General features: G+C 44.1%; 1 protein-coding gene across 1 annotated transcript; it reads left to right on the top strand.

The window, feature by feature from the left end:
- The first annotated feature begins 5,777 nt into the window (after positions 1–5,777).
- LOC309549333 (fucolectin-5-like) lies at positions 5,778–114,396 on the top strand. The gene is made up of 3 exons (XM_082249532.1): positions 5,778–5,846; positions 70,227–70,524; positions 114,196–114,396. Exons 1-3 carry the CDS (start codon positions 5,783–5,785, stop codon positions 114,344–114,346), a joined length of 513 nt encoding a protein of 170 aa, XP_082105658.1. The 5' UTR covers positions 5,778–5,782; the 3' UTR covers positions 114,347–114,396.
- The last annotated feature ends 29,783 nt before the right edge of the window (positions 114,397–144,179 follow it).

Raw genomic sequence — 144,179 nt, forward strand, 5'->3', positions numbered from 1 at the left:
CCCTTTTTTCCCCTCATAAAAATCGCATTGCATGGGTGTGAACACCCCATGCGATGCGATTCTGTCACGCTCACTGCATTTTGCAATCTTTTTTGGGGTGTTGTCCATGGAACATTAAGTCCGTGTTTACATCGGGCAGCTTTGACATGCCATTTGACATTTGACATGTCAAATCGCATGCCAAATCAGAGCCTATTGATGGCAATGTCACTGTCCGAATTGGTGCAACCCTGACTTTGCGGTGCAGCACCGATTCCAAAAAGTAGTTTCTGCACTACTTTTGGCGATTTCAGGGCGATTTCAATAGACGTCTGTGCATGAACCCGTACAGATGTCTGTCAAATCTCCCCTGAAGTCGCACTGAGATGCGAGTTTGAAATTGTGCACGTTTAGCTGAATGATTTCAAACCCACCCTCAGTGTGAACCGGTGCTGTTTCCTGCAAAAGGCTCTGATTTGACATGCGATTTGACATAACAAATTGCATGCCAAAATTGGCACAATGTCCATGGTGGCTTCATGTTTCATGAACAAAACAGATTGCAAAATGCAGTGCGCTTGCCAGAACTTGCCAGTGTTCACACCCATGCAATGTGTTTAGGTGTGGAGAAAAAAAGGGGTCCTACAACATTTTGGTGCAAATGTAATGCAATTTGAAGCATACAAAATATATGGCTCAAATCACATCGCACAGTAATGCCGTGCGTTTTTGGTGCACATCACATGCAGTGTTCAGCATTCACCACCAGTGTGAACCCAGGCTATATTCCATGAAAAACACCTCCAAACAGAACCCAGGCTTGAAAAAGGCAATGAAATAAAAAAATGTCAAACGCCAGTTAGCAGCGATTTTTGGCATTTATCAGCGTTTATAGACGTTAGAGTGTTCTAACAGCTGAAAAAAGCCACTCAAAACTCACTAATTTTCATTTTTTTTTTTACAGCCAGAAACTGCCCCTGCCAAAAAATGCTGAAAACAGCCTGTGTGTGCATGGAGACATAGGATAAACGACTGATGCCAAAAACAGCCGCTGTAAATATGTCCAGTGTGCATGAGGCATGATACTGACTTTTGGCCAATACCCTAATTTAGGCATTCCTACTTTATAACATGTATCCTATTGACACTGATCATTACTTTCCTGGTCTAAAAGCTACTGCTTTCCTGAGAAAAGGAGCACAACTAATTTTTATGGACATTTATTTGAGAAATATTACTTCATTTATAAATCACTTTCTTGAGAAAAGTCACACCCAGTTTTTATACAAATTAGTTGTAAAAAAATATTATCTATTTTACTACTATTTGCATTTCAGCAGAACATCCAAATAAAAAATCTCATAAATGTGTTTGCTCAAGTTCCAATGGTAAATATAAGTTTATTGATACACTCCCAGTAAAGTTATTAATTTGAGTTATTCATTTATATGAACTGTTCTGGAAAAACCGGATGTAACTTTACCATCATCCATCTGCTTATAAAAATAAATATCAAAAACTCATATAAATTGCAAATAACTCCAAGCAAGATTCAGCCAGAAGGAAAAAGGGATTCAGAAGAAAAACATCTGGGAGAATTGTGCTACTGCTGATCCGTTACTCTTCTGGTATGTGGCTTTATTATAGAATGCATAGATTAGTGATGGTTCACTATTTATGGTGGTTGTATTAGGTGTGGTTTCTGCAACTTGCTGTAAATATTACCTTTGGTTAGGGATCAAAGTTAGGTACCAAACCCAATTTAGGTGGGGTTTGAAGGAGGGTTGGGTAAAATAAATATTACACATGTACAGTGAGCGAAAAAAAGTATTTTTTCCCCTGCTGATTTTGTACATTTGCCCACTGACAAAGGGATGATCAGTCTATAATTTTAAAGGTAGGTTTGTTTTAACAGTGAGAAACAGAATAACAAAAAAAAAAAAAATCCAGAAAAAAAAATTTCAAAAAAGTTATAAATTGATTTGCATTATAATGTGTGAAATAAGTATTTGACCCCTTCACAAAACATGACTTAGTACTTGGTGGCAAAACTCTTGTTGGCAATCCCAGAGGTCAGACGTGTCTTGTAGTTGTTAAATTAGATAGTGCAGCAAAACTACATATACCTTATATAGAAAATGATCAACTTTCTCAGAACGAATATATATCAATCCCAAAAGTCCAATAAAATTAGATATCCAGAACCAGCTGGTCAGTGCAGGAAGAGGGAAATAAAGACTCCAGGTGGCATGTCCCTTCACCAATAACAAAACACTGCTCTCACCTCATCCGAGGACCCCTGTATTAGCAGTGGGTCATGAAGGCTTTTTCCCCTTAACCACTTTACCAACGGAGGATTTTGCTGTCTTACGTCCAGGCCACTTTTTGCGATTCGGCACTGTGCGACTTTAACTGACAATTGCGCGGTCGTGCGACGCCGTACCCAAATGAAATTTATGTCCTTTTTTTCCCACAAACAGAGCTTTCTTTTTGTGGCATTTGATCACCTGTGCGATTTTTACTTTTTGTGCTATAAACAAAAAAAGAGCATACATTTTGAAAAAATAACAATATTTTTCAAATTTTTTTATATGAAATTCCCCCCAAAAAAATGTAAAAATCTAAATTTTTTTAAATTTTTGGCCAATTTGTTTTCTGCTACTTATGTTTGGTAAAAAAAATCACAATAAGCGTATTTTGATTGGTTTGCGCAAAAGTTATTGCGTTTACTAACCAAGGGAAATTTCTGTCATTGTTGGTGTTTTTTATAGTTTTTTATAACGAGTAATGGCCGCGATCTTTTTTTTTTGCGGGACTGCGACATTGCGGCGGACAGATCGGACCCCTAACTGACATTTTCGACACTTTTGGGGGTACCAGTGACATTACTACAGTAATCAGTGCTATAAATATGCACTGTTACTGTAAAAATGACACTGGCAGGGAAGGGGTTAATTTTATTGGAGAGGGAGGGGTTAATGTAGGCCTGGTGCTTACTGACGTGTGTGGGGGGGGGGGTGGCTGAGTGACACAGGGACAGATCGCAGGTTCAGCTATGCTGAACCCTGCAATCTGACCCTGCCTGTCACTTAGGAGATGTTGTGTAAACAAAGCGGGCGGATCTCCAGACTCGATTCCCCGACGATCGGGGAAGAGTGGCGATGATCACCGCCGCTCCTCCCCTGGCCCGACTCCGCTGTGACTGAATACAGAGGGAGCGAGCCTCCGGCGGTGCGCACGTGCCGCCCACAAGGTGAGGAGTCCAGCGACGTAGGTCTACGTCGCTGGACGGGAACGAGACACTTTTCCGCAGTACGGTCAACGTGACCAGTCGGCAAGTGGTTAAACTGGGAACACGGTAAATCGGGCAGCAGCAGCTTCAAATCCCAATTTCATGGATAACTGTGTCGGGATCTCCTAGACAGCCTCTCGTACACTTTTACATATACAGTACAGTATCTCACAAAAGAGAGTACACCCCTAACATTTTTGTAAATATTTTAAAATATATCTTTTCATGTGACAACACTGAAGAAATGACACTTTGCTACAATGTAAAGTAGTGAGTGTACACCTTGTATAACAAATTTGCTGTCCCCTCAAAATAACTCAACACACAGCCATTAATGTCTAAACCGCTGGCAACAAAAGTGAGTACACCCCTAAGTGAAAATGTCCAAATCGGGCCCAAAGTGTCAATATTTTGTGTGGCCACCATTATTTTTCAGGAACACTTTAACCTTCTTGGGCGTGGCGTTTTCCAGAGCTTCAGATGTTGCCACTGGAGTCCTCTTCCACTCCTCCATGATGACATCACAGAGCTGGTGGATATTAGAGACCTTGCGCTCCTCCATCTTCCATTTGAGGATGCCCCACAGATGTTCAATAGGGTTTAGGTCTGGAGACATGCTTGGCCAGTCCATCACCTTTACCCTCATCTTCTTTAGCAAGGCAGCTGTCATCTTGGAGGTGTTTTTGGGTTCGTTATGTTGGAATACTGCTCTGTGGCCCTGTCCCCAAAGGGAGGGGATCACGCTCTGCTTTCAGTATGTCACAGTACATGTTGGCACTCATAGTTCCCTCAATGAACTGTAGCTCCCCAGTGCCGGCAGCACTCATGCAGCCCCAGACCATGACACTCCCACCACCATGCTTAACTGTAGGCAAGACACACTTGTCTTTGTACTCCTAACCTGGTTGCCATCACACATGCTTGACACCATCTGAACCAAATAAATTTATCTTGGTCTCATCAGACCACAGGACATGGTTCCAGTAAACCATGTCCTTAGTCTGCTTGTCTTCAGCAAACTGATTGCGGGCTTTCTTGTGCATCATCTTTAGAAGAGGCTTCCTTCTGGGAAGACAGCCATGCAGACCAATTTGATGCAGTGTGCGGTGTATGGTCTGAGAACTGACAGGCTGACCCCCCACCCCTTCAACCTCTGCAGCAATACATCTATTTCCCAAAGATAACCTCTGGATATGAGGCTGAGCACGTGCACTCAAATTCTTTGGTCGACCATGGCGAGGCCTGTTCTGAGTAGAACCTGTCCTGTTAAACCGCTGTATGGTCTTGGCCACCGTGCTGCAGCTCAGTTTCAGGGTCTTGGCAATCTTCTTATAGCCTAGGCCATCTTTTAGAGCAACAATTCTTTTTTTTTTTTTTTAGATCCTCAGAGAGTTCTTTGCCTTAAGGTGACATGTTGAACTTCCAGTGACCACTATGAGAGAGTGAGAGTGTTAACACCAAATTTAACACACCTGCTCCCCATTCACTAACACTAACGAGTCACATGAGACCGGGGAGGGAAAATGGCTAATTGGGCCCAATTTGGACATTTTTGCCTAGGGGTGTACTCACTTTTGTTGTCAGCAGTTTAGACATTAATGGCTGTGTGTTGAGTTATTTTGAGGGAACAGCAAATTTACACTGTTAAACAAGCTGTACACTCACATTGTAGCAAAGTGTCATTTCTTCAGTGTTGTCACATGAAGATATAATAAAATATTTACAAAAATGTGGAGGGGTGTAGGAACTTTTTTGAGATACTGTATAGTTAGAAAATAGTGCTCTCTGCTTACTTTTAACACCAATGTATTTATTTAAAAGAACTCACAGGATCATTTCTTGATATACAGCATGTAGAAATAATTCACATGGCCAGTATGCCGCCCAGACAGGATAGCAGCCGGTGACACGTCACGTTGTAACTCTTCCTTCCGTATGTGTTATGTCCTACAGGACTTCATCAGAGGGGGTGGGCTGTCATGAAATATACGTGACCCGCCGCATTCTTTACAGCCCCTAGTGGTGGCACAGGGAGATCAAAGTCCAATCCTCTGCCTGTATTATTATATTATTATACAATAAGCCACCATAAATCAAAGTGCCTCAAATGAGGCTATTGAGTGCATACTATACGGTACATGGACATACTTTTCAGTAAGCCAACATTTCTATATTGAAAACCTTTTTTTTTTGGTCTTATGTTATATTCTATTTTTCTGAGATACTGAATTTTGGGTTTTCACTAGCTGTAAGCCATAATCATTACAATTAAAAGAAAGAAATGCTTGACATAGATCACCCTGTGTGTAACACCTCTATATAAAATATATGTTTCACTTTTTAAATTTAATTATTGAAATAAATTACCTTTTTGGTGATATTCTAATTTTATGAGATGCACCTGTACATTTAAAATCAGTTTTATGCTTTACCCAACATTTTATTGTTTTAAGATAATATTTTGTTCATTTTCCCTACATTTTCCTTTAGATTCCTTTACATTTCCAAATCATGGGAATGATATTTCTACACACTGCTGCCTTCTTGTGGATCCTCTGTGGGGTTTCTGCTCAGTGTAAGAACTGTGGTCCCTGACTGTTTATTTAGAACTTTATATGCTTTATATTAAACTGACATTAAAATTGTAATGAATATATATATATATATATATATATATATATATATATATATATATATATATATATATATATATATATATATAAAAGGTGCACTGTTTCAAATGGTGTAATAAACAACCTAAACATACATCTGACAAAACTAAATGTTGTATGAAAAGTGATAAAGTGCTAATGCAAAAAATATTGTACCCTTCCACTAAGTCAAAAAATGTACCTTTAAATTAATGTAGCAATACACACTGGCATACTGCATGTGCTGATAATGAGTGCAAACCACTGCAAACAATTAAAAAAATATATATTTATATATATATATATATATATATATATATATATATATATATTCAAACAAGTAATTGAACTAAAGTCCACTGAAGAGGGGCTGACCTCACAAAAGTGCCAAGTGCTTCACAACATAAAATCACTTCAAAGGTGCTCCAGTGTGAAAAGGTGCTTAAGGGCTCTTTCACACGGGCGTTCCTTTTTTTTTTGCCCGATCAGGTCCTTTTTTTTTTTTGTAACGGACACGGGTGACACTTGTGTCATCCGGTCCGTATGTCCGTTTTTCATCCCATCCGTTTGCGGATGAAAAACTGACATAATGCATGTCTATGTAAATACGGATGTCTGCGGATGACACCACTGACATCCGTTTTTGCTTCCGTTCCGTTTTTTGAAAGGAAGAAAAAATAGGGTTCTCCTCCGTTCAAAAAAACTGAACTGAACTGACAAAAAACGGATGTCAGAGGATGATCATCCGATGATCATCCGATGACATCCGTATTTACATAGAGATACATTATGGCTCCTTTCACACGGGCGTTCCGTATGTCCGTTTTTCATCCCATCCGTTTGCGGATGAAAAACGGACATAATGTATCTCTATGTAAATACGGATGTCATCGGATGATCATCCTCTGACATCCGTTTTTTGTCAGTTCAGTTCAGTTCAGTTTTTTTGAACGGAGGAGAACCCTATTTTTTCTTCCTTTCAAAAAACGGAACTGAAGCAAAAACGGATGTCAGTGGTGTCATCCGCAGACATCCGTATTTACATAGACATGCATTATGTCAGTTTTTCATCCGCAAACGGATGGGATGAAAAATGGACATACGGACCGGGTGACACAAGTGTCATCCGTGTCCGTTACAAAAAAAAAAAAAGGACCTGATCGGGCAAAAAAAAAGGAACACCCGTGTGAAAGAGCCCTATGTCAGTTTTTCATCCGCAAACGGATGGGATGAAAAACGGACATACGGAACGCCCGTGTGAAAGAGCCCTAACAGAGTGTTGGATCTCCATTACAGAGATCAACAACAGCCTGTGTTAAATCTCCACAGCGGAAGCTTTACAGATAGCAAGTCTCCATATATGAATTCACTCTATGAATGAGAGTCACTCAAAATGGCAGCATATAAAAGATAAGGAGAAGCCTTATAGCGTAAACCAGTAAGGTATATTTATAAGGTATATTTATTAGAAAACATTAAAAATGCATTTCCATTGAGGCAAAGAAATCAAGCTTTAAAAAAAGTGGAGATTTAACACAGACTGTTGTCAATCTCTGTAATGGAGATCCACACGTTCTGATAGGAGGCTGGGAAGGAGTACCCTATCACTCTGGACTCATTTCATACACTTGGTTTGGATTACTCAAATGGGACAGTAATGTTTGTCAGGAATGTGTCTCGAGAAAGATGTGAAGACTATCCCTGGCCTGTTTGATTCTGAATATGTTCATTGAAAGAGCTATTCACCTTGGCCTCTGTTCCATGTTATTTGGTATCGGAGATGGGCAGTCTATCCCTAGTGGTCTTCCTATTGTTGATATTAAGGTGTGCTCTGTGTCTCCTTGTTAATTGCTAATGAACTTCCATCCAGATGGCTAGATAATTGGTTCAGACTGATTCTCTTTCTGTACACAATCTCATCTACATGATAATGTAATCGGGGCCCTGACCTGGTCAGGAGGGGGGGATGTGTCCCTGTGTTTTGTATATATAGTGTGTGAGACTGGATAATAAAGTATCTTTTACCCAGCATTAAGCCTTGGCTCATGTATGGGGGTGTTATGCTATGCCAGTTTTATTTTGCCTAGATGGATTATTTGCTGTTCCGAAAAAGGGGAACCCGTGACGGTGAGAGGGGGTCAGACCGTCACAGAGGCCATTTATTTAGACCTAGGAGCACCTTTTCACACTGGAGCACCTTTGAAGTGATTTTGTGTTGTGAAGCACCTGGCACTTTTGTGAGATTGGCCCCTCATCAGTGGACTTTAATTCCATTATGTTTGAATATATATATTTTTTGAATATATCTTTTTAACATTTTTTGCATTGGTTTGCCATTTGCACTAATTATCAGCACATGCACTTTAGGCCCCTTTCACACTTGTGCAACCTATCATGCAACTTTGGACAAGAGAGTTGCACAACATGTCGTTCCTCATGTTTTCCAATGATACCCATTCATATACAGTATGCGCAACCTAAAGTTGCAGCAACTTCAAAGTAGTTCATGCATTATTTTGGTCTGACTTTCATGCAACCTGAGGGCCATAGACTTCAATGATAACCCTCAGAAGTTGCATGAAAGTCGTACCTAAATGTTATACAATGCAACTTGTGTGCAACAGTTGTCCATTAAAAATGGTCAAAGCCAAAGTCGAATCCAAGTTGCACCCATCCGAAGTTGTGTCAAAGTTGCACCAAAGTTGCACTCCAAAGTCGGCACAACTTTGGAGTAGTACAAGTGTAAAAGGGGCTTTACTGTTTCTTATATGCCACCGTGTATTGCTAGATTCATCATTTAAGGTTACATTTGTTTGACCTATGGAATGGAACAATATTTTTTGCATTAGCACTTTATCCAAAATGTAGTAAAACAGTCAAACCATATAACCAAACCCAGCGTACATGTGTTTCAAAACAATAAAGTTCAAATATAAATTTACATACAGCCCCTACTATAAAAGTGCAAATATTGAACGTTAAATGCTGAAAAAACATAAATGATTAGTCCAGCACTAGCAGCGCTTATCGCCTACACATCAGATAGGATATCCACACAGTCCAAGAAATTCCACCAAGTGATTAGTGATAGTGATGCTACTGTGTTGTCTGGGGGTAATCAAGGTGATCAAACCAAAGTCACCACACCTGGTAAGGTCCTCCCTTTCAGATAACAAACTCACCAGACTTTGCATGAGTTAATCACCTTGTAATAACCTTTAGATGGTAACCCGATGTTTTAATCCTCGATCAATGTATTGATGCTCATAAATGAAGAGAATATAAGGCAAATAGCGTAATCCTGTTAATATTATTTATTGCTCCAAATTTCCCCCTTAAAATACACTCACAAATTGTAAAATAATCACAGAATAAATTTGTCACACGAGTAATTCAGCACTTTCGGTATCTCTCACCACACTCTATTGGAACTCGAGCTAGGTGATTCCCGGGTGAATCCGAAGTAGCTGACACTCACAGAGACCACGTGGTCACACCCCTAACACGTTTCGTCATTACGTCTTCGTCAGTGGATGTAGCCCCACGACCTTGCCTCTCCTACCTATACTCTAGCAGACATGAGTGTTAACCCCTTCTGTCTATTGGTAAACAAAATGTGTTGAGTGCAATGTATATCGGTGGGGATCGATCTAAACATCAAATGTCTACACATAATAGGATCCAAACCACCCCTATTAAAAATCCATTGAGCGCAGCATAAGATAAAGGTAGAGTCCAGTTTGAACAACCAGTTCTCACTGAACTTCAATGGGCAGCCCCCAGTAATCCAAAACAGATCCATCTTGCTAGAGACAGAAACTTTGAACTAGCCCGTAGAGCACCTAGATATCCCACACTTGGTGCTTCATACACCTTAACATCCAGGTGCACGTGGACTGTTCTTATAACAATCTATTTGCAAAATAAAAATTAAAAAGGATTAAAATAATAACCACAAAATACAATTAAAATATTTAATTGACCTTATAAAAATACAAGAATACAACAAAGGGTAATAGAAGTCCCATATCCAATGCATTGGAAACCCAATTCGTATAAGCCCAACACTACTTGAAGATTATGGGCTTATTATTAAAAGTCACTTATAGAGCAGTTAAGATCTAGATCTAGTTCTATGTTCATTCCCTTAGGACTCAATGTTTCTATCAAATATATCCATCTGGTTTCAGATTTGGATAACTCCCTTTCCATATTAGAACCTCTACAGTGTGGATGTATTTTGTCGATCCCACAGAACTTCAGAACTGAGGGGTCCCTATTGTGCCTACATCTGAAATGTAAAGATACACTATATTTATAGCCAATGAAAATTTTATAAATATGCTTTGCTACTCGTTTACCTAATGTTCTTTTAGTGAAGAAAATATATATAAGCCCGCATGAACATTCTAGTGCATAAACAATGTGCATATAGTTGCAGGAAATTAATTCCTTTATTTCAAATTCCCTACCGTTACTAGTCGATCTAAAGCTGATGAGACCTCTAATATGCATACTCACTTGTTGGCAAGCCCTACATTCCTGTGTGGATATCCTATTTGATGCATAGGCAATAAGCGCTGCTAGTGCTGGACTAATCATTAGCACTTTATCGCTTTTCATATGACATTTGTTTTTTTTCCCCATGGTTTTGTCAGATGTACAGTATGTTTAGGTTGTTTATTACATCATTTGGAACAGTGCACCACTTTTTTTTTATTATTTTCACTTAATCCACATTTCCAGGATTGGGGTTGTAGCAGTTTACATTTTATAGAGGTCCACGCAAATTATTATTTGTTTTTAATTAAAATTGTAATAATTAAATTATTCTGTATAAGCCACATATAAACAATGGCAAAAAGATAGATAGATAGATAGATAGATAGATAGATAGATAGATAGATAGATAGATAGATAGATAGATAGATAGATAGATAGATCTAAGGTTGACCTATCTGTAGAACTATATCTATTGTATATATAGATACCAATTAATCATCAATATGAGATAAACTATAGGTAGACAGGAAGAAAAGTAAATGCTTTGATTCATTATTATTATTAGTATTACTATACAGTATTTATATAGCGCCAACAGTTTGCACAGCGCTTTATAATAAAATAGAGAAAATACAGCAACAATACATTCAATACACAAGGGTTAGGAGGGCCCTGCTCCTGGGAGCTTATGAATCTAATATGGAGGGGCTGGTGGAATAAAAGGTAATAACTATGAGGGATGAACTGATGGGAGAAATATAAAGATTTTGTTATTAGCTGAGGAGGTTTGCATGATAGTTGGAGACATGATTTGTGATGTATCTCAGGGAAGAGTTGTAAATGACTTTGTATGTTGTTAATGTTTTGAATTTTTTTCATTGGGCAATGGGAAGCCAGTACGCTAAACAGTGGGTAAGGTGGATGACTCTGGCAGCAGCATTCATGATAGCCTTAAGAGGGGATAGCTGGTGAAGAGATAGGCCTATGAGAAGAGAGTCAAGGCAAGAGATAAAAAGGGAGTAAATACGTTTTTTTTTTTTTGTTTATACGGTTAAAAAGGGGCATATTTTGGAAATGTTACAGAGGTGAAGTCTACAAGATTTGGACAGTGATTGGATTTGAGACTGAAAGGACAGCTCAGAGTCCAAAATTACACCCAGCACCCTGACATGAGGGGAGGGACTAATAGTTGTATTATTGATCTTGTTATGAGCTTAGTTTTAGAAAGACTGAGTTCGAGGAAGTGGTGTGACATCCATGCTGATATGTCAGTTAGTAAGTTAGTAATGTGAGAGGAGACAAAAGGAGTGAGGTGAGAAGTAGAGAGATAGATTTGGGTATCATCAGCATAGAAATGATACTGAAAGTCATAGGAGTTTATCTTGGGGGACCCATACAGAAAGAGGGAATTGAGAGGAGGAGACAGAGTTATAGGTAACACTGAAAGAGCTCTATGATAGGTAGGGGGAGAACTAGGAGAGAGCAGAGCCTCAAAGGCGAAGAGAGTGGATTTTTATTTCAGGACGGGATGGTCAACAGTATCAAAGGTCGCAGAGAGTTCTAGTACTATGAGTAGTGGCCATTGGCTTTAGCAGTTAGTAAATCATTAATGAGTTTTAGTAGGTCAGTTTCAGTGGATAGTAGTAAGCAGAAGCCAGACTGTAAGGGGTCAAGAGGGTTTTTGTCAGTGAGGTAGGAGCTCAGAAGGTTGTAGACTAATCATTCTAAAAATGTAGATGTAAACGGGAGCAAAGGGATGGGTCTTAAGTTGTTCAGGCTGGTGGGGGTCCAGTGAGGGTTTTTTAAGTATGAAGATGATCAGCGCATGTTTTAGAGGTGAGGTGAGGTGAGGGGAGGAGAAGGGACCAGTAGAGAGGGAGAGATTAAAGATTAGGGATGATCGAACGGTTCGGGTCGACCATCGGTTTGACCCGAACATTGGCTGTTCGAGGTTCGGCCGAATCCTGAACATTTTGCTGAAAAAGTTCGGAATTCGGCAACCAGAACCGACCAATGCTAGGGAATGCTAGGAATGTGATTGGAGTGACTAGGGGGTCCAGAGGCCAATCATTAGCCCCCCAGTATATAAGATAGCCCCACCAAATTCCTAACATTGTAATACAGGGATGTGGAAGAGAGTGGAAGCAGTTCTGTTACTTCTGCTCTCAAAGTGTCATTTAGCATTTATTAGTGTCAGGAAAGGGATATCTAGTGTAGTTAGGCTGCTATTTTCCACTTTAGTTAGATTCAAAAATCTAGTTTCTGTAGGGAAAGTGTTAAGTGCCAGGGTGACCGTAGTGTAGTGTAGGGTGAACTGACTCTGACTGCTATGGCAGGGTGGCCAAACCCTTCCATGTCAGAGTGACCGCTATAGAGAAAAGATTGTTTCTCTTAGGTGACTTATAGAACAGCTATTTGGCTTCTCGCCGGTCAGCCTGCTTTTTGCTGCAGGCGTTTATAGGGCTTTTTTGAGGACATGTTTGGAGTCAGGCATGACATCTGAACTTCTGTATAGGGGTATATATACACACACACTTGTATGTATGTATACACATACACATATATAGGTGAGATAGGAGCGGAGCCATATGCCTGTTAATTATTTTATTAGCGCAAGTATAGTGTTCTGCTACTTTCACACCTATATATGTGTATGTGTATATAAACATATAAGTGTGTGTGTATATATACCCCTACACAGAAGTTCTGATGTTATGCCTGCCTCCAATAACCCCCCAAAATGCCCAAAAAAAGCTTGCTACAAAACCGGCAAGGTGTAAAAATAGCGGAGCCATATCCCTGTTCTATATTAATTCTAATACAAACGACATTTTTTTCCTGGTTCTGGACATGCTACAGAGCTGAAACTTAACAGGTACACTTTTTAGACCCCCCAGACACTAAAGAAACAGCACCAAAGAAATCTCATTTTTTTTTTCCAATATTTTTTTCAATAATTGGCTCTCTATCAAAAATGACAATTTTTAAGAACTTTTTTTGTGTGATTAATAGTCCCTGGGGCTTGACCCAGAACCCTAGGCACTTTTTAGGGGCATTTTTAGGGCTTCAAAATGGTGTTTTTTGTTTACCGAAGTTCGGGTCCCATTGATTTCAATGGGGTTCTGAAATCCGGGCCGAACTTTCTGGAAGTTCGGGTGTTCTGGTCGAACCAAACTTTTGAAAAGTTTGATCATCCCTATAAAAGATATGAGAGAGAGAGCATAGGATAGAAGAGGAGGGTGACTCTAATAGTTGTGAGGGAACAGGGTGCAGCAGACAGGTGGTAAGGCAGGCTTTTGAGAAAACTTTAGCAACTTCTTCAGTAGTAACAAGGTCAAAAGAGAAAAATATTGAGGGTGGATTTTTACATGGTATGTTACGTGGGATAGATATCTGTGCAGTGGAGATGCCCCAAAAAATTGCATCAATCTTATTTTTAAAATTATTGGCAATCTCGTGAGCACTGAGTAAGTTTCTGGGTGGAGGTGGTAATGGAGAAAGTAGAGAGTTAAAAGTAGAGAAGTGACGACAAAAACTTGATGACAGAGAATTTATTAGAGTGACAAAGTGGGCTTGTTTGTCAGTATGGAGGGAGGAACTGTATTTTAAGAAGGCAGATTTATATAGGGGATAACACTGGCTGGGATTTGGTTTTATGCCACAATTGCCCCAGTTCACAGTTATGTTTCTTAAGATTTCTGGTGTCATCCCACTTCACACATTCATTTATTTTGGTTATTCTAAAGCCGAGGAAGGATGCCTCGCTCCCGGATAATTACAGACCAATAGCCTTATTAAATTCCAATTATAAAAGTTTCACAAAGATTTGGGCTAATAGACTCGCAAACATCATTCCCAAACTGGTTGATCGAGATCAGGTAGGATTTGTTATGTTCCGCCATGTAAGTGATAACACCAGGCACATGAAAGATCTGATTGATCTCCTTAACCGGTTCCCTTGCCCAGCGGTGATCCTTAGCCTAGATGCTCAAAAGGCCTTTGATCACCTCAGCTGGCCCTACCTTTTTTCCACGTTACAGAGATATGGTTTGAAGGGCCCATTACGCTCCTGTTACAGCCCAGGTACGCCTGTGCTCTGCCTTTGTGTCGCCTTTGTTCCCCATGTTGAACGGCACCCGACAAGGGTGTCTCCTGTCTCCTCTACTTTTTATTTTATGTTTGAGCCCTTGGCCGAGGCTATTCGCTCCTATCCGGATATCAATGGGGTTCTGATGCGACACAGAGAATACAAACTCTCATTGTTTGCAGATGACATTTTGTTGACTTTAACCAATCCCCTCCTGTCCCTGCCTTCCCTGCACTCAGTATTACCCTCCTTCAGTGCTATTTCTGGCTATAAGATTAATGCCTCTAAAACTGAAGCCATGCCTCTACATATGCCCCCGGACCTCTTGGCTCAATTACAATGTTCTTACCCATATCGGTGGTGCCCATCGGCTCTCACGTATTTGGGTGTTAAGCTGGCACCCTCTCATTCCATGCTTTACTCCACAAACTATGTCCCCTTGTTTAGCGAGCTTTCCAGGTCTCTGCGGCAATGGGCGGGCTTCCCGTTATCACTCTTGGGACGCATAAATGTCCTAAAAATATCCATATTACCAAAATTGCTTTATTTGTTTGACACTCTTGCTGTTGCAATCCCTTTGACACAACTTAAGGCATTACAGTGGACCTTCCTCAAATTTATTTGGAGTGACAAGGCCCATAGAATAGCTGCGTCTGTGGTGTTCTCCTCAAGGAAGCGAGGGGGTCTTGGGGCTCCGGATATCATTAAATATTATTACGCTTCCCACCTCCGGGTGACGGCCTCCTGGTCATCCCTGGTGGCGCCCAACCGGTGGTCGGAAATACAACGGGGTGCATTTTTTCGGGGTTCATCCTTGCTCATTGCTCTGGTCTCCCGCATTGCACACAGATCGGGTGCTGCGGGACATGTGCTTGGCTCCCATGAGGGTTACCATGGAAGTCTGGCGCAAATGCTTTCTTAAGTTCTCTCTCTCTTCACCAATCCCCCCCCCCCCCCGACTAGTGTTTTATTCAACCCTTTGCTACCGGATGGTCTTCAAATTGGTCGGGTGTTCACCTGGACACATGCTCCACTCTTCCAGCTCCACAACTTGGTTCACCCGGTGTCCCGCACCCTTTTCTCTTTTGAAACATTGCAGGCTAAATTTGCCCTTCCTAAACATACCTTCTATTTCTATTTAAAAGTCTGCCATTTTTTCAGATCCTTGTCAACCCCTTTGTCCCTGGAGAGGCCCTCTGCCTTTGAATATTTATGTGCCCATGGCCCTCACCAGGGACATTTGGTATCCTCCATCTACAATATCCTCCATGATGCTCTACCACTGACTGAGGACTACCATTCCTATATGCAGAAATGGTCTAAGATTTTGCAGCGTCCCATTACTCTCCCTATGTGGAGTAAGATTTGGACATCTGCCTTTAAATCCTCTAGATGCGTGGTGCAGAGAGACCACTTTAAAAAATCTTTTATTTTGGTACAGAACCCTGGCACGCCTGCATAGGATTGACCCATCCAGCTCCGCCTTGTGTTGGTGGTGTGGAGTGGAATTGGGCACGCTATATCACATTTTCTGAAAATGCTCTGCTATACAACCTTTTTGGTTGATGGTTATGTCACTGCTTTAAAATGCTACTGGTCTACAGCTGCCACTGGACACTGCATTATCTGCTGGGCATTCCATTCACCGGTATCCCCAAGTTGACCAATAGATTACTTTCTTTCCTCCTCCTGGCCGCCAGGAGAGCTATTCCACTCTGCTGGCTGCAGCAAGTCCCTCCTGACAAAACTCTCCTGTTACAATTGGTATCAGAGATTCAGGGAATGGAACACCTTACAGCTATGGTCCATGATGAACTGGTTTAGATGAATGCTGTTTGAGCTGATTGGGACCTTCACTCATCTGGGTTAAGCTGAGCCATGCTCGTTTCCCCCTCTGTTATGGCTTCCTGTTTTTTTTTGTGCTTATGTTCACCAATGTGAATCTCTGTAATTTGGTACTTCCCATGATTTAATGATGTATTTCATAGTGTTTTCACAATGTTTCGGGGGCACCGTCCCTTACTTTGTTGATTGATTTTTTTTTTTTCTTGTTTTTTTTTTGTATTGTTCCTTTCTTCTTTTTCTTAATAAAAAATGATAATTAAAAAAAAAAAAAACATTTCTGGTGTCATCAAGGTCGTAATGGAAGAAAAATGCCCTGTCTGTGACTTCCCCCTGTTCTCTATCTATCTATCTATCTATCTATCTATCTATCTATCTATCTATCTATCTATCTATCTATCTATTTTCTACCCAAGCATCCTCCTAGATAGGTTGCAAAGTAATAGGAAAATGTTGTTTCTTTAACCACTTGCCGACTGCCTAACGCCGATCTACGTCGGCAGTCAGCCCCTCACAGGCAAAGTGACGTAGGGCTACGTCACTAGCTTGTGAGGGTCTAGGGAGCGAGCGCGCACCCCCGGAGGCGCGCTCCCGCTCCCGCGTGGTCACGGACCCCCCCGCGCGTGTGACCGGCGGACCCGATGTCCGCCGGTCACTCGGCGATCGGCGGGGGAGAGGGAGAATGTCAGGCAGCTTGTGTAAACAAGCCACCTGTCATTCTCCTTGCTGTTAAGACACTGATCTCTCGGATCTAGTATGTAGATCCGTTGATCAGTGTCCATACAGCTCAAGCCCCAGCCAATCACAGTAGAAAGCACGCCCCTAGGGATACACACAGCCCCTCCCTCCCAAATAAAGTTAACCCCTTCACTACCAGTGTATTTTTACAGTAACAGTGCATATATATAGCACTGATTACTGTAGAAATGTCACTGGTAACCCCAAAAGTGTCAAAAATGTCAGTCAAGGGTCCGATCTGTCCGCCCCAATGTCGCAGTACCGCAAAAAAAATCGCAGATCGCCGCCATTACACGTTAAAAAAAAAAACAACAAAAATGACAGAAATCTTTCCCTTTGTTAGTAAACGCGATAACTTTTGCGCAAACCAATCAAAATACGCTTTTTGCGATTTTTTTTACCAAACATAGGTAGCATAAAACAAATTGGCCGAAAAAGTAAAAAAATTTTGATTTTTAAATTTTTTTTTTGGGGAATTTCATATAAAAAAATGTGAAAAATATTGCTATTTTTGCAAAATTGACGCTCTTTTTTTGTTTATAGCGCGTGATCAAAAAATCGCACAGGTGATCAAATACCACCAAAAGAAAGCTCTGTTTGTGGGGAAAAAAGGACGCCAAATTCGTTTAGGTACAGCGTCGCACGACCGCGCAATTGTCCGTTAAAGTCACGCAGTGCCGAATCGCAAAATACCCCCTGGTCGGAATGGGGGTAAAATCTTCCGGGGCTTAAGTGGTTAAAGGGTGGTATTCAACCCAGTTTTGTACACTCCATAAACTCAGTGGGGTTGTGGTTTCTCACTGCTGTCAGTAGGTGTCACTGGCTCCACTGACTATAGTATGAGGTTTCCCTGCCAGACTGAGTTACAAATATTCATGTTTCCCCCAGCCATCCCAGTAGATGTTTCAGGCCTCTGGTGCATGATTGAGGAGGGTATACATATTTGGGGAGACCACGTGCTAACTCTCTTGTCTCAGGCTGATGCATGGGAAGTTGTTGATGAACCATCTATGATGCTGGGCCCAGAAGCACGATTGGGTCCTAGCATTCACTGCCATCTCTGAGGGCATTGGCGCTGATCTACAGTGTATTGATGCTCATGAAAGTCAGGATGTGACAGAGCCAGGGAGCCCATACCTGCAACTACAGAGACAGCCCTGAGACTTCATGCTTGAGAATCCAGTCTACTAAGACTTCAGTAGAAGGCAACAGGAAGTTGGGGCAGCTATTCATTGGTTTTGTGATCGGTGCTTTGGTGATAAAAGGACCAGAGTATCTTTACAGGGCACAGTGTCCCTGATTTGGCCATTCCTTCCAGTCTTGGAGGTCGAAAAGTGCTATTTACAAGACCGCAAATGTAGTGTCCTCTTCTTTGGAGCTAGCATTGATTGGAGTATCCCATGCCCTTCACCCTCCCCATTTACAAGTTTTCTCAGCATTAAAAAATCATTCCCTAGACTAGTTACCGGGTCTGTGTGCATGGATTCATTAATGTGTGTTTGCTGGCAACCTCTACATGATCAGGAAAAGAACCCTGGTTATCATTATAATATCTACTGCTGTTATCAGGAAATATGACATGACTATCCTTTTATTGCATTCCATCATCACCAATCAATGGCCCTTTCAGGTTTACCGCTGAAGGTTAAAAGAGCTTAAATAAACCCTGGGTGGTTAAGCTCCAACGTAAAAACACATATAAACTAAAGAAAAGGCCTTCAAAAAATACAAGGCTGAGAGGTCATTGGCAGCATTCCAACATTACAAAGAATGCAATAAAAAATTTAAGAGCGCAATCAAGACGGCTAAAATAGAACATGAAAGGCACATAGCGGAAGAGAGTAAAAAAAAACCCCAAGAAATTCTTTAAGTATATAAATAGTAAGAAAGTGAGGCTATAACACATTGGCCTTATAAAGGACGACAAAGGGAATCTGGCTACAAAGGACAGAGAGAAGGTGAAGGTGCTAAATACATTCTACTCAAAACTAGACTAGAAAAACTTAACATAAATAAATCACCGGGACAGATGGCTTACACCCAAGGGTCTTTAAAGAAATCAGCCAGGTGATAGCCGGACCATTGTTCCTAATTTTTACGGATAGTCTACTGATGAGAATGGTACCAGCTGTTTGGAAAAAAGCCAACGTGTAAAGTTGAGCGAACACCTGGATGTCCGGGTTCGGCGGGTTCGGCCGAACTTGAAAAAAAAAGTCCGGGTTCGTGACCCAAACTTAACCCGAACTTTACCCCAATCCCAAACCCATTGAAGTCAATGGTGACCTGAACTTTTGAACACTAAAATGGCTCTAAAAAAACACGGAAAAGGCTAGAGGGCTGCAAATGGCAGCAAAATCTTCTTAAGAGCATGTCAAGTGCTCTGCAAACAAATGTGGATAGGGAAATAACTTAAAATAACATAAAAAACAAAAAAATAAAAAATAAACATCTTGATCTAGGAGGATGAGGCCCATATGGAGTAGGAGGTTGAGGTGGCGGTGGATGTGGCAGTGTAGGTGGAAGCGGCGGTGGAGGAGGACGAGGTAGCCAACACTGTTTTTTTTTTTTTAATTTTAAATTTCTTTTTAAATTAGGGTACACCCCAAAAGAGTGAGAAAGATCAAAAATACAACAATGGCTGGGTAAGACCGGTATACATGTCTATTCTGCACAAGGTACGGAAAAGTCCTGTGGGATCCATGCCTGGCTCAGTGAGCTTGTCCAAGTTGGCTCTGGACAGGCGGCTGCGCTTGTCTTTGATAACGCCCCCAGCCGTGCTAAATATCCGTTCAGATAATACACTGGCTGCAGGGCAGGCCAGCACCTCCAAGGCGTAAAGGGAAAGCTCAGGCCATGTGCCCAATTTGGAGACCCAGAAGTTGAAGGGGGAAGACCCGTCATTCAGTACGTCTAGGCGTGTGCACACATACTGCTCCACCATGTTAGTGAAATGCTGCCTCCTGCTAAGACGTTCCATATCACCTGGTGGTGCTGCTGCTTGTTGTGGCGTGCTGACAAAGCTTTTCCACATTTCAGCCATACTAACCCTGCCTTTTGAGGTGCTGGCGGTGCCCTGGCTGTGTTGGCGACCTCTTCCTCCTCCTCTGCCTTGGCCGTCTGCTTCCACTGTGCCCCCGCTGTCAGGTGAGAATGCCACCAGCAGCACGTCTACCAGCGTGAGCTTGTACTCACGCATCTTCCGATCACGCTCCAGTGAGGGAATTAAGGACGGTACGTTGTCCTTGTAACAGGGATCCAGCAGCGTGGCCACCCAGTAATCAGCACAAGTTACAATGTGGGAAACTTGGTGGTCGTTGGGGAGACACTGCAGCATGTAATCGCTCATGTGTGCCAGGCTGCCCAGAGGCAACAAAAGGCTGTCCTCTGTGGGAGGTGTATCGTCTGTGTCCTCTGTATCCCCCCAGCCACGCACCAGTGATGGCCATGAGCTGGCCTGGGTGCCACCCTGCTGTGAACATGGTTCCATCTCCTCCTCCTCATCCTCGTCATCCTCCAGAACTGTGCCCCTGCTGGACAATTTTGTACCTGGCGTTTGTGGGTGAAGGAACCCACCCTCGGAGCCACTTGTGAATGACTGCCCTGAAAGCCTTTAGGAGGCATAGAAGTGGGATAGTTAAGCTCAGAACTGGCCATGTTGGTGGAGTACTCGAAATAGCGTAACAAGGCACACAGGTCTCGCATGGAGGCCCAGTTATTGGTGGTGAAGTGGTGCTGTTCCACAGAGCGACTCACGCGTGCATGCTGCAGCTGAAACTCCACTATGGCCAGCATGTGCAAGGTGGAGTTCCACCTTGTGGGCACGTCACATATGAGGTGGTGGGCGGGAAGGCCGAAGTTACGCTGCAGCGCTGACAGGCGAGCAGCAGCAGGGTTAGAATGCCGAAAGTGCGCACAGGCGGCACGCACTTTCTGCAGCAGCTCTGACATATCGGGGTAATTTCTAAGGAACCTCTGCACCACCAAATTCAGCACATGTGCCAGGCAAGGGATGTGTGTCAAATCAGCTTGGCCCAGAGCTGCTACGAGATTTCGCCCGTTATCGCACACCACCAGGCCGGGCTTGAGGCTCACTGGCAGCAACTACTCATCGGTCTGCTGTTTAATGCCCCTCCACAACTCCTGCTCGGTGTGGGGTTTTTCCCCAAACAGGCAAGTTTTAAAACTGCCTGCTGTCGTTTACCCCTGGCTGTGCTGAAATTGGTGGTGAAGGTGTTACGCTGACTGGATGAGGAGGCGGTAGAGGATGAGGAAGTGGAGTAGGAGGAATTAGGAACAGGAGGCAAACTGAAGTGCCCTGCAATCCTCGGTGGTGGAAGGACATGCGCCAAACTTCTATCTGCCTCAGGCCCAGCCGCCACTGCATTTACCCAGTGTGCTGTTAGGGAGATATAACGTCCCTGACCGTGCTTACTGGTCTAAGTATCCGTAGTTAGGTGGACCTTGCCACAGATGGCGTTACTCAGTGCACACCTGATTTTGTCACACACTTGGTTGTGCAGGGAATGGATAGCTTGCCTTGAAAAGTAGTGGCGGCTGGGTGCGACGTACTGTGGGACAGCCACCGCCATAAGGCTTTTAAAACTCTGCGTCTCCACCAGACAGAATGACAGCATTTCAAAGGCCAGGAATTTTGAAATGCTGACATTTAGGGCCAGGGATCGCGGGTGGGTAGGGGGGTACTTACTCTTCCGCTCCAGTGTTTGGGAGATAGAAAGCTGAACGCTTCCATGAGACATTGTGGAGATGGTTGTTGGTGACCCAGGTGGTGGTGTTGCTGGCAGATCTTCTGTTTGCGGGGTGGCCGGTGCCACTGTCACTATAGAGGTGGATGAAGAGACCGAGACTGCAGCAGAAGAGGAAGCAGGAGTAGCCAGAGACCTTTCTTGGTTTTTGAGGTGTCTACTCCACTGCATCTCGTGCTTTGCACTTAGATGCCTAGTCATGCAGGTTGTGCTCAGGTTGAGAAGGTTTATGCCTCGCTTCAGGCTCTGATTGCACAGCGTGCAAACCACTCGTGTCCTGTCTTCAGCACATTGTCTGAAGAACTGCCACGCTAGGGAACTTCTTAGAGCTGGCTTTGGTGTGCTCGGTCCCTTGCTGCATTGGGCAGTAGCAGGCATAGTGTCTAGGGCACGGCCGCTCCGCTTTTTCACCCTGCTCCCTCTTCTGCTGTGCTGGCGGCTCTGTGCGAGCACCGCCTCTTCCTCCAAACCACCCAGGTCACCTGCATGACGTTCATTCCATGTGGGGTCGAGGACCTCATAGTCCTCCACATCATCTTCCACCCAGTCTTCACCCCTGCCCTCCTTGTCGATGTCCACAATTTTGAATTCCGCAGCAGTTGGCACCTGTGTTTCGTCATCATCCAAGACGTGCTGCAATAGTCCTCCCATGTACTCATCTTGAGACATAAGTGGTTGGGCATCGGTGCACTCAATCTCTTCCACTTCTGGGGCAGGGCTAGGTGGATGGCCCTGGGAAACCATGCTAACAGAGTCATCAAAAAGAAGAAGAGACTGCTGCATGAGTTGGGGCTTAGACTGTTTGGCTGATTTGCAAAGGGGTGAGGTGAAAGATTGATGGACATCGGCTGCAGGTGCCAACTCTGGCCTTTCAGCAGTAGACTGGGTGGGAGACAATGTGAAGGAAATGGAGGCACTGTCAGCAACCCAATCTACTATCGCCTGTACTTGTTCTGGCCTCAACATTTGTAGAGGCGCATTATGCCCTGCCAAATACTGCTGCAGGTTCTGTCGCCTACTCGCAGCTGAGAAAGGTGTTTCACTTGTGCGTGTAGCTGGCACAGATCGACCACGTCCTCTCCTTGCAACAGGAGCTCCACCAGCAGCACCACGACCAAGGCCACATCCCTTATTTGATCTTCTCCTCATATTTCTCTAATTTAGGATCTTCCCCTAAATGGGTGTTGATTGAATAGCGGAATAGAACAACAACAGTATCCAAAGGGTGTATCTCACAGTAAAAAATGCAGACTAGGCCGCAATTATTTTTTTTTCCCTAAATGGGTTTTTATTGAAAAGCGGAATACAACAACGGTATCCAATGGGTGTATCTCACAGTAACATATGCAGACTAGGCTGCAATTTAATTTTTTTCCCCTAAATGGGTTTTTATTGAAAAGTGGAATACAACAACTGTATCCAAAGGGTGTATCTCACAGTAACATATGCAGACTAGGCCACAATTTATTTTTTTTCCCCTAAATGGGTTTTTATTGATAGGCGGAATACAACAACAGTATCCAATGGGTCTATCTCACAGTAACATATGCAGACTAGGCCGCAATTACATTTTTTTTTCCCCAAATGGGTTTTTCATTGAAAGGCGGAATACAACAATAGTATCCAATGGGTCTATCTCACAGTAACATATGCAGACTAGGCCGCAATTTAATTTTTTTTCCCCTAAATGGGTTTTTATTGAAAAGTGGAATACAACAACTGTATCCAAAGGGTGTATCTCACAGTAACATATGCAGACTAGGCCACAATTTATTTTTTTTCCCCTAAATGGGTTTTTATTGATAGGCGGAATACAACAACAGTATCCAATGGGTCTATCTCACAGTAACATATGCAGACTAGGCCGCAATTACATTTTTTTTTCCCCAAATGGGTTTTTCATTGAAAGGCGGAATACAACAATAGTATCCAATGGGTCTATCTCACAGTAACATATGCAGACTAGGCCGCAATTTAATTTTTTTTCCCCTAAATGGGTTTTTATTGAAAAGTGGAATACAACAACTGTATCCAATGGGTGTATCTCACAGTAACATATGCAGACTAGGCCGCAATTTATTTCTTTTCCCCTAAATGGGTTTTTATTGAAAGGCGGAATACAACAACAGTATCCAATGGGTCGATCTCACAGTAACATATGCAGACTAGGCTGCAATTTAATTTTTTCCCCCTAAATGGGTTTTTATTGAAAAGCGTAATACAACAACTGTATCCAACAGGTTTATCTCACAGTAACATATGCAGACTAGGCCACAATTTAATTTTTTTTCCCTAAATGGGTTTTTATTGAAAGGCGGAATACAACAACAGTATCCAATGGGTCTATCTCACAGTAACATATGCAGACTAGGCCGCCATTTAATTTTTTTCCCCCTAAATGGGTTTTTATTGAAAAGTGGAATACAACAACTGTATCCAATGGGTGTATCTCACAGTAACATATGCAGACTAGGCCGCAATTTATTTTCCCCTAAATGGGTTTTTATTGAAAGGCAGAATACAACAACAGTATCCAATGGGTCTATCCCACAGTAACATATGCAGACTAGGCCGCAATTAAATTTTTTTTCCCCTAAATGGGTTTTTATTGAAAGGCGGAATACAACAATAGTATCCAATGGGTCTATCTTACAGTAACATATGCAGACTAGGCCGCAATTAAATTTTTTTCCCCTAAATGGGTTTTTATTGAAAAGTGGAATACAACAACTGTATCCAATGGGTGTATCTCACAGTAACATATGCAGACTAGGCCGCAATTTATTTTCCCCTAAATGGGTTTTTATTGAAAGGCGGAATACAACAACAGTATCCAATGGGTCTATCTCACAGTAACATATGCAGACTAGGCTGCAATTTCATTTTTTTCCCCTAAATGGGTTTTTATTGAAAAGTGGAATACAACAACTGTATCCAACAGGTGTATCTCACAGTAACATATGCAGGCTAGGCCACAATTAAATTTTTTTTCCCTAAATGGGTTTTTATTGAAAGGCAGAATACAACAGTATCCAATGGGTATATCTCACAGTAACATATGCAGACTAGGCCGCCATTATTTTTTTTTCCCCCTAAATGGGTTTTTATTGAAAGGCGGAATACAACAACAGTATCCAATGGGTCTATCTCACAGTAACATGTGCAGACTAGGCCGCAATTTATTTATTTTCCCCTAAATGGGTTTTTATTGAAAGGTGGAATACAACAACAGTATCCAATGGGTCTATCTCACAGTAACATATGCAAACTAGGCTGCAATTTAATTTTTTTCCCCTAAATGGGTTTTTATTGAAAAGCGGACTACAACAACTGTATCCAACGGGTGTATCTCACAGTAACATATGCAGACTAGGCCGCAATTTATTTTCCCCTAAATGGGTTTTTATTGAAAGGCGGAATACAACAACAGTATCCAATGGGTCTATCTCACAGTAACATATGCAGACTAGGCTGCAATTTCATTTTTTCCCCCTAAATGGGTTTTTATTGAAAAGCGGAATACAACAACTGTATCCAACAGGTGTATCTCACAGTAACATATGCAGACTAGGCCACAATTTTTTTTTTTCCCTAAATGGGTTTTTATTGAAAGGCAGAATACAACAACAGTATCCAATGGGTCTATCTCACAGTAGCATATGCAGACTAGGCCGCAATTAAATTTTTTTCCCCCTAAATGGGTTTTTATTGAAAGGCGGAATACAACAACAGTATCCAATGGGTCTATCTCACAGTAACATATGCAGACTAGGCTGCAATTTAATTATTTTCCCCTAAATGGGTTTTTATTGAAAAGCGGAATACAACAACTGTATCCAACAGGTGTATCTCACAGTAACATATGCAGACTAGGCCACAATTTTTATTTTTTTCCCTAAATGGGTTTTTATTGAAAGGCAGAATACAACAACAGTATCCAATGGGTCTATCTCACAGTAGCATATGCAGACTAGGCCGCAATTAAATTTTTTTCCCCCTAAATGGGTTTTTATTGAAAAGCGGAATACAACAACTGTATCCAATGGATTTATCTCACAGTAACATATGCAGACTAGGCCGCAATTTATTTCTTTCCCCTAAATGGGTTTTTATTGAAAGGCGGAATACAACAACAGTATCCAATGGGTCTATCTCACAGTAACATATGCAGACTAGGCTGCAATTTAATTATTTTCCCCTAAATGGGTTTTTATTGAAAGGCGGAATACAACAACAGTATCCAATGGGTGTATCTCACAGTAACATATGCAGACTAGGCTGCAATTTAAATAATTTTTTCCCTAAATGGGTTTTTATTGAAAAGCAGAATAGAACAACAGTATCCAACGGGTGTATCTCACAGTAACGTATGAATGAAAATTTTTTATTTGTCACTTTAATTGGTGATTTTTGTAGAGCAGATTAGAACAGCAGTGTCTAAACGCTGTATGACAGTGTCACAGTAAAGTATGAGTGAAAAACTGAAAAATAATTGTCCCCTTAAATTGGTGCTTGTTGAATAACAGATTAGAACGGCAGTCTCTAAACGCTGTATGACAGTGTCATAGTAAAGTATGAATGAAAACTGAAAAATAATTGTCCCCTTAACTTCTTGCCGACTTCCTAACGACGATTTACGTCGGCAGTCAGCCCCTCACAGGCAAAGTGACGAAGGTCTACTTCGCTAGCCTGTGAGGCTCTTGGGAGCGAGCGCGCGCCGCCGGAGGCGTGCTCCCAATCGCTCACGGACCCCCCCGCGCGTGTGCCCGGCAGACCCGATGTCCACCGGGCACTCGCGATTGTCCGTTACGGCGGGATAAAGGCAGGTGGCTAATGTAAACACAGCCGCCTGTCATTCTCCCCTGTGTAAGAATGGAGATCATAAGGTTCTGCTATGTAGGACCGTTGATCTCTGTTCTTACACCTCAAGCCACATCCAATCACAGTTAGAATCACGCCCCTAGGGACACACTTAACCCCTCCTTCTCAAATAAAGTTAACTCCTTCCCTGCCAGTGTCATTTTTACAGTAACAGTGCATATGTATAGCACTGATTACTGTAGTAATGTCACTGGTAACCCCAAAAGTGTGAAAAATGTCAGTCAAGGGTCCGATCTGTCCGCCGCAATGTCGCAGTCCCACAAAAAAAAAAAATCGCAGATCACCGCCATTACTCGTTAAAAAAAAAAACAACAAAAATGACAAAAATCTTTCCCTTAGTTAGTAAACGCAATAACTTTTGTGCAAACCAATCAAAATACGCTTTTTGCGATTTTTTTTTTTACCAAACATATGTAGCATAAAACAAATTGGCCTAAAATGTTAAAAAATTTAGATTTTTACATTTTTTTGGGGGGAATTTCATATAAAAATGTGAAAAATATTGTTATTTTTGCAAAATTGACGCACTTTTTTTGTTTATAGCGCATGATCAAAAAATCGCACAGGTAATCAAATACCACCAAAAGAACGCTCTGTTTGTGGGGAAAAAAAGGACATTAAATTTGTTTAGGTACAGGGTAGCACGACCGTGCAATTGTCCGTTAAAGTAATGCAGTGCCAAATCGCAAAATAGGCCCTGGTCAGGAAGGGGGTAATATCTTCCGGGGCTTAAGTGGTTAAATTGGTGCTTGTTGAATAGCAGATCAGAACAGCAGTGTCTATACGCTGTAAGTCACAGTAAAATATGAAGGAGAAAATGTATTTACTTTTTTAATCCAGATTAAGCAGATACATATGCACTGAGCTTGCATTACATGGCCGCTGCACGCCGCACGCCGCCCACCTAACAGACTGATAAAAGTTTTTTTTTTCTCCCTCCTCCTCCCTGGGCTCAGGTCAGGGCATAAAGATCATGCACTGCACCCCCACACAATAAAATCAATGTAGATCGCTGTCTGATTAAAGAAGATTCGTCCTATTCTTTCCCTGAAAGAAATCTCCAGCCTGCCCCTACAATAATCTCCTATCTCTCCCTCCGCAGCAGCAGCAGCAGGAACCTGTCCCTAGTATAGTTAGAGCAGAGTGACGTGCGGTGCTATGTGACTCCAGCTTATATAGAGTCTGGGTCACATGCTGCACTGGCTAATCCCAGCCATGCCATTAGTAGGCATGGCTGTGATGGCTTCTAAGGGCACACTAGTTAAACGCTTGCTGATTGGCTGCCTTGCAGCTGTTGAAACCGCGCCATTAAAACAGCGCCAAAACATGAAATAAATTACCGTACAACGGACTGTATCCCGTACATACAGTGAAATGTTCGGGTCCGTGTCCGGGTACCGAACACCCAAACGTCCGGTACGATCCCGAACAATACAGTCCGGGTTCGCTCAACCCTACCCCCATGTGGTACCAATATTTAAAAAAAGGGCCAAGATATATCTCTTGGAATTTACCGGCCGGTTAGCCTAGCATCATTAGTCTGTAAGATATTGGAGGGGATGATAACGGACTATATACAAGACTTAAGTATTATTAGTAGAAATCAGCATGGATGCATGAAAAATCGCTCTTGCCAGACCAATCTATTAACCTTCTATGAAGAACTGAATAGCCATCTAGATAAAGGAAGGCCTGTGGATGTGGTGTATCTGGAGTTTGCAAAGGCATTCGATACAGTTCCCCACAAACGTTTACTGTACGAACTAAGGTATGTAGGTATGGACCATAGGCCGAGTACCTGGATTAAAAGCTGGCTCCAGGGGCAAGTACAAAGGGTGGTGATAAATGGGGAGTACTCGGAATGGTCTGGTGTGGAAAGTGGGGTCCCCCAAGGATCTGTCCTGGGACCAATCCTATTTAATTTATTCTTAACCACTTAAACACCGGAGGATTTTCCTGCTGAAAGACCAGACCCCTTTTTTCAACTTGGCACTGCGTGACTTTAACTGACAATTGCGCGGTCATGCAATGCTGTACCCAAACAAAATTTATGGCCTTTTTTTCCCACAAACAGATATTTCTTTTGGTGGTATTTGATCACCTCTTCACTTTTTATTTTTTGCGATATTAATAAAAAAATAGCGAAAATTTTGAGAAAAAATGACATTTTCAACTTTGTCTTTTAAAAAATATCCAATATACTCAATTTGTTATATATTTTGGCCAAAATGTATTTAGCTACATGTCTTTGACAAAAAAATCTCACTGAGCGTATTTTTTTTTGGTTTGCGCAAAAGTTATAGCGTCTACAAACTATGGTGTAAATACTGAGATTTAAGCAGCTTTAATTTCTGACTGCCTATCTCATTTCATGAATTGCTAAAACAGCAGGGCAGTACAAACCCCCCCAAACTACCACTTTTTGGAAAGTAGACATCCTAAGGAATGTCCTGAGGGGCATGTTGAGCTCATTGAATATTTCATTTTTTTTGTCACAGGTGTTTGAAAATTGACTAAAAGAAATTTTTTTTTTTTTTTACACAAAGTTGTCATTGAAATTATATATTGCTTACACATGCCATGGGTATATGTGTAATTACACCCCAAAATATATTCTGCTGCTTCTCCTGAGTACAGGGATACCACATATGTGAGACTTTTTGGGAGCCTAGCTGTGTACGGGACCCCGAAAACCAATCCCCATCTTCAGGTTTTCTAATGGCGTAAATTTTTGATTTTACTCCTCACTACCCATCACAGTTTCGGAGGCCCTGAAACTTCAAGATAGCACAACCCCCCCCCCCCCAAATGACCCCATTTTGGAAAGTAGACACCCCAAGCTATTTGCTGAGAGGCATGGTGAGTCCATGGAATATTTTATATTTTGCCACAAGTTCCGGGAAATATATATATATATATATATTTTTTTTTTTACACAAAGTTGTCACTAAATGATATATTGCTCACACATGCCATGGGTATATGTGAAATGACACCCCAAAATACATTCTGCTGCTTATCCTGAGTACAGGGATACCATATGTGTGAGAATTTTTTGCAGTCTAGCTGAGTACAGGACCCCGAAAACCAATCCTCACTTTTAGGCTTTCCAAGGGCGTAAATTGTTGATTTCACTCCTGACTACCTATCACAGTTTCAGAGGCCATGAAAGACAGCACAACCCCCCTCCCCCCAAATGACCCCTTTTCGCAAAGTAGACACCCTAAGCAATTTGCAGAGAGGCATGTTGAGTGTTTGGGCAGATCTCACTTTTTGTCACAAAGTTTTGGAAATTGGAAAAAAGAGGAAAAAAATGCATTTTCCTGTTTTTTCTTCATTTTCAAAAAAAAAAAAAAAAAAGAGAGCTGCAAAATACTCACCATGCCTCTCAGAAAATAGATTTGAGGGTCTAATTTGCAAAACAGGGGGGTTTTGTGCCATCTTGGCATTTCATGGCCTTCAAAAGTGTGATAGGTAGTAAGGAGTGAGATCAACAATTTACACCCTTAGAAAGCCAGAAGGTGCGGATTTGTGTTCGGGGTCCTGTACGTGGCTAGACTGCCAAAAAGTCTAACACATGGGGTATCTCTGTACTCAGGAGAAGCAGCAGAATGTATTTTGGGGGGGTATCCCTGTACTCAGGAGAAGCAGCAGAATGTATTTTGGGGTGTCATTTCACATATACCCATGGCATGTGTGAGCATTATATCATTTACTGACAACTTTGTGTAAAAAAAAAAAATAATAATAATTTTCCCGAAACTTGTGGCAAAATATAAACTATTCCATGGACTCATCATGCCTCTCAGCTAATAGCTTGGAGTGTTTACTTTGCAAAATTGGGTCATTTGGGGGGGTTTTGTGCTATCTTGAAATTTCAGGGCCTCTGAAACTGTGACAGGTAGTGCAGAGGTAAAATAAGCAATTTACGCCATTAGAAAACCTGAACATGGGGATTGGTTTGCGGGGTCCCTTACACAGCTAGGCTCCCAAAAATTCTCACACATGTGGTATCCCTATACTCAGGAGAAGCTCAAAATGTATTTGGGGTGTCATTTCACATATACCAATGGCATGTGTGAGCAATATACCATTTAGTGACAACTTTGTGTAAAAAAAAAAAAAAATAAATCCTGAAACTTGTGGCAAAATATAAAATATTCCATGGACTCACCATGCCTCTCAGCAAATAGCTTAGAGTGTCTGCTTTGAAAAATGGGGTCATTTGGGGGGGGGGGGGGTTGTGCTATCTTGAAATTCAAGGGCCTCTGAAACTGTGACAGGTAGTGCAGAGGTTAAATACACAATTTACGCCATTAGAAAACTTGAAGATGGGGATTGGTTTTCGGGGTCCCGTGCACAGCTAGGCTCCCAAAAAGTCTCACACATATGGTATCCCTGTACTCAGGAGAAGCAACAGAATGTATTTTGGGGTGTAATTTCACATATACCCATGGCATGCGTGAGCAATATATCATTGACAACTTTCTGTAAAAAAAAAAAAATCTAAAAAAAAAAAAAAAATTCATCTTACCGAAACTTAGGGCAAAATATAAAATACTCCATGGACTCAATATGCCTCTCAGCAAATAGCTTTGGGTGTCTACTTTTCAAAAAGGGGTCATTTGGGATGTTTGAACTGTCCCGGCATTTTATGCTCAATCTTAGCCACACATCACCCACTCTCCTAACCACTTGAAAACCAAGCCTTTTCTGTGACTTTTTGTTTACATGAAAAAATATTTATTTTTTACTAGAAAATTACTTTGAACCCCCAAACATTATATATTTCTTTAAAGCAGAGGCCCTATAGAACAAAATGGTGGAAGTTACAATTTTTTTTGTCACACGATATTTGCAGATTTTCCAAACGCAATTTCTGCGAAAAAATAATTTTTTTTTTAAATTTATTGCACAAATACACTATATAATTCAAAATTGTTTGGTAAGATTTAAAAGATGATCTTATGCCAAGTACATAGATACCAAACATGACATGCTTTAAAAATTGCGCACACCGGGGGGCGTGACCGGAAGCGGACCGAGGCGGACGTCTTTGTGAGGAGCTCCGCCGCCTCACGTACAATCGACTGCAATCCTCCCTCCCTGCTCAGCCCACCGGCTCATCTGCACCCCCTCACGACTCCCCGGACCCTGGGGGACCTGCCGGACGAAAATTTTTTCGAATCGGACCAGGATTACCGCTCGCGGCCTACTAGGCCTGAAGCCGGGGACTTTCCTACGGACCGGACCCCGAGGCCTGCGCGGCTACCGCGGCCCGCCATCCGGCGCTTCAGAGGGGAGGTAGGCACTGTTGAAATACCCATTCACCATCCTGCCCTACGGACCTACCCCCCTCTGCCCTAATCTGCCCCGCAGCGCCTCTGGGACCATCTCCACAGCCATTTAGTCAGCACCCGGCCGCCATCTTCCTGGCCCCCTCACGCTTGCTGGGCACCCCTGGGTCTCCATCCCCCGGCCAGGACTCCGGACCCCAGGCCTCACCTTCACCCTGGGAAGGTCCGAATGACCGTTGGCCCCTCTGAGCAGGACATGTCCGCCTAGTGCTCCGCATCTCTGGGGGCATTACAGCCTCTTCACAACGAGTCATCCCGCTGCTAACCTAACCACATACAGACCCACCGGCTGCCAGGGACCTCTGGGGTCAACCCACGATGGTCTACGGCGGACCGAAGAACAAATTTAAAAATAAATCCATCAGGGACGCTCTCCTCAAAACCGCTCCTAAGATGGCGGCGGGGCCATCTACCTGCTCGCCTCACGCAACTCCTCACACCAAGCCTGTGGCGCTGCACCCAGTCGGTGAGACAGACTATGATTTTGGCCTCACACCCCTAACTTTTAGGGGAGACACGCTGCAGCCAGACCTGCTCCAGCAATTTGAACGGATGCTCACTAGAGCCCTCAAAAACACCTCAGATGCCATTACTGACAAGCTCACCAGGGAAATCAGGGAGGTGGGCCACCGCACTACTCTCTTAGAGCAACGCACTGAGGAACTAGAACTCACAGCAGGCAATCATTCTGAGGACTTGGAAGCCCTTCGAGAGGAAAATTCATCCCTACACTCCCGCTTGGAGGACTTTGAAAACAGGGCCAGAAGATCCAATGTCAGGATCAGAGGTATCCCAGAGTCTGTGGAGGACCTTCAATCCACCATCACTGCCTTATTTCAGGAACTATCCCCATCAATTCCTATAGAGCGTTTGGAAATGGACAGGATCCATAGATCACTGGCCCCGCGCTCGGATGACGGTCCCCCTAGGGACATCATAGTGAAACTTCACTTTTTTCGCACTAAAGAACAACTCATGGTAGCTGCCCGTAATAGGGATTCCCTAATTTTCCAGGGCCACCGTTACCAACTCTTCCAGGATTTATCCCAAGCTACCCTGGCTAAACGTAAGGCTATGAAGCCGCATCTCCTTGTTCTTCAACACCACAAGATTACCTACAGATGGATCTTCCCCTTTGCTGTCCGCTTCTCCTACAAAGGCTCCTCTTACCAATGTAAATCTCCTGAGGATCTCCATGGTACTATTCGTGAACTCCACCTGACACCCCCAGATAATTCTCCTGAAGGCTCCAAGCGCCGTGCTGCATCATCCTCTCCACAGAAGACCCAAGCTCACCAGGATCATATCTCCCAGCACGGGATCCACAAGAGAGGTCGCTATTCATCACCAGCTCCAGCCCCGGCTCCTGAGGACACCATGGACTGAGGACACCCCGTGGTGTTCACCTGCTCTTTGTTACTAGGACGGTTGTCTAGCTGCCCTGCTGATCCTTTTCTTTGATGCCACCATTTTTGGTATCCTCCTGGAACCGTAACTATAATGTTTTCATATATTTACATTTGTGTTTTGTTTTTTTGTTTTTTTTTTTTTTTTTTTGGTACCTTCCAGGACGTACCACTTCTGTAGGTGAGACTGGTGGCAGAGTTTCCCTACATTGGACTTTTTCTTCAATTTTCAAAGAGTTTTTTTTTTTTTTTAACTATTATTTTTCTCTCATTGTTGGGTCTATCGTATTGCCCTGATTTGTTTTACTGTTTGTGCTCTGATATGTTATTGACTCGTTACCTCCACTTGCGTTATGCTTGCTACTAGGCTGTCCCTGCCCCAGAGACTGCTCACTGCACCCCACTTGTAGTCCTTCAGTACCAGACCTTTTTGGATTGGTATCTCTTGGACAGGTTGACTCCTCCTGGCGGGAAGTTTACTTCCTTCCAGAGGATCCTCTTTTCTCTTTTTTCCTTCCCTCCCCTTCCATTCTTGAGTTTTTTCTCTCCCCCATTTCCCTTCCTCCCCCCTTTCCCGCCCTCTTGCTCCTGCTCCTCCTGTCTTCCGTCCCCACCCGGAGATAGTCCCCCGCCCGCCGTTCCTGCCTCCTACCCCTGCCACGCTACATTTGCGCTCCATTATGTCCACCTTAAACGTTCTTACTCTAAATGTACAAGGCCTAAATTCCCCCTCCAAACGTGTGAAGGCATTCCGATCGTTCTCTTCGCTATCGGTTCATGTGGCTTGCCTTCAGGAAACGCACTTTTCCACTCATTCGACTCCCAAACACTTTGGTCACCAATACCCACAGGTCTACACTGCCTCTGCTCCCACGAAGCAACGGGGTGTGCTGATAGCATTTCACAGAACTACCCCATTTACTCTACAGAAGGAAATAAAAGACCCTGAGGGTCGCTACCTCATACTGCTAGGACGGCTCCTTGACTCGGATGTCACTATAGTTTCATACTATGCTCCTAATAAGAAACCCCAGGCCTTCCTTTCCCACCTATTGTCTGTCACGGATACCCACAAACGGGGTACCCTCTTGCTTTGTGGCGACTCCAATCAAGTACTCTATCCTCTGCAGGACAAATCTCCCGCTCCACTATCCGCTCAGCGCCTCTCTTTCCAACAACTCCTAACTCAACATTCCTTAGTGGATACATGGCGTGAACACAACCCACGCCGACGACAGTAAACGCACTATTCCCATCCACATAAGCTGTTTTCGCGAATTGACCACATCTTGATCCACATGGGCACATCTCCTCTCCTTTCCACCTCCACTATCATCCCCTGCGCCTGGTCTGATCATGATGCGGTCATCTCCTCCTTCTCTTCCTTGGTACCTAAACCCAACCTTCGCTCTTGGCAGATCAATGACGGTATGCTGGCTAACCCGACCCACCGTCTTGAATTGGAGCACGCTATTTCTGACTATCTGTCCACCAACACTCATCCGGACACGTCCCCACTCCTGTTGTGGGAGGCCCACAAACCAGTTATACGGGGGGTTTGCATTAGCCGAACCTCTCACCTCCGTAAGGAACGTCGCCTCTTACTACAAAACTTAGAAGCTGCCTTCTATAAGGCCTCCGCAGACTTCCAAGCCACCCCCTCGCCCTCCAGGAAACAAGCCCTTGATAAAGCTCGACTTGAGCTTGATCTTCTCCTTTCAGAATCGGCGGAACAAATACTCCGAAAGTCGAAACACACTTTATATATGAAAGCTAATAAACCTGACACCTTTCTTGCCTTGACGCTTCGCAAAGCCGATTATACTCCCAAACCTATACGCCTTAAGCAGGCTAAGGACACATACACCTGTAATCCCCTTAAAATTCTCCGCACCTTCCGTGATAAACTCTCCACGCTCTATAAGGACCCCTCCACATTTGACCGCACTCGCTTAGATGCCCTCCTGTCTTCTGTCCATCTCCCTGCACTGTCCGCTTCCCACAGGGAGAATCTTGATAAACCCATAACTGCTGAGGAACTCTTACAGGCAATTAAGACTTTGAAACCACGTAAGCGTCCGGGCCCTGACGGCTTTTCTGCTACGTACTATAAACGCTTTGCCTCTGTTCTTATCCCCCCATTGGTAGGGGCACTTAACTCCCTGCTGGACGGTCACTCCTTTCACACGGATTCGCTCATGGCTGCTATTTCCATGATTCCTAAACCCAATTCGGATGATACCTCCTGGTCCAATTATAGACCCATCTCTATACTCAACATTGACATCAAACTGCTTGCCAAGGTCCTGTCCTCTCGCCTCAATGTGGTCATAGGCACTTTGGTCCATGCTGACCAGACGGGTTTCATCCCATCCCGCCAGGCTGGCGATAATATTCGTCGGACCACCCTGCTGGCACACATTGCCAGGAAACGCAGAATTCCCTCTTGCTTTCTCTCCCTAGACATTAGCAAGGCATTCGATTCTCTGTCTTGGCCATACCTCACCTCCATCCTTGATCGCTGGGGTTTTGGCTCCCACTTCCTGCAATGGGTGAATGCCCTCTACAAGAACCCTAGAGCGTACGTCTATTATTCAGGCTATAGGTCAGACCCTTTTCCCATTGAGCGCGGCACGAGACAGGGTTGTCCCCTTTCCCCCCTGCTATTTGCCTTGGCCATTGAGCCCCTTGCGATCCTCATACGATCCAATCCGAATATTCGTGGAATTGAACTGGGGGGTCACCACCATAAACTCTGCCTTTTTGCGGACGATGTCCTGCTTTTTCTTACGGCCCCTCTCACGTCTGCCCCTAATCTCCTTGATACCCTAACTAAATTTGGATCACTTTCGGGCCTTGTTGTTAACCCACGGAAATCTCTAGCCCTCAATGTATCCCTCTCAGCCGAAGACCTTAACCACCTCAAGTCTTCCCTCCCGTTCCCATGGGCCAACTCCTACATCCCCTACTTGGGCGTCAAGTTCACAGCTGACCCTGTTGAGCTCTTTTCTGCTAATTACCCTCCCATGCTATCAACGCTTACATCGTTTATGAACAAATGGTCCTCCCTACCTCTTTCCTGGATGGGGAGAATTACAGTCATCAAAATGTCGATCTTACCCAAGATCTTGTACCTGTTTCGGGTTCTCCCGATTGGGGTACCAGCTTACTACTTACGCATTTTACAGAAACGGGCTTTGGAATACATTTGGGGTAACGCCAAACCCCGCTTACCCCGACCGACGCTGTATCGACCACGTATCCGAGGCGGGCTTGGGGTGCCACAGTTCTCCAAATACTACTATGCTGCACAGTTGGCTCAGCTCCCTAAGTATCATGCAACAAAGGAAGTCCCATTGTGGGTCTCCATAGAAGCAATGGACTGTGATCCTCTCTCTGTGGCTAACCTCCTCTGGCTCCCACCCTCACAACGGAGATGTGTTACCAATCCTATCACTAAGCACAGCCTAACCCTTTGGAATAGACTTAAACGTCGTTTTCACCTTCAGTCCCCCCATAATCCCCTACTTTCTTTTCTCCGCAACCCCTCGTTCTACCCAGCCTGGTCCTCCCGGAATTCTTTCTCCGCGTGGACTAGGGTTGGCTTGATACGTGCTTACCAGTTCTTCACTCCCCGGGCTTTTCAAACCTTCCCAGCCCTGCGTGAGGCCCACAACCTCCCTCCTGGCGAATTGTTTCGCTACTTGCAACTGAAACACTTCTTTAGCCAGAACGCACCGGCGCGCGATAGCTCATATGCGTTCTCCACCTTTGAACGGGCTTGCAAAACAGACCCGCAAAGGCGGGGGCTCATTTCTGATCTCTATGCCCAACTCCTGTCGGTTCAAGAGACTACCCCCCCGGCATATGCTTCCAAATGGGAAAGGGACCTACACCTCTCCTTGGAAGACTCTGACTGGATCCAAATTTGGCAAGCCACTAAATCGGCTTCCCCAAATATTGTAGCCTTGGAGACAAATTACAAAGTCCTTACCGTGCCACAATACTCACCTCGTTGCTTTCGTGGTTGCGAGTCTCTAGGTACCCATGCACACATTTGGTGGGAATGCCCCACGGTCCGTACCTTTTGGTCCGAAGTGTATCGGGTTTTATCTACAATCTTCCACACACCCCTTACCCCCGATCCTGCTTCTGCGCTCCTGAACCGCAAGCCACCTGACCTCACACATCGCCAATTTAAACTTTTCCTGTATGTCACCACAGCTGCCAAACAGACCATAGCGAAGGCCTGGAAAACTTCCTCCCTTTGTTTCCTGACCATGAAAAATAGAGTCACTCAAGCTATGATCCATGCTAAAACTGAAGCTATCCTGCTGGATAAACTTATACCTTACGAAAAGCTCTGGAAACCATGGATTGACAACTGTCTTCCGATAGGCTTTGATGAATCTCTTGTACTAGCTTGACCTGTGGTTACCGACTCCCTGATGGCTTTGTCGATCTGAACCACATCAGTGGCCCGGGACTCCCTCCGGGCACCCTTCCTCTCCCGCATAACCCCCCCCCCCACTGTTTTGCCCTTCCTCTCCCCCCCCCGTCCTCCTTGCCCCTCTTACTCCCTTCTTTTTCTCCCCCCCCCCTGTTGCCTCGAGTTGGCCGCTACCTAATTTGTTTCCCTATTGTGGCTGGACCACAAACTTTTGCTGCACTACGGCTTCCCTTTTTGCCCTACCCCCAGCCGCCCCTGTGCACTGTGTTTATCCCTTGTACCTGTATTCCGGGCGCCCAGCTTGCCCCTTTCCTATTCCTTAACCTGATTGTTATGCTACTACTTGCTGTTCATGATGTCATTTTGACGTGTATTCATCTGTTATGCACCACTGTTACCTATTGGTATTGTTTTGTACTACATTCCTTCTGCCTTAATAAAAACCGTTTGAACAGAAAAATTGCGCACACCTGTGCAGCGGCAACAAACTACGTACATTTTTAAAAGCCTTTAAAAGTCTTTACAGGTTACCAATTTAGACTTACAGAGGAGGTCTACTGCAAGAATTACTGCACTCGACTTGGCATTCGCGGCAATACCTCACATGCATGCTGCAATTGCGGTTTACATATGACACTAGACCAAAGCTTGCGTGCGCCTTTGTGCGCAAGCACGGGGGGACAGGGGGATATTTTCTTCCACTTATGTATTTGTTATCTATTCTAATGCACAATTGTCTGAATTTTCACATTTGATTTATATTATCTGATTGAAACATTTATAACAATCTTACTGTTGATTTTTAAGACATCATTATTTGGATTACCGCAGCTCCACATATTTTTATTCTCACTTTATTTTACTTGGTTTTGGTAAAGCTGATTAGGCAGCTGCAGCTATCACTTTGTTTCTACTGCTTTATTTGATAGCGCAGGGGTCTCTGTTTGTTCATTTAAGCTCAGCAATGGCATGCAATGTCAATCTGCTGCAAGCAAAGCCAACAGAGTATTGGCATGTATTAAAAAGGGGATTCACTCCAGAGATAAAACAATAATTCTCCCACTATACAAGACTCTAAAGTATGCCACCCAGTTCTGGGCACCGGTCCTCAGGAAGGATGTATTAGAACTAGAGAGAGTCCAGAGAAGGGCAACAAAGCTAATAAAGGGACTGGAGGATTTCAGCTACGAGGAAAGACTACAAGCATTAAACTTATTCTCTCTGGAGAAGAGACGCTTGAGAGGGGATATGATATTAACCACTTACCCACTGGGCACTTAAATCCCCTTCCTAGCGAGACCAATTTTCAGCTTTCAGTGCTCTCACATTTTGAATGACAATTACTCAGTCATGCAACACGGTACCCATATGAAATTCCCATCCTTTTTTGACACAAATAGAGATTCCTTTTGGTGGTATTTAATCATGATATATAAATGAAAAAAGACCGAAGATTTTGTAAAAAAAATGTATTTTTCTTTGTTTCGGTTTTAAAATTTAGCAAATCTTGTGATTTTTCTTCATAGATTTTGGCCAAAAGTTATACTTCTACATATCTTTGGTAAAAATAACCCAAATAAGTATATTATTTGGTCTTTGTGAAGGTTATAGAGTCTACAAGCTATGGTGTCAATCATTGAAAATTGTTTACACCTGATGTATTGACGGCCTATCTCATTTCTTGAGACCCTAACAAGCCAGGACAGTATAAATACCCCACAAATGACCCCTTTTTGGAAAGCAGACATTCCAAGGTATTTTGTAAGAGGCATGGTAAGTTTTTTGAATTTGTAATTTTTTTCCAAAATTCTTTGCAAAATAAAGATTTTACCAAGTTATTTCTCACACACTGTGTGACAGAACCCACTGTCACTGTGTGATTTGGAGGGGACTGTGCGCAAGCCTCCTACCGACAGACTATGGGCCAGAAGATACTGGAGACCTGGGGACATGCTGGCATTGAGTTAATGTAATGTAATGCTACAGCCCTTCTCCCCCCATCCCCCCCCCCTCCTGTTTCTGTGTCTAATTGTGTGGATTCATGACACATAGACAATGGTCTGGACTGGAGACATCTCTCCACAGGGGGTGTGTATTGAGAGACTGCCTGTTTACCATAAGCTCATTAGGTTATCTGTAGAAGGGTTTTTTTTTATCTCTATAGCCCTATGTATAGTCGGGGTTTGCCGTCGTCCCTGGTTGAATATTGTATCAGTTTTTGGTACCTCAGGCCAATGAAAAATGGGACTTTTAAGGCAAGTATGAAAATACGATAAAGTTCAAGCAAAATCGCTAATAATAATAAAATAATATTTAATCCTTAAAATCATAAGTACAGTGAAGTACAGTAACGTAAAAGGGTTATAGACCCTTGTGAAGGTGTGTAATAGATGGAGGATAGTGACACGTGGTAAATGGTGACTTTTTAGGGGTGTATCTCTGTCATTCCCTGCTGGTAAGCTTGGGTTGCTTTGATCAGAGATGTCTCCTATATCCTACGTGTTTCGGCCCTTTTAGGGGGGCCTTTTTCAAGGTAGCTAGTCACCATTTCTGTTGATAGAATACAGATATGGTGTTAAATATTTATAGGTAATCACCACTTTTATTAAATATAAGTTGTGGTCAGTTTTTTCAAAATAGTACATACATATTGTTTTCTTTAAATCCTTGTATGTTGAGGTGACTCCCTCTTTAGCACAGCGGGAACCTATGCGATTTCCTGACTCCACCGCGGCAATAATATAAGAATTAAGGTAACAATACCCAACGTTTTTTACACACTGTACCTGATTCATTTATTTAATGTTTTTGAACCACATATACCTGTTTCACATTGCACTACCCATAGGCACAAGGACCTCCTTGAAAAGGACCGGTTTTCATTTATACCGGAACCAAATTAGCCACTAAGTGAAACATGGCCTAATATGTAAGTTCAAAATAAGTACACTTACAGAATTAAATAACCAACAATACAAACCTTGCAGTTAAACTCCATACATATTTTTCAGGAAACCGCATAGGTTCCCGCTGTGCTAAAGAGGGAGTCACCTCAACATACAAGGATTTAAAGAAAACAATATGTATGTACTATTTTGAAAAAACTGACCACAACTTATATTTAATAAAAGTGGTGATTACCTATAAATATTTAACACCATATCTGCATTCTATCAACAGAAATGGTGACTAGCAACCTTGAAAAAGGCCCCCCTAAAAGGGCCGAAACGCGTAGGATATAGGAGACATCTCTGATCAAAGCAACCCAAGCTTACCAGCAGGGAATGACAGAGATACACCCCTAAAAAGTCACCATTTACCACGTGTCACTATCCTCCATCTATTACACACCTTCACAAGGGTCTTTAACCCTTTCACGTTACTGTACTTCACTGTACTTATGATTTTAAGGATTAAATATTATTTTATTATTATTAGCGATTTTGCTTGAACTTTATCGTATTTTCATACTTGCCTTAAAAGTCCCATTTTTCATTGGCCTGAGGTACCAAAAACTGATACAATATTCAACCAGGGACGACGGCAAACCCGACTATACATAGGGCTATAGAGATCAAAAAAACCCTTCTACATTTGTTACCCGGATGGAAAACACATCCAGAACCTCACGATCTCTATAACACCTCACCTTCCCATATTTACCCACGGTAGTTGATTAGCAGGACTACTGTCTCATCACACTTTATCACACACAAGTGGATTATATAGTGATCTCTTCCTAACTGCACGCCCAAGGGCAGTAACAACAGAGAGGAATTAGATCAACAAACTCCACTGTGTACAAATCCAAGACAATCTTTTTATTTTCTAATTAAATAAATATAATTGTCTGTGGATTACTAAGGATAAAGACAAAATGGAGGAGGAAACAAACGGAAATCTAATTGGCAACGAGTGGGAAAGTCTCATGACGGGGATTCAAAAAGACTTTCAAGGTAATGAACAGCAAAATTCCGATGTTACGGCACTTTTCAACACATTACGGAGACACCTCGAACGAAAATCAGCCTTGTATTGGCACATAAAATCATTCCAACGTTACATAAAGGAAAATATTAACCCGGTGGGACTCAGAATACAAATCTTCCCCACCATGGACAATATCACTCTACAAATGAAAAAAGACTGGGAAACCATACTCAACGAATGCTCAAAAAATCTGATGATACTCCTACAAAGTGAGTACGAGAGACAACTCAAAAATTTGGATGAAGAGATAAAAGAGATATATGACCAGTTGACTCCTCTTAAACCACTCCTGCTATACTCGGAACAAGAAAAAAAGCTAAAAACACACATCGAACAACACAGTTTGGATATTCTAAGGAAAAAAGAAAAAAAGTACTGGCGTGATAAGAATGCCTTTGGTCAAAATAGGGCATACCGCTGGAACAATAACAAAAATCAGAGGAACAAATCACTGTTTGGACAAAAGAAGAACCCACAAAACTACAACTCATCGGACTCATCATCCTACACATCAGGAACTGAAGCAAACCCTCAGAGGAGAAGATTCCCTAAAAACAGAGAACAAAGGGAAACCCAGTATGAAACAGAAAGATCAAATGAAGACCCACAAAACACAGATGAGGACAATGGAATTACAGAAGAGAACACACAGGAGACTGAGGAGACTAACCCTCCAGCGAAGCTGCATAAAATCTTCACAAGATCTCAACGCGAAAGTCAGAGACCGCAACCCCAAAGCAAACAGGGGCCTTTTTTAGGAAAGGTGCGGAAACAGACGAAGGAAAAATAATGCACGAAAAAGTAAACACACAACCTAACAAAGAAACCATCACGATAATCAACCTTTCCTCATATATGCTAACTAAAGAACAATCGGAAGTCCTCACATTAGGACTTTCCTTTTGTCCCAACAAACCGGTAGATAAATTTGAGGCTATAAAGGATGTTAACCTTTTTGCAAGGAACTTATTACAAAAAATTATGTACAACAAGAAACCTGAGACATTAGAACCTCAAACATCACTATCGGCGGTAGAATACAGGGCCATACGGGACCTCAACCTCCTCCTGGAAGAAGGGGGATTAGAAGGCTGGACCGACAGTGATGAGGAAGAAACAACAACTTCTACCAATACTAACAAGGCAGCAGTTGAAAACATTAATGCACAGTTTAAGAAAAAATCACACAAATTCCCGTCGATCAACCAGGACCCCGCTATAGCCTTGTTCGTCAGGGAAACCACAAAAGACCTGGAAAAAATGACCATGACAAACAACCAACAAAATTTAACCAAAAACCAAAGGAAAGCACTAAGAGAATTACAAAACAACGAACACATAACCATCAAACCCGCAGACAAAGGGGGGAACGTTGTCGTGATGGACAACACAAAGTATAAAAATATGTGTGAAAAAATCTTAAGTAATCAAAAATATTACAAACAAATCATGCCGATCATGATTGAACAATATAAAGATGAATTTTATGCTAAAGTGGATGAAGCTGGAATTGAAGGAATCATCTCCCCCACATTATGGAACTACATTCGACCACGACACCCAAAGATACCAACATTTTACTCACTCCCAAAGATTCACAAAAATCCAACCGACCCACCCGGAAGACCAATAGTATCAGGGAATGGCAACATCACCGAAGCCATAAGCAAAGTGATTGATGCCTATCTAAAACCACACGTCTCAAAACTAACCTCCTACACTAGAGACACGATGCACCTGTTACAAATCGTAAATGACATGACCATCCCCAGTGATTCCTTTCTTATCACTGTGGATGTTGAGGCATTATACAACAACATACCTCACAACAAAGGACTTGAAACCATAAAGAACACTCTCAACCAGTTAAGCCCAGAAGATGAAAAATTCAATACTTTTATAATTACCATGCTTGAATTCATCCTAAATCGAAATTTCTTCACATTCAATGGCCGATATTACCTTCAAACCTGCGGAGTGGCGATGGGCACAAGCTGTGCCCCCACCTACGCCAATTTATATCTGGGAGAGTGGGAAGAAGACTTCCTCATAAAAGAAGAAAATGCATGGCTAACTGATAACATCCTCTTATGGCAGCGCTATATAGACGATATTCTGATAGTGTGGACAGGACCAGAGAACCAAATCCAAGATCTAAAAAATGCATTAAACAACAATACATATAATATGTATTTTACCTTAAATTACAGTGACAAGAAAGTACCATTTCTTGACACATGGATCTATAAGGAAAATGATGGACGTTTACAAACCACACTCTACAGAAAGGAAACAGCAGGTAACTCAATCCTGCATGCCACGAGCTTCCACCCACCACCACTAAAGAAAGCAATACCCTACAGTCAGTACCTGAGGATAAAAAGGAACTGTACTAACCCAGTAAAATACAAAAAGGAAGCGGATGCTCTCACCCTAAGATTGATGGAAGAGGCTACACCAAAACCTCACTGAGAAAGGCCTACAACAAGGCCAACCTAAAAGAAAGACAGGAGCTACTATTCAAAAAACCACCACAGGACCCCAAACAACAGGACCAAAAAACACGGATCATTCTAAGATACACCAATGAACACAAAAAAATAAAAGCCATCTTGGAAAAACATTGGGCAATACTGAAGGAGGACCCAACGGTGAAGGACTTTCTTACTGACCATCCGCCAATCACATATAGAAAAGCAGGATCTATCAAACAAGGACTAGTCCACAGCGAGTTCAAGGAGGGCACACGTAAAGACCCATGCAAGACAAAAGGCACGTACCCATGCGGATCATGCGATCAATGCAAAGTTATAAAAAAATGCACAAAAACCACTCTACCAAACGGAGAAACATTCGAACCCAAACATTTTACCAATTGCCGGACAAAAGGCGTGGTATATATGATGAGATGCGAATGTAATGCATTTTATATAGGTAAGACAAGACAGGAATTTGGGAAGAGAATTAACAAACACGTAAATTCAATGGAAATGTGCAACTTCCATCTACCTCTGGGTCGACACGTGGCCTATAAACATGCCAATAAGATGCCAAAAATATCTTTTATGGCCTTGGAACGGATCCACATCCCAAGGAGGGGGGGGTGATTGGAACAAAACCCTGCTTCAACTAGAGATGAGATGGATTAAACGTCTCAACGCAACCACTTTCCCTGGCCTAAATGAAGCCGAAAGTTATGCCCCATTCCTAGAAGGTTTTTCTTCAGGAAAAACCGATTAGAAAAAAACATTCAGCAAAAAAATTAAAAATTACAAATATTTTCGGAAAGTCCATTCACCAAAACTCTTGTTCAAGAATATTACCCAACTCCACCAAGAGGGGATAGAACACAATGAAGTAATGACGGATACACCCGAAGCCCACAACCACCCTCCACTTTACAATCTTTCAGAACTAACTCCATTCACAAAAAAACTTGTTCAATCTTCTTTTTCCAAAAAGAACATCACATGGAGACTAAAACGAACATGATCTCCTAAAAACCCTGACAAATGACTGCACAATATAAAAAATGATTTTTATGAGAAAAAACACCTGCCTCCCAGAATCTTCATACCTTAAAGCCTACAGAAAAAACCGTTCAGACAGACAGTCCTCACTCCTTTCCAATATGGATACAACCGGATCCCCCTCCTTCCCCTTTAACCTGACCACACACTACACTGCTATTAAGAACTCAATTAAACTACACAAATGTTTCTGTGTTTTTCTGCTCATTTATTTCCTTTTTTCTGATTACCATGCCTTTATGTTATGTACAAATCCTTGCATGAGAATTCTCCCAAACTCTAGCACACCCGGCACGGTAAGCCCCTAGGAGGATCCCCCCTCTTTTTTCCTCCTAGGGACACTTCACAGGCACAGCCCAATAGCCAACGACATCGGCCCCTCAGACTTGAAAAGTCTGAAATCTGTGCCCTCTCCGTGTCGGCGGCCGCGCCAGTGAGCAACAGTGGTGGAAACTGGAAGCGCACTCTGCTATTGACGCAAGCGCACCAGAGACACACACCAGCTGTGTGCGATCAGGCTTCAGACGTGCAGCGCTTACTGCGCATGCGCGAGTCTGATAAAAAGGCCGGGGAACCACTACCTTTCTCATTCTCCAACTACATGGGGATGAGAGAGGACCAGAGCGGCGCACCTGCAAACAAAATGTAAGTTTCAACTTCGGATACATCTGCCTTAAACACTGAAAACCCCTAAAAAACAGCACACTAATGAAGGAGATTTTCCCTCTTTTAAAGTGCGATCCGGCTGGAGACAAACTTTAAAGACTCCACCGCGGCAATAATATAAGAATTAAGGTAACAATACCCAACGTTTTTTACACACTGTACCTGATTCATTTATTTAATGTTTTTGAACCACATATACCTGTTTCACATTGCACTACCCATAGGCACAAGGACCTCCTTGAAAAGGACCGGTTTTCATTTATACCGGAACCAAATTAGCCACTAAGTGAAACATGGCCTAATATGTAAGTTCAAAATAAGTACACTTACAGAATTAAATAACCAACAATACAAACCTTGCAGTTAAACTCCATACATATTTTTCAGGAAACCGCATAGGTTCCCGCTGTGCTAAAGAGGGAGTCACCTCAACATACAAGGATTTAAAGAAAACAATATGTATGTACTATTTTGAAAAAACTGACCACAACTTATATTTAATAAAAGTGGTGATTACCTATAAATATTTAACACCATATCTGTATTCTATCAACAGAAATGGTGACTAGCAACCTTGAAAAAGGCCCCCCTAAAAGGGCCGAAACGTGTAGGATATAGGAGACATCTCTGATCAAAGCAACCCAAGCTTACCAGCAGGGAATGACAGAGATACACCCCTAAAAAGTCACCATTTACCACGTGTCACTATCCTCCATCTATTACACACCTTCACAAGGGTCTATAACCCTTTTACGTTACTGTACTTCACTGTACTTATGATTTTAAGGATTAAATATTATTTTATTATTATTAGCGATTTTGCTTGAACTTTATCGTATTTTCATACTTGCCTTAAAAGTCCCATTTTTCATTGGCCTGAGGTACCAAAAACTGATACATTAGGTTATCTGTAGCCTGTTTCAATGTACAAATGTTCAGTTCCCATTGGTTGTTCCTTGTCCCCTTCCCCCCTTTTGGCAAGGCTAAGGGGAGTGTCCCTAACTGTATGTCTTGGAATTTAATAAAGAGTTTAAGCTCTGCTTGTTGAACCCTCAACACCTGTGTGGATTGTCTCGTGATTGAGGGGTTAAGGGCTGGGTATGGCTTCTCCGCAGGCTGTGGGTGCGTTTGGAGGACAGAAGACACAGGTCAGGCGGATGTGCCCACCTGGGGTACTAAGATCCGTTACATTGGTTGGCAGCGGTGGGATGTCTCCTGCAGTCCAGGACATCCAAACCATCTCCAGGATTCAAAATCTGGGCAGCTGCCGAGGAGTGATACGGGGACCAGCCAGCATGAGAGCGGAGTTCAGGAGGAGGCTGCAAGGCATGCGGAAGCACCATCGGGGACCAGCGACAGATCACACCATGCTCGGCTGGGAGGATGTGATCCACCGGCAACTCTGGCATGAGGCGCTAAGCCACGAGTGGCACCATCAGGGGAAGATCCTTCCCTCCTCCACAGAGATGTACCGGACGCAGTGCCGTGCGCGAGAGGTGTTCCTGAGGGAATGACCGTGAGATGAAGGGAAGACGGAGCTCGGAAGATTGGTCCAGGAGGAAATGAGGCTGGACGCCAGCTACAGAGCCCTCCGGTGGTTCGCGGCTCAACTGTGGCCAGGTACAGCAGATGGCAGCCCGACAGAAGGCGTTGGCTATGGTGGTGTGGGGCTGCTCCATCAAAAAATGTACGGGGACCCAGACTTTGGGAGAGATGAGGAGTGGCGGCTGGAAAACATCCTGGACTTCCGAGATGAGGTGCTGGACCTCCCCGAAGAGGCGTGTGACCTGGAGGAATTAGAGTTCCTGGATGAGCAGGAATGGGAGCTCGAGATTGCCTACAAGCGGCTGTTTGAAGGTGATCAGCAGTCTGGCATGGCTCCCGTTGCCTAGGACTGTCTGAGAGAAATAGCAGACAGTCACAAAGATGAGAAGCAAATGAGGCCAGGGGGACCCTGCGTTTTCCCATCCTAACCGCAATGGAAGAAGCAGCGATGATACAGATGGCACTGCGAGCGCTAGAATGCTGGAACGCACCGCAGGTCCCCCAGGCAGCGAGACAAGCTAATAGCGGGAAGGTCTCAGAAGGGGGAGTTGAGACAGGCGCTGTAAGGCTGGGAAATGGTGATCAGCAGCAAGTCCAGAGTATCTCATCTGGTTCCCCAGCAGAAGCGCTGGCTACAGGGCAGAGTGCCCCTGGCATCTGCCCAGCATCAGAAAAAGAGTTGGATCCGGAGAGTCTGAGAGAGGATCTGCGTGAGCTGTTTTCCCAACAGCAGATATCCCCACTGGGAGTAGAGGAAGCAATTCTCCCTCCCCAGCAATTGGACACTACCCCAATGTTCATCCCCCCAGCAGAAGCGCTGGCTACGGGGCAGAGTGCCGCTGGCCTCTGCCCACCCTCAGAGTTAGATCCAGGGAATCCGAGGGATGACCTCAGTGAGCCGTTTCCCCGGCACTTGGACACTACCCCAGTGTTTATCCCCCCAGCAGAAGCGTTGGCTACAGGGCAGAGTTCCGCTGGCCCCTGTCCGGTCCTCAGTATGTTTTTGGAGGGTTTGGGAGACAGCCCCTGTCAGAAGTCACCCCAGGGGCTGGTCACAGAACCGGCAGGGGAGAAAACCCTTCCCCCTCTCCAGCAGTTGTACCCAACTTTTGCATATGTCCCCCCGGCAGAAGCGCTGGCTACAGGACAGAGCGCTGATGGTCTCTGCTCAGCATCAGAACAAGAGATGAAGAATCCGGGAGACAGTCCCTGCAAGATACCTTCTCAGCGGCTGGTAACTCCACCAGGAGAAAAGCAAGTACCTTTTTCTCCCCAAATCCATAGCCCTACCAGCCTACATTCCCTACCAGCGGAAGCGCTGGCATCAGGGCAGAGGATTATTCAGCTCCCCCCAATATCTGCAACCCAGCCCCGGATCAGAGGAGTGCAGACAGCTGTTCCCACTCTGCAGCGGCTGTTTTTATTCATGGGAGACCCTATGTGTGGTTTTGCTCCCCAGCGCCAGAGTCGTACTTTTACTTTTCCTGGTTGCCTGGGGTGGAAGTTTGTGATTAATGCAGGTCCAGACCAGTTGAGGGTCAGGAACCTGGTTAGTCTGTTTTTAAAAGGGGAGAAATGTGACAGAACCCACTGTCACTGTGTGATTTGGAGGGGACTGTGCGCAAGCCTCCTACCGACAGACTATGGGCCAGAAGATACTGGAGACCTGGGGACATGCTGGCATTGAGTTAATGTAATGTAATGCTACAGCCCTTCTCCCCCCATCCCCCCTCCTGTTTCTGTGTCTAATTGTGTGGATTCATGACACATAGACAATGGTCTGGACTGGAGACATCTCTCCACAGGGGGTATGTATTGAGAGACTGCCTGTTTACCATAAGCTCATTAGTAGGGTTGAGCGAACACGGACTGTATTATTCGTGTTCGTACCGAATAATTGGATTTTTGTTACCTGAACACGGACCCGAAAACTTTACTGTATGTTCGGGTAAAAATCTGTGTTCGGTCATTTTATTTCCGGGTTTTGTATGTATTGGCACGCTTTTCATGGCGGGCTTTCAACAGCCAATCAACAAGCGTTTAACTGGTGTGCCTTAAGCCATCCCAGCCATGCCTACAAATGTATTAGTAGCTGTGATTGGCCATCTGAAGCATGTGACCAAGTCTTTATAAGTTCGATACGGAGAACCGCTGCGTCATTATGCTGTAGTTCAGGGACAGAGCACACATCATACGTGCTGGCTGCTGATTAGGGACAGACAGGCAAAAATCATTTGTGTCCGAATAGAATTGAGGGACAGGTCGGAGTGTTTTAGGCAGGGCGAGTTGTAGGGCATTTTAGGGCGAGGCTGCTGATTTTTAGGGTCAGTGTTCTACAATCGATTTTGCTGTGTGGGGGGGGGATTTGCGGTGACCGATCTTATCAATCCTTTTAGGGAGAGGCTGGAGATAGGCAGGTGTCAGTGGTCCACATCGATTTTGCTGTGTGTGGGGTGCAGTGAACACAATCTTTTTGCCCACTGAGGAGGAGGGAGAAAAGTATTTTTTATCAGTCACTGTGTGCAGTGTTTTTCCTTCAGTGCTGCTGTGCTGACTGTGATAATACACTGCTGTGTTCACATGTGCTATTATTGAGTGATTTCAAAAGTTATACACTTTTTTTCTATTCCACTATTCAACATACACCCTTGGGTTAAAAAAATTAAATTGTAGCATAGTCTGTACTAATCTAGTTAAAAATTACAAACTTAAAAGGGGAATTTTTTTTTTCCTTCCATAGCCTGCAGCAGAGCTGGTCCACATCAATTTTGCTGTGTGTGGGGTGCAGTGAACACAATCTTTTTTGCCCACTGAGGAGGAGGGAGAAAAGTATTTTTTATCAGTCACTGTGTGCAGCGTTTTTCCTTCAGTGCTGCTGTGCTGACTGCGATAATACACTGCTGTGTTCACATGTGCTATTATTGAGTGATTTCAAAAGTTATACACTTTTTTCTATTCCGCTATTCAATATACACCCTTGGGTTAAAAAAATTTAATTGTGGCATAGTCTGTACTAATCTAGTTAAAAATTACAAACTTAAAAGGGGAATTTCTTTTTTTTTTTTTTCCTCCATAGCCTGCAGCAGAGCTGACTGATATAAGACACTTCTGTTCACATGTGCTATTGATAAATCACCAATTTTATATCATATTTTCTATTTCGGTATTCCATCAAAACCTTTGGGTATAAACAATTAAATTGCGGGATAGTCTGTGTCGGTACGTGTGACATACACCTTTCCAGTTTTTGGGGTGCATTTCATACTGCCGAGGATTTGAGGGTGCTGCCTGTTCCGAACTCCTCCTACTCCTCATCCTGCCTTTGGGGGTACAAAGAATAGTAATTTGGGCCTAGTCTGGGTCTCTACGTGTGAGATACATACACCTTTTGATATCATATTTTCTATTCCGCTATTCAATCAAAACCTTTGGGTATAAACAACTAAATTGCGGGATAGTCTGTGTCGGTACATGTGAGATACACCTTTCCAATTTTTGGGGTGCATCTCATACTGCCGAGGATTTGAGGGTGCTGCCTGTTCCGAACTCCTCCTACTCCTCATCCTGCCTTTGGGGGTACAAAAAATAGTAATTGGGGCCTAGTCTGGTTCTGTACGTGTGAGATACATACACCTTTTTTTGGATAATATTTTCTATTCCGCTATTTAATCTACACCTTTGGGTAAAAACAATTAAATTGCGGGATAGTCTGTGTTGGTACGTGTGAGATACACCTTTCCAATTTTTGGGGCGCATCTCATACTGCCGAGGATTTGAGGGTGCTTCAGTCTGCCTCCTGCCTGTTCCGAACTCCTCCTACTCCTCATCCTGCCTTTAGGGTACAAAAAATAGTAATCGGGGCCTAGTTTGTGTTTGTACGTGTGAGATACACCGTTTTGTAAAATTTGTCCTATTCCGCTATTCAATATTTACCCTGTTTGAGTGTAAAAAATTAAATTGCGGGATAGTCTGTATCGGTACATGTGAGATACACCTTTTTAAATTGGTTTGGCGCATCTCCTTCCACCGCCGAGGATTGCAGGGCGCTTCAGTTTGCCTCCTGTTCCCAACTCCTCCTACTCCTCTTCCTCATCCTGCCTTTAGGGTGCAAATAATTGTAATCGGGGCCTAGTTTGTGTTTGTATGTGTGAGATACACCATTTTGTAAAATTTGTCCTATTCCGCTATTCAATATACACCCTTTTTGAGTGTAAAAAATTTAATTACGGCATAGTCTGTATCGGTACGTGTGAGATACACCTTTTAAATTTTATTGGCGCATCTCCTTCCACCGCCAAGGATTGCAGGGCACTTCAGTTTGCCTCCTGTTCCCAACTCCTCCTACTCCTCTTCCTCATCCTCCCTTTAGGGTACAAAAAATTTTAGCAAAGAAAATGGCCTCTGCCCCACCTATAACTGGCCTTCATAGCAAAGAACACATGGAAGGGCAACGCACATGAAACAAACAAAGATAAAATTCCCAGTTCAATTTGCCAACCAGTCTGCTTACCAACCAAATTGGCCTGTCTAACAGTTTGCGTCAATACAGGGGTTTAGTTAGCACACATTTGCAAACGCATGTGAAAGCTGCAGGGCCACGTCAAGGCTCCCTGTTACCTGCAGTCCTAACTCTAATGAATTTTAAAGAGTCTCCACAGTGGGAGCACATGCAAGCTAATGGATAGATAGGGGGCAGGTGAGCCTGGAGGTGGCCCATCCCTCCTGAAAGGTAATTGGGGGCATAATGGAAGCCCAGCTGATAGTATTACAGCAAAGGCACCCAGTATGTTCACTCACCAGTACACATATACAACAAAGAAAATGGCCTCTGCCCCCACCTATAACTGGCCTTCATAGCAAAGAACACATGGAAGGGCAACGCACATGAAATTTTACCCATTTTACCCATGGGGTGCCCGGGATATGCAGCACTTCGTAGAGCTTACCCCCGATGCTGAAGAAGCAGATGGACGCTGTACGGGGATCGCGGAGCGTCAGCGGGGACCGGAGCTCAGAGATTACACGTCCACCATGTCGGAGACATGCGCCCCGTGGGGTGTTATTTAACAGTATACTTTTCTAAGAGTGTATTTTAGTCCTGCAAACATTTGGCCTCTGTTGCTGTGTTAACTCTGCTACACACAGTGACAACAGTTACTGGCCAATTATTTGTAGAATTGGTGTAATAAACCTGTGGCCCCCCAATACCAAAGATTGAAGCGGTGTTATCTGAGTACACTTTCATAAGTGTATTTGTGTCCTGCAACAATATTGCCTCTTTTGCTGCGTTCAGTCAAACTCCCTGGCCAATTATTTGAACAACTGGTGTGATAGACCAGTGGCCCCCCAATACCACATATTGAAGTGGGGTGTTATCTGAGTATACTTTTACAAGTGTATTTGTGTCCTACAACAATATTGCCTCTTTTGCTGCATTCAGTCTGGTACACACAGTGCCGAAATCCCTGGCCAATTTTTTGAACAACTGGTGTGATAGACCAGTGGCCCCCCAATATAACATATTGAAGTGGGGTGTTATGTGAGTATACTTTTACAAGTGTATTTGTGTCCTGCAACAATATTGCCTCTTTTGCTGTGTTAATTCTGATACACACAGTGCCAAACTCACTGGCCAATTTTTTTAACAACTGGTGTGATAAACCAATGGCCCCCCAATACCACATATTGAAGTAGGGTGTTATTTACCATTATACTTTTCTAAGAGTGTATTTTAGTCCTGCAAAAATGTGGCCTCTTTTGCTGTGTTAACTGTGCTACACACAGTGACGACAGTTACTGGCCAATTATTTGTAGAACTGGTGTGATAATACCAAAGATTGAAGTGAGGCGTTATATACCTTTTTCCAGATATACTGCGATTCTCTAGAGACTTTTGTCACAGGGTAATTAAAAAACATGACAGGCAGAGAAAGAGGCAGACACTTACGCAGGGGTGGTAGGGGAAGGGAAGAAGTAGGCCGGAGCCAAAGTGTGAAGTTTCAGAAGGCGCGCTCGATTACGTCAAAGGACGCACAAGACTTGGTTGAGTGGCTCACTCTGCCTTTCTCTTCTGCACCCTCCTCATCCTCTCTATCTGCACCCTCTTCACTCTCTGCTGTGTGAACCCCCAAAAGACACCACCACAAACACTACCACATACCCTCCGCTTGAGTCTCTGGAATTATTTTCCGATCCATCACAAGACATTTGTGATGCACAGCCATTGTTGGCATCGGATAGGGAAGAGGAGGTAGCAACAGCCGCCACTCAGCAGTCTGACGACAGTACCAAGATCAGCCCAAGGAGGTTGGTCCCCGCTGTTGCTGCCTACTCCGAGATCTTGATTATTAGTGGTGGGGAAGGTGACGTGGATGCTGACGTGTCTATGGACGTCACGTGGGTGGCCACAAGAGAGGAAGAGGAGGGGAGTTCAGAGGGAGAGACGGACTGGCAGATAGGGATGAGAGGCAGGCAGAACTTGCATTGCACAAGAGGTACAAAGCAGACTGCAAATGTATCAGGAGCGAGCCTTCAACCATGTACAGTCACATCTGGCGCTCCCAGGACGTCGGCACATGGCTCCGCAGTGTGGGCTTTTATTAATGTGTCCGTTGCTGACAACAGTGTTGCCATCTGCAGCCTTTGCAGTCAGCGCATAAGTCGCGGTAAGCCCAACACTCACCTAGGGATGACCGCCTTAGGAAGGCACCTGAACTCTCATCACCGAGCCCAGTGGGAGCAACACCGTCAGAACCCACAAAGCCACACTCCAGGCTCTCACTGTCCAGCCTTTTCTCCTTCTCCTTCTCGTCTCTCCTCACATTTGTCCTCCGCCCCACCTTCCATGATGCCATCATCGCGTTGTTCTGGAAAAAGGCAGGCTTCTGTGGCCCAAATGTTGGAGCGTAAAAAAATGATGACGCCTGTAACGGAACAGGGCACCCCTGTACTGGGTACCTCAGTTGACAGATGCTCCTAGTGCTTCCCGAGGGGCTCCAAGCACTCCACCAGACACTATAACCACTTCAGACTCCACAAACCGCCGCAGCTTGGTTAGGGTCTTGCAGCCTCCTACCCACCCTGGACCCCCGACAAGGCTCCAGGTTCCTATGGGTGAACCTCTCTTTCCCCAGAGAGTGCAGCAGAACAAGCTCTTACACAAGCTCTTACAAGAGCTCAGTGATTCTCTAAGGGAGTATGGAAGACCATAGCAATCCCTTGCAGCAGATTCCCCCAATAAGAGACAGAACTCTAGATTGAGGTTGAATGAACTCTGCACAACTTTATTGAACAAGACTTATATACAGTTTTCACCCACAAAGTTACCACCCAGATGGACCTTGTTGAAGACTGAACATAATATTCACCATCCAATAGGAACAGAGTTTTACACTCTCATACAGTCTACAAAATATACAATGTGGGACAATCCCCCCTCCCCCCTAGCATCCAATCCACATTCCTATAAGTTTCTCTTAAGGAAGACAGACAGAACAATGGGAGGTCATTAACACGTAACAATGTAACTTCTTCTTCTCCTCCTCCTCCTCCATCCTCCCTCTCCTCTTCGGCTGACTCCTCCTCTTCTGCTGCTACAGTCTCTTCCGCTGCGCCGCCCAAAATCCCCAGAACCTATTCCACATGCCAGGTGAGACGGTGCCATGCTGTTCTGCGTCTGTTGTGCCTGGAAGCCAAGAGCCACACTGGTCCTGAGCTCCTTTCAGCTTTGCGTTCACAGGCAGATCAGTGGCTGACACCGCTGAATTTCACAGTTGGTAAAGTGGTGTGCGACAACGGTGCCAATCTGCTGAGCACGCTGAAACAGGGCAAAAAAACACATGTGCCATGCATGGTACACATCCTGAACTTGGTGGTGCAGCGATTCGTTGCCAAATACCCTGGGGTCAGGACGTCTTGCGGCAGGCCAGGAAAATCTCAGGCCATTTCAGAAGATCTTACACAGCCAAGGCTCGCCTTGCTGACATTCAGCTGCGACACAACCTGCCCGTCAGGCGTCTTATTTGTGACTGCCCAACGCGATTGAACTCAACGTTGCATAAGCTTGATAGGCGGCTCCAGCAAAAAACGTGCAGTAAATGACTACTTGTACGAACTCTGTGGCAGGACAGGTTCTGGGGACCTGGGGTTTTTTTTCACCTCGCCAGTGGCTGCTCATGCGGGACGCATGCAGACTTCTGCGGCCATTCGATGAGATCACCAAACTGGTCAGTCACGGCCAGGGCACCATAAGTGACATTATACCTTACGCCTTCTTTCTGGAGCGTGCATTGCGTTGTGTCATTGATCAAGCCGTCGAGGAGCAGGAGCAGGAAGATGAGGAAGTCGCAATGTTGGATGAATTCCCAGTGGGTGCTACTCCATCTGAGACAAATCAACAACAGGAGTCTGAAGAGGAGTCAGAGGAGGATGGTGCTGGGGGGGATGAGGAGGAGCAAGAAGAGCATGCTTTAAACCTTTCTGGGATCCCTGGTGTTATCCGTGGATGGGGGGAGGAGAACGAGGATGACATTATCCTGGATGATGAGCTGGAAGCAGGCCACTACACCGCTTCCAGTTTAGTGCGAATGGGGGCCTACATGCTCCAGTGTTTTAAGGGGGACCCCCGTATAAAATGCACAAAGGCCAAGGACCAGTACTGGGTGGCAACATACTTAGACCCCCGTTACAAGCAAAAAATGTCGGAAATGTTACCACAATCACAGAGGGCCGTCAGAATGCAGCGCTTCCAGGCCTTGCTGCGGGAAATGCTGCATTCTGCTTTTTTGCTTGAGCTGGCAGAGGAATTTCCAGTCACAGAGAGACAGTTGCGGGTAGCAATCCAACAGCACCTGCAAGAAAAGGGCGGTTTGAAGATGTCTTGGTCACTTCAGATATGAGATCCTTCTTTCAGCCGAACCATCGAAAACTGTACTCCAGCAACAAGGAACGCCTAGACCGACAGGTGTCCGACTACATCGGGTTTACGGCCGAGGTGGACTCTCTGAGGAGTGATGAACCCCTAGACTACTGGGTGGGCAGGCTTGACCTCTGGCCAGAGCTCGCACGATTTGCATTGGAAATGTTGGCTTGCCCCCTGTCCAGTGTCCTCTCCGAAAGGACGTTCAGTGCAGCAGGGGGGATCATGACCGATAAGCGCACTCGCCTAGCTCATGACAGTGTAGACTACCTCAGATTTATAAAAATGAATGAGGCATGGTCTCCGACGAATTAAACACATGTGACCAGTAGACCATGTTTCATTGAAATTCCTCATGCAAGGCAACAAATATCCGCCAGACCGCCATCCACCCACAGCAATTCCTGGTCCTTGGCTTCACTACATACAGCGGCATAAAAGGCATTTTATGTCCATTGAATGGCAAATTTTTGGGGCCTTTCAGGGCCGACAATTATTTTGAATGCCTAATGTACCTCCAGCCACCAAATACTACGTTCTTAGCTGTCAGTTAAACCCATGTGGGCTAATTTTTTGGGCCTATACAGGCCGACACTTACTTCTGTATCCATGTATCAAGCCCCTGATGCCGATGTAACTGATTGAATTTGCTAGCGGTCTGCCATCCTTTGAAGACTGCGTATGCTACTATGCTATTCCTCAACCTTAATTCTGCTAGCTTCCAACAATGTTTTTGGTTTAGGTCACCACCAACACCCAAGGCCTAATTTTTCTGCACTTGTATGACAGGTGCTTACAATTTAAATTTAGTATTTTTTTTTTTTTTTAACAGCAGGCCCTGTCCCTGTGCCCAGCAAGAGTACCTTGAGAGGTTACGGTGTTCAGGTACCACCAACACCAAAGGCCCAATGTTTCTGCACCTGTATGACAAGTACATACGATTTCAAATTTGTATGGAATTTTTACCAACAGGGCCCGTTCCTGCGCCCAGCAAGAGTACCTGTGAGGGGTTATGGTGTTCAGGCACCACCAACACCAAGGCCCAATTTTTCTGCACCTGCATGACAAGTACATACGATTTCAAATTTGTATGGAATTTTTACCAGCAGGGCCCGTTCCTGCGCCCAGCAAAAGTAACTGCGAGGGGTTGCGGTGTTCAGGCACCACCAACAACCAAGGCCCAATTTTTCTGCACTGTACTTGTCATACAGATGCAGAAAAATTGGGCCTTGGTTGTTGGTGTTGGTTACATTCAGTGCAACAAACTCTCTCCAGAAGTTCAGTGAGGATCTCTGAATGATCCAATGTTGACCTAAATGACTAATGATGATAAATAGAATCTACCTGTGTGTAATCAAGTCTCCGTATAAATGCACCCGCACTGTGATAGTCTCAGAGGTCCATTTAAAGTGCAGAGAGCATCACGAAGAACAAGGAACACACCAGGCATGTCCAAGATACTGTTGTGGAGAAGTTTAAAGCCGGATTTGGATACAAAAAGATTTCCCAAGCTTTAAACATCCCAAGGAGGACTGTGCAAGCGATAATATTGAAATGGAAGGAGTATCAGACCACTGCAAATCTACGAAGACCTTGCCGTCCCTCTAAACTTTCAGCTCATACAAGGAGAAGACTGATCAGACATGCAGCCAAGAGGCCCATGATCACTCTGGATGAACTGCAGAGATCTACAACTGAGGTGGGAAACTCTGTCCATAGGACAACAATCAGTTGTATACTGCACAAATCTGTCCTTTATGGAAGAGTGGCAAGAAGAAAGACATTTCTTAAAGATATCCATAAAAAGTGTCGTTTAAAGTTTGCCACAAGCCACCTGGGAGACACACCAAACATGTGGAAGAAGGTGCTCTGGTCAGATGAAACTAAAATTGAACTTTTTGGCAACAATGCAAAACATTATGTTTGGCGTAAAAGCAACACAGCTCATCACCCTGAACACACCATCCCCACTGTCAAACATGGTGGTGGCAGCATCATGGTTTGGGCCTGCTTTTCTTCAGCAGGGACAGGGAAGATGGTTAAAATTGATGGGAAGATGGATGGAGCCAAATACAGGACCATTCTGGAAGAAAACCTGATGGAGTCTGCAAAAGACCTGAGACTGGGACGGAGATTTGTCTTCCAAAAAGACAATGATCCAAAACATAAAGCAAAATCTAGAATGGAATGGTTCACAAATAAACATATCCAGGTTTTAGAATGGCCAAGTCAAAGTCCAGACCTGAATCCAATTAAGAATCTGTGGAACTGAAAACTGCTGTTCACAAACGCTCTCCATCCAACCTCACTGAGCTCGAGCTGTTTTGCAAGGAGGAATGGGCAAAAATTTCAGTCTCTCGATGTGCAAAACTGATAGAGACATACCCCAAGCGACTTACAGCTGTAATCGCAGCAAAAGGTGGCGCTACAAAGTATTAACTTAAGGATGCTGAATAATTTTGCACGCCCAATTTTTCAGTTTTTTATTTGTTAAAAAAGTTTGAAATATCCAATAAATTTCGTTCCACTTCATGATTGTGTCCCACTTGTTGTTGATTCTTCACAAAAAATTACAGTTTTATATCTTTATGTTTGAAGCCTGAAATGTGGCAAAAGGTTGAAAAGTTCAAGGGTGCCGAATACTTTCGCAAGGCACTGTACATGCGATTTCAAATTTGTATGGATTTTTACCAGCAGGGCCCGTTTCTACGCCCAGCAAGAGTAACTGTGAGGGATTGCGGTGTTCAGGCACCACCAGCAACCAAGGCCCAATTTTTCACCTGTATGACAAGTACATGCGATTTAAAATTTTGTATCAGGGGACCCCCCAGGCACGATATTTAAATAAATTTTTATAGTTTCACTTTAAGCCACATTAAAATCAGTAAATCAGTGCTCCTTTAAAAACTATAATATTTTAAAAAAATGTTCATTGCTACATGTTCCCCAGGTGAGTACCCGGACCCCCATACACTTTATTTGGGCAATAACTTGCATTTAGGCCTTTAAAATTAGGGCTTTTGATTTTTGAAGTTCGAGTCCCATAGACTTCAGTGGAGTTAGTTTGTTCGAACAAACTTTTCCTCTGTACGCGGTGTTCCGGTGCAAACCGAACAAGGGGCTGTTCGGCTCATCACTATTAGTAATCAGTAGGTCTAGTAACACATTGTTTCTTGTCGGTGCGTTCACCATCTGACCCATGAAATTGCCCTGCAAAACATTTAAGAACTGCCAAGCCTTGGATGAATGCGCGGTTTCTTCTGCCCAGTCTATATCTGGATAATTCCCATTCTTGCTGTCATTCCAAGCTGTGATAGGAGGTCCGCCTTCCCCTCCTCCCTCTGGTTTGGGGGCTTATAGTACATGCCCAATATTACTTTCCCCATAGTGCCTTCCCTTTGAAGTTCCACCCATAGGGATTCTACCTCCTCCCTAACGCCATTAGTAATATTGTCCCCATATTTACCCGCACATTGTTCTTGATATACAGACATACCCCTCCCCCTTTTTTACCTTCTCTATCTGTGCGATATAGGAAATACCCCTGAATGGTCGCCAGCCAATCATGAGAGGTGTCAAACCAAGTCCCTGAAATTCCCACAAAATCAAAATTCTCCTCATACATTAGCAGCTCCAGTCCTCCCATCTTGTTGGCCAGGCTTCTAGCATTGGCATACAACCCTCTTAGTTTTGTCCGGTTGCATACTATATCCTCGTTCGATGTTTTGAGGCCTCACGTGCGATTTGTCCGCCTACCCACCCTGGGTTTAGGATTTCTGGACACCCTACCGCTAATGCCCCAATTATGCCCACTGAACCTTGCTGCCCGCTTGCTAATTCTACATCTGTACCCTCCCCCCCATCACCTAGTTTAAAAGCCCCTCTAACTTGTTTGCCATCTTCTCTCCCAGCATGGCTGCACCCTCCATATTTAGGTTAAATTCGTCCCTACTAAAGAGTCGGTATCCGACTCAGAAGTCCGCCCAGTTCTCCAGGAACCCAAAATCCTCCTTACTAGACCAGCTCCTCAGCCACTTGTTAAATTCCCTAATCTCCCGCTGCCTCTCTGGCGTGGCTCGAGGTATAGGTAGTATTTCTGAAAATACTACCTTGGAGGTCCTACTCCCCAATTTAGCTCCTAAGTCCCTGAAATAGTTTTTTAGGACTCTCCATCTCTCCCTAACTTTATCATTGGTACCCACGTGTACCATGACAGCTGGGTCTCCTCCAGCCCCACCCAATAATCTGTCCACCAGATCCATGATGTGCCGTACCCGAGCGCTTAGGAAAACAACAAACAGTTTGGCACTGACGGTCTTTTTGACAGATTGCCCCCTCTGTATTTCTAATAGTTGATTCCCCTAACACCAGAACCTGTCTTTCCTTACCTTTAGCCTTGTTCCCTCCCTCACTGGAGGAGTTCAACCGCTGGCAGCTTGGGGCATCGCTCTACTCCAGCAATGCTGGTCCGTGACTGGTTTCACCAAGATCATGCAACAGGGCGTATTTATTGGGATGCTCCAGCCCAGGACCAGCCTCCATGCCTCGTTCCCTTCTACCCTTCCTAACTGTCACCCAGCTACTCTGCTTTGATGCCTGCACCCTTGTATCTCCGCCCCCTTCTGTGCTGACCCCTGACTGCACCTGACCAATATGTTTGACCAAATAGCCAGCTAACAGCAGTTGGTCCACATTGTGCTCAGCATGTGTATTGATCAACCTGCAAAAGAGTTCTAGGATGCGTAAGTATGAGCGGCATTAAATGAGCACAAGCCACTTGACCAGACACCATTCGGACTGTTAGGGGTAACTTCACTTTTGTTCAAATAAAAACATATGGAGAGCACTATCCTTTCTGGTGATCTATGTACATTGCAGCATTTTATCAAAGTTTGGTGCCGTTTTCAACCTTATTCTTTTTCTGTCTTCATGAACCTAATGGTTCATTAGCCATCTGGTGGAATCATGGTGCTCTGATGTGGGAATCTGCAGTGTCAGTATTCCTTTAGCAGTGGTTAACCCTTTTTTTCTCACTTAGCAAAGAGAACAAACTTTTTCTGACAAGTTAGGAAACTTTAGCGGCTGTGGTTTGAATAGGGATGTCATTTTTAAACTACTACATGACTTGAGTAACAATTATACGTTACAATATTTTTTTTAACAAGGCAGAGTTCTACTCTGCCCCCTACCACAGCTGGCAACGGAGAGCTGTCAGAATGGTAAAGAGCTCCGGGAGGTCTCTGTTGTAACGTGAATGGAGCCTTACTGTGATAAGTCCTTGTGCAGCCAACAGTCTACTCCTTTTATGCTGTGACTGTTCTATGCAGGTTAGTAGCTGGAGGGGGCAATTCCTTCCTTACTGGTACCTCTACCTGGATTGTGAGTCCTTCTGTTGATGTCTTAAAGCTGTACACTCTGTACTTTCTTGTATTTCTTACTGCCAGTTTTCTGAAGAAACATGTGCTTATTGTTTAGAACCAAGAATTGTCACTTCAACCTTATAGTCATCCATCACCAAGAAAGTAAGGGGCTTCTTTCAGATACATTTCCTTTTTCTTTCAGGTGTATAGGAAGCTGTTTAATTGGCTACTGCCTTTAAGCTCCTCCATATCTACATGCATCATGTGCATCCTAAACTGGGCTTGTATTGCTTATGTATTGGCAGGCAAAACCCTGCATAAGTCCTGCTTTGTTAAAACGGCTAGGGAAGAAGATGACAATGGAGTTTGTTTCCTGTGTAAACATTCTCTACTGAGAATGTCCAGCCTTTTCCTTACAGAACCAGTGAACTGGTCTCAAATCTTTCTCATGCCAATTAACCCTCTTCAAACAATTCCTTAGAGGAAGATGTGGAGGAAGTTGATCTATGTGCAGTTTTTTTGTACCTCCCTTCTGTAAGACTGTTAGAATGCCTAAAATGGAAGATCCTGCACAAGTACCTGCAATATACTTGTAGTAATGATAACACTTCCAAAAGGGTGTGCTGCATTTTTGTTCATATGATGTCTAAGCTAGGTGCTTATTCTAGAAGAGTGGTGCAAAACTAAACTGAAGGAATGATCAGCAGAGTGTCTAAGTAGTCAGCACTTCTACCTTGTAGCACTAAGTTCCTCAGTTCAAACCACAACTAGGAGACTTCTATCTACATTTCAAGATGTCAGATTAAGCACTCATGAGGAAGATGGTTTCCAGCACAAGGTGTCACCTATTTGATTGATGTGGCATTCATGAGAATAGCCAGATGCATGGAGTTGCCATAGGAAGATTCTGTGTTCTTCAGGGGTATACTGTACTTAATCATGGTTATTGGGTGTGTCCTTGGGGCTGTGGCATCCTCTTGTGGTAACTTGTTGTGTCGATCTTGACCTTAGAAGGTATATCTGTTGGCAGGTATAGTCCGTGAGGCTGCCTTACCCATTGCCTCTTCAAACGCAATGGAAGTTGGGATGAAGATTATGAGTTATGAGTCTACCCTCAAGAATATTTAAGTGAGAGTTCTTGTCTGCATTGTGAGAGAAGCTGCCCTTTCAAGTGCAAGCTTCAATTGATAACAAAGAGCTGAGATTGCATTTAGTCTGTCGAGTGAAAGAAGACTGCAGTTCAAGAGTTGGTGTCTATAAACTCTGAAGAGGTTTTCTCCTGCAGTCCTGGCTTCGAGTCCAGGAAGAATTGGAAAGGGAGAGAGAGTCCCCAATCAAGAAAAGAGCTTCACTTTTCAGATTTTACCACCCAAACATATCTTATGGATACCTGGTTGCTCCTCTTTCGATAGGAGGGTACAGCTTTGGTTTTGGGTTCTTGGATCATCAGGATATGCAGTTCTACTACCCGTTAAATCTTACCTTCCAAGGGGACAGCAACACTAATTCAAGTAGATGAAACTTTAGGATGTGTATTATTGTTGTCTCTGTTGAGCTGTCTCTGACCTACAGTACCTTATGCAGCTTACATGTCTGCTGGTTGAATTCTTAATCTACTCCTTCTCAAAACAGAGTGGGTTCTCAGAACCCTACAAGAGATTGGCTGGCTAGTGTTTCAGAAAAGAGTCATCTGACCCCTACACAAATCTGAGAGCCTAATTCATCATGGTTCAGGATACATTATTTTTTGCAGCTTAGAGCATATTGGTGGTAGATTGCTGGGTTATCCTGGCTTTTTGCTCTTCTCATGTCAGCGTCTCAATGCCTAAAGATGATCGAGGCTATGGTCTCTCCCATTCTTATATTAAAGTGGACTCTCACATACAATCAGAAGAAGCCTTGGGTGGTGGCACAGAAGTAAATCTCATTTACAAACATTCCAGATCTCTGGTCACCCCCTATATGTTCCGTATGTGTTTAGTGACCTGATAGTAGGCTATTTAGTCTCGAGGAGGCTGAACAACATGACAGTAGTTTGCTACATCAAGGTTGGAACCTGCAGGGTTGGTCTACTGAGAGAATTAGAGGTTATTGTAACCTGGGAACAGAGGAATCTCTCTAAAATCTTAGTGAGTCTACATTCAGAACTTCTGGGAGGAATCCACATTTTGTGGCAAAATTGGGCAAAGAGTGGTCCCTGCATCCATGTTCCTTCAAGTGGATTTTATCTCTGAGCAATATTAGAGTATTGACCAATAGAGTTAGGTCTGCCTGCATTGCCATACTTTTACAAGCTGGAGAGTGTATTTCCAAGGAGCCTTGTTCAGTAGCTATGGGAGTGGATGCTGTGACAGATCAGGAAAGGTTTTACAAGCTGTATATTTTTCCTCCAGTCTGATTCATAAGCAGTTTTTTAAAAATCTATTGCAAAAGACAATGGCAAACATCACAGTATTTCACTAATGGCCAAATAGGCCTTGGTTCTTGCTTTTGATACCGGGATCCAAACTTTCTATCTCTCATCTAAGATCTTCTGCCGCAGGGTTCAATACTCCACTCTTTTTCATCTCATTTCTGAATCATTGCTAATCAGCCTTGGCTGTTTTTCTCTAAGCTGATATCTATAATTCATACAACAGGATTTGAATAAAGCTGGTTCATTTCAGACTGCTTTGTTTTTCTTTTGCTTCAGTCCTCAGGTCAAGTACATTCTGGATTTCTACTGATCTTAAAGTGATTGTAAAGTCTTGTTTAAAAAAATACTTACCTCCTCTGTGCAGTTGGTTTTGCACAGAGCAGCCTGGATCCTCCTCTTCCTGGGTCCCTCGTTGATGCTTCTGGTCCCTCCCTGCTATTGAGTGCCCCCCCAGCAAGCAACTTGCTATGGGGGCACCTGAGCCAAGCTGCAGCTTCATGTGTCCATTCAGACACAGAGCTGCCATTTGGCCTGCCCCCTCTCTCTCTCCTGATTGGCTAACTGACTTTGATTGACAGCTGCAGGAGCCAATGGCTGTCAAGGGACTCATGGACATCGCTGGATAGAGATGGGGCTCAGGTAATTATTAGGGAGTGCTGAGGAGGCTGCTACACCCAGAAGGTTTTTATCTTAATGCAAAGAATGCATTAAGGTAAAACAACCTTCTGACTTTACAACTCCTTTAACCAGTTGCTGCCCGCCCGCCATCATATTACGGCGGAGCGGTGCGACCATTGTTCTGGGCCGCCGCCATATGACGGCGGCCCATTCAGCAGGACAGGCGCGCGATCGTGTGCGCGCCGCCCTGCACTGCCGGTGTCGGCGTGTCCCCGGGACACACCCCGTCACCGGCAGGGGGGAAACAGCCAATGGGCATGGCTGTTTCCCACGTGATCGGCTGTGTTCCAATGACACAGCCGATCACAATAGAGGAGCCCACAAGATGACCGCGCATGCAATATCGGGAGCGCGCAGCGCGGTCATGTCGGTGGCTCTGTGTTCCCTAGGAACACAGCTAGTCACCGGCGGTAGTAAACAGTCACTGACAGTGACTGTTTACTATGTGATCGGCTGTGAATCCATTCACAGCCGATCACAAAATGTAAACACAGAGCAGTAACTCACTGTTACTAGCTCTTCTCCCCTCATACAGTTTCCAGTGTGAGGAGAGCAGAGCTAGAAACAGTGAGTTACTGCTCTGTACACCTGTCACAAAGTAAAATCACAAAAATAAAGGTCCCCACACAGTCCTCAGCCCCCCCCCCCCCAATTGCACCTGTCACCCAACAGTCACCTCATCAGTGCCCAGAAATTGACACCCATAATGTTCACATGTGAGCGTAGCGATCGCAGGCAGAATCACAACGATTCTGCCCGCGATCCGGAAATCATTGCAAATCGCGGGACGCCTGTGCGTTGCCCGTGATTTGCAATAGCACCCCAAACGCTGTGCGATGTTGCCGCCATTTCCGCCTGCCGAATCGCGGTAACATCGCGCAAACATCGCATGACGCCCAAAAAAGGTACAAGAGTTTCTTTGGGGCGTCATGCGTTGTTTGCGCGATGTTACCTCGATTCGGCAGGCGGAAATCGCGGCAACATTGCACAGCATTTGGGGTGCTATTGCAAATCACGGGCAACGCACAGGCGTCCCGCGATTTGCAATGATTTCTGGATCGCGGGCAGAATTGCAGTGATTCTGCCCACGATCGCTACGCTCACATGTGAACGTAGCCTAAAGTTCACCTGTCACCAGAGACTGCCATCAGTACCGCCGTGCACCATCGCCCGTCACCTGTCACCCATCGGTGACTATCGCCCGTCACCTGTCACCCCATCAATCACCGTCACCTGTCATCCCATCAGTCATCGTCATCTGTCACCCTATCATTAATCGTCACTTGTCACCCCATCAGTGATCTTCACTTGTCACCCCATCAATCATCGTCACTTGTCACCCCGTCAGTGATTGTCATCTGTCACCCCATCAATCATCGTCACCTGTCACCTCATCATTCATCGTCACCTGTCACCCCGTCAGTCATTGTCACCTGTCACCCCATCAGTCATTGTCACCTGTCACCCCATCAGTCATCGTCACTTGTCACCCCATCAGTCATCGTCACCTGTTTGCCATATACATGCAACCACTTACCGACCGCCTAACGACTATATGCGTCGGCCATTAAAAGCTAAATACTGGGGTTATGGCAGCAGATAGCTGCCATAACCCCGGTATTTGTTTAAAACGGCGGGCGGTCAACTTTCAGATAAGGGTGGTCCCAGTGGCGGATTCGCCACAAAATTACCCTTACGGTGCAGGGGAAGAGGTGCCCCCCCTCCCGCCACGTCCCAGACGTTTTCCCAGCTTACTGGACCCGCCGGCAGCGGGAAAAACTATCCGGTCCCGGATCCTCAGAGACAGGAAGTCGAGTGAGGGCAAGATGGCCCTCACTCGACTCTATGGTCTTGGGGGACCGGAGCTGCGTCAAAAGTCGTTGCCTAGCAACCGGTTTAAAGGGCCTGTTTTTTTTTTTTTTTTTCCTTTTTCAACAATTAGTTGTGAGGTGTGAGGTCTTTTTGACCCCAGATCTCACAATAAAGAGGACCTGTCATGCCTATTTCTATTACAAGGGATGTTTACATTCCTTGTAATAGGAATAAAAATGATCAAACATTTTTTTTTTAAACTGTGTAAAAATAAAAAAATAATAAATAAAATAAATAGGAAAAAAATAAAAATTAAAGCGCCCTGTCCCCGTTAGCTCGCGCGCAGAAGCAAACGCATACGCAAGTCCCGCCCACATATGTAAACGGTGTTCAAACCATACATGTGAGGTATCTCCGCGATCGTTAGAGCGAAAGCAATAATTTGAGACCTAGACCTCCTCTAAGCTGGTAACCTGCAGAAATTTTTAAAATGTTGCCTATGGGGATTTTTAAGTACCAATGTTTGGCGCTATTCTGTGAGCATGCACAATTTTGAAGCATGACATGTTGGGTATCTAATTACTCGGCGTAACATTATCTTTCACATTGGGCTAAATTTACTGTTTTGTTATTTTTTTGTTCAAAAAAGGGAATTTTTAAAAAAAAAATTGCATTTGGAAGACTGCTGTGCAAATATGGTGTGATAAAAAATATTGCAACGATCTCCATTTTATTCTCTAGGGTCTCTGCTAAAAAAAAATATATATAATGTTTGGGGGTTCTAAGTAGTTTTCTAGCAAAAAAAATGATTTAAGCTTGTAAACACCAAGTGTCAAAAATAGGCCCAGTCTTAAAGTGGATAAATGGACAACTTTGTGAAAAGTGCTACTTGGATGTTAGGCCTATGTATGTGGCCAGGCTGTGTAAAAGTGTTACACATGTGGTATCGCCATACTCAGGAGGAATAGCAGAATGTATTTTGGGGTGCAATTTTTGCTATGTACATGCTATGTGTTAGAAATATTGCATAAATGGACAGCTTTGTGTAAAAAAAATGTGTTTTCATTTTCTTTCTACAGTTTCCAAAGACTTGTGGAAAAAAATGACACATTCAAAAGACTCATTATGCCTCAAAAATTATATGTTGGGCTGTTTGCTTTCCAAAATGGGGTCATTTTATGGGGGTTTCCATTGTCCTGGTGCTCCAGGGCCTTCAAAAGTGCGATAGGTTGTCAGGAAATTATATGTGTAATTTGTGCTCCTAGAATGCCGGACGGTGCTACTTGGATGTTAGGCCTCTGTATGTGGCCAGGCTGTGAAAAAGTCTTACACATGTGGTATCGCCATACTCAGGAGGAGTAGCAGAATGTGTTTTGGGGTGTAGTTGCAAGTATACATATGCTGTGTGAGAGAAATACCCTGTTAATACGTCAATTTGTAAAAAAAAAAAAATCTTCATTTTGCAAAGAGTTGTGGGAAAAAATTACAACTTCAAAAAACTCACCATGCCCCTTATTAAATACCTTGAAATATCTACTTTTCAAAAAGGGGTCATTTGGGGGGTATTTGTACTTTCCTGACCTTTTAGTGTCTCAAGAAATGAGATAGGCCTTCAGTACATCAGGTGTGGTCAAGTGTGATCAATTTTCAATGATTAGCACCATAACTTGTGGACTCTATAACTTTCACAAAGACCAAATAATATATACTTATTTGGGTTATTTTTACCAAAGATAAGTAGCAGTATAAATTTTGGCCAAAATTTGTGAAGAAAAATTACTCATTTGCTAATTTTTATGACAGAAACAAAGAAAAATGTGTTTATTCACAATATTTTCAGTCTTTTTTTATTTATAGCACAAAAAATAAAAAAACCAGTAGTGATTAAATACTTTCAAAAGAAAGCTCTATTTGTGTGAAAAAAAGGACACTAATTTTTTATGGGTACAGTGTTGCATGACTGAGTAATTGTCATTCAAAGCGTGAGAGTGCTGAAAGCTGAAAATCAGTCTGGGCAGGAAGGGGGTGAAAGTGCACTGTAGGCAAGTGGTTAAGTTCTCTTAGAGGGCAGATCTCTGCACTCCAGGTCATATCCAAAGGTTAATGTATGAACTGTTCTATACTCCTTGAATGCCTTTGATGGGGTGCTGCATCTGAGACTCAAGGGAGAGCCACTCTGCGTGGTTTTACTACTTTCTGTTAACTTCCTTGCCAGCTAAAGATTAAATCTCTTGTAAGTCCAGCTTGAGTAAAGACTGAGCATTAAAGACAGCCTCTCTAAGGGCTATCACATCAGCCAGGAACTTTGCCAGGATCATGGTCCTTCGGACACTTTGGCGGCTTGCTGCTCCAGAAGGGATCACTTTTAGTCCAGTTTTGAGTAAAGGCTCAGTCATGAAGTTAGCCTCTCTAAGAGCTTTTTCCTCAGTCAGGTAATTTGCCAACTTCAGAGTTTTAAACTAAAAGGGACTTTTTGGGCGTTCTGCCTAGTTTGAGTAGTGTCTACATATACTCATACTGGGATGAAATCCAAGGTGAATTGTTCTCCCCATATTCAGGACATGTTTTTTTGGCTAGTTAGTTCTCAAACACATGCTGCCATGGAGTCAGTCAGGAAAAAGGAAAACTCCTAGAAAATACTTATCGTAATTTTCCTTTTCTGATAGACTCCGTGGCAGCATGGGTGCCCTCCCAGTGTCACAAGTAGGCTAGATACCGAACACAGTCTTTGGCTCAGCTTTAACATTTTGGAAGTGAGGTCCTATGGGGTAAACATATGCTGCCACAGGGTCTATCAGGATAGAAAAATAAGGTATTTGCTAAATAAATTTCCTTTTTCTTACATAAATATTCCTTAATTTTGTAATGCATGTTTAGAAAAAGCGGGTTTCAGACTCTTTGAAAAAAACATGTAATTGTTATGAAAACAAACACACTAGTGTTATCAAATTCACCAGCGTATTTCATCTGCTGGATTCTTCCGTGGCTCATAGCCAAAAAGAAGGACCCTAATCTGACAATCAGCCACATATTAACCAGAACAGTGCTAATAAACTACATGTGTTGACCCAAATTGGATCACACATGTTTGGGATGGGCCACCACTTGACTTTGAGTCCAAGCATGAAACCAGCTAATCATTGGCAAGTAATAGCACACTGACTATGAATGGCAGCGCAGGTACTGTAAGTATGAGGAGCTAGAAAAACATCTACTACGAAAAGAAAACACAACAAAATCTCTATAGTGATTAAAGCTATTAAAAATCCCCCATGTGCTTCTGCAGTATATATCATGTATCATCTCTCTCTTACTATTTAAACATTAAGTAATATGTAGCTCTACTTTCACATTGTCTAACAGATCGGAATGTTGCCCTTCAAGGTCGAGCAACTCAGTCTACAATTATAAACAATCAATGGGGCTTCCTGGGAGCAGCAATACATGCAATAGATGGTAACCAGGATCCAAATGTTTCCCATGGTTCCTGCTCACATACAGACAATCAACTCTCTCCATGGTGGCGGGTGGACCTCCTGAAACCGTACAAAATTGCCTACATTTCCATCACTAACAGAGTAGACTGCTGTAGTCAAAGACTGAACGGTGCTGAAATTCTCATTGGAAACTCTCTGTCCAACAACGGAAACAATAATCCCAGGTAAGGATGATGTGTGCATAATATTCCCCTTTAGGCTGTGTTCACGCTAGTGTGAATTGGATGCGGTTTTCCCTTCATCCAATTCGCATGACAAAAGAGAATGACCAGCTCTTAATGGAGCCGGTTCAAACATCCCCATGACGGCTGCGAAGCGCATTGCACAGGAGTCCTGTGCGTCTTTGGCTCTGTTTCAAGTCTGAATTCAGGCAAATATTCGGGCCTGATTCATCCCTGAAATTAAGAAAAGAGATGCACTGGACTCCTGTCGTGAGTCGCATCCATATTAAGTGTGAACCCAGCCTTAACCACCGCTCTAATATACTGTACACCTTATGGACCAGAGCAGTTTTTGCATTTCTGCTATGGGGCTTTGATAACTTTCTCATTACTTAAAGTGAAATTTTACCTATAACAACTTGATAAAAACATATTTCTTTAGCAAGGGACATACATACCACATTAATTATGCTACCAAAATTAGTGTGTGCTTCCAGTATTGGTACAGCCTCTTCTTGCTGGAGGCTGCCATTTTGCTGAAGCTGAACAGCAGTAAACATCAGCTCAAAAGGGTGTAGGATATGGGACTTTTCAGGTTCTCAGACACATAGCAATACAAGATTTTTATAATAAAAATAAACATTTATTTATATGAAAAAAGAATTAAAAAAAACACTCATACAGTCAAATTTCATATATGAAAGTAGTATTATTCATTGTGCCTTTACTTCCAATCGGTTTCGCTATAACAGCCTCCTCAGGGAAATGCACAAAGTTTATACTACTGAGTAGTAAATAATAATAAACACAAAAAATATGTCTACAACAATACAATATTATTACAGATACACAAAGCACAAGGTTAGGCTAATCAATCCTACAGAAGTTCCTATATAGTAGCACCATACCTGTGTGCTGTATGGAACGATTAAGTCAGTTAAAAAGTGAAATTGAATCTGTCACCCAGGGCCACACACATCCATGAATCCAAGGAAAAGTCAGCAAAAACAGGTCTCTGCAGAGGGGGTAAAAAACGGAAAACAAATTTGTTGTTAATCCTGCATCAACAACAGCAAGGCGTCCTGAACAAAGCCCAAAAGACAATAATTCAAAACAACTTGTGACTCACAATTCTATTCATGGTATAACTTTAATGATTTTAAAATTCACTTACCTGTTATAGTGATAGATCTAAGCAGTGACCTCCACTGGATGGCACTCTAATTGTAGTAATGAATATAAATTAAGGACTCCACTGGATAGCGCTCAGCTGTTTTATTACATGTCAATACTTTAACTGGGATTACAAGGTGCACCAGACACAGTGGCGGCTGGTGCTCAAAACTTTTGGGGGGGCACAAAAAGAAAAATGTAATAGGTATTGCTTCGCGTCAAAAAACGCAGTAAAATATTGCGTGACTTTGAAGTCATGGTACAGACATGGCACAGGTGATGGTATAGGCATGGCATAGGTGATGGTACAGGCATGGCACAGGTGATGGTATAGGCATGGCATAGGTGATGGTACAGGCATGGCACAGGTGATGGTATAGGCATGGCACAGATATGGTATAGGCATGTCACAGGTCATGGTACAGGAGATGGTATATGCCCCCTTTCAATGCAGTGACCAGCGTACATGCCCCCTTTCAATGCAGAGACCAGTGTACATGCCCCCACAATGCAGAGTTCAGCGTGCATGCCCCCTTAAATGCAACTGTGCTGTGCCCCCTTCAATGCAATGAACAATGTGCTGTGCCCCTTCAATGCAATAAACACTGTGCTGTGCCCCCGTCAATGCAATAAACACTGTTCTGTGCCCCCTTCAATGCAATGAACACTGTGCTATGCCCCCTTCAATGCAATGAACACTGTGCTGTGCCCCAACAATGCAGAGTTCAGCGTGCATGCCCCCTTCAATGCAATAAACACTGTGCTGTGCCCCCTTCAATGCAATAAACACTGTGCTGTGCCCCCTTCAATGCAATGAACACTGTGCTGTGCCCCCACAATGCAATGAACACTGTGCTGTGCCCCCTTCAATGCAATAAACACTGTGCTGTGCCCCCTTCAATGCAATAAACACTGTGCCCCCTTCAATGCAATGAACTCTGTGCTGTGCCCCAACAATGCAGAGTTCAGCGTGCATGCCCCCTTCAATGCAATTGTGCTGTGCCCCCTTCAATGCAATGAACACTGTGCTGTGCCCCCACAATGCAGAGTTCAGCGTGCATGCCCCCTTCAATGCAACTGTGCTGTGCCCCCTTCAATGCAATAAACACTGTGCAGAGTTCAGCGTGCGTGCCCCCTTCAATGCAACTGTTCCGTGCCCCCATCAATGCAGAGTTCAGCGTGCGAGCCCCTTTCAATGCAGAGCGCCACAGCATTGTCCCCAATCACTGAAGAGCGCCACAGCATTGTCCCCAATCACTGCAGAGCGCCACAGCATTGTCCCCAATCACTGCAGAGCGCCACAGCATTGTCCCCAATGATTGCAGAGTGCCACAGCATTGTACCCCAATGATTGCAGAGCGCCAGCATTGTCCCCCAATGATTGCAGAGCGCCAGCATTGTCCCCCAATGATTGCAGAGCGCCAGCATTGTCCCCCAATTATTGCAGAGTGCCAGCATTGTCCCCCAATGATTGCAGAGTGCCAGCATTGTCCCCCAATCGATGCAGAGACCAGCGTGCGTGCTCCCTTCAAACTTACCTGGCGGCGGGGCGGCTCAGCTTCTTCCTCTTCTGCGGCGGGTCCTTCTCCCTCGTCTCGGCGGCGGGAACCGGCGGGCGGCCTGCTCCCTTCAAACTTACCTGGCGGCGGCGCGGCTCAGCTTCTTCCTCCTCTTCTGCGGCGGGTCCTTCTCCTTCGTCTCGGCGGCGGGAACCGGCGGGCAGCCTCTCCTTTTCTCTGAGCGGCGGTGACGGTGAGTGACTGACGCAAGCACCGGCACCGCCCCCATTGCGACGTCAGCGATATCCTGGATGATGATTGGTCCAGGCTGTAGACTGGACCAATCACAGCCAGGATATCAGAAATTGGGGGTGTCCAATCACAAAGACTTGCGCCCAGGATACCCCCCTACCCCCCAGAAGGCAGCCAATCGGCGCCTCTTCTGGGACGTAACCCCACCCCACCCCCCCCCCCCAGCCACCAGTTCCTTCAGGCGAGGCCGGCGAACCCAATTTTTTTTTGTACAACTTTATTTGTTCGTTTTTTTTTCTTTTTTCTTTTTTTTTAGGGGTAGGGGGGCGGTGCCCTGGCGCCCCCTATGCACGGGCCGCCACTGACCAGACGCTAAAGTGGGGTACACACTAGTAGAAAATCTGCCGAAAATTCCCGTCCGAGGTAAAATCGTACGATTTTCGCCTAGTGTGTACACAACTTTCAGCAGCTGATACCGACATTTTCAACGAAAAAAACGGAGGGACAAACACCAAAATTTTTATCGTCCGTCCCCAGACGACCAATTTTAAGTTAATGTGTATGCAGTACGTCCACGAAAAATTGGATAAGAAAGACGGCGCATGATCTGAAGTTGCTGACAACCCGGAAGTCTAGGAACAAATGTCCCAAAAGAAAAAAAAATCGGACGAGAAATTTTGTGAACATTTATGCACTGTCAACTAAAAACGGTAATGAACGCTGAGCAAGAGAGAGAAAAATCGGAGGATATTTCGTCCGATTTCCATCAAGTGTGTATGGGCCTTTAGACATAGTTGGTTCCTTTGTAGAGATGGCCTTGCGGTTCGCCCAGGGGTCAGTTCGTGGCGAACTTTGCTAGTTCGCAGTTCGCCGATCTTGCAAACATATGCCGTTGTTCGCGGCGGCCATATTATTTTATATTGGGGAGAACTTTGACCCATGATACAGCCATCAGGTGGAACAGAACAGCCAATTGAGACATTTCAGCACATGGACATACCCCCTACCTTATAAATAGACCTGAGCTGGCTGCTATTTTACATTCTGCTTTTTGTCAGTGTAGGGAGAGGTTTGCTGTGTGCACAAGGGACAGATTGTCAGTGACACAGATCGCTCTGTTATAGGTCCACAAAAGTCCTTTCAAGGAGTGGTACTTGGTATAGGTGTACTATCTACAGTATATTCTCTCTTTTGTCAGTGTAGGGAGAGGTTGGCTGTGTGCACCAGGGACAGATTGTCAGTGGCACAGATCGCTCTGTTATAGGTCCACAAAAGTCCTTTCGAGGACTGGTATTTGGTATAGGTGTACTATTCTTTGGTGTGCACTATATAGGGGTGTAATCATAGGTGTGCGCAGCCTATTGCACAAAGCTCAAACACACATGAGTGTGTATATATATATATATATATATATATATATATATATATATATATATATACACACACACACACTATATATACATACACACTTGTCAAAGTATTGGAACGCCTGCCTTCACACACACATGAACTTTAATGGCATCCCAGTCTTAGTCCGTAGGGTTCAATGTTAAGTTGGCCCACCCTTTGCAGCTATGCCAGCATCAACTCTTCTTGGAAGGCTGTCCACAAGGTTTAGGAGTGTGTCTATGGGAATGTTTGACCATTCTTCCAGAAGCGAATTAGTGAGGTCAGTCACCGATGTTGGACGAGAAGGCATGTCTCGTAGTCTTTGCTCTAATTCATCCCAAAGGTGTTCTATCGGGTTGAGGTCAGAACTCTGTGCAGGCCAGTCAAGTTCCTCCACCTGAAACTTGCTCATCCATGTCTTTATGGACCTTGTTATGTGCACTGGTCCAAATCATTTGGTGGAGGGGGGGGGGATTATAGTGTGGGGTGTTTTTCAGGGGTTGGGTTTGGCCTCTTAGACTTTTAGGGCGTCAGCATACCAAGACATTTTGGACAATTTCATGCTCCCAACTTTGTGGGAGGAGTTTGGGGATTGCCCCTTCCTGTTCCAACATGACTGCCCACCAGTGCACAAAGCAAGGTCCATAAAGACATGGACTTAGCGTGGGTGGTGGAAAATTAACTTAAAGTGCAATAATTTACATTATAATAGTAACTAAGACATATAAAATTAAGTGTAACAATTTAAAAAATAAAAATTCTAAAGTGCGCTACTGGTGTGAGCCTTCCAACTAAAAAGTTTTTGCACTTAAGTTAAATTATATGGCAAATATCTGTAGAGGGTTCCACCATCACTGCTAAGTTTTGAAAAAGATATATGCCTTATTTTCCTTTTGATGTGCATTACATGTGAGGCACTGATAGGGACTGATAGGCAGCACTAATGGGCACTTGTTCTCAGCACTGATTGGCACTGATGAGGCTGCACTGATGGCCACTGATTGGCAGCACTGATTGACACTGATGAGGCTGCACTGATGGGCACTTATTGGCAACACTGAGAGGTGGCACTTATTGGCAGCACTGATGGGTGCTGACAGGTGGCACTGATTGGCAGCACTGCTGGGCACTGATTGGCAGCCCTCCTGGGCACTAATATGCAGCACTTATGGCGGCATTGGTGGGCACTTATTGGTGGCACTGATAGGCACTGTTAGGTGTCACTGATGGTCACTGATAAGGCGGCACTGATAGGCAGCACTGGTGGGCACTGATAGGTGGTACTGATGGGCACTGATGAGGTGGCAATAATGGACACTGATAGGTGGCACTACTGGGCACTGATAAGGTGGCACTGGTGGGCACTGGCGGGCACTGATGAGGTGACACTGGTGGACACTGATAGGTGGCACTAAAGGGGAACTGATAGTTGGCACTACTGGGCACTGATAGGCACTGTTAGGTGACACTGATAGGCACTGATGAGGTGGCACTGGTGGGCACTGATGAGGTGGCACTGGTGGGCACTGATAGGCGGCACTGGGGGGCACTGATAGGTGGCACTACTGGGCACTGAGGTGGCACTGATAGGCACTGTTAGGTGACACTGATAGGCACTGATGAGGCAGCACTGGTGGGCACTGATAGGTGGCACTGGTGGGCACTAATGAGGTGGCACTACTGGGCACTGATAGGTGGCACTACTGGGCACCATTTATGGACACTAACAGGGGAGAGGAGAGGTTCACATTCAGCAGATAGTGAGGCTTGCCAGAGCCGCTCAGTGTGTGACACTGTCATGTAATGTTACTGCTTGCAGGGAGAAAGACCAGCTGTCAAAACTCAGCGGTGATGTCGGGGGTGTCACACACTGAGTGGCTCTGGCAAGCCTCACTATCTGCGGGAGCCAACAGCACAGCCGCCTCTCCACCGAGTATCTCACAACCCTCAGTGCCAAAGATGGAGATCTTGGGAGACAGCCGGCCCTACACTAACAGACACAGGGTGATTAGGGTGGACCCAGGCAAACCGGGCACACCCTAATCACCCCGTGTGCATGCCTATGGGTGTAATACACTTATAATTTACTTTCTAATATAGAAAGCATATTATAGTGGATTTGTATTGTGCACTGTGCAGCATTGGGACTGGTGTGGTGAGCATTTCTGCAGCAATACTACAACTACAAAGAGTGACAAAAGCACATTTAAAAAAGTATTATAACTAGTGTGATAGACCAGTAGCCCCCCCCCCCCCCCCCCAGTGTATTTGGGTACTGCAAAAAATGTTGCCTCTTTTTATGCGTTAACTCTGCTACACACAGTGACAACAGTAACTGGCCAATTTTTTGTAAAACTGGTGTGATAGACCAGTGGCCCCCTAATACCACAGATTGAAGCGGGGTGTTATCTAACAGTATACTTTCATAACAGTGTATTTGTGTCCTGCAAAAATATTGCCTCTTTTGCTGCATTAACTCTGCTACACACAGTGCCAAACTTACTGGCCCATTTTTTGTATAACTAGTGTGATAGACCAGTGGCCCCCCAATACCTCAGATTGAAGTGGGGTGTTATCGAACAGTATACTTTCATAACAGTGTATTTGTGTCCTGCAAAAATGTTGCCTCTTTTGCTACGTTAACTGTGCTATACACAGTGACAACAGTTACTTTTGTAGAACTGGTGTGATAGACCAGTGGACCCCCAATACCACAGATTGAAGTGAGGTGTTGTATACCTTTTTCTAGATATATTTTTTCTAGATTCTGATTCTCTAGAGACTTTTGTCACAGGGTAATTTAAAAAATGACAGGCGGAGGAAGAGGCAGGCCCTTATGCAGGGGTGGTAGGGGTAGGGCAGGAGTAGTAGGCCGGAGACAAAGTGTGAAGTTTCAGAAGGTGCGTTCTATTACGTCAAAGGACTTACCAGACTCGGTTGAGTGGCTCACTCAGCCTTCATCTTCTGCACCCTCCTCATCCTCTCTATCTGCACCCTCTTCACTCTCTGCTGTGTGCACCCCCAAAGACACCACCACCAACACCACCATATACCCTCCACTTGAGTCACTGGAATTATTTTCCGATCCATCACAAGACATTTGCGATGCGCAGCCATTATTGGCATCGGAACAGGAAGAGGAGGTAGCAACAGCCGTCACCCAGCAGTCTGACGACAGTACCCAGATCAGCCAAAGGAAGTTGGTCCCCGCTGTTGCTGCCTAAGTCAAAGTACCCCACCAAAGTAGCACACCTTCCCAGCAAGGAGTGTTGTCTCCAAGGGTAAGAGAGGCTGGATTCACCCCTTTTTTATGGATAGTGTAGGTCCCACTGATAATGGGGTACTTTGACGCAGTGGTGGGCTTGAGCACGATATGGCCATATGGTGGGACCAAATCCCCATTTTTATTTATGGATTGTCTCCATAATTGATAGTCATTTCTTTCATGGTTGCGCTATTCTTTTTTAATATACATGTTGCTTGGTCCATAGCTGCACCGGCTTTAGATATACATGTTCAGGGTTTGCTCCCCCAATTTTTTGCTTGTTTAACAACAGGAGTCTGAAGAGGAGTCAGAGGAGGATGGTGCCAGGGTTTATTAGGAGGAGCAAGAAGAGCATGCTTTAAACCTTTTTGGGATCCCTGGTGTTGTCCGTGGATGGAGGGAGGAAAACGAGGACAACATTATCCTGGATGATTAGCAGGAGCAAGGCCACTAGACCGCTTTCAGTTTAGTGCAAATGGGGGCCTTCATGCTCCAGTGTTTTAAGGGGGACCCCCGTATAAAAAGCATAAAGGGCAAGGACCAGTACTGGGTGGCAACATATTTAGACCCCCGGTACAAACAAAAAATGGCGGAAATGTTACCACCATCACAGAGGATGTTTAGAAGAATGCAGCACTTCCAGGCCTTGCTGTGAGAAATGCTGCATTCTGCTTTTGCGTGCACTGGCAGAGGAATTTCCAGTCACAGAGAGACAGTTGCGGGTAGCAATCCAATAGCGCCTGCAAGAAGAGGTGTTTTGAAGATGTGTTGGTCACTTCTGATATGAGATCATTCTTTCAGCCGACCCATCCACAGCTGTAATCCTGATCCAGCATCAGGGAATGCCTAGACCAATAGGTGTCTGACTACATCGGGTTAAAGGCCGATGTATACGCTCTGAGGAGTGATGAACCCCTGGACTACTGGGTGGGCAGGCTTGACCTCTGGCCAGAGCTTGCACAATTTGCAATGGAACTGTTGGCTTGCCCGCCGCCCAGTGTCCTGTCCGAAAGGACGTTCAGCGCAGCAGGGGGGATTGTGACCGATAAGCGCACTCGCCTAGCTAATGACAGTGTAAACTACCTCACATTTATAAAAATGAATGAGGCATGGATCTCTGAGGAATTCCACACATGTGACCAGTAGACCATGTTTCATTGAAATTCCTCATGACAGGCCACAAATATCCGCCAGACCGCCATCCACCCACAACAATCCATGGTCCTTGTCTTCGGTAAATACAGCTGCATGAATGGCATTTCATGTCCATTGAATGCCTAATTTTTGGGGCCTTTCATGGCCGACAATTATTTTTTCTGTCAATGCCTAATGTACCTCCAGCCACAAAATACAACTTTCTTAGCTGTCAGGTGAACTCATGAGGGCTAATTTTTGGGGCCTTTTATGGCCGACACTCACTTATTTATCCTGTGAATGCCTAATGTACCTTCAGCCACAGAATACAACGTTCTTAGCTGTCAGGTAAACCCATGTGGGCTTATTTTTGGGGCCTTTTATAGCCGACACTTACTTATTTATCCTGTGAATGCCTATTGTACCTTCAGCCACAGAATACAACATTCTTAGCTGTCAGGTAAACCCATGTTGGCTAAATTTTGGGGCCTATAGTTACCGACACTTACTTCTGTATTATGTGAATGCCTAATGTACACACAGAATACAATGTTCTTAGCTGTCAGGTAAACCCATGTGGGCTTATTTTTGGGGCCTATAGTGGCCGACACTTACTTCTGTATCCTGTGAATGCCTAAAGTACCTTTATCCACAAAATACAACGTTCTTAGCTGTCAGGTAAACCCATGTGGGCTAATTTTTGGGGCCTATAGTGGCCGAAACTTACTTCTGTATCCTGTGAATGCCTAATTTACCTTCAGCCACAGAATATAACATTCTTAGCTGTCAGGTAAACCCATGTGGGCTCATTTTTGAGGCCTTTAATGGCTGACACTTACTTCTGTATCCTGTGAATGCATAATGTACCTTCAGCTACAGAATACAATGTTCTTAGCTGTCAGGTAAACCCATGTGGGCTTATTTTTGGGTTCTATAGTGGCCGACACTTACTTCTGTATCCTGTCAATGCCTAATGTACCTTCAGCCACAGAATACAACATTTTTAGCTGTTAGGTAAACCCATGTGGGCTAATTTTTTGGGCCTATAGTGGCCGACACTTACTTCTGTATCCTGTGAATGCCTAATTTACCTTCAGCCACAGAATATAACATTCTTAGCTGTCAGGTAAACCCATGTGGGCTCATTTTTGAGGCCTTTAATGGCTGACACTTACTTCTGTGTCCTGTGAATGCATAATGTACCTTCAGCTACAGAATACAATGTTTTTAGCTGTCAGGTAAACCCATGTGGGCTAATTTTTGGGGCCTATAGTGGCCAACACTTACTTCTATATCCTGTGAATGCCTAATGTACCCTTAGCCACAGAATACAACATTCTTAGCTGTCAGGTAAACCCATGTGGGCTCATTTTTGGGGCCTTTTATGGCTGACACTTCTGTATCCTGTGAATGTGTAATATACCTTCAGCTACAGAATACAACATTGTTAGCTGTCAGGTAAACACATGTGGGCTAATTTTTGGGGCCTATATTGGCCGACACTTACCTCTGTATCCTGTGAATTCCTAATGTACACACAGAATACAACGTTCTTAGCTGTCGGGTAAACCCATGTGGGCTAATTTTTGGGGCCTTTTACGGCCGACACTTACTTATTTACCCTGGCTGACACTTACTTCTGTATCCTGGGACTACTGACCACAGAGGAAAAATGGGAATGCTTTAGGAACATATTAAGCAAAGGCATCTTGCAGTGCATTCCTATGGGAAATAAATTTAGAAGAGACAAAGCCAAACCTGGCTGGCTAAACCGTAGCGTTAAAAAACTTATTAGGGGAAAAAAATTGGCCTTCAAGAAATATAAATCAGAGGGCACAGTATCGGCCTTCCAGCAATACAAGGAGGCAAATAAGAAAAGTAAACAAGAAATCAAGATGGCTAAAATCAACTTTGAGAGACAAATAGCGGAGTATAGTAAAAAAAAAACAAAGAAATTCTTTAACTATATCAACAGCAAAAAAACTAGGGCAGAGCATATTGCACACAGGAGGATGGTTACAGAGGACACTGAAAAAGCAACCGTGCTGCATGCTTTTTTCTCGTCAGTCTTTACACAGGAAACGGAGGGGTACACTGACCAGGACTGTATGGTTAGTAGTAATACACAGGACTTGCCACTATGGCTAACAGAGGGTGAAATCAGGGAAAGACTGGATAAACTTAACACTAACAAATCACCAGGCCCGGATGGCGTACATCCGAGAGTTCTCAAGGAACTCAGTAAGGTTATATCTAGACCACTGTTCCTGATCTTTGCTGACAGTATTAGGACAGGAGATGTACCAGGGGATTGGAGGAAGGCTAACGTGATTCCGATATTCAAAAAGGGCCAGAGGCATATCCCGGGAAATTATAGGCCTGTCAGCTTGACATCAATAATATGTAAACTTTTGGAGGGGATGATAAGGGACTATATCGTAGAATATGCTAAAGACAACAACATCATCAGTAGTAACCAGCATGGGTTTACAAATGGGCGTTCTTGTCAAACCAATCTCTTAGCATTCTACGAGGAGGTGAGCTGTGAGCTAGATAGGGGCAGACCAGTGGATGTGATGTACTTGGATTTCGCTAAGGCGTTTGACACAGTCCCCACAAGCTCTTAATTTATAAAATAAGGTCTGCAGGCATCGACAGCAGGGTTTGCTCTTGGATACGGAACTGGCTAAAAGGCCGTGTCCAAAGGGTGGTAATAAACAGCGCATACTCAGACTAGTCTGAGGTAGTAAGCAGGGTCCCCCAGGGCTCAGTCCTGGGACCGACCTTGTTCAATTTATTCATAAACAGCATTGAGGACGGGATCAGTAGTTCGTTATCAGTTTTTGCAGATGACACAAAATTGGCCAGGGCAATAACTGCACAGCATGAAGCAGATATCCTACAGAATGACCTGGACAAAATTACGGAGTGGGCAACGACATGGCAAATGAGGTTCAACGTGGAGAAGTGTAAGGTTTTGCACTTGGGGACTAAAAACATAAAAACACAATACACGTTAGGAGGGGAACCCTTGGGGGAATCAAAAATGGAGAAAGATCTGGGAGTCTTGGTTGATGATAGATTAGGCAACAGCATGCAATGTCAAGCGGCAGCTTCCAAAGCCAACAGAATATTAGCATGCATAAAGAAAGGGATGTATTCCAGAGATAAGACTATACTCCTTCCACTTTATAAAACTCTGGTCCGACCGCATCTGCAGTATTCTGTCCAGTTCTGGTCACCAGTCCTCAGGAGGGATGTGTTGGAGCTGGAGAAAGTCCAGAGAAGGGCAACTAAACTGATTAGGGGGTTGGAGGACCTTAACTATGAAGAGGGGCTGCAATCACTCGATTTATTTTCCCTGGAGAAGAGACGTCTGAGAGGGGACATGATAGCAATTTATAAATATCTTAATGGGGATCTCAGCTTAGAAAAAAAGCTGTTCATTCGAAGGAATTGCATGAGGACTCGAGGACATACAATGCGATTAGAGGAGAAGCGTTTTAATCTCAGGCAACGAGGAGGGTTCTTTACTGTTAGGGCTACAAGATTGTGGAATTGTCTACCACAAGAGGTGGTTTCTGCGGGTAGTATGGTGACTTTCAAAAGACTCTTAGACTTACATTTCAAGGATCAGGAGATTAAGGGCTATGTTAGATGATTACAGTCACACACACCTACACAGGTTGAACTGGATGGACTATTGTCTTTATTCAACCTCACCTACTATGTAACTATGTAACTAATGTACACACAGAATACAATGTTCTTAGCTGTCAGGTAAACCCATGTGGGCTAATTTTTGGGGCCTTTTATTGCCGACACTCACTTATTTATCCTGTGAATGCCTAATGTACCTTCAGCCACAGAATACAACGTTCTTAGCTGTCAGGTAAACCCATGTGGGCTAATGTTTGGGGCCTATAGTGTCAGACCACCTACTTCTGTATCCTGTGAATGCATAATGTACCTTCAGCCACAAAATACAATGTTCTTAGCTGTCAGATAAACCCATGTGGGCTAATTTTTTGGGCCTTTTATGGCTGACACCTATTTCTGTATCCTGTGAATGCCTAATGTACCTTCAGCCACAGAATACATTATTCTTAGCTGTCAGGTAAACCTATGTGGCCAAATTTTTGGGGCCTTTTATGGCCGACACTTACTTCTGTATCCTGTAAATGCCTAACGTACCTTCAGCCACAGAATGCAACGTTCTTAGTTGTCAGGTAAACCCATGTGGGCTAATTTTTGGGGCCTTTTATGGCCAACACTTACTTATTTATCCTGTGAATGCCTAATGTACCTTCTGCCACAGAATACAACGTTCTTAGCTGTCATGTAAACCCATGTGGGCTATTTTTTGGGGCCTTTTATGGCCGACACTTACTTCTGTATCCTGTGAATGCCTAATGTACCTTCAGCCACAGAATAAAATGTTCTTAGCTGTCAGGTAAACCCATCTGGGCTAATTTTTGAGCCTGTACTGGCAGACGCTTCTTTATATTGTGAATGCCTAATTTTTCAGACTGAAATTGAAAATCAATGGGTCTGTAAACGTTCTGCCAAATTTTGGAATGGATGCGGACCCATTTTACAGATGTGTGAATGGACCCTATGTGTATTTGACATGTATTTACCGGCTGCTGTAAGTTCTGGCTGATTTATGAAAAAAAAAATTTTTTTTTGCTGTAAAAAAAAAAAAATTTAGGGCAACTTTTCCAATTGCAATACTTCTGTTATGACATTTTCCATGTGTTGGGACTATTTGTGCACAGCTAGTAAGTCTTTTGTGGCTGTAAATATCACCTAAAGGTTTTTAAAGTTCGCCTCCTATTTAAGTCAAAGGGGCCGCGAACTTGCTGTTCGCGGACATTTGAGAAAATTTGCGGCTGACATTCGCGAACCGCCTCGGCCAATGTTCGTCCATTACTACTCATAAAGTTCAGGAGACGTATAAAAGTTGTCGGTTGTTGCGCAATAGCCCTGATTTAGCAATGGCTCAATAAGTGAAAGAACGGAAGGTGTTGCCATTCTATAGTTGCTTTAGTTTGGATTGAATTTTGTTCCTTTTCCAGTGTATATGACTGAATTCCAAATGTAGCCAGTTAACAATTCGCTTAGCTTGTAGGATTTTACGCCAAATTGTGCTCTCTTTGATGCAATGTATTGTACCCAGCTGAGCCTTCCCTTGTAGGCCATTAGACTTTCATCTATGCTGATATATCTTTCTGGCACATAGTTCCATTGGAAATCCTTTAGAATTATTTGACATACTTCCCAAATTTTCTTTAGTTTTTGTGCAGGTTGAGTAGTTTCATCAAATTCTTCGTTGTTTTCGAAGTGTAAATATTTCATGATCAGGGAAAATCTGTATTCTAACATGATTTGTGCCAAATGGAGTGGCAAGTAATGTATTAGTTGTTCAATACTACTTCTGCAGGGGTTTCCCCACCACTCCCTGAAGTGTTATTATGCCCAGAAATTTACAAATGTCATCTTTGGTCACTGGTTCCCACTTTATGCATCTTGAAAACTTCCGATGCAGAGTAGCTAATTGTACCGGTTTGTCTCAGTAACTATTTTCTTAATAACCTCATTGATCAGAAATAATTTTAAGTATGCCAAGGGGTTGACATGTTCAACATTTAGTTTCATACCAGGTTCTCTAGTAAATGGGAATCTTGGGGGCGCTGCCTGATCTGTACTGCAGTCAATAGAGCACCAAGTTCGCACATCACTGAGCTCAGTCGCAGAATCGTCGCTGTCGTCACTTTCAGTGTCTAATGACGAATTTCCCCACGAATCACTATTGCTCAATTCTTCAAGTAATTCTAATTCACTATCACTGTTTTCTAGCCGGTCTAAAACCGCTTTTGACCGAAAGGAATGCTTTTCGGATGCCATGGACCTTCTCAAGTTTCCAGGCAGAAAGAACAGTAAAAGTTCAGGCAGGGCACTGGACAATTCCCTAGGGACAAAACTGAGGGGAAATGGTTTCACACAGTAATGTAATCCTAACAGATTACAATTTATTACAACGTGTATGTAATGTTTTGTTTATTGGTCGTCACATTGATCGTCGCAGTGCTCGCAGGGAAGGAAACCCGGAAGACGGATGCTGGCATTGGCCAGAGGACACAGCGGGAGGACATCAGGGGATGATAGGGACAAGGTAAGTTTCACTACAGGATAACCCCGAGTGGAGCTCAGGGTTACTGCTACTGGTACTGAAAACTAACCCCGAGCCACACTTGGGATTACCGCCAAGGAGATTAAAGTGAAAGCATCAAAATGAGAAATAACAATATAATTCCTTTTATTATAGTGCCTGGGGGGGTCCCCTTAGGCTCCATTCACACTATAAAGGGAAAGAAAGCTGCGCACAAAAAGATGAAGCTAAAGGCTGCTGGTACAAAGTATATCAAACCCAGAAAAATGTAAAGATGGTACAGCGCCACTAAATAAATAACTAACTAATTGAGAAGGTGAACCAAAGTCCATAAGTCCATAAGAGAGAAATTTCAAATGCTGGGAATATGACCGTGAATCCCACATCAATCTTGCAAGTAGAGTTTCAGGCAGAGATCACATTAACAATAAGGATGTAACCTTACCGGACAGTTGGACCCCCTGTTACGGAAGGTCAAACAGGCATGCGATATCCACCACCAGGAACAAAACTGCAACAGGATTCCTCTCCTATCGACCACAGACACTCCGTTTAACCATAGACCATGGATCCGGCGAACCTCACTGAACCCCAGGTGCACACAGGGGATTACCTCCAATGAGACAAATGGGGGTGCACATAGTGAAGTACGTACAAGTCTTTTATTGAATTAAAAGGTAAAAAACTCACATTTAGCTGCTTGACACAGGCATGTTAAAAAGTCATTGGCCGCGGCTTGAATAGCGTGACTGCATGGGGGCTTAGCGTGCCTGACGCGTTTCGTCCTGCAAAAGGCTAAGCCCCCATGCAGTCACGCTATTCAAGCCGCGGCCAATGACTTTTTAACATGCCTGTGTCAAGCAGCTTAATGTGAGTTTTTTACCTTTTAATTCAATAAAAGACTTGTACGTACTTCACTATGTGCGCCCCCATTTGTCTCATTGGAGGTCATCCCCTGTGTGCACCTGGGGTTCAGTGAGGTTCGCCGGATCCATGGTCTATGGTTACCTGGAGTATCTGTGGTCGATAGGAGAGGAATCCTGTTGCAGTTTTGTTCCTGGTGGTGGATATCGCATGCCTGTTTGACCTTCCGTAACAGGGGGTCCAACTGTCCGGTAAGGTTACATCCTTATTGTTAATGTGATCTCTGCCTGAAACTCCATTCACACTTCCACAACTTGTCAGCCTGACAAGTCGCAATCCCTCGTGGTCCATTGACTGGTACAGGACCCATTCTAATAGGAGTGACACAAGTCGCTCCGACTTAGAAAAAGGGTCCTGTACTACTTCAGGGCGACCTCGGAGCGACTTGCATAGACATTCATTATATGAAGTCCGTGCAAGTCGCGCCGAAGTCGCTGTGCACGGGACTTCTGTGGTCGCCCCCGAAGTCGTGCAGAAGTCATGCTGCTTCAGTGTGAATGCGGTCTTAGTCTACCTGTAAAGTGGCACGTCTATACTTTGTATAGAAGCTGCTGCAGAAATAATTGCATTTATAAAGCCAAAATATTTACATTTTCCCTGCAAGCTTTCTCTATTTTGTAAACAATGGCTTGGGGAGCAAGTCTGTATGATGAGGCCACAATATAGTGCACTGGAATCAATATTAGAGATTTTTTGGGTAAATTCTGGTGTCTCTTCCACAGACTTTGGATAGAAGTAACAGGCGCTGAAACATTGGTCTTTGGGTGTCAAAGATGCCTTCACACCGTAACTCGGTACTCTTAAAGAAAGCAAGTATTGCCTCCCTGTCAAATATTGAAATGATATACACCTGTCAAACAGGTGTGGGTAATTTGGTCTTTGGGTGTCTATGACACCTTCACACCATAACCCTTTAGAGGTACTCTTGATGAAATCAAAAATTGGCTTTGCTGTGAAAATTTTAAATGATATGCAGCTGTCAAACAGGTGCGGAAAAATTGGTCTTTGGGTGTTAATTGTGCCCATGAAACCTACACCAAAAAAATACTTTCAGATTAAATCAACACCCACAGCACTAGGCAGCTTAGAAGTCTTGCAGAGATTCCACCTCCCAAAAACACTTATTCAGTGACATTGGCATCAGGGGCTTCATAGCTGCTGGTAATCCAGGACTGATTCATTTTGATACATTTCAGATGATCCACAGAGTCTTTGGACAGATGTGTTCTATTATCAGTAACAAAACCTCCAGCAGCACTAAATGCCGTTCGGAAAGCACACTTGATGCAGGGCAGCCCAGCAGCTTAATTGCATACTGGGCAAGTTCTGGCCGGTGGTCTATTATCATAACCCAGTAATAGGGATGAGCTTCGAGTTCGAGTCGAATGTAATTTCAACTTGAACATTGGGCGAACGTGTGTTCGCTGAACATACAAACAAATGGGGCACTCTGCAGGAAGTTTTCCCGCCGATGAACGCCCCATAATGCACTGCGCTGGTGCTGTGAATAAATTACTTATTGTCTGATGATTGGCCAAAGCATGCACATGACCTATATGCTTTGGCCAATCACAGCACAATGTCCATAATTGGCCACAGACAGGGTGTCTTTAGCCAATCATGGTTCAGGGGCTAAGTCCACACCCCACACTATATAAAGCTGCTGCTTATACGGCAGCGTGTATAGTGTGTTAGGCAAGATAGGAGTGAGATTAGGCAGGTAGTTAGTGGATTGTGCATTGTATCTAGTAATAGATCAGGCAGTGTAATATATATGGTGATACTCATCAGCGCAAACCCTAAATGAAATAATAAAAATGGTAAAATAATGTGCACAAGGCTGTAAACAATCAGTGCCAAACACAAAACACCTGTGATAAATTAATAAATAATATTGCTGCGCCAAGTGAATAAATCAATCAATATAATAATGTCAAAATCAATATCAATCATATCACAACCAATGAATAAACTGTGACATCAAGTGAAAAAAATATATCCAGTGAAAAAAATAATATAATATATATATATATATATATATATATATATATATATATATATATATATATATATATATAAGTCCCAATTCACAGTGAATATAAAAGTGACATGATAATAAACTAAACAATCTTCATCTGTGAACGTGATCAAAGGTGTTGCATGCTTCACTCCAAGTGCTCCTAGTGACTGGTGTAAGATTAGCAGCTCACCTTGAAATCAGACTCCTGAGAGTCAAACACGCTTTGGGATAATCACAGCCGCCTGATGTCCCTTCCTATCACCGCCTCCAAACACTCTCCAAATATATAAGGAATCCGGTGTGGAAAGAAAAAGAGATCTAGTGCTCTCTATTTTAAAAAGGCTATTTATTCTCATAAAACAGATGAATATACACTCACATTATAAAGCACTTCAAGTAGTGCGGACTTTCAGAACATCAAAACCATTGCCTGTAGCCTCCGGGAATCGACGTAATGACGAGCAGGCTCCTCCCCCTGTGATTTATTCACTTGGTGCAGCAATATTATTTATTAGTGTTATATATATATATATTGTGACAGGAAGTCAGGTAAATCTGTGGATGTAGTCACAGACAGGAGATAAATTTCCACCTGGTTTAGAAAATTCACCAATTACTATAGGGTGTCGGCTGCAGAGGTAGCCAGAACTGTCTAAGGACGTTGAACAGACTTCAGCTGTTCAGAATGAGGCAATTAAGGCCTCTATAATTTGTCCAGAGGAAGTCTATTGATTGCTGCCTCCTGACGCTGTGTGAGCTGGGGAGAGGAGGACAGTCAGGTGTGTGCCTCCCGACGCTGTGTGAGCATGGGAGAAGGATTGCTGCCTCCTGACGCCGTGTGGGTAGAGGAGGACAGTCAGATGGGTGCCCCCTGAAGCTGTGTGAGCATGGGAGGGGAAGACCTCCTGAAGCGATGTGAAGCTGAGGAGGGTAAAAAGTGTGAAGACTACTCAAGGTGAGGTCTTGGATTGTTTCTATGTGAAAATAAACCAATGGACATTTCCTGTGTGCAGGGAAAATGAATTAAGACTGAAGACTACTCAAGGTGAGGTCTGGGATTGTTTCTATGTGAAAAGAAATAAATGAACTATTTCTATGTAAAGAGAAAAGGGACATTTGCTGGGTGAAGAGAAAAACAAAGGAATGTGTTCTATGTGAAGAGAAAAGGGACATGTTCAATGTGAAGAGAAAAGGGACATGTTCAATGGACATTTGTTGTGTGAAGAGAAAAAAAATGGACTATTGAGAGTCTGCTGTAGGATCAGCAAAGTCTGCCCAACAGTAGGTTGGAGACAAACTCCCTAGGTAGGTTCCTGTGTGTGAGAAGGTAGCCGCCCACAGTGGCAAGGATTTATTTTATTTATGTTTATTTTGAAGTATGATGTTTTTGAAGCTTGCACTTGTGTGAAGAAAATTGCAAGAATAAAACCTTACACTGTTGTTTTCAACCACTTCTCGGCTATCTCCCTGTGTAACGAACCCCCCCAAGGGATCATCCACACCCGCCACCGAGCAGAATCTCCCACATATGGTGGAGGATGCAGGCAGAAGCAGAGATCCCTGCAAAGAGGTGCATGAGATTGCACAATCTGTGTGTGCAGGAGAGGAGATCCTGAAAGGGAGAAAAATGTGTTTGAAAGAGACAGTTTTAAATTTTGATGAACTTTTGATGAACTTTGTCTGGTGCATGAGACTGCACAAACTGTGTGTGCAGGAAAGGAGATCCTGCAAGAGAGAGAAAAAGCTACTTGCTTTAAAGAGACAGTGGTCTCAAAAACATTTTTGCTGGACTGTGAAAATTTATTGTGGAGTTATTGAAGATGGGGCGGTCAAAACGCCTGAAAGATGCAAAGATAGCTGAAATGAGAAACCGAATTCTATGGATGGAGGGGATGTTACCGTCTGAACGGGCCCCATCCATGCCTGAACAGAGTCTGCTAAAGAGAAAGGTTGTTGTCCCTAGCAACACTGGTGCAAATGAACCAGTTATGGAGACGCAGTGTTCTCAGATGAAAAGTAAACCCAAAATGGGGGAGATGCTGAAACAGCGGAGCTTTGCAGCTCAACAACAGGCTCAACAAGAGAGCATGGCAGGCTGGAAACAGAGACGCCAGCAGCAAATGGAGGCCATCGGTTTGGAGGAAACCGAGTATGTGTGCAGGGCTGAGTTGGATGCCTTGCAACAGAAAATGGAAGAAAAGGAACAAGCCCTGGAGTTGCTTAGGATGGAGCATAGAAACTTGCAGGCTCAGGTGTTACAGTGGGAAGAATCCACTGCTCTTCTTTTTTCCGAGTTGCACAAACGTAGAGAGACTATAATGGAGAAAGATACCATCCTCAAGGAAAAGGAAGTTGAAATTCAGACTTTGCAGGAGCAAAGTATGTGTGAAATGTTGGAGTTGCGTAATCAGCTGAAAAAAAGTCTTCAGTCTTTGGAAGCTACAAAAATAGACCTGCAGGATGTGCAGGAACAGAATGTCGCTCTGAAAACGGCCTTGTCTCTCAACTACAAGGAGAAAAATGAGAGAGAGACTAAATTACTGAGTACTGTGTATGAGCTCACCACTTTGAGCAATGTGGTAGATGAATTACGTGCAGACTGTGAAAGTTGGAAAGATGAAGCCCAACGTGTCCAGCAGCAGCTAAAGAAGAAAGAAGCCTGTCTGGCAGAATTACATTCTCATTCCCAGAAACTAGCCAATGAGGTGAAGGCTCTTATGCAGGGAAAAGAAGATTAGTGTTCCCCCCTCAATACCCGCTACAGAGCAGAATCTCCCACAATATATATATATATATATATATATATATATATATATCATTTTTTTTTTGTTCAATAAGTTTTTATTAGAAACAAACAAACAAACAATATGTAAACAGAGTGCAGATACTAATACAAATCTGCCACAGAGAAGCAATGGAACAGTTAACCAAGTTACAATCAGCTGAGGCAAGACAATATAAGAAAACCATTCACCAGGTGAATCTAGAACCGTATAACAATCATAGATAGTCACAAAATGACTGTGGACAGATAGATGTATAAAGCAAAGTAGTGGAATACACAAAAGAAGTGGAAGAAGAGAAATGAGGTAGGAAGTGAAGAGAGAGAAATGGGAGAGTAGGGAGGGAAGGAAAGAAAAGCAAGTTGGAGAAAAGGAAGGGAAGGGAGGAATAGGTGTGGGGGGGGGGGGGTATCCCTTGGCGTCAGGGTCTTACCACAACCTGTAAATAAAACACAAAATTATAGTATATTAAAAAAAATATATATATATATATCAGTTATTGCAGGATATATCGTGCAGTATAGTGTAGGGTTGATTCTTATGACATTTAATCTTGCTTGTGGCTGTAATGTATTGTCGGCTCCAGGCAATACAGATAAAAAACATGCAAAAAAATGGTGTGGGGTCCCCCCAGTCCATACCAGGCTCTTCGGGTCTGGTACAGATTTAAAGGGGAACCCCACACCAAAATTAAAAAAAAATGGCGTGGGGTTCCCCCGAAATCCATACCAGACCCTTATCCAAGCAAGAAGCCTGGCTGGACAGGATAAGGGGGGAGGAGTGAGTGCCCCCCTCCTGAACCATACCAGGCCACTTGCCCTCAACACGGGGAGGGTGCTTTGGGGTGTCTCTTCCCGACAACCATGGGCTGTGGTTGTGGGGGTCTGCAGGTGGGAGCTTATTGAAATATGGAAGCCCCCTTTAACAAGGAGGCCCCCAGATCCCACCCCCCTATGTGAATGGATATCAGGTACATCGTACCCCAACTTATTCACCAAAAAAGTGTACAAAAAATAAAGACAAAAGACAGTTTTTGACAATAGAGAAAAAAAATGCTCCTGCCTCTTCAGACACCTCTGGCGTAATGAGTTACTGGAGCTGTGACAGCTCTTTTATAGGAAAGGGGCGGGGATACCGCCCGGGGGCACCGCCCCTTCTAACGTGACGTCAGTAATTTATTCACTGCACCTGAGCAGTGCATTATGGGGCGTTCATGACATCAGATTCCTATAAAAAAGCTGTCAAACTCAAACAGCTCATTAGGCGGGAGGGGTCTGAAGAGGCAAGGGCTTCTTTTTTTTTTTTATATATTTTTTGGGTGCGGCGGCGGATGATGTGATTGAAGATGGATTTACATCAGGGGACACTATTTTTTTATTTTTATTTTTTTAATAAAAGACTTGTCAAAAACGGGCTTTTATCTTTATTTTTTTGTACACTTTTTTGGTGAATGGGTACCCGATATCCATTCACATAGGGGGGTGGGATCCGGGGGCCCTCTTGTTAAAGGGGGCTTCCAGATTCTGATAAGCCCCCCACCCACAGATCCGGACAACCACAGCCCAGGGTTGTCGGGAAGAGACCCCAAAGCACCCTCCCCATGTTAAGGGCATGTGACCTGGTATGGCTTAGGACCTGCCAGGCTGCATGCTCGGATACGGGTCTGGTATGGATTTTTTTTGGGGGGGTGCCGTTTTTTTTTTTTTTTCAATTTTGGTAAGTGCCCTGTCCATAATGCCATGCAGAGTCTGCTTCAGCAGGAACACAACAGGGATTGTGTGTCACTAATGCATGCATTGTCATGACTCACCATCCTTATGGCCTCCTCAAATGGTGACAGTAAGTGCATGTATCCTTTATCAGCAGCCATTGGCTTTGGGGGAAAAAAGCTGAGCTGGCCTGAGGCTGTCATTGTGCCATACTCACACGGGTACTCGTTGACGGACCTCTGAAGCATGTGCAGCCACTGCAGCACTGCCAAAGTCGAGTTCCACCGGGTGGGCATGTAACAAATCAGGCGGTGTACAGACAGGTGCAATTCCTGCTGAATTTCAGCCAACCGAGCACTGGCTGTGTATGACCCCCTGAAATGGCTACAGACTCTTCTGGCCTGCTTTAGCAGATCTTCCAACTCTGGGTACCTATTTAGGAAATGCTCTGCCACTAAACTGAGGACATTTGCCAGGCATGGCACATGTGTCAACTTTCCCTGTTTAAGGGCAAACAGGAGGTTTGTGCCATTAGCGCACACCACCATTCATGGCTCCAGCTGCCATGGTGTGAACCACCTCTAGGCCTGCCCCTGCAGAGCTGCAGGAATCTCTGCTTCCGTGTGGTACCTGTCCCCTAGACACACCAACTTAAGCACTGCATGGCACCTTTTAGCCTGAAAAACAGCTGAAAACTCTTGCATCATCACCACTAGCTGTATGGAGTCATGCTGGCACAAGCTGAATCCTTCCAACTTGCAAGCAGAGTCACCCAGTGTGCTGTAAACTAAATATAGCGTCCCTGACCATGCTTGCTGGACCACGTGTCAGCAGTAATGTGGACTTTGTGGCTGACTGCCTTACTCAACAATGCCACAATATTGCCTTCCATGTGATGGTACAAAGCTGGAATGGCCTTGAAAAAAAATAGCGACTGGAATTCTGCCATTGTGGTACAGCACATTCTGCAAATTCACGAAAGGGGCAGAATCCACCAGACAAAAAGGCAGAAGTTGCAAAGCCAGCAGCTTTTACAAGCTTGCATTTAGATGCTGGGCATGTGGGTGGAAGCAGGGCCACCATCAGGAGGGGAACCCTCAAACATGTAAGGGGCCTGGGCATCCCAGGGGGCCCGGATGTCCAGAGTGGGTTGGGCCCCAAAGGTATTGCTATCTGCTGCCTGAAGGCTGGATGATTGACAGCCAGGGTAGCTAAACATTTCAGACCACCTCCCCCTCCACCAATCGCAGCAGGAGTGCATCCTGAGGCATCTAATCGACAGTGCCTGTGAGGAGTGGGCTTGGTATTGCCCCAGCAACCGCATTGCCATGAGACAACTCCTGGTGCCCGGGAACAGGACTGAAATCAGGGGGGTGCATCTGCTGGTCTCATTCAATCTTCTCCTCCTGCCACTGCCCCAGTGCCTGATCTCCTTCACATTAACAAGTGGTAGAGCTGCAAACATTGAGGAGATTGGGCACTGGGGGAGCTGCAGGAGGAGAAGATTGGATGAGACAGAGATTACTTACATGCCACGGAGCTCATCCTGGGAGCCAAGGGAGGAGATGGGGAGCAGAATGCTAAGGGAGGGATCCGAGGTGATTGACAGGAAGAGCTATCCTCTGTCCCTGATACGTCCCTTCAGTCATCGACATGCAATGACAGGGCTTCCTTCTACCCCTTTTCTGCATCAATATGCTGGCTCCTCCCCCTTGCAGATACTGGTGAGTGGCTGTGTTTAGGCACATGTGCTACAGATCGGCAGTGACACAAATCGCTCTGTTAAGGTCCATAAAAGTCATTTTAAGGGCTGCCATTTGTGTAATCCATGGTATAATATACTTTGTAATATAGAAAGCATATTATAGTGGATTTGTATTGTGCACTGTGCAGCATTGTGACTGGTGTGGTGACTGAGCGTTGCTGCAACAATACTACAAACAGTGACAAAAGCACTTTTAATGTATTATAACTGGTGTGATAGAGAAGTGCCCCCCCCCCCCCCAATACCACATATTGAAGTGGGGTGTTATTTAACAGTATACTTTTCTAAGAGTGTATTTTAGTCCTGCAAAAATTTGGCCTCTTTTGCTGTGTTAACTGTGCTACACACAGTGACAACAGTTACTGGCCAATTATTTGTAGAACTGGTGTGATAAACCTGTGGCCCCCCAATACCACATATTGAAGCGGGGTGGTATCTGAGTATACTTTCATAAGTTTGTTTGTGTCCTGCAACAATATTGCCTCTTTTGCTGTGTTAACTCTGATACACACATGTGCCAAACTCACTAGCCAATTTCTTGAACAACTGGTGTGATAAACCAGTGGCCCCCCCAATACCACATATTGAAGTGGGGTTTTATTTAACAGTATACTTTTCTAAGAGTGTATTTTAGTCTTGCAAAAAATGTGGCCTCTTTTGCTGTGTTAACTGTGCTACACCCAGTGACAATAGTTACTGGCCAATTATTTGTAGAACAGGTGTGATAAACCTGTGGCCCCCCTATACCACAGATTGAAGCGGGGTGTTATATACCTTTTCCAGATATACTGCGATTCTCTAGAGACTTTTGTCACAGGATAATTTAAAAAATAACAGGCAGAGGAAGAGGCAGGTCCTTACGCAGGGGTGGTAGGGGTAGGGCAGGAGAAGTAGGCCGGAGCCAAAGTGTGAAGATTCAGAAGGTGCGTTTGATTACGTCAAAGGATGCACCAGACTTGGTTGAGTGGCTGCACCCTCCTCATCCTCCCTATGTGCACCCTCTTCACTCTCTGCTGTGTGCACCCCCAAAGACACCACCACAAACACAACCACCACCACATACCCTCAGATTGAGTTACTGGAATTATTTTCCGATCCATCACAAGACATTTGCGATGCGCAGCCATTGTTGGCATTGGATCAGGAAGAGGAGGTAGCAACAGCCGCCACTCAGCAGATCAGTCCAAGGAGGTTGGTCCCCACTGTTGCTGCCTACTCCGAGATCTCGAATGTTAGTGGTGGGGAAGGTGATCTGGATGATGACGTGTCTATGGACGTCACATGGGTGCCTACAAGAGAGGAAGAGGAGGGGAGTTCAGATGGAGAGACGGACCAGCAGATAGGGAGGAGAGGCAGGCGGAACTTGCATTGCACAAGAGATACCAAGCAGCCAGCAAATGTATCAGGAGTGAGCCATTAACCATGTACAGTCACATCTGGTGCTCCCAGGATGCCGTCACATGGCTCCGCAGTGTGGGATTTTTTTATGTGTCCGTTGCTGACAACAGTGTTGCCATCTGCAGCCTTTGCAGTCAACCCATAAGTCGCGGTAAGCCCAACACTCACCTGGGGACAACCACCTTAAGAAGGCATCTGAACTCCCATCACTGAGCCCAGTGGGAGTAGCACCGTCAGAACCCACACAGCCACACTCCAGGCTCTCAACGTCCAGCCTCTTCTCCTTCTTCTCTCTCCTCACAATTGTCTTCCACTCCACCTTCCATAATGACGTCGTCAGGTTGTTCTGGAAAAAGGCATGCTTCTGTGGCCCAAATGTTGAAACGGAAAAAAATGATGACGCCGGATAACCCTCTTGCCCAACAAGTGACTGCTGGCTTGTCGGAACTGATAGCCCACCAACTACTGCCATATAAACTGGTGGACTCGGAGGCCTTTTGTAAATTTGTGGCCATTGGAACACCACAATGGAAGGTCCCAGGCAGGAAATATTTCTCACAGAAGGGCACTCCAGAGCTGTATGGCCATGTTCAGTGGCAAGTGAATATATCTCTGGCACACAGTGTTGGTGCCAAGATACATCTGACCACAGGCACATGGTCTAGCAAACACAGGCAGTGAAGGTATATCACTTTTACTGGCTACTGTGTGAACCTTCTGACAGCTATCAAGCATGTAACCCGTGGCACTCGTGTAGATTTGGTTGTACCGCCGTGGATTGCATGCAGGCCTGCCTCTTCTTCTCCTCCTCCTCCTCCTCCTCCTCCATCCTCCATCTCCTCCTCAGCTGACTCCTTATCTGCTGCTACAATCAGTTCCGCTGCGCTTTCCAAGATCCCAAGAACCTATTCCACATGCCAGGTGAGACATTGCCATGCTGTGCTGCGTCTGTTGTGCCTGGAAGCCAAGAGCCACATTGGTCCTGCACTCCTTTCAGCTTTGTGTTCACAGGCAGATCAGTGGCTGACACCGCTGAATTTGACAGTTGGTAAAGTGGTGTGCGACAATGGTGCCAATCTGCTGAGCGCGCTGAAACAGGGCAAAATAACACACGTGCCATGCATGGCACACGTCCTGAACTTGGTCGTGCATCGATTCGTTGCCAAATACCCTGGGGTCCAGGACGTCTTGCGGCAGGCCAGGAAAATCTTGGGCCATTTCCGAAGATCTTACACAGCCATGGCTCGCCTTGCTGACATTCAGCGGCGACACAACCTGCCCGTCAGGCGTCTTATTTGTGACTGCCCAACGCGATCGAACTCAACGTTGCATATGCTTGATAGGCTGCTCCAGCAGAAACGTGCAGTTAACGACTACCTGTACGAACTCTGCGGCAGGACAGGTTCTGGGGAGCTTGGGTTTTTTTCACCTCGCCAGTGGCTGCTCATGTACGATGCATGCAGACTTCTGCGGCCATTCGATGAGATCACCAAACTGGTCAGTCACGGCCAGGGCGCCATCACTGACATCGTACCTTACGCCTTCTTTCTGGAGCGTGCATTGCGTCATGTCATTGATCAAGCCGTTGAGGAGAAGGAGCAGGAAGATGAGGAAGTCGCAATGTTGGATGAATCCCCAGTGGGTGCTACTCCATCTGAGACAAGTCAACAGCAGGAGTCTGAAGAGGAGTCAGAGGAGGATGGTGCCGGGGGGGGGGGAATGAGGAGGAGCAAGAAGAGCATGCTTTAAACCTTTCTGGGATCCCTGGTGTTATCCGTGGATGGGCAAAGAAAAAGAGGACGACATTATCCTGGATGATGAGCTGGAGGCAGGCCACTACACTGCTTCCAGTTTAATGCGAATGGGGGCCTTCATGCTCCAGTGTTTTAAGGGGGACCCCCATATAAAAAGCATAAAGGGCAAGGACCAGTACTAGGTGATAACGTACTTAGACCCCCGGTGCAAACAAAAAATGGCGGAAATGTTACCAGCATCACAGAGGCCGGTCAGAATGCAGCACTTCCAGGCCTTGCTGCGAGAAATGCTGCATTCTGCTTTTGTGTGCGCTGGCAGAGGAATTTCCAGTCACAGAGAGACAGTTGCGGGTAGCAATCCAACAGCGCCTGCAAGAAGAGGGCGTTTTGAAGATGTCTTGGTCACTTCAGATATGAGATCCTTCTTTCAGCCGAACCATCGACAGCTGTACTCCGGATCCAGCATCAGGGAATGCCTAGACCGACAGGTGTCTGACTACATCGGGTTAACGGCCGATGTGGATGCTCTGAGGAGTGATGAACCCCTGGACTACTGGGTGGGCAGGCTTGACCTCTGGCCAGAGCTTGCACAATTTGCAATGGAACTGCTGGCTTGCCCCCTGTCCAGTGTTCTGTTGGAAAGGACGTTCAGCGCAGTAGGGGGGATTGTGACAGATAAGCGTCCTCGCCTAGCTCATGACAGTGGTGACTACCTCAGATTTATTAAAATGAATGAGCCATGGATCTCTGACGAATTCAACACATGTGACCAGTAGACCATGTTTGATTACAATTCCTCATGACAGGCCAAAAACATCCGCCAGACCGCCATCCACCCACAATTCATGGTCCTTGTCTTTGGTAAATACAGCGGCATAAAAGGCATTTCATGTCCATTGAATGCCTAATTTTTGGGGCCTTTCATGGCCGACAATTTTTTTTTCTGTCAATGCCTAATGTACCTTCACCCACAGAATACAACATTCTTAGCTGTTAAGTAAACGCATGTGGGCTAATTTTTGGGGCCTGTACTGGCCGACACTTACTTATTTATCCTGTGAATGCCTAATGTACCTTCAGCCACAGAATACAACGTTCTTAGCTGTCAGGTAAACCCATGTGGGCTAATTTTTGGGGCCTGGAATGGCCGACACTTCTGTATCCTGTGAATGCCTAATGTACCTTCAGCCACAGAAAACAACGTTCTTAGCTGTCGGGTAAACCCATGTGGGCTAATTTTTGGGGCCTGGAATGGCCGACACTTCTGTATCCTGTGAATGCCTAATGTACCTTCAGCCACAGAATACAACGTTCTTAGCTGTCAGGTAAACCCATGTGGGCTAATTTTTGAGGCCTGGAATGGCCGACACTTATTTCTGTATCCTGTGAATGCCTAATGTACTTTCAACCACAGAATACAACATTTTTAGCTGTCAGGTAAACGCATGTGGGCTAATTTTTGGGGCCCGGAATGGGCAACACTTCTGTATCCTGTGAATGCCTAATGTACCTTCAGCCACAGAATACAATGTTCTTAGCTGTCAGGTAAACCCATGTGGGCTAATTTTTGGGGCCTGTACTGGCCGACACTTATTTCTATATCCTGTGAATGCCTAATGTACCTTCAGCCACAGAATACAACATTTTTAGATGTCAGGTAAACGCATGTGGGCTAATTTTTGGGGCCCGGAATGGGCAACATTTCTGTATCCTGTGAATGCCTAATGTACCTTCAGCCACAGAATACAACATTCTTAGCTGTCAGGTAAACGCATGTGGGCTAATTTTTGGGGCCCGGAATGGGCAACACTTCTGTATCCTGTGAATGCCTAATGTACCTTCAGCCACAGAATACAACGTTCTTAGCTGTCAGGTTAACACATGTGGGCTAATTTTTAGGGCCTGTACTTGCTGACACTTACTTCTTTATCATGTGAATGCCTATTTTTTCAGACTGGAATTGAAAATCAATGGGTCTGTAAACTTTCAGTACAGGCTGATTAGAGGTGGGGAAATTGGCAATAGGTGATTGGAGCTCATTGTATTTAGTAGCTGGGGATAGCCCAATACTCACCCCTGTGAGCTGCTGTATCAAGTCTCATCCTGGCTTTGGCTAGACTTGCACATGGAGGACTGTGTAGAGGAGAAGAGCTTCTGGAAGAGGATCCCCCGGTACATCAATCAGTCCAAGTCCTGGCGTCTGGTAGTTCTGAGTAGTGGTTGTCGCTTGGAGTGGAGGGCCGGAGAGCCAGCATCATCTTGGCCTTTTCTACCTAATGACCAGATAAAGTTTGCTGTAAGCTTTTTAGGCTGACTGTCGCCCTGATGCTTCCTCAACATGATAAGGAGGTAGTGGGTGCTGGCGGGTGTATGGGGGAGTCGGGGGTGTATTGTTGCGTGGCTCTGTAGTCTTGGCAAGCGCGATTGTCTCCCTGCAGGCTCCAGACCTCCGGCCTCAAGTTGCCTTCTGCCGCATGCGCTAGCCATGCCCCAATTTTCAGGGTTTTTTTTTTTTTTTACATGTTTTTGTAGTTTTTTTTTCAAACATACTGTCATCAGAATAGTGCAGTTAAGCCTTCCCCTTGAGAAAGTCAAGGTCAGGTGACAAAATGCATCAAGGGCTTGGCCACATGACGTCATCACGCACAAGCAGAATTGGAAGTGAGCCATATACACATGTATCTACTGCTGATGCTTTACCTTAAGGGGGCGATTAATGTACTAAAGAGGCTATAACCCTATGTGCACAGGTTTTGGTGCACTGTAGTTAGATTGTTGGAGGAGGTTTGGTGGCATGCAGTTTAGAGAAGATTGAAACATCTGGGGTAAACAAGAGCAGCAGCCCAATTTAAAGGGCCAGGCACAATTAGTCCTTACTATACAGTGGATCAAACATATAGGAAAACAGATTGTGTGGATGGTGGAGAAGCATTGCACTGGTGATAAAGATTGGCACTAGAGTTGAGCGAACACCTGGATGTCCGAACTTGGAAAAAAAAGTCTGGGTTCGTGACCCAGACTTAACCCGAACTTTACCCCGATCCCGAACCCCATTGAAGTCAATGGAGACCCAAACTTTTTAGCACTAAAATGGCTCTAAAACAAACATGGAAAGGGATAGAGGGCTGCAAATGGCAGCAAAATCATCTTAAGGGCATGGCAAGTGTTCTGCAAACAAATGTGGATAGGGAAATAACTTAAAATAACATAAAAAAACAGAAAAATAAAAAATAATCATCTTAAATGATGTAGGAGGAGGACAAGGCCCATATGGAGTAGGAGGTTGAGGTGGCGGAGGATATGGCGGTGTAGGTGGAAGCAGTGGCGGCAGTGGGGGAGGAGGACGAGGCCCATATGGAGTAGGAGGTTGAGGTGGCGGTGGATGTGGTGGTGTAGGTGGAAGCGGCGGTGGAGGAGGTAGCCAACACTAGTTTTTATTTTTATTTCTTTTTAAATTAGGGTACACCCCGAAAGAGTGAGAAAGATCAAAAATACAACAATGGCTGGGTAAGGCCGGTATACATGTCTATTCTGCACAAGGTGCGGACAAGTCCTGTGGGATCCATGCCTGGTTAATTTTAATGAACGTGAGCTTGTCCACATTGGCTCTGGACAGGCTGCTGCGTTTGTTTGTGATAACGCCCCCAGCCGTGCTAAATACACGTTCAGGTAAGCACCTCCAAGGCGTAAATGGCAAGCTCAGGACATGTGCCCAATTTGGAGACCCAGCAGTTGAAGGGGGCAGACCCGTCATTCAGTACGTGTATAGTACATAAGGGACTGTAAGGAACTGTATATGGTATATGGTAAGGAACGGTGATGGCGGCGGGGGGGGGGGGCTTTTTTCCCCCTTCTGGGTTGAGTCTGGCCTTGGAAAAGGTATGTGTCCCTGGTTGTGGGACAGGCTCTCCTAAAGCTGTCTAAGTTCTGAGGCCTTCTGGTAGGGATGGGGCTGCACTGGTCTTGCCAGGGACCGGGATTCTGAAAAGCCTGTGGTGTATGTGCCCCTGGAGTGGCAGTCCAGAGGTGCCATAATTCACGGTGGATGGCAACACTATGAGTATGGCACCAAGGACACTGCACTTCCTACAAATGTTTTACAGACCTGCCTCTGGGGCCGGGCCTTTTGGTCAGGAGTCAGGACCAGAGGAATTTTTTATTCCTGGCCGAAGGGCCTGCCATAGTATTGCAATGTGGCACTAACCTTGCACTTCTCCACTATCCCTTTCCCCACTTTTATGTGTTGTGTGTCTCACGTTTTGTGTTTTTTATTGTGGCGGTACACTTTATTTTGCACAGCGTGATTAGTAGAGTGTAGGTCCTTGGGCCTGTCCTTGAAAGTCTTGGGAGGGGGTGGATATGGCCTTCTGGCTAGGTTCACCCTCTCTTATGGGGTCTCTCTTCGGGAGAGCCCCACCTAGTACTTGGGGTGGTCTGTTTCAGCAGACCTCCTAAAGAATGGGGCTGCCTGGTTTCGGCCAGGTTAGCCAGTGTAAGTACCCCAGTCCCTGTCAGAAGCCTTGCGCCCCAGGGGGATCAGGGTCAAGGACCATGTGTACACCCTGTGCACTTTTTGTGTTTCACTTTTTTGGTGTGCACTTTTTTATGCACCACCGGGTAATAGTCTGAGTGTGTTCACACACCACGGGCTTAAAAAAAAAAAAAAACAGCTGGTGGTCCTGGTTGTTGTGGCGTGCCGACAAAGCTTTTCAACATTTTGTGCATGCTAACCCTGCCTTATGAGGTGCTGGCGGTGCCCTGGCTGCGTTGGCGACCTCCTCCTCTGCCTTCGCCTTTTGCTTCCAGTGTGCCCCCGCTGTCAGGTGGGAATGCCATCAGCATTGCTTCTCGACCTTTTGGCTAAGATCAAGTGTAGTATCTGTTGTTATCAGTTATCTGGGTGCCGCCCTGCTGTGAACATGGTTCCTCCTCCTCCATCTCCTCCTCCTCCTCATCCTCCACCTTGTCATCCCCCAGAACTGTGCCCTTGCTGGACAATTGTGTGAAAATACAAAGCAAAGAAAAGGGCGCACCAGCCTAGCGCATTATCCTCAGCGAGTTTATTTAGATAAAAATTAAAATCAGCTACTCACAAACAATCGTAAAGTTCAGGCACATCAATTCCATACATCTGCCTCTTGCCAGAAGATCAACGTCCTTTACTAGAAGCAGAGGGCTGACGCGTTTCGAGGCCGTGCCTCTTCCTCAGAGCCTGGAGGCCATGGTCAAGTCCGTAGTTTAAGTATGATATGGAAGACCAGGCCTCCACATGGCCCTTGGGGATGTGGGAGGAGATATCGCCCAAGTGGGCGTGACTACATAGCTGATTACCCAAAACTATTGCAGATCACAATTATAATTACAATTTCAATAAACTAGCCGCTAGCCTTTAGTATAGGTCCCACACCTAATGTTTTGTACAGGCTTACTGAGTTAAGTTTCCCAAATTCTCCAAGGTCTGTTTGTAGAGGAGGTATAGCACGCGTAAATTTGCGTGGAAGGTTCTACACGCCATATTCAACGAGTCACATTATATGCACACATATATTTATATGGTTTTAATATAGATTTTATACAATGTATTATTTTAGTCCAGTATCTATATAAATTTAATATTTTATATATATTTTTTTTTACTCACCACTGTATATATTGTAATTGGATATTGAGCAATTTTCTATCGATTTATTTATATATGTGATTTCATTTTGGCTCAGCAAGTCACATCATTGGTGCACAAGTACCTATTAATTTTGACATTATTATTGTTATTATTAATATTAATATTAATTTTAATTTTAATTTCACGGGTTCAGGTTATTTTATCTGATGTCATGTATGAATATTTCTACTGCTACTACAAGTATGTGTGACCACCATTGTTTCCACTTTTGGTGAGCTCTCCAAATAATTTCCACCAGAGTAGACTCTGTATTGTGTATTTAAATATTAATTTTTCTGTATATGGTCCACCGATCTGCTCCACTTTGGCCCGTATGGTACAGTCTGCATGCATTATGGGCGGAGCATATACTCGCCCTCTCCTTGTGGTTACCGTAGGAACGGCTTGCCGGGGGCGCCGTCTGACTGGATGGCTTCCCCTCCCCTCACCTTCCGGAACCGGAAGTTGCGTTCCACCGCCCGGATAGTGAGTCGTCACTGCCTGGACGGGCGGAAGTGACGTCATGCGGTGGTGCACACGCCAGTTCCGGGACGAGTGGCGTGCGTTCCACCGCTGCTCCGCTGCTATGGTGCAAACTCTTTCTAATATTCGGATAGCCAAGCCAATAGTGGACACCTGACAGTTTTAGTTTATCACAGTAACCCCTAACAGTCCGTAGTGTATTATTATAGTAACTTCACACACTATCTACCTACAAAGAGTGTGTGCATGCACATCTCTTTGGATATGCATAAGCAATGGTCTGATTTCCACTATGCGCTGGCTTGTCCCTGTGTCACTGCATGAGGAGGATGTGATGTTCTGATTGGTTTGGACCGAGACATGCACAGGTCTGTTTCACCACACCAGCTTAAATATAACATTTGGCCTGTATGATATATGTGTAGTAGAGTCTACGATGAGTTGGGAAGTTTTGATTGATTGGACAGCTCACCAGTGGAATAAATGGCTGCTTAGGGCTAGTGAATTGAAATTGTAATTATAATTGTGATCTGCAATAGTTTTGGGTAATCAGCTGTGTAGTCACGCCCACTTGGGCGATATCTCCTCCCACATCCCCAAGGGCCATGTGGAGGCCTGGTCTTCCATATCATACTTAAACTACGGACTTGACCATGGCCTCCAGGCTCTGAGGAAGAGGCACGGCCTCGAAACGCGTCAGCCCTCTGCTTCTAGTAAAGGACGTTGATCTTCTGGCAAGAGGCAGATGTATGGAATTGATGTGCCTGAACTTTACGATTGTTTGTGAGTAGCTGATTTTAATTTTTATCTAAATAAACTCGCTGAGGATAATGCGCTAGGCTGGTGCGCCCTTTTCTTTGCTTTGTATTTTCAGTGTTTGGTCAACCGCCCTGGTCGTAAGGGGCAGCAAAGCCTAGCCATCATGGATGCCTAATATTAGCACGAGTTCCGGGATTGAGGCAGCCTGAGGACCAGGTTCCGAGCGCAGGAAAAAAGGGGGTGCTATATAGCACTTATCTTCTTTTGGAATATACACAAGTGGGATTCCTGCAGCAGAGGAATAGGCACTCTGGTGATTCATTGGATTGGCTGTGTTGTAAAAGGACTCTAAAAGATGGTCCTCTCAATGGAAGAAAGGGAACTCAGGAGGCAATCCCTAGCTAGAGGTTTCAGCAGTAGCATCGATTCCTACGAAAAGCAGCATGCACCTAGTACGGTGAATAAAGAAGCTCCAGCGGTTGTGGACAGAGAAGACACTATGGTGTCCTTATTTTACAAACTCAAACATTCCTTGGAGAAGGAAATGACGCAGTGGTGGGACATCCTACTATTAGAAAAGTATCTTGAGGTTAATAGGATTCCTAGAGGCCTCAGACTTACCAAGACTTGTTTCTGGTTAGACGAGGACCTACAAACCAATTGGCTCAATAAGCTAAGGGAGTGCAATAAAATCCTCCTCGAATCTATTGTGATACAAAGGAAAAGGAATCTGGACAACATCCGTGAGGATTTGAAAAACATACAAGAAGAACTGGCCCCCTTTGTAGATTTGCCATCCTTTAGTAGTTGGGATGGCAAGGTAAATGACCAGATTGTTAATTTCGAAACAGAACTAATTGGTCGTAAATCAGGAAAATTCGAGAGGGACAGACTTGATTACCAGGAGGGGAGAGAGTTAAACTGGAAAAGGGATTCATTTATTAATAGGGCCCCTGATAATGATCTCAGAGCAGGTGATAATGTGAATCACTTTAGGCCCAATAGATCCCAGAGGAAAAAGAAAAAGAACAAACGCCACTACCAACGGCATAATAATGTCTATAATAGGGGATACGGTAACCCTAACGATATTAGAGAAGTTGGTAGCGTCGGGTCCAGTAATCAGGCCCCCCTAAGGAGCAATATAGAGAATACATCAGATGTAGCCCCTTGTGAGGATAGAGGTGTTTCTGATCATATGATCACAGAACCTCCCCCCGCTGGTTTGGAGGTCAATAGGGTAGACACCAGTGATAGACCCGGGCCCATACGCCAGTCTGGCCACTTACCAGCTGGGGATCAGCAGCCAGATTCCCGTTTTTTAGGGAGAGGAGCTGTGGGGGGATTCACGCCCACGGCAGCAAAATATCAAAACTCGCTCCCTTTAAGACAGTCAGTAAGAAAGATGGAACAAAGGGAAAGAGAAAGAGAGGTACGAGGGGAGGAAAGAAGGCCCAGGGGAGGAAGAAGGTGATGGCTGGCAGGTCAACTATAAAGATCTTTAACTTGTCTGCTTCGGTCTTTTCCGAGACTGAACTAGACCTGTTACGAAAGGGGCTGAATTTTGCGCCAGACAGCCAGCCTAACCTCTTCAACCTCTTTGTAGACTTGAACAGGTACATCCGTGGACTAACAGTCCAAAGATATTATGCTATGAAAAAGGACATGGTGGAACCCTGTAGCAATGAAATGGCTAGAGTACCAACTCGGTCCCCTAAGAATTGTGTGACAGACGATGAAGCTCTCACTATTCTAGAAGACCTATTTCAGGAAGGGGGGTGTGAGGATTTTACGATGGAGCTTCCCGTATCTGAAGATGGTGAGGACATCATCCACACTAATTTTAGGCCTAAGTCAACGTTTTTTCCCCATTGGGCTAAGGGCAATTTCATTCCCGTCTTCTATGAGGTAGTCCTTGGGGAACTTAGACAATTATGCACCAGAAGGGACCACAGTAGGTCCAATCTCAGGCGTAATATCCTGACCCAGGAGGGTCCTACTGTGGGGGATGTGATTAAAGAACTGAAGGGCAGGGATGATGTCATTATTAGACAAGCTGATAAGGGGGGCAGCCTGGTAATACAGGATAGGTCTGCATACCTAGCAGAAGCCTTCAGGCTATTGGGCGATGAAGCAACGTATGAAAAGCTCCGGAAGGATCCTTTGAGCGACTACAAAAGGTTGCTCAAGGTCCTTCTCGATGATGCACTGTCCAAAGGCATCATCACGAAGAGTGAATATCACTTCCTGTATGTCCAGCATCCCAGAACCCCTCACTTTTACCATATCCCCAAGATACATAAGAATGAGACCAATCCCCCCGGTAGACCGATCATAGCTGGCATTGATAGCTTGACAAGCAACTTGGGTAGTTACATCGATTCCTTCCTGCAAGATCTAGTGATGGCACTACCGTCATACGTTAGAGATTCAGGACACATGCTCGATATCCTGGCACCTATACAATGGGTGCAACACTATAAATGGGTATCATTGGATGTATCATCTTTGTACACGTCTATTAGACATGATTTTGGCCTTGCAGCAGTTGAGCATTATTTAAAAACTAGTAACCTACACCCCTTCCAAGCGAAGTTTGTGGTTGACTGTATAGAATACACGTTGAATCACAATTACTTTGTATACTTGGATGAATATTACAGGCAAACTAGAGGCACAGCCATGGGAGCTCGATTTGCCCCAAGCTATGCCAATCTATTCATGGGGTACTGGGAGGACCAGTATATCTGGAATAATAATCCCTATAGAGCCCATCTGGCCTTATATTCCAGATATATTGATGACATATTGATCATCTCGGACGGTACTAGTGAGGAGTTGGACGGGTTCATCTCACATTGCAGTAGCAATCCCTTTGAGATATCCTTTACCCACGTTGTAAGTGATAACCATCTGGTGTTCCTGGACCTTGAACTGCGAGCTACTCAGGACGGGGGCATAATTTCTAAAACACACTTCAAACCGAGTGGAGGGAACTCCTACCTCCACGCGGAGAGTAATCATCACCCGAGGTGGATTAGAAATGTCCCATTTGGCCAATTCTGCAGACTACAAAGAACTTGTACTTTGGTCGCAGATTATGAAGAGCAGGGCCAGGTACTGAAAAGTAGATTCCTAGAAAAGGGCTACCAGGTTAGTCTTATTGACGAAGCCTACAACAAATATTTACAAAACTATGGGGGAGAGGGTACCAATGATGGTGGTATCCAAGCCAGGAACGCATGCTTGGGTGCCAAGCCCAAGAAATTGCCTGCTAAGTCATCTGGAACAAGGATCACCAGGTTTAGCACTATGTATAACAACAAAGCCTTTAGCATACAGCGTACTCTGAAACGTAATTGGAACATCTTGAAACAAGATCCAGTCTTAGGTTCCCTCCTCCCCCCGGCCCCAGAGGAGCGTGGCGGTATTACCCCGAGTAACCCGTGGTTCACTGTGTTCGACCAAAAGGGCAGTTTTAGGTGCGGAGTGAGAAATTGTGGAACCTGTTCATACATGTGGCATAGAAAGAGTGAGGTCCTCGGGTTGGATGGCCGCAGTAGGAGTATCAAACAGTTTATTAATTGCGGCACCAACTATGTAGTCTACGGTATAGTCTGCCCGTGTAACCTACTCTATGTAGGCCGTACTATACGGCCCCTTAGAGTAAGGTTTGGTGAACATAAGTGCAGCATACTGAACAGGAAAACGAAGGCAGGAACGAAGGACCGCAATAGCTATTCGATACCTCGCCACTTTGAGCATCGTGATGGGGATCCAACGGGCCTACGGGTCTTTGGCATTGAGCTAATAGCTAAGGACCCCGATGAGGGGGCTAGGTTTCAGAAGTTGTGCAGAAGGGAGTCATACTGGATCTTCACCCTAGGGTCTATGTCCCCTGGGGGATTGAATGAAGATCTCGAAATCCAGGGCGTACTGTAGTTCCTTACAGCGCATTCCTTTCCCTCCTTTCTGTATGTGTTCCTGTCCCCCCGGCACCTGTTCTAGTTACCACTGCCCCTTTTCTATGGCTCCATCCTAGTATCGCACCACTCTCATTTTCTTTTTAGGGTCCACACGCATATGCTGGTGTGCACAGGTTTAGGCTGGCGTATGTGTATGTGCGCGCCCCCCCCTCTCCCTCTCTCCATATATGTGTGTGTGTGTGTATGTGTGCACAGCAATATGCACGTACATACACACACTGATTGATATCCCATCTTCTTTTCCCCCCTCAATTTATTTGAAGTGTATAGCCTTTAGTATAGGTCCCACACCTAATGTTTTGTACAGGCTTACTGAGTTAAGTTTCCCAAATTCTCCAAGGTCTGTTTGTAGAGGAGGTATAGCACGCGTAAATTTGCGTGGAAGGTTCTACACGCCATATTCAACGAGTCACATTATATGCACACATATATTTATATGGTTTTAATATAGATTTTATACAATGTATTATTTTAGTCCAGTATCTATATAAATTTAATATTTTATATATATTTTTTTTACTCACCACTGTATATATTGTAATTGGATATTGAGCAATTTTCTATCAATTTATTTATATATGTGATTTCATTTTGGCTCAGCAAGTCACATCATTGGTGCACAAGTACCTATTAATTTTGATATTATTATTGTTATTATTAATATTAATATTAATTTTAATTTTAATTTCACGGGTTCAGGTTATTTTATCTGATGTCATGTATGAATATTTCTACTGCTACTACAAGTATGTGTGACCACCATTGTTTCCACTTTTGGTGAGCTCTCCAAATAATTTCCACCAGAGTAGACTCTGTATTGTGTATTTAAATATGAATTTTTCTGTATATGGTCCACCGATCTGCTCCACTTTGGCCCGTATGGTACAGTCTGCATGCATTATGGGCGGAGCATATACTCGCCCTCTCCTTGTGGTTACCGTAGGAACGGCTTGCCGGGGGCGCCGTCTGACTGGATGGCTTCCCCTCACCTTCCGGAACCGGAAGTTGCGTTCCACCGCCCGGATAGTGAGACGGGCGGAAGTCGTCACTGCCTGGACGGCGGAAGTGACGTCATGCGGTGGTGCGCACGCCAGTTCCGGGACGAGCGGCGTGCGTTCCACCGCTGCTCCGCTGCTATGGTGCAAACTCTTTCTAATATTCGGATAGCCAAGCCAATAGTGGACACCACTAGACCACCAGGTAATGTGCCTAGTATGAATATCTTCCCCGATCACACCTGACAGTTTTAGTTTATCACAGTAACCCCTAACAGTCCGTAGTGTATTATTATAGTAACTTCACACACTATCTACCTACAAAGAGTGTGTGCATGCACATCTCTTTGGATATGCATAAGCAATGGTCTGATTTCCACTATGCGCTGGCTTGTCCCTGTGTCACTGCATGAGGAGGATGTGATGTTCTGATTGGTTTGGACCGAGACATGCACAGGTCTGTTTCACCACACCAGCTTAAATATAACATTTGGCCTGTATGATATATGTGTAGTAGAGTCTACGATGAGTTGGGAAGTTTTGATTGATTGGACAGCTCACCAGTGGAATAAATGGCTGCTTAGGGCTAGTGAATTGAAATTGTAATTATAATTGTGATCTGCAATAGTTTTGGGTAATCAGCTGTGTAGTCACGCCCACTTGGGCGATATCTCCTCCCACATCCCCAAGGGCCATGTGGAGGCCTGGTCTTCCATATCATACTTAAACTACGGACTTGACCATGGCCTCCAGGCTCTGAGGAAGAGGCACGGCCTCGAAACGCGTCAGCCCTCTGCTTCTAGTAAAGGACGTTGATCTTCTGGCAAGAGGCAGATGTATGGAATTGATGTGCCTGAACTTTACGATTGTTTGTGAGTAGCTGATTTTAATTTTTATCTAAATAAACTCGCTGAGGATAATGCGCTAGGCTGGTGCGCCCTTTTCTTTGCTTTGTATTTTCAGTGTTTGGTCGACCGCCCTGGTCGTAAGGGGCAGCAAAGCCTAGCCATCATGGATGCCTAATATTAGCACGAGTTCCGGGATTGAGGCAGTCTGAGGACCAGGTTCCGAGCGCAGGAAAAAAGGGGGTGCTATATAGCACTTATCTTCTTTTGGAATATGGACAATTGTGTCCCTGGCGTTTGTAGGTGCAGGAACCCACCCTCGGAGCCACTTGTGAAGGACTGCCCTGAAAGCCTAGGAAATGATCACTGCTCCGGATGCGGAGGCGGTAGAGGATGAGGATGAGGAAGCGGAGTAGGAGGAGTTAGCAACAGGAGGCAAACTGAAGCACCCTGCAATTCTCGGTGGTGGAAGGAGATGCGCCAAACAAATTTAAAGGGTGTATCTCACAGTAACATAATCAACAAACGCTGTAAAATTATTAATTCTCCCCTAAATGGGTGTTTATTGAATAGCAGAATAGAACAACAGTATCCAAAGGGTGTATCTCACATGTACAGATACAGACTAAGCCACAATGTAATATCCTTCTGTCCCCTAAATGGGTGTTTATTGAATAGCAGAATAGAATAACAGTATCCAAAGGGTGTATCTCACAGTAACATATGCAGACTAGGCCGCAATTTTATATTTTTTCCCTATATGGGTGTTTATTGAATAGCGGAATAGAACAACAGTATATGAAGGGTGTATCTCACACGTACAGATGCAGACTAGGCCGCAATTTAATATCCTTCTTTCCCCTACATGGGTGTTTATTGAATAGCAGAATAGAACAACAGTATCTAAAAGGGTGTATCTCACATGTACAAATGCAGATTAGGCCGCAATTAACTTTTTATCCCCTAAATGGGTTTTTATTGCAAAGCGGAATACAACAGTATGCAATGGGTGTATCTCACTGTACCATATGCAGACTAGGCCACAATTAACTTTTTTTTCCCCTAAATGGGTTTTTATTGCAATGCGCAATACAAAAGTATGCAATGGGTGTATCTCACTGTACCATATGCAGACTAGGCCGCAATTAACTTTTTTTTCCCATAAATGGGTTTTTATTGCAAAGCGGAATACAACAGTATGCAATGGGTGTATCTCACTGTAACATATGCAGACTAGCCCACAATTAACTTTTTATCCCCTAAATGGGTTTTTATTGCAATGTGGAATACAACAGTATGCAATGGATGTATCTCACTGTACCATATGCAGACTAGGCCGCAATTAACTTTGTTTCCCCTTAAATGGGTTTTTATTGCAATGCGCAATACAACAGTATGCAATGGGTGTATTTCACTGTACCATATGCAGAATAGGCTGCAATTAACTTTTTTTCCCCCTAAATGGGTTTTTATTGCAAAGCAGAATACAACAGTATGCAATGGGTGTATCTCACTGTAACATATGCAGACTAGGCTGCAATTAACTTTTATCCCCTAAATGGGTTTGTATTTCAAAGCGGAATACAACAGTATGCAATGGGTGTATCTCACTGTACCATATGCAGACTAGGCTGCAATTTTTTTTTTGTCCCCTAAATGTTTTTTTTTTTTGCAAAGCGGAATACAACAACAGTATGCAATGGGTGTATCGCACTGTAACGTATGAATGAAAATCTGAAAATAATTGTCCCTTAATTGGTGCTTGTTGAATAGCAGATTTGAAATGCAGTGTCTAAACACTGTAAGTCACAGTAAAATATGAAGGAAAAAAGTTTTTCTCTTTTTTAAATGCAGATTAAGCAGACACATATGCACTTAGCTTACATGAAATGGCCGCTACACACCGCACGCCTAACAGGTTGGATACTGTTGTTGTTCTATTCCACTATTGAATAAAAAAAAACCCATTTGAATGAAAAACTGAAAAATATTTTTTTCCCCTATATAGTGAAAAATAATTATTTCCCCCTTACATTGGTGCTTTTTGAAGAGCAGGTTAGAAAATCAGTGTTTGTCTAAACAATGTATGTCAAAGTAAAATATGAAGGAAAAAAGTTTTTTTCTTTTTTAAATGCAGATTAAGCAGACACATTGTCAGGTCACCTGTGGCCAGGTGACAACTGCAACCTGTTGGAGGCAGGGGTGCAGCGCAAGGTAGTGAACCCTATAGCAGACTGCTGCGGATGGACCGGAACGTGAACCCAAGATTCCCCAGGGCACGGAGTCTAAGACCCAGCAGGTGTTCACCAGGGCCTCTAGTGGTGAGGATGGACTTCGCTGCAGCTGGGCCCAGGTCGCGGCCCCTGGGGTCCCCCGAGTCACGCTCCATAGGGAGAGAAGGGAAGCAGCCACTCAGGACACACAGAATGGTGAAGGGTAAGCCGAGGTCGGGGTAACAGGCAGACAAGGGTAGTCAATGGACAGGCCAAAGGTCAGGGTAACAGGCAAACAGGAATAGTCAGAGACAAGCCAAAGTCAGTACACAGAGGAGTAGTTTCAAGCACACAGCAAACAGGAAACAGGAACTAATACTGTTGAACAGCAAGGCAGGCCTGCAGTGCGCTGGTTAATATAGGCTTCCTGTGATGACCTGGGTGGGGCAGGAACAGGAAGGAGAGGTGATAAAAAGGAACCAGAAGTGCAGTCTGACCTCTAATACAGACATGATGGGACAGGTAAGCTTTGCCAAACTATTGCAAGTCCATGACACACATATGCACTGAGCTTGCATTAAATGTGCAGCACCGCACACCGCCTACCTAACAGACTGATAAAAGAAGAAGAAAAATCCCACAAAGTAGACCCTTCATCAATCATCTTGTGCAGTGGAACAGATCCTTGATAATCTCAATAATAACTCCCAAAAAATGGGCTGACAGATGAATTGAGTATGAAGTGGAGGGGATAGGGGCTGATGCCTTATTTGTTTAAAATGTTGATGTGCATGTTTAAAGTAGAAGTCTGTCCATACATACAGTATATACTGTACTGTATATATAGGATTCATACAAACATACTACCTGGACCAAGTGCCTGGGAGCTCTCAAAAATCACAACACAGTCAGCTTGTTGAGGCACGATGAAAACACATAAAAAAAGTCCCAAGGGTAGCTTCTGCAAAGGTAAATGTCCTGGTGCTCACCCACAAAGAAATATCTATACAAATCCAAAACAAGTAAACCTGTTTTGGATAGGTATATGTTTTGTTTTATGTATGCATTTTTTTTCCAGAGACCTTCTGACCCATCCAATGATGTCAAGGGCCCTTATACTTCTTCTTTAGCAGCAGCAGAAGGTGGTCTTTAATGCTCTGAGTCTAGGCTGCATGATGATGCTGCCCCACGGGGTGTGTCCATGGCAGTCTTGACTCAATGGGGTGGAATAATGATGATGACTATCACTTAACCTAAAAAAGTGAGAAAATTCAGTGGTCATAAAGAAGTACTGTGGGGAAAAGCTCCAAATTTTGAGATCTTTGCAGATTTGAGATATTTGAAGCTTTGCAGGAAAACCTGCTTTTCTATTTTATCTTTGATTGAACTGTTCTTTACATATTATCTTGCATCTTTTTAACATAAATAAATACAGGTATAACTATTGGTATTACTGTGACTTTTATCATTGATAATAAGAATTTAATTTCACAGGTGTGCGCTGATTACCTCTATCCCAGCTGGAGCAACACAGAACTACTACTGTCATGGCATGGAAGGCAGATACGTCAATATAATTATACGTGGAAAGACAGAATATCTTCAATTATGTGAAGTTCAAGTCTGGACCTCTGACAGTGATTGAAAGGACCACTTAAAATGAGCAACAGTTTAATACAATAATTAAACTAATAATGTATTGCCTTGTGTGTAAGTAATCTGAATAATCAAATACTGCTTAATAATCAATGTTCAGCATTGTGTGTTGTCAAATGTGTTGTCAGAATTCTCCGTGTTCCGGTATACAGAGGAAACATGGTATGTGTGTTGGATTTAACTGCAGGAGGTATGTTAACAAGGAAGTGCATCAAAAATGTATAGGGATCAGATCTGTATAAGTGATATTTTAATTAGCGGTGTTTGATTTTAAACAGGGAGGCAGGGGAAACTAGTATTCCAGATCCCAACCTTATTGCTTTCATTACCAATGACCAGAGAGAGCCATAACATAGAGCAGTGGTCTCCAAACTTGCAGTCCGGATGTGGCACTTTGCTTGCCTTTATCGGGCCCTTGGGTCACTATTCCTCCCACTGATACGAGCCACTATTCCTCCCAGTGTCAACATAGTTGATGCACCATTGATGTACCACTAGTAGGACACCAATTATTTGGCACTATTCCTCCCACTGACACCAATGATGGGGCACTATTCCTCCCACTGACACCAATTATGGGGCACTATTTCTCCCACTGACACCAATGATGGGGCACTCTTCCCCCACTGACACCAATGATGGGGCACTATTCCTCCCACTGATACCAATGATGGGGCACTATTCCTTCTACTATCAACAAGGCTGAGGCACGATTCCTTCCACTAACACCAGTAGTGGGGCAGTATTCCTCCCACTGACACTATGATGGGGCACTAGTTCTCCCACTGACACCAATTATGGGGCACTATTTCTCCCACTGACACCAATGATGGGGCACTCTTCCTCCCACTGACACCAATGATGGGGCACTCTTCCTCCCACTGACACCAATGATGGGGCACTCTTCCTCCCACTGACACCAATGATGGGGCACTATTCCTTCTACTATCAACAAGGCTGAGGCACGATTCCTTCCACTAACACCAGTAGTGGGGCAGTATTTCTCCCACTGACACTATGATGGGGCACTATTCCTCCCACTGACAATGATGGGGCACTAATACTCCCAGCAATACCAATGGTGGGGCATTATTCCTCCTCCTACTAACCACATGCCCTTTGTATTTTCTTTCTTTTTTACTCCTACTGACCACAAAGCCAGAGGAATTGTTTACTCCCACTGACACTGGGCCATTTTATACTTCTACTTGCCACAGTCCGGCCCCCCTAAAGTCTGAAGGACCGTAAGCAGACCCTTGACATAGAGGAATGATGATCAAATGTGGGGATAACAAAGAGAGGGAATCTGATGTATTTTCTTATGAAAATTATGAAGCTTTGTGAAATATAAGTTGTGTAGAGCTTGAAGAAGAATACACTGGGTTAGGAAATAGATTGCACTTTAATCATCCTGGTATTTTTAACCATCATTTAACCATTTTGTGACCAGAGTTCATTGTTGTCTAAATTCCCAGGGCTGAGTTTGCTCTGTCAGCATGATTTGGTTAACTTAGCAATAACTCTTTGACTAATTTGCACACATAAATATTGTTTTTTTTTTTTCTTTGTAAAGAACTGTAAGCTATTTGTTTACTACAATGTTTAATTAAAAAAAATCCTTGCTGCAAATGAAGTTTTTAAAATGTTGTTTCTATTATTCAATATTTTTAATAGTTTAACTTTATGTGACAGTTAGACTTTTAAATTAGATGACACTGCAGATGAACAGTGCAGCTTGATGCTAGCAGTAATTATGACCAACCACCTGTGCTCAGTGTCATACACTCATTTTCAAAGACTGCAGCAACACAATACCCGAATACCAGATATACAAACCTTATAATACAAATAGATGTGCTGTCTCTTTAAATTGGATCATATCTCCAGTCATCAATAAATTATTAAGATTAACTATACAGAGTAAACCAATATATTGTGCAACGTTAATAAACATAAATATATGAGTAAAGCAATAGTAAGTAAATCCATGTGTGCCTTGTGACAAAATAGAAAAATACACCAATTCTTAAAAACATAGAAAATGAAATAAATATAAATAAATAAATACATTTCATACACTTTATGAAGGTGAATAAAGTGCAATATTGCATTAACCAATAAATGGTTAAAAATCCAACATAAAATGTACTAAATGTCCCAAAATGGTGCTGTGAAAAATGCAACCAGTAGAATAGTTCCTCTCCAAGTGTTCCACCACCTTCAAGTGTGCAAAATTCCTTACCAGAAAATGCATACCTCTATGCTAAAGGATGTTAATAGAACAGACCCAAGAAAGCAGCGACATCAGCCTGGGGTATATCACGGTCTCCTTGTACCACTGGATGTCTCCAGTACACTCGAAGGACTTTAGCACTCCAACATCTGGATCTTTTACACTACATTGTCAACAATATTGGGACACCCTCCTTTACACGCACAAGAACTTTAATGGCATCCCAGTCTTAGGGATTAATGTTTAATATTGTGCACTGGTGTGCAGTCATGTTGGGGCAGGAAGGGGCCATCCCTAAACTGTTCCCATAAAGTTGGGAGCATGAAATTTTCCAAAATGTCTTGCTATGCTTTAAGAGTTCTCTTCATTGGATCTAAGGGGCCAAGCCCAACCCCTGAACAACAACCCCACACCATAATTCCCCCTCCACCAAATTATTTGGACCAGTGCATGAAGCAAGGTCCATAAAGACATGGATGAGTGAGTTTGGGGTGGAGGAACTTGTCTTGTCCTCAACCCTTTAGAACACCTTTGGGATGAATTAGAGCAGAGACTGCGAGCGAGGCCTTCTCATCCAACATCAGTACCTGACCTCCCACATGCCTTTCTAGAACAATAGTCAAATATTCCCATAGACACACTCCTAAACCTTGTGGACAGCTTTCAGAGAAGAGTTGAAGCTGTTATAGCTGCAAAGGGTGGGCCAACTCCATATTGAACCCTACGGACTAAGACTGGGATGCCATTAAAGTTCATGTGCGTGTGAAAGCAGGCATCCCAATACTTTTGACAATATAGTGTATGTTTGTTTATTACATAGTATTTCCTGGGTGCTACCTTTGAAAGTTTCTTGATTATGAGTAACAAATCGTTAAAGTATAATCACATTTTCTGACCATCATATAAAGGAGGAGGGGATATTGGTCAAGGCTTATTTTATAGAAGTGATAGAAAGGAGTCTGAGGGATGAAGAAATAAATGAAAAACCTGACCCGAAAGACCTGGTATGGATGAGGGGCGGGGGCACGCTGTTTCTTTCCTTTATTTTTCATTTTGTTTACATTCAGCTGTCAGGGGGGAAACCTGCTAACAGCTGATGAGTCATGGGTTGTTTAGGACGTGGCGGTCTGCTCCTTAACAACCAGCTATTCTTCACACAGAATTCCGATTGGTCAATTAATTTCAAATTCAAATTTGGAATTGTTCTGAAAATTTTGAATTCTTTAGAAAATGAATAAAGGAAACAAAACAAAATACATTTAAAAAAAAATGTATTCCTATTGTTCCGAAATTTGGATACATCTGAATCTCTGAATAACCAAAAATCAGTCCAAATTTAGATTCGAAATGAAACAAATTGCACATGTCTAGGTTAGATGTCTAAGCCAAGAGTGATGTCCTCCATAGCCAAGTCTAGAAAAAGCTAAGCAGACTTTAAGGGACTAGGAGTACAGGAGCCAGAGCTGAAGACAATCCAGCGCTGAGACTAGGAAGACCCTGAGTTTAAATAGGCAGCTGGGTGCCAAGAACTGTTCACCCTGTATGGATGAGAGCAATTTTTCCATTTCTGTTGTAGACTTGTCTATTTGGCCATAACATCATCATTACTTAAAAAGGAGTTCCAGCCTTTTAACCGCTTTACGACAGCCCGCCGCAGTTATACTGTGACAGGAAGCCGCTCCCAGGCAAATCGACGTACATGTACGGCGCTCGCTCTCCGGAGGCTAGGTGGCGAGCACGCGTTGCCAGCGGCGCGCTTCCGCCCCCGCTCGTCAGCAGGGAAGCCGATGCAGTGGGCAGGCGGCTCCGATTGCCGCCCGACACCCGTGATCGCTCCCCGCTGAGAGAGAAGGATGATCAGCTGTTGTAAACACAGTTGACCGATCTTCTCCCTGGAATGATCACAGAGCCCCTGTGATCCTTCCATATAGGATCACATGTTTTTATGGTAATTTCAGAAGCCACGCCCCCCCCCACAGTTAGATTCACTCCCCTAGGCTCACATTTAACCCCTTGATCACCCATAATGTTAACCCCTTCCCTGCCAGTGTCATTATTACAGTAACAGTGCATATTTTTAGCCCAATAAAAATGACATCAATCTTTCCCGTAGTTAGTAGATGCGATAACTTTTGCGCAAACCAATCAAAATGCGCTTATTGAGATTTTTTTTTACCAAAAATATGTAGCAGAAAACAAATTGGCCTAAAATGTTAAAAAATTTTGATCTTTAATTTTTTTTTTGAGAATGTCATATAGCTGAATGTGAAAAATATTGTTTTTTTTTTTTTCAAAATTGTCGCACATTTTTTGTTTATAGCACAAAAACTAAAAATCGCACAGGTGATCAAATACCACCAAAAGAAAGATCTATTTTTGGGGAAAATAGGACATCAATTTTATTTGGGAACAGCGTCGCACAACTGCGCAATTGTCTGTTAAATAATGCAATACCGAATCGCACAATAGGACCTGGTCAGGAAGAGGGGCAAATCCTTCTGGTCTTAAAGTGGTTAAAAAGAGGGGAAAACAAACAGCCATACAGTAAAGTAAAATCAGCACAAATTACACATTGTTAGACACACAGCTAACCTCTTGATTGCCCCTAGATGTTAACCCCTTCCTAGCCAGTGCCCTTAGTACAGTAACAGTGTGCAGTATTAACACTGATCACTGTATTAGTTTAACTATTGGTTTCAGTGTCAGCAAATAAATTAGGGTCCCTCCCTGCCAGTGTCAGCTAGTGCCAGATTGGCTGCCACACTATTACAGTCCTACTATAAGTCGCTGAGCACTGTCGTTACTAGTATGGTGCATAAATTCCAGTATTTATACCATAGACACTATAACACAAGCCGATTAATATACACTTACTGGAATTTTTTCTTTTTTTTTTTACCAAAGATATGTAGCAGAATGCATTTTCTAAAATTTCCAAAAAAGTTAAATTTTTAAAGAAAAATGTAATCAAATTTAAAGACATTTAAATTATTTTTTTTTTTTTAATTGGATATGTTTTATAACATAAAATAGAAAAAATTATTTTCATATTTTTAATTTATATTACAAAAAAAAGTAGAAACCCAGTGGTGATCAAATACCAACAATAGAAAGCTCTAACAAACACAAATGAAAACTCTTTTATGAACAAAGTAACAAATGTGGCAAATTTTTAGCCAAATGTAGTCAGATCAAATAAGTCAGGACCACTATTCTCTGTATCAAAGACACAAACGGCTCATATAAAAACCCCAGACATAGCAGCACAATTTGAAAAATATTATTCAGAATTATATAATCTGAAACCTGGCTATAATTCTCGTAATGAATTGTCCAAGAGCTCTCCTCTAATTAACACCTTCCTTGACCAACACAGCCCCAACCCTATCTCCCCAAATGAAGCATCTCTTCTGGACAGTCCTATCACTGAACCAGAACTGCAGCAGGCTGTCAAACAACTTAAAATGACAAGCAAACACAAGGGCGCACCGGCCTAGTGCATTATCCTTTTGCAGGTATATTAAAAAGAAAGGTTAAAATACTCCCCCAACAGGGCGTGTGCATGAGGTGCCCGCCCACGGTCATCAATACATAATGATAGATCCATTGTAGTATAGGGGGTGCCACCCCCAAGTGGAGGTAAGTAAATCAAGATAAATAGATAAAAGCATGATGGAATAGAAATGTATATTACAACAGAGATAATAATATATACGTATATTAATGCTTGAAAGGTAGGGAAAAAGAGAAGGCCTTGCAACAAAAGGAAGAGCAAACCTAGGCACAATGGTCCTGGCCAGTGGATTGTGTATACTGTATGTAAAATGTGACCCCTGTGTCCTCGACCAGTATACTGCGCTAGATGACAAAGCAGTGCTCCACAGCGAAATAGGGCAGAGGACTCTAAATATAAAGGGATCCATGCTTGATGGCAGTTTAGTGAAGTAAAAATAAAAATAATATTAATAAAAGTGGAACCTTAATACTGAAGGTTCCCCAGGGAGTTTGAGAGTGGTAGGCATTACCTGTTGTGTTGGATGTCCTCGCTCTATTGGACCACATGCAGCCTGCTCATCCATCCATATGCAGCCAGATTGACTACTGAATTCAATACAGGGGCCATGTTCCAGCAAATTTGTAGAGGAAAAAGGGTATAAATGGCTAACAGCATGTAGGTTGCTTTAACAGTGGAACGCACATTGCCGCTCCCGGAAGTGCGCAGTGTGTTTCACAGCCCGTCCATGTGGGCCAATCACTGATATGTTCAACTAAAACCCCCGCCCACAGTGTGGTGGATAGCTGGAACGCACGCCGCCAACCATGGAAGTGCACCGTGTGTTTCAGTCTCAATTCAGGCTTGCAGCATTGTGGAGTGGTTATCTAACAACGTTGAGCTTGGCACCCACCCATGTGGGCGTACCCCTGGATCGAGGACATTATTGGACTGGGTTACAGCTGCTACTAACCACTGAGATACCTCCCAGAAGGGAGTGAGTGTCTCCCTGTATGACATGTACTTCAAACTAAGTAAAACTGTCAGGTTTTTCCAGGTGATCGCTGTTCAGGAAAAGCATTATTTGATCTCAACAGTAATACTACACAAGCAACATTAATGCTGGCAGTACTGAAATGCCGGGCACCCCATATACACTCCACACAAGGGGGAACGTCAATACGTACACATACATATAGATTATGCAGAGCTTTGTATGCCATGATACTACTACATCTTTCTGCTAGAACTCCTGGAGGATTATTACAATAAAGACTGATGTTGATGAACCAGCAGGAAATAGCTTTTAAAAGCTATGTTAAGGAGTCTCATACCATCATGTTGTCCCACAAAAGGTAAGAGCAGTATATATATATATATATATATATATATATATATACAGCAAAATTGCATAACCAAATGATGTTACAAGCATTTGAATGGGATAGATTGCACGCAGGGCCTGGATACATCTTCATACAGAAATCGGCCCATATCACACATGTTCCCAATCATCATATCATGATGCTTGCTGATGCTTTCAATTCCAAAGACCCTCAGTCCAGTTGGATCACCATTATGAGATTGTCGAAAATGTCTCGGGACCAAATAGTTGGTGCGTTCCTTCTTGTTATCATTTTTACATAAGATGTTTTTATGTTCCCCAAATCTCACTTTCAAGGGACGTATCATACGACCCACATAGAGCAGACCACATGGGCAAAGGAGACCATATATCACAAAGTTCGTCCCGCAGTTAATAAACTGTTTGATCATATGGACAAGGCCATCCAGTCCCGACAGCTCTCGCTTCCTGTGCCACATATATGGACAACAGCCACATTGCCTTACACCGCACTTATAGCTTCCTGCTTGGTCGAAGACCGTACGTAAGGGATTATTTGTAGGAACATTCTTATTTTCCTGGATTTTCTGGACTCTATTTGGTGCGATTTTACTCCTCAGGTCCATGGGTTTCCTAAATACGACCTCCGGCCTTTCAGGGAGGGCATCCCTTAATGCTGGATCTTGTCTTAGGATCTGCCAATTACGTTCAAGCACTCATTGTATGTCAAAGGCTTTGGTGCTATAGGTGGTGCTCCCCCGGATTCCATTGGTCTGTGTCTTTCTCAGACCATTGTGTAGGCTTTTGTCTCCAGAGGAAAACTTCTTGGTTGGTACGTTTGCATTCCAAATACTGTTGTCTCCATAGAGTAGCCAGTACTTCATGTAAGCTTCCTCTATCCATTCCTCTTTGTACCCCTTTTTCAAGAATTTCTTCCTGAGGATCTCCCCCTGTTCTTCATAGTCCAACTTCTTCAGGTCCTATGCAGCCTGCAGTATTGGCCAAAAGGTATATTTTTAATCCATCTTGGATGATGGTTACTGCTGGCATGTAGATAGGAGTTCCCTCCACTGGGTTTAAAATGGGTTTTGGATGAAATACTCCCATCATCTTCACTCTGAAGTTCCAGGTCCAGGAACACCAAGTTGGTATCATTGACGATGTGTGTAAAGGTTATCCCATAGGCATTAGCCTCACAGTGGCCCAGAAATCCCTCAAGTTGATCCGCTAATCCATCCCAGATAATTGGAATATTTTCTATGTATCTAGCGTAAAGGATGAGGTTAGCCTTGTAGGGGTTGTTATTCCAAATACACTTTTCCTCCCAAAAGCCAATAAAGAGGTTTGCATACCTTGGGGCAAATCTTTCTCCCATTGTGGTCCCTCTTACCTGTCTGAAAAATTCACCTATGTAGGTGAAGAAATTATGCGTTAAAGTGTACTCAATCTATTGTATAAGGAAGAACGCCTGCAGGGGATGTAGGTTGCTGCGGCCAAGATAGTATTCCACCGCTTCCAGGCCATATCTGTGTTTAATGGACGTATATAATGACGCAACATCCAGGGACACCCAATTATAACCTTGGCACCAGTATATCGGTGCTAGGATGTCCAGCATATGGCCTGAATCTCTAACGTAAGATGGTATTTCTGTCACTATATCTTGCAAAAAGTGATCTATATAGCAACCTAGATTGCTGGTAATGCTATCAATCCCCGCAATGATAGGTCTACCTGGAGGGTTTAGCGCATCCTTATGGACATTTGGTATATGATAAAAGTGGGGAGTCTTCGGATGTGGTTTGAATAAGAACTGGTATTTGTTCTTCGCAATGGTTTTATCGTGCACCGCTCTATCCAAAAGCACCTATAGGGAGTTTTTATATTTTCGGTAAGGGATCCTTAAGAAGGGCCTTGTAGGTGTGTTTGTCTTGGATCACCAATCCACCGCCCTTATCTGCCTGCCTGATGACCACTTGATCTTTGTTCTTGATGCTTTTAATGATCTCAGTTGTCACATCATATTTTAGGTCTCTTCCTCGACGTCCAAACCTAGTTGTCACTGGATCTTGAGTTTGACATATATTCCTAAATTCTTCCACGACTACTTCATAAAAGGTGGGAATGAAGTTTCCTTTAGCTCAATGTGGGAAGAGTGTGGATTTAGGTTTGAAGTCTGTATAGATCATGTTCCTGTTCCACTCCTCCAGAGTTTGAAGCTCCGTTTCCAGATCTTCACAACCCCCCTCCTGGAACAATTCTTCCAAAGTGGCCAGAGCTTGACCTTCTTGTATCACGTCCGCCCCTCTTGTTTCTATGGGGTCCTCCGAACCTTTGTTGGTATCGCTCTTGAGGGCATAGTATCTTTTTAATGTAAGGACACTAATGTATTTATTGAGGTCAACGAAGCTGTCGAACATATTGGGTTGATTTCTAGGGGCAAAGTTCAGTCCCTTGCGTAATAGATTCAGCTCGGTGTCTGAAAAGACAGAGTTGGATAGATTATACATTTTGATGGTGGAGTATTCTTGCTCTAGTTTCTTCCTCTTTTGGGCCTTTTTACCACCCCTCTTTCCTCTCTTCCTCCTTCTTCTCTCTTCCTTACCAGATGCCTCTGTGGGAGTGAGCTGAGATGTAATTCGGCTGCAGGGGTAAATCTCCCCGCAGCCCCTAGCTCTAAAAAAGGGGATCCAATATTCTGCAATTCTTCCTCTTTCGAGCAGCCACTATGGCTCGCCCCCATGTCCTGAATAGCTCTTCTATCCGTCCGGGCTGTTCACATGTGATACCATTGTCGTCATTTGTAGGTGGCATACAGGGAGTGCCCGGATTGCCTAAATGTTGGAATATTGGTTTAACACCAGAGGGTCCAGCTGTGGGCATTTTCGGCCTGCTATCCAAACTGGACCGATTGTCCGCTCTGGGATTGGGACCCCTATTTTTGTTGTAATTACCATCTCTATTTGTCATGTTGTTCGCATAATATTTAGATTTCTTGTTATGGTAGTAGTTCCGTTTGGTAGAACCTTTATTAGGGGCCCTATTGTGCCCCTGGATGGCGTCTCTATGGGGTCCAGGGTTGCTATTCCACGTAGGGTTCTTCCTGTTGGGCCCACCCTTTTATATTTGCCTCTTCCAGCTGAATTCCCGTCACTCTTGGTAGTCCAACCTGTACCTTTCAAATTTACCAGATTTTTTGCTAATCATGTCTGTTTCGAAGGTGACCATCTGTTCATTGATTCTCCAATCCCAGGTGGTGAAGGTGGGAATATCAACGAATGGGGCTAATTCCTCCTGTATGTCTTTAATGTCAGTGCAAATCTTTACCAGATTTCTATTGCTCTGTGTTATTATGGAATTCAGGAGTATCTTATTACAATCCTTTAGTTTGTCCCTCCACTCTATTAGTAGATCCTCCTCTAACCATGTGCAGATAGTAGTTATCCTTAGACCTCTAGGTATTCTACCTACAAGATATTTTTCTAAAAGAAGAATGTCCCACCACTGTGTCATTTCTTTTTCTAAAGCATGCTTTAACTTATAAAAATGGGAGATCATGGAATCTTCCCTGCTTACTAAGTCATTGTCTCCCTCAGGGGGTTTGTCCATAGATCTCTGCTGTTTAAAAGTGTCAATACTGTTAGTAAAACCTTTGGCCAAAGATTATCTTCTAAGTTCTCTCTCCTCGATGGATAGTACCATTCTCGCCACAGCCTGTGATGCTGAAACTTGGACGGTCTTTAAGCAGATTACACCGCCTCTTCCGCAGCAGGAGTCCCCTTTGTCTAGTGGCAACACATGAATAGTGATGTCGCGAACCTAAAATTCGCCGTTCGCGAACAGCGAACGCGAACATCGGCAAATGTTCGCGAACCGGCGAACCGGGCGAACCGCCATAGAGTTCAATAGGCAGGCGAATTTTAAAACACACAGGGACTCTTTCTGGCCACAATAGTGATGGAAAAGTTGTTTCAAGGGGACTAACACCTGGATTGTGGCATGCCGGAGGGGGATCCATGGCAAAACTCCCATGGAAAATTACGTAGTTGACGCAGAGTCGGGTTTTGATCCATAAAGGGCATAAATCACCTAACATTCCTAAATTCTTTGGAATAACGTGCTTTAAAACATCCAGTGTGTGAATACGATCAGGTATGATGTTTTATCGGTCAAGTAGTGTAAGGGTTACGCCCGTCGCCCGCTTCACAGTGACAGACCAAACTCTGACAGACCAAACTCCCCGTTTAAAAGTCAGTCAGTCCATTTGAACAAAAAACAAGGTAATATCAGCGCAGAGTGAACGGTAATGAATGAAAACAAAAGCAGCTGCACTTCTCAGGTCAAAATACAATTCCTGTCTGATATAATGTAAAATGTAATAAAGCAGCGCTAAAACCTAATATAAACGTGGTGCATATTAACAGTAAAAAACCCGTGATGGAAGGTGAACACACTTTCTGGCAGGACCAACAGGTGCTCTAAGTGCTTGAATCCACCACCGAATGAAATGGCCTCTCACCTCACGCTTATTGGACATAAGCATAAAAACAGGATATCATGACGCAATCTTCCCTTTATCACAGACGGTAGAAAGGGTATCCCACCCTTTTGTATTCCACCAAAAAGAGACCTCACATTGACCAGGTAAAACGCCACAATGTTCCCAGAGCGGACCTTGCACTGATCGCAGATAAGCTTCAGCCAGCAGCTCCCCTTAAACCATGAGACAGGGAAAAACACCGGGCAAGCCCATAGCGTAATACTGACAAAAAGCTTTATTTGGAATAAAATAAAGACAGCCTCTTACTTGTGAAAAAGGGGTAAAATCACATCCACAATAATGCCGGCGGGTCCCGTGGGCACCTCACCGAATCTCCAGACAGCAGTGGGCGACGTCTGATTGCTCCACCTTTCCCCCGGACGCGTATCGTCCCCCAATGGATGGGGACTTCTTCAGCGGTGTGTAAAGGTAGGTGTTGACGTCGCCCCTTTAAATATACCGCCATGTCCATTGATTGGACAGGCGGGATGGACCTTCTCATTGGCCGGCCTCCGATGCCCGAACTACTGCATGTACTCACTAGGGCGGAAGCGACGTTGCTCTGTATTAAGGGACCGCTGCGGACGACTCCGATGCCCGGACTACTGCATGTACTTCCGCCCTCAATAGGGCGGAAGTGACGTTGCCCAGCATTAGGAGACCGCTGCGGACGGCTTTAATATACTTCCGCTCTCACTAGAGCGGAAGTGACGATGCTCAGCATCGAAAGACCGCCCCTTCATCGCTATTTGCTTCGATGAGCCGACCGGGTCCTATTGGAGGCAGGTCACTCGTCGTCATGGCTACAGTGGACGCCACCGCTCTGCTTAGAGAGGGAGCGCCCTTGTTTGACGTCGGAGGACCGCCCCTTGATCACATATAACAGGACATAAACAATACTATATCATACCGATGGGAGTTCATGGTACCTCCCATAGACTGTAATACTACAGGATATGTATAGGAAAAATAAAGACAAAAAAACGGATGTAACTCCTTCTTGTCTGGACCAAATAATAATGGTAATATGGCTGTGTCAAAACCATGTAAAGACACATAGTGATACATATATGTCTCACATGATATCAATCTAAAACCTATATATTGTAAAATACATGGGTAAAAAATGAACCTAAGGTCCTTAGGCTATGGATGGAGGTACTCTTCATATAATGTATCCCAGCACCCACTATAGGTACACGTACTTAAATATACCTCCGCCACCAACATGACCTGATGCCCATATAATGGTTAGAGCTTTAGACGGTAAAAAAACCCTTTTGTGTAAAATTTATAATTTAAAAATTATAATTTAAAATTATGGAGCTGTAGACGTCCCACTGTTGTCTGGATCACATAAAAATAAAACACATATAAATATACAATATAAAAAACACTCAAGAAACCTAAAAACCAGGAATTGTATTTATCTATCCGAAATAAAACAATTGAGGTCGAACTCTACATTCAGACCTCGGGGCACCCCCACTTTAGTCTCGTATATCCAAAAGGACTCACGTTGACTAAGTTTCCTGATCAAATTACCCCCCCTCCAGTGCTTATGAACTCTTTCTATACCCCAAAACTTCAGATTCCTAGGATCTTTGTTGTGGAATTTCTTGAAATGTTGGGTGACATTGTGGGGGGTTTTTCCCTTTTTGATGCTCCGGACATGTTCAGCAACCCTAGTTTGTAGGGCCCTTGATGTCCTACCTACATACTGCAGGCCGCAGTCACATTCCAACATGTATACTACGCCTGTAGTCGAGCAGGTGATCAGGTCTTTGATTACATAGCTCCTTCCTGTTGCATTTGCTATGTACTCCTTCCTACGTTTCAAGTTCCCTTTGGCTGTTCTACACACCACACATTTGCCACAGGCATAAAAACCTGACAAATATGGCAACAGTGTGTTGTTAATCTGTGTAGGTGGGTCCACTACCCCTGGGGCCAAAAAATTCCTGAGAGTCGGTGCCTTTTTATACACAAACGATGGTCTGGTAGGTATAATTGCTCCCAGGGTCTTATCCTGTTGAAGAATGGGCCAGTGTTTCTTAAAAATCTTTTCGATTTTTTTATGCTGGATGTTATAGTCTAGTATTATTCTGATCTCATCCTTCTTAGGTTTAACTACTTTGGGGGCAATAGACAAAAGTGACTCCCGTTTAATAGCCTGGACGGCCAACCTATCTTCCTCGAGCTTATCTCTGCAATATCCTTTTTGCATGAATCTATCACAGTAAACCTTTGACTGTGATGCAAAATCTGTATCTGAAGCGCAATTGCGTCTTAGGCGCATGAACTGCCCTTTAGGAATATTGCAGAGCCATGTACGATGATGGCAACTGTCCAATGGAATATACCCATTCCGGTCCGTAGGTTTTGAAAAATTGGAAGTAGTGATTTTATTTTCGGTAACCGAAATGACCAAGTCCAAGAATACTACCTTTTCTTTACTAGTGGTCCAGGTTAAGGTAATGTTTTTGTTGTTACAGTTCAATTTATCCATGAACTTATTTAAGCCTTCCATGTCTCCTTCCCATATAAGGAACATATCATCTATATACCTTCTGTAACAAGTTAGCTCTGGGGGACGATCTTTGAACACCACTTCCTCCCAGTGGGCCATAAACAGGTTGGCCACACTGGGAGCGAAGCGTGCCCCCATCGCCACACCTCTGGTTTGAAGGTAGTATATCCTATTATACCAGAAGTAATTCCTAGTGAGACAAAACCACAAGCTGCTCAATAGGAAGCTTCTGAGTTTTCTGGGTAAGTCAGACTGGGAGAATGCCCATTTGACAGCTGCTTCTGCGGCGTCATGTCCAATTATGGTGTAAAGCGAACTGACGTCTGCTGTTACCAAAATCGTGGATGATGTACACGGGAACTCTTGTAGAATCTGTAAAATATGTTTGGTATCTTTTAGGTAGGACTTGGTTTTGACTACCAAGGGTTGTAGATACACGTCTATAAATTGTCCTAATCTGGACGTTACAGATTCTATGCCATTTACGATAGGCCTTCCGGGTGGATGTTCCTTATCCTTATGGATTTTTGGTAAGAAGTAGATGATAGGAGTCCGACAATAAAGGGGGTCAAGATACATAGACTCTTTTTTATTTAGGACTCCTTTCTTCTTACCAGATTCGACTAGGATGTTTAATTCTCCTTTGAATTCCGGAAGTGGGTCACGTCGTAAGGTGTTATAAGTACTCCGATCCGAAAGAAGGCGTGCCATTTCATTTTTGTAGTACTCCTTACTGAGGACTACAAGGCCCCCTCCCTTATCTGCCGGCCTGATGACAATCTCTTTGTTCTCCTCAAGAGCTTTTATTCCGGCTTTAATAAATTGGGGGTCAGTCACTTTCCTTACTTTTAGGTCTTCTAAATCCTTAACCACCATATGTTTGAATACATCCACATATTTATTCCCCTTGTTTTGGGGATTAAAAGTTGACCTGTTCCTCAAGTTGGTGTGTTGAAAAACTCCGGAGGGGTTAGTGGGGACCGAGGAACTTACAGGGGGGTCAGAGGAATTCTTCATAATGGGGTTATTCATGCAATATTTTTTAATATTGAGAGAACGGATAAATTTCTGAATTCCCACGTAGGTTTGAAATGTATTTAAATTTCGCACCGGTGCGAACTTAAGACCCTTATCAAGGTTCCTTAATTCATCCTCTCCCAATGGTACCCCACTTAAATTGAAGATGCCGGATCCTACCGGGATCTTTTTCCTCTGGACCCTCCTGCCTCCTCGGTTTCCTCTCTGTTTCTTTTCCCTCCTTTTCCCCCTGGGGTGCCCTCTCCTGGTGCACTCCACCAGTTCTCCGACTGGCTCTGAAAAGGTGGAGGGGGGCCCCTCTCTTGTCCCCCCATATTCCCTAAAAAAGGATTCCCATACTGGTTGTTTTGTAGGGGATCAAACCTATTATAGGTGGCTACCTGGGCATAGGATGAATGGTTCCCTTTATTGGGGTATCCTCGGTTAGATTGGCCTCCTCTTTGTGGATAGGCCGCACCCCCTCTTCCCCGGCCACTCCCTTGTGGGGTATGTCTTGGAGTTTGTGGGCGATCTCTATGGGGATTGGGATACTGTTCATTATAATAGTTATTTGGAGGGGCAGGATAATTAGCTCTCCCTGGGGTGTTAAATTTCCCTCTGCCCCCTCTCCCTCCCCTTTTCCTACCCCGGTTTTGATGACCTCGCTGATACTCTCCATTGTGATATGGAGCCGGTGAGGCTCTCCAAACTTCACTAGGGGCTTCTCTCAGTCCTGGTGCTGGGGTGATGGGGAGATCTTGCAAACCCTCTCCACCCTCATCAATCTCTATGTCCCCGTTGTTAGTATTCTTTTGCCATTTGTAAATATTATTTTCATGAAAATCTCCAAAGTCCCTAATGTATTTTTTCTTTTTCTTGTTTTGCGTTTCTATGTCCCATTTGACCAACCTATTTTTTAGGATCCCTGAGAGTCTAGAAAACTCTTCAGTTTCTTTATGTGGTTCTAGGGAAATTTGTAGCTCTTTAATCTGGGCCTCTATGATTTTTAGTTTGCGCTTTTTCCTTAAAAGGAGGAATTCAATTAACTCAAAACCCTTCTTGGAAAAGAACCCTTTCCATTCCTCCATAGACTCACTGTCTAGCAGCCCGTCAGTCCATTTGCACAACCGCAAACTCCCCATTTGCACAAGGTTGGATACCAAGCTAGCCATGTCCCGTTCCTTGTCCTCACTGACATCATTGAAGGTCTCTTCCTCCACCCAGCCACGTACAACACCAAGGGTCCCCGAAAGGTGAGAACAAGCCCCCTGGGACGCCTGCTGTGGCTGGTATTCCACCTCCTCAAAGCCACCTTCCTCCTCTGACTTCTCTTCTTCAGACTCCTCTCTCTGCGTTGCCACAGGTCCAGCAATTGACAACGACAAGGCTGCTTCTGGTGGTGATGGGGAGTGGACCACAACTCTTCCTCTTCATGCTCATCTACAGTCTGATCCAGTACTCTTTGCAGGGCACGCTCCAGAAAAAACGCATATGGGATGAGGTCGATGATGTTGCCTTGGGTTCGACTGACCACCAGGATTGTCACCTCCGCAAAAGGACGCATGAGCCTACAGCCATTGTTCATGAGCATTCAGTAACGCGGCCAACAAATACCCAGCTCCGCAGAAAGAATGAAAGAAAATGAATGTTTTTTCTATGAAAAATTATCCTGCGGATCGCTTTTGTTCTGTTCACAATGAAGCAACGACCTTATCATCTGGGGTGTGCCAACACACTCCTAGAGGTGATGATCGCTTCATTGTGATACGCAAGCCCCTTCACCACGACAATGTAACGATCACGAAGGGGAATTGACACATGTATGTGCTTTTTTTTTGTTTTTTTGCAGCCACAGAGGCCAGAAAAATTAGGCATGTACACATGCATGAAAAAGTAGCTATTGTTGCTGCTGTAGCAGCGGCCTGAAAAATTGAGGTTTTCAAGGCAGAAAGTGCACTAAAACATTGCGGCTTGAACCGTAGTTGGTGGCGGAGACGTCACGTAAGTCATCCGGCATGCAGAGAATGATTAAAGACAGCAGCGTGTGGACCATTTTTAGGCCAAGGCATCTCAGTCATCACAGCCTTTTTTAGTCAAATGCATCCCCCACTGTCAGTCCCTTCGGGATCCATGCCTCATTTATCTTAATAAATGTGAGGTAATCAAGACTTTTTTGACCTAGGCGACTTCTCTTCTCAGTGACAATACCTCCTGCTGCACTGAAGGTCCTTTCTGACAGCACACTTGAAGCGGGGCAGGCCAGAAGTTCAATGGCAAATTGGGATAGCTCAGGCCACAGGTCAAGCCTGCACACCCAGTAGTCAAGGGGTTCATCGCTCCTCAGAGTGTCGATATCTGCAGTTAAGGCAAGGTAGTCTGCTACCTGTCGGTCGACTCGTTCTCTGAGGGTGGACCCCGAAGGGCTGTGGCGATGCATAGGACTAAAAAAGCTCCGCATGTCCTCCATCAACAAGACGTCTGTAAAGCGTCCTGTCCTTGCCGGCGTGGTTGTGGTGGTAGGAGGAGGATTACTTTCACCTCTTCCCCTGTTGGATTCCCGTTGTGCTGTGACATCACCCTTATATGCTGTGTAAAGCATAGTTTTCAACGTATTTTGTAGCTGCTGCATCCTTTGTGACTGCCGGTAATTGGGTAACATATCAGAGACTTTCTGCTTATACCGGGGGTCTAGTAGCGTGGCCACCCAGTACAGGTCGTTCTCCTTCAGCCTTTTTATACGAGGGTCGCTCAACAGGCATGACAGCATGAAAGATCCCATTTGCACAAGGTTGGATGCCGAGCTACTTATGTCCAATTCCTCGTCCTCACTGATGTCATTGAAGGTGTGTTCTTCCCCCCAGCCACGTACAACACCACGGGTACCAGATAGGTGACAACGAGCACCCTGGGATGCCTGCTGTGGTTGGTGTTCCTCCTCCTCAAAGCCACATTCCTCCTCTGACTCCTCTTCCTCACACTCCTCTTCCAGTGTTGCCGCAGGTCCAGCAAGCAATGGTACGGCTGTTTCTGGTGGTGGTGATGGTGACCACAACTCTTCCTCTTCCTCTTCATGCTCATCTACGGCCTGATCCAGCACTCTTCGCAGGGCACGCTCCAGGAAAAAAACATATGGGATGATGTCGCTGATGGTGCCTTCGGTGCGACTCACTAGGTTTGTCACCTCCTCAAAAGGACGCATGAGCCTACAGGCATTGCGCATGAGCGTCCAGTAACGTGGCAAAAAAATACCCAGCTCCGCAGAGGCTGTCCTAGCACCCCGGTCATACAAATACTCGTTGACCGCTTTTTCTTGTTGGAGCAGGCAGTCGAACATTAGCAGTGTTGAATTCCAACGTGTCGGGCTGTCGCAAATCAAGCGCCTCACTGGCATGTTGTTTCGCCGCTGAATATCTGCAAAGTGCGCCATGGCCGTGTAGGAACGCCTGAAATGGCCACACACCTTCCTGGCCTGCTTGAGGACGTCCTGTAAGCCTGGGTACTTCTGCACAAAACGTTGCACAATCAGATTCAACACATGTGCCATGCACGTCACATGTGTCAACTTGCCCAAATTCAATGCCGCCAACAAATTGCTCCCGTTGTCACACACCACTTTGCCGATCTCCAGTTGGTGCGGGTTCAGCCACTGATCCACCTGTGCGTTCAGGGCGGACAGTAGTGCTGGTCCGGTGTGACTCTCTGCTTTCAGGCAAGTCAACCCCAAGACAGCGTGACACTGTCGTATCCGACATGTGGAATAGCCCCTGGGGAGCTGGGGGGGTGCAGTTGGTGTGGAGCAAGACGCAACAGCAGAAGAGGACTCAGCCGAGGAGGTTAGCAAAGAGGATGGAGTAGGAGGAGTAGAGGAGGTGGCAGCAGGCCTGCCTGCAAGTCGTGGCGGTGTCACCAACTCCTCTGCAGCAGAGCCACGCATTCCATGCTTGGCAGCCGCCAGCAGGTTTACCCAATGCGCAGTGTACGTTATATACCTGCCCTGACCGTGCTTTGCAGACCAGCTATCAGTGGTCAGATGGACCCTTGCCCCAACACTGTGTGCCAGACGTGACATGATTTCCTTTTCCACAATAGAGTACGGGTTGGGGATTGCCTTTTGTGAAAAATAATTTCGGCCGGGTACCTTCCACTGCGGTGTCCCAATAGCGACAAATTTTTTGAAGGCCTCAGACTCCACCAGCTTGTATGGTAAAAGCTGGCGGGCTAAGAGTTCCGACAAGCCAGCTGTCAGACGCCGGGCAAGGGGGTGACTCTGTGAGATTGGCTTCTTACGCTCAAACATTTCCTTGACAGACACCTGACTGTGGGCAGGTGACGAGCAGGAACTGCTGAAGGTGAGAGGCGGAGGGGCGGGTTGTTGATAGGGGGCATGGAGGACAGCAGTGGTTGACGTGGCTGAAGATGCTGGACCAGGAGGAGGATGGTGGCTTTCAGTTTGTGTGCTGCTTTTACTCATGTGTTGATCCCATAGGCGTTTGTGATGTGAGATCATGTGCCTTCGCAAAGCAGTTGTACCTAGGTGGGTGTTGGACTTCCCACGACTCAGTTTCTTTTGGCACAGGTTACAAATGGCATCGCTGATATCAGAGGCAGACACACAAAAGAAATGCCACACTGCTGAGCTTTGCAAGGACGGCATTCTGGTGGTGGCAACAGCTTGCGTTGATTGGCGTGCTGTCTGGCTGACCCCGGGTGCCGAATCTACATGCTGTCTGACTGCGCCACTAGCTCCTTGCGATGACCTCCTCCCCCTGCTTCCAACTCGTCTCCTCCTCCTCTCTGTCTCCCCATCTGAACTTTCCCCCTCTTCTTCTGCTCTTCGAGCAGGCACCCAGGTGACATCCACAGACACATCGTCATCATCAGCCGCTTCACTTGACAACTCAGCAAAGGCAGCAGCAGCAGGTACAACATCATCATCATCATCACAATGTACGTCCATGTGTATAATGCTGCCTGACTGAGACATATCCCCGTTATCTACATCCTCTGGCACTAATAGTTGCGCATCACTTATTTCTTCCAACTGATGTGAAAATAACTCCTCTGACGGATCAAGTGAAGCGGCTGTGGTGCTAGTGTTGGTGGTGGTACCGGCGGGCTGGCGAGTGGTAAATTGAGAGGTGCCCGAAGCTGAGCTGGAGGAGGATGGTGCATTAGGGTTCCGAGCGGAAGCTGTAGACGATTGGGTGTCTTGTGTAAGCCAGTCAACTATGGCCTCAGAATTTTTTGAGTTCAGGGTCTGTGGTGGCCTCTGAACACTGGGCATTATTCTAGGGCCTAAGGAATTTACAGCACCACGACCACGACGGCCCTTGCGGGGTGGCCTGCCTCTGCCTGTAATTTTTTTTTTTTTAATGTGTTGTGTACTATGAGTGCAAGGTGCTGTGCCACCCTATAGGAGTGTTGGGCAGTGGGTACAGTACACTCTGTGGACCTGACAGTCACTGGCACTCAGGCAACTGCAATTAAAAAATATATATATTTTTTTTTACTTGGCAAGCTGCTGTGCCACCTTATATATCAGTGGTGGGTGGGCAGTGGCACAGTACACTCTCTGTGGACCTGACAGCAGTCACTGGCACCCAGGCAACTGCAATTAAAAGATATATATATTTTTTTTTACTTTACAAGCTGCTGTGCCACCTTATATATCAGTGGTGGGTGGGCAGTGGCACAGTACACTCTCTGTGGACCTGACACTGACAGCAGTCACTGGCACCCAGGCAACTGCAATTAAAAATATATATATATATTTTTTTACTTTGCAAGCTGCTGTGCCACCTTATATATCAGTGGTGGGTGGGCAGTGGCACAGTACACTCTCTGTGGACCTGACAGCAGTCACTGGCACCCAGGCAACTGCAATTAAAAAAAATATATATATTTTTTTACTTTGCAAGCTGCTGTGCCACCTTATATATCAGTGGTGGGTGGGCAGTGGCACAGTACACTCTCTGTGGACCTGACAGCAGTCACTGGCACCCAGGCAACTGCAATTAAAAAATATATATATTTTTTTTTACTTTGCAAGCTGCTGTGCCACCTTATATATCAGTGGTGGGTGGGCAGTGGCACAGTACACTCTCTGTGGACCTGACAGCAGTCACTGGCACCCAGGCAACTGCAATTAAAAAATATATATATTTTTTTTTACTTTGCAAGCTGCTGTGCCACCTTATATATCAGTGGTGGGTGGGCACACAGTGGCACTGCAGTGGGCACAGTACACTCTGTGGACCTGACAGTAACTGGCAGCCCAGGCAACTGCAATAATAAAAAATATTTTTTTTTTAAATTTGCAACAAGATGCTGTGCCACCGTATATATATCAGTGGTGGGCACAGGCAAGGTACTGTGCCTGTGCCACCCGAAATGAGTGTGGTGTGCACACAGTACAGTCTGTGGTAGGTCTGTGGCCTCTCACACACAGCGGGCAGGCAACTGCAGTGTACAATAGATATATATATATATAAAGAAAAAACTCTATTACCTTACCAGCCCTTAAAAGGGCTTTTGGGGACACTATATATATATATATATATATATATATATATATGTATATATATAAATAAAAAAAAAAATTACCAGCCCTTAAAAGGGCTTTTGGGGACACTAGATAGATATAGATATATATATATATATATATAAGAAGAAACAACTCAATTACCAGCCCTTAAAAGGGCTTTTGGGGACGCTAGGTATATATATATATATATATATATATATATATATATATATATAAAAAATTACACAAATACCAGCCCTTAGAAGGGCTTTTTGGGGTGCTGATATTACAGCAGTAGTGGACCAAGAACACTGCAAGACCAGGAACACTGACTAACTGTCCCTAGCTTAACACAGCAGCAGCAGCAGCAGCAGCTCTCCCTACTCTCACTACACACACTGCTTCAGAATGATCTAAGATGGATGCTGCCCTTGCTTATTTATAGGAGGTGGGAGGGTGTGGGAGGGAGGTATGCTGATTGGCTGGAAATGTGCCTGCTGACTGTAAAGTTCAGGGTCAAAGTTTGCCTCAATGATGTATTATGGGGGGCGGACCGAACATCGCATATGTTCGCCCGCAGCGGCGAACACGAACATGCTAAGTTCGCCGGGAACTGTCCGCCGGCGAACAGTTCTATACATCTCTACACATGAATTGTTGGTGCAAAACACCAGTTCCCTGCGCTCTGAGTAGTGTAATCCTCTATCCACCTCAGCTGTGATCTTGCAGCTGTTGAGAGCTAGCGACACGGCAACACAGGAAAGCTTCGGCTTTGCTGCCCCTTACACGACCAGGGTAGTCTGGAATCACTGAAAATGACAAGCAAACACAAGGGCGCACTGGCCTAGTGCATTATCCTTTTGCAGGTTTATTAAAAAGAAAGGTTAAAATACTCACAAACGAGTTCTTGATAAAAGAATATCAAACAAGGTACGCAGTCCTCAGCATCGAGATCCAAGGGTGTACCGTCCCCTGAAGCTGTAAAGGCTTACGCGTGTAAGTCAAACAACTTAAGCCAGGGAAAAGCCCGGGCCCGCTTTACAGCCACCTATTACAGGACGTTTCTACCTCACCTATTCGCCCCGTTCCTGAGAGCATTCAACACCCTGTCATCCCCTTCAACGCATACACACGGCCGTTTAGATGCTCACATCACCGTGATGCCAAAAGAGTGCAGAGACTCTACTTCAGTAACGAATTACAGACCAATCTCATTATTAAATACTGACACCAAAATCTTTGCCAAGATCTTAGCAAATCGTATACAACCCCTATTGACATCAGTAATCTCCAAGGATCAAGTAGGCTTTGTCCGGGTAGGGAGGCAAGGGACAATACTATAAAGGCGATCAACCTTCACTATTGGCTTTCCTCTTCCAAAACGCAAGGTTTCTTTCTGTCTCTCGACGCGGAGAAGGCATTTGACATGCTGGCCTGGGACTACTTATTGGCAGTATTACAACATTTAGGGATTCCACATAGGACGCTCTCCTTCATTATGTCCCTTTACAAAACACCATCAGCTAAAGTAAGAGTTAACGGCCACCTTTCAGACGCCTTCACCATAAAAAATGGCACAAGACAGGGCTGCCCCTTATCCCCAATATTGTTTATACTCACACTAGACCTCCTACTAAGATGTATCAGATCCAACCAAAACATCAAAGGTTTTACTATCGCAAATCATTCATATAAAATTGCTGCGTTTGCAGATGACATTTTACTTTTCCTTCGGGACCCATTAATCTCAATTTCAAATCTGCTCAAGGACTTTGAACTATTCAACCGCCTCTCAAACCTCAAAATCAACTTCGGTAAGTCCCAAGCTTTAAACATATCCCTCCCGGACCACGTGATCGCTAGTTGCAAAGCCAACTTCCCATTTACATGGGAACCCTATGCAATAAAATATCTGGGAATCCATCTACCCGCAACGCTTTCAGATTTATTTCAGGCAAATTTCCTACCTATTAAGAAATCCATAGCAGAAGACCTTAAGAGATGGAACACCTTTTTTTTCTCATGGTTCGGGAGGGCAGCACTGTTGAAAATAAATATACTTTCTCAAATCCTTTACATACTACAGGCGGCCTCTATAGCGATACCAACATTGTTCTTCAAAGATCTGAAAGTGCTCTGTACGAAATTCCTCTGGAATCAGAAAAGACCCAGAATTATCTACCAACTGACTAAACCTAAACACAAGGGAGGTATTGGTCTTCCCGACCTTCACCACTATTATTGGGCATGTCACCTCACCAGATTAGTTGACTGGAACATCCACGCTAAGACACACTAAGGATCACCCTAGAAGCATCCTTTAGCTCATTGGATCTAGGTTCTAGGTTCATCCCCCTGTATTCTCCCCAAACATATTCCAGCCACTTTAAAAGACCACCCTTTAATAGGAACCACTCTGAAAAGCTTTCAGGCGGCATGCTCTAAATTTAAACTATCGTCCAATCCAAGCCCCCTCACTCCTGTAAACGGTACCCCTGACTTCTTACCCGGACAGGAGATGACCCAAGTTCTAAACAACTGGCCTCACAACCATTTCAAAGCTTATCACCTCTTTGAGAACAACACCCTTTTGGACCTTACAAACCTGTCCAATCAAACAATAGACAAACCTTTATATATAGGGGTGTGTGGCACGCTTTTAGAAGTGGAGATGGTGATTAAGATAAATGTGTTTAGGATAAATAAATAAATACTATATTCTGTGGTGAGGTAGGTGTGTTGATTAGTTTTGCAATGCCTATTAAAATATTCAACTCAATTAAGACCTTTCCAAAATAAAATATGTTTCCACAAAAGTGCCAAGTGTTATCAATTAAAAAGTGCTGAGTGCTTATAATCTTCAATTTTATAACTTAATCAATTACTGTGTGTAAACCTTCAATCAATGAGTGAATACAAATACATAAATAAATAAATTCCATCAGTACATAAAAAATTATTTCCAAACTTCAGTATATATCCATATGTGAATAAATAAATAAATAAATTTCTTCTTAAATTAATAAAGTGCAGTCTTCAGTGAATGTCCATATGTACTTTTCACCATAAAAGTTTGTGCTAGTATAATCAACTGTGCAATTTCCTTATAGAAAACACAACAATGCCTCCATGCAAATAATCAGGGTGCAGTGACTTGTTCCTCCACCAGGTATCACCTATGGGTGTCCTAACTTCTCACCTCAGTAACTTGAAATAATCGCCCGAATATATATAAACCCTCGGTTGGATACTTTCTGGCCCGGATGTTCTGTCTATAGATTCCCTCTGATGGTATCGGGTTCCTAAACAGGGATCTTATCTAGATGATTTATATGGTCCTTAGTGGTCCCAATCCGCTAGTATGACCTCGGGCTCATTAAACAAAGAGAGCCATCATGGTATAGTATATCAAAATCACTTTTATTATTAAAACCAAATATCGCACTTACATTTCGTTGTAAGGGTACAAGAGTGAAAGAAAAAACTCGGCGGTGTTGGGAGACACTTCGCTCCGGTCCGTAACGTCACTTCCGGTTATACTGGCGGCTCCTCCTACGCGTTACGTCACGTCACGTGACTTCCTCAGGGAGTGGACAATAGACAAACCTTTCCATTTCGGCTATACCAACAAATCAGGCACTGGTTGAAAAGTATCAACCAAAACAAACAAGTTTCTCAACCTCTTTCTAGTCTACAATCTCTTTGTGTCCAGTCTGCCCCCCTAAAGACATGTCATTTCGGCCATACATGACATGTTCTTTGAGCACACCTCCCCTAAATCCTACAGGGCCTGTAGCTTGTGGGAGCAAGATCTCCACACCCACTTCTCGGATAGAGAATGGGAAAAAATCTTCCCCATCACACATAAAGGGTCCATTAATGTCACCACGCAAGAAAACAACTTTAAAATTATCGACTGACTTCCTATGTTGCCATCACTCACATATATAGAAAATATAGCGATACGCCCATAGTGTAGTGTGTTAAAATAATTTATTTATTGCAAGAAAAATATCCACTCACAGTTAGGCAGTAAAAGATGCGATTTCAGTAGACATCCAGGTCCGTGCGTTCCACGGCCTCAATATCCTCTATCCGAAGTGACGCAATTGGGTAGAAGATCCTGCTCTACGTACGTTTCGTTTGAACAACATCTTCAGGAGCGGGCTGTTATTTTAACATACTACACTATGGGCGTATCTCTATATTTTCTCCATATGTGAGCGATGGCAACATAGGAAATCAGTAGGAAAGCTGGGAAGTCCAGAGTTACATCCTTACTGCAATAAAGGCTACATACCCCTGCAGGGGTAAGTATCTGTGGTGAGTGCATTACCATAGGGGATAAGCACCTCCACGAGCCTTGATACACTAAGGAGGAAGAAAGCACAATCACCATAGGTTTGGATATATTTCACTGCACAGGATCACGGGGAAGGCTCCCCATTGATTTCGAACACTCATTTAAGGATTAAAGAAGCACAAGCACTTTTTCAGCTATTTGGAAATAGCTACAATTCACACAGGATTACCATTGTATGGACTGTGGACTGTTAAAACACTATCACGAACCAGCACTATTTATTTGATTGGTTTCACCTCAAGTGTATTGTATTGGTTTTATTTTATTTTTTTTCATCTATATAAGCACCTTTAATTATGCCCATGGGATAATTGATCATAGAGGTACTCCATTTAATAGCACACTGGCACTTTACAAAATCACCTATTTATTTATTTCACATTTGCATCTTGCATATTTATTTGTGCACGCCACTCCCTCTAGTGGTTAAGGAAGGGCATCACTTTTTCAGCACTTGGTGTATTTTTTATCCAGCACCATGGCACTTTTTTACCATTGATGAATATTTATTTATATATTTATTTATTAGTATTTATTGTTATTGCATTTATTATTGGCTTTGGTTTAATATTGGATTTAACACACACCAGAGAAGCACCAACCTCTCACACATTGGTTACCACACATACCTACACAATTTCCAGAGCACGGGATAGTCCCAGACTTTTTATTTTTTTACAGTGTCCCAATTTTACCTAGTTGAGCCAGAGGAGTGCCTCACTCATTCCCTTCTCCCATCCCCATTATAAGATAAACAAAACAAACCAAAGATGCCGGAATGGTCATTGTCTCAAACCTCACACTTGGGTATTCATAGTTACATAGTTACATAGTTACATAGTAGGTGAGGTTGAATAAAGACAATAGTCCATCTAGTTCAACCTGTGTAGGTATGTGTGGCTGTAATCATCTCCCATACCCCTGAATGTTCTGATCCTTGAGATGTAAGTCTAAGAGTCTTTTGAAAGCCACCATACTACCCGCAGAAACCACCTCTTGTGGTAGAGAATTCCACAATCTTGTTGCCCTAACAGTAAAGAACCCCCCGCGTTGCCTGAGGTTAAAACGCTTCTCCTCTAATCGCATTGTATGCCCTCGAGTCCTCATGCAATCCCTTCGAATGAACAGCTTTTTTTCTAAGCTGGGATCCCCATTAAGATATTTATAAATTGCTATCATGTCCCCCCTCAGACGTCTCTTCTCCAGGGAGAATAAATCGAGCGATTGAAGACGCTCTTCATAGTCAAGGTCCTCCAATCCCCTAATTAGTTTAGTTGCCCTTCTCTGGACTCTCTCCAGCTCCAACACATCCCTCCTGAGGACTGGCGACCAGAACTGGACGGAATACTCCAGATGCGGTCGGACCAGAGTTTTATAAAGTGGAAGGATTATAGTCTTATCTCTGGAATGCATCCCTTTCTTTATGCATGCTAATATTCTGTTGGCTTTGGAAGCTGCCGCTTGACATTGCATGCTGTTTCCTAATCTATCATCAACCAAGACTCCCAGATCCTTCTCCATTTTTGATTCCCCCAAGGGCTCCCCTCCTAACGTGTATTGTGTTTTTATGTTTTTAGTCCCCAAGTGCAAAACCTTACACTTCTCCACGTTAAACCTCATTTGCCATGTCGTTGCCCACTCTGTTATTTTGTCCAGGTCATTTTGCAGGATATCTGCTTCATGTTGTGAAGTTATTGCCCTGCCCAATTTTGTGTCATCTGCAAAAACTGATATCGAACTACTGATCCCGACCTCAATGTTGTTTATGAATAAATTGAACAAGGTTGGTCCCAGGACTGAGCCTTGGGGGACCCCGCTTACCACCTCAGACCAGTCTGAGTATGCGCTGTTTATTACTACCCTTTGGACCCGCCTTTTTAGCCAGTTCCGTATCCAAGAGCAAACCCTGCTATCGATACCTGCAGACCTTATTTTATAAATTAAGCGCTTGTGGGGAACTGTATCAAACGCCTTAGCGAAATCCAAGTACACCACATCCACTGGTCTCCCCCTATCTAGCTCACAGCTCACCTCCTCGTAGAATGTAAGGAGATTGGTTTGACAAGAACGCCCATTTGTAAACCCGTGCTGATTACTGCTGATGATGTTGTTGTCCTTAGCAAACTCTACAATATAGTCCCTTATCATCCCCTCCAGAAGTTTACATACTACTGATGTCAAACTGACAGGCCTATAATTTCCCGGGATATGCCTCTGGCCCTTTTTGAATATTGGAATCACGTTAGCTTTCTTCCAATCCCCTGGTACATCTCCTGTCCTAATACTGTCAGCAAAGATCAGGAACAGTGGTCTCGATATAACTTTACTGAGTTCCTTGAGTACTCTCGGATGTATGCCATCCGGTCCTGGTGATTTGTTTGTGTTAAGTTTATCCAGCCTTTCCCTGATTTCCCCCTCTGTTAGCCATGGTGGCAAGTCCTGTTTATTACTACTAACCATACAGTCTTGGTCAGTGTACCCCTCCTTTTCCTGTGTAAAGACTGACGAGAAAAAAGCATTTAGCACGGTTGCTTTTTCAGTGTCCTCTGTAACCATCCTCCCATCATTGTTAATTATGTGTGCAATATGCTCTGCCTTAGTTTTTTTGCTGTTGATATATTTAAAGAATTTCTTTGGGTTTTTTTTACTATCCTCCGCTATTTGTCTCTCAAAGTTGATTTTAGCCATCTTGATTTCTTGTTTACTTTTCTTATTTGCCTCCTTGTATTGCTCGAAAGCCGATACTGTGCCCTCTGATTTATACTTCTTGAAGGCCAATTTTTTCCCCCTAATAAGTTTTATGACGCTACAGTTTAGCCAGCCAGGTTTGGCTTTGTCTCTTCTAAATTTATTTCCCATAGGAATGCACTGCAAGATGCCTTTGCCTAATATGTTCCTAAAGCATTCCCATTTTTCCTCTGTGGTCAGGGATCCCAGGGTTTGGTCCCAGTTTACCCTTTCCATCATTGAGTACAATTTTGGAAAGTTTGCCCTTCTGAAGTTTAGGGTTCTTATGTTCCCCACTTGTCTTGTTATGTTGTTATTTACACTAAATGTGATCATCCTGTGATCGCTAGAGCCCAGGTTGTCCTGGACTCCTACCTCCGAGATTATGTCTGGGTAATTAGTGAGCAATAGATCCAGGACTGCGTTTTCTCTGGTAGCTTAAACGGGCTGAAGGTTTTACCGGTAACAATGACAGACCCATATCAGGCCCAATGCATGGAAATCCTGCTACACACAAAACCACCGGCCAGGGTTGTAGGGATGAAGCCCTTGTACCCATCCACATGGGGAGATGGTGCTTTGGGGTGGTGGTGGCAGGCTGTGTGCTTGGGTCTGGTATGCTTTTTTAACTATCATTATTAATGTATTGTTATTATTATTGATATTATTCATAATGATAACTTTTTTACATTAACCCCTTCACACCTAAGGATTAAAATAGCACAATTTAGCAACTTTGACATGTGTTAGTAAAACTGCACATATCGTCACAACTACTTTGCGTACAACGATCCATACAGGTAACAATGTGTTCCTTCAGTTCCTTTTATTGTTTTTAAAACCAAGTCTACAAGCAAAGACCCTATTACCAGTTCACTGCTATCTGTGGCAACAAAAACATTTTGCAAAATGGATAATTGATTGAACTTTACATTTGGCAGGAGGAGCTAATCTGCTCAAATTAGTTTATTCCTAAAGCCCAACTGAACCTTCAGTTTAAATCTCCTTTATGAGGACAGCAGTAATGGTTGTAACGGATCTTAGTACCCCA

The sequence above is a fragment of the Pelophylax lessonae genome, assembly GCF_965119305.1.
Source record: "Pelophylax lessonae genome assembly, chromosome: 3".
Classification (NCBI taxonomy): Eukaryota; Metazoa; Chordata; class Amphibia; order Anura; family Ranidae; genus Pelophylax; species Pelophylax lessonae.

Coding starts and splice junctions, on each gene's coding strand:
- LOC309549333 (XM_082249532.1), top strand. CDS start 5,783: ATGGGAATGATATTTCTACACACTGCTGCCTTCTTGTGGATCCTCTGT. Junction 5,847..70,226: donor CTGTGGGGTTTCTGCTCAGT/GTAAGAACTGTG, acceptor ATTGTCTAACAG/ATCGGAATGTTGCCCTTCAA. Junction 70,525..114,195: donor AACGGAAACAATAATCCCAG/GTAAGGATGATG, acceptor TTAATTTCACAG/GTGTGCGCTGATTACCTCTA.